General features: G+C 40.0%; 6 protein-coding genes across 14 annotated transcripts; 3 read left to right on the top strand and 3 right to left on the bottom strand.

The window, feature by feature from the left end:
• Positions 1 to 5,089: 5,089 nt before the first annotated feature.
• LOC140315645 (uncharacterized protein C1orf232) lies at positions 5,090 to 8,242 on the bottom strand. The gene is made up of 4 exons (XM_072393245.1): positions 8,147 to 8,242; positions 6,343 to 6,420; positions 5,967 to 6,073; positions 5,090 to 5,562 (listed from the first exon to the last, which is right to left on the bottom strand). Exons 1-4 carry the CDS (start codon positions 8,225 to 8,227, stop codon positions 5,211 to 5,213), a joined length of 618 nt encoding a protein of 205 aa, XP_072249346.1. The 5' UTR covers positions 8,228 to 8,242; the 3' UTR covers positions 5,090 to 5,210.
• Positions 8,243 to 44,956: 36,714 nt separating this feature from the next.
• On the bottom strand, positions 44,957 to 53,878 carry dhdds (dehydrodolichyl diphosphate synthase). 3 transcript variants are annotated; one of them, XM_072393812.1, is made up of 9 exons: positions 53,822 to 53,878; positions 53,394 to 53,474; positions 51,330 to 51,446; positions 51,094 to 51,236; positions 48,804 to 48,920; positions 48,602 to 48,703; positions 48,365 to 48,479; positions 46,696 to 46,803; positions 44,957 to 45,633 (listed from the first exon to the last, which is right to left on the bottom strand). In XM_072393812.1, the coding sequence occupies exons 2-9, from the start codon at positions 53,454 to 53,456 to the stop codon at positions 45,391 to 45,393; spliced, it is 1,008 nt and encodes a 335-aa protein (XP_072249913.1). In that variant the 5' UTR covers positions 53,457 to 53,474; positions 53,822 to 53,878; the 3' UTR covers positions 44,957 to 45,390. The 3 variants fall into 3 exon arrangements, with proteins under 3 accessions (XP_072249913.1, XP_072249912.1, XP_072249911.1); XM_072393811.1 differs by having other exon boundaries at positions 53,711 to 53,872; XM_072393810.1 differs by having other exon boundaries at positions 53,741 to 53,872.
• A 3,479-nt stretch (positions 53,879 to 57,357) lies between these two features.
• ago1 (argonaute RISC component 1) lies at positions 57,358 to 80,684 on the top strand. 2 transcript variants are annotated; one of them, XM_072393809.1, is made up of 19 exons: positions 57,358 to 57,799; positions 61,351 to 61,537; positions 68,777 to 68,897; positions 69,928 to 70,109; positions 70,642 to 70,778; positions 71,074 to 71,208; positions 71,495 to 71,582; positions 72,164 to 72,311; positions 72,428 to 72,547; positions 72,704 to 72,826; positions 72,962 to 73,095; positions 73,474 to 73,658; positions 74,403 to 74,562; positions 75,002 to 75,092; positions 76,799 to 76,993; positions 77,148 to 77,282; positions 77,403 to 77,504; positions 77,613 to 77,812; positions 77,988 to 80,684. In XM_072393809.1, the coding sequence occupies exons 1-19, from the start codon at positions 57,775 to 57,777 to the stop codon at positions 78,094 to 78,096; spliced, it is 2,577 nt and encodes an 858-aa protein (XP_072249910.1). In that variant the 5' UTR covers positions 57,358 to 57,774; the 3' UTR covers positions 78,097 to 80,684. The 2 variants fall into 2 exon arrangements, with proteins under 2 accessions (XP_072249910.1, XP_072249909.1); XM_072393808.1 differs by having other exon boundaries at positions 71,074 to 71,232.
• A 333-nt stretch (positions 80,685 to 81,017) lies between these two features.
• ago3a (argonaute RISC catalytic component 3a) lies at positions 81,018 to 113,485 on the top strand. Of its 2 annotated transcripts, none has more exons than XM_072393807.1 (19): positions 81,018 to 81,803; positions 92,974 to 93,145; positions 93,410 to 93,530; positions 93,707 to 93,915; positions 94,766 to 94,902; positions 97,227 to 97,361; positions 97,517 to 97,604; positions 98,253 to 98,400; positions 98,580 to 98,699; positions 100,340 to 100,462; positions 101,310 to 101,443; positions 101,907 to 102,091; positions 102,439 to 102,598; positions 102,728 to 102,818; positions 102,943 to 103,137; positions 103,376 to 103,510; positions 104,871 to 104,972; positions 105,594 to 105,793; positions 105,904 to 113,485. In XM_072393807.1, exons 1-19 carry the CDS (start codon positions 81,785 to 81,787, stop codon positions 106,010 to 106,012), a joined length of 2,583 nt encoding a protein of 860 aa, XP_072249908.1. In that variant the 5' UTR covers positions 81,018 to 81,784; the 3' UTR covers positions 106,013 to 113,485. The 2 variants fall into 2 exon arrangements, with proteins under 2 accessions (XP_072249908.1, XP_072249907.1); XM_072393806.1 differs by having other exon boundaries at positions 100,340 to 100,483.
• Positions 113,486 to 124,717: 11,232 nt separating this feature from the next.
• Positions 124,718 to 131,779, bottom strand: LOC140316101 (uncharacterized). Of its 5 annotated transcripts, XM_072393803.1 has the most exons (7): positions 131,465 to 131,779; positions 131,265 to 131,351; positions 130,985 to 131,044; positions 130,004 to 130,369; positions 127,803 to 128,042; positions 125,603 to 125,702; positions 124,718 to 125,309 (listed from the first exon to the last, which is right to left on the bottom strand). In XM_072393803.1, exons 3-7 carry the CDS (start codon positions 131,034 to 131,036, stop codon positions 125,249 to 125,251), a joined length of 819 nt encoding a protein of 272 aa, XP_072249904.1. In that variant the 5' UTR covers positions 131,037 to 131,044; positions 131,265 to 131,351; positions 131,465 to 131,779; the 3' UTR covers positions 124,718 to 125,248. The 5 variants fall into 5 exon arrangements, with proteins under 5 accessions (XP_072249904.1, XP_072249903.1, XP_072249902.1 ...); XM_072393802.1 differs by having other exon boundaries at positions 131,265 to 131,779; XM_072393801.1 differs by lacking the exon at positions 131,265 to 131,351 and having other exon boundaries at positions 131,535 to 131,779.
• Positions 131,780 to 133,128: 1,349 nt separating this feature from the next.
• LOC140316100 (uncharacterized) lies at positions 133,129 to 143,959 on the top strand. Its single transcript, XM_072393800.1, has 9 exons — positions 133,129 to 133,279; positions 133,415 to 133,472; positions 136,356 to 136,703; positions 137,823 to 138,089; positions 140,393 to 140,680; positions 141,021 to 141,134; positions 141,272 to 141,333; positions 141,475 to 143,355; positions 143,705 to 143,959. The coding sequence occupies exons 2-9, from the start codon at positions 133,433 to 133,435 to the stop codon at positions 143,732 to 143,734; spliced, it is 3,030 nt and encodes a 1,009-aa protein (XP_072249901.1). The 5' UTR covers positions 133,129 to 133,279; positions 133,415 to 133,432; the 3' UTR covers positions 143,735 to 143,959.
• The last annotated feature ends 220 nt before the right edge of the window (positions 143,960 to 144,179 follow it).

Genomic DNA, 144,179 nt, shown 5'->3' with positions numbered 1-144,179 from the left:
AGTATGTGAGTGTGTGTGAGCACTTCCGTCAGACAAAATTCCACCCTCTTGCCTGAAGCAGGTGTGGAAGTTGCAGGTAAGTCACTGAAAAGGAGCTCAGACAGTGTTTTTGTGAGCACATCTTTTTTCCCGCAGGTCGGTTTCCAGATGGGACTGCTGCTGGTGTGTGTGAGTCACCGTGTCTGCTGAGGCGCCCACCACAACTTTGTCATACCTGAGCGCTACCAGACATGTCTGTCTGTGTGTGAGGGATCTCTTGAAAGAAGGGGCTTATTTTCCTCTTTGCTTTCACAGCCATAATTTCATGTGTAAATCTTCTCTCTGACTGACTTTTCACATTATCCTATATTTTACAGACAAAACATGTCTGCAATGAGAAGACAGAGAAATTCTTAATGCACATTTCTCTCTGACTAATATGGTTTTATCACTTCAACAGACTCCAGACCTTGAGCTTTAATCTTGAATGTAAACCACCTCAGATCTGACTCTTTCTGTTTCTTTTCCTCAAAGGGAAAGACTAAAGATATGCAACAATCTACATGGTAGTTATGTCAAAGTAATTATACATTTAAAAGCTAACCTCATGTGATGCCTTTTTAAAACTTCTTCAGCATGCCATGTCCATAAAGAAACACATTTTTAAGGCACACAAAGAGAATGTGTCTGTATACAATACAAATCTATTTTTACTCACTTTTGTGTTTCAGCTTGAGTAAACTTATTTTAAGCTCACAATTAAATTGACGGTATAAAGGATTCATTTAAAAGAGTTTAAAAGTCTGACTTAGTACATCTTAGCCTTTGTAGTTGTAACCTAATTACCATGAAGGATTGCCAGACACCATCATAACTGCAAAAGTAATCCAACCACAAAAGACAGTCTTGAATATAACAGGCTTAACCTGTTATCTCCTCCAACCATCTCCTGTCCAGATGTGCCAGAAAGGAGCATGACAAGCATTGTGGGTTTTTTGCAGCAATTAACACATGCTCTTACATCTTTGTGGGCTGCTTTAGCCCTTTCTCTCTGACATAATAACAGTTTATGGAACAAAGATGACGGCATGGTGTGAAGTTAATGTTGTTCATTGGCAGAAAAAAGAAACTACTCTATGAACTGTATAAGGAAATGGGAATATCTTTGCACATCTCTGAGGGCCAAAAGTGAACCAAATGGCAAAAGAAACAGAGAGAGTGGGGCGGTCATACACCTGTTTGACAAGACTGCAAGCGATGTATTAGCATGACTGCAGGAGAAAGTTTGTTTTATGGGTCTGTTGTATGATCCACAGGCCTCTCAGATTCTGTTGCATTTTTGTTTTAATTTTCTGCAATTTGTCAATTGCAGAAAATGAAAACAAAGATCCAAAGATGTGGCCATTCACCATCCTACTCCCTTTGTCATGTTGCACTGCCATGTTACTACAGTACCTAATTAGAGACAAACCAAACACTGGATTTAGAGTGAGCTTTTTGTCTCGTAGTTTATGGATAAGAAGAGGGTTTTCCATTCACAAACTGTGGTTTGTGCTGATAGGTATTGCCACATCCTACACGCTAATAAAAATTCACACTTTTTAGGGCCAACTAGTCGAAGAAGAAGCCATCATTACAGAAAGCGCACATCTGTGGAAATTTTATCGCTTACCCCAAGTCAAATGATGCCAGCATAAGTCATGATTAACAATGTGGAGTTTGCAGGTAAATGAGAATCATTGGGTGGGAATCATCAAATAAATGGCCTCTAATGTCTTTCCTTGAACTTTTCAAGGCCAAGGAAAGATGGGCAGCTGAAATCTTAAAGACCTAAAGGCAGGTCAACTCTACTTATGTGCGAGACCTGTGTTAGGTAAATGTCTTGATCTGCCAGGTCCCACTACAGCTGACTGTGTGCAGCCCAAATAACTGAATACACTGACTTCATCTACACGTGGATCACTGTGCATTCAGAAAAAAATAAAACATGCCAGACCAAGAAGATGGAGAGCAGAAGAACAGCATGGATGCTTGTTTTGAGGAGAGACTTTGCAGGAGAACTGCTGTTATCCCCACCTCTATGATGCGCTGTAGACATTTACATGCCCAAGCATGGGAAGCATTGACACAGCTCACCCATAAGAAAATATGTGTTGGAACAGTTTGCACACGTGGTTGCAGAAAACATGAGCCCTGCCCTAGGAAAAGATACATTTACTGCCAAGAAAATCAGAGCAAGCTTTAAATCAGCTGCCTCATTCTTACCTCAAGGAAATGTGGGATGGGCCTTAAGCTGTTTTGATATTATCCCCTGAAGAATTTCAGCTTAAATCAAAGCAGAACCAGTGACTTTACAATAAGCTGAATAAATTGCTGTATATGATGTAAGCGAAAACCCTGAAGTATCTGCATTTGGTTTAATTTCATCTCTGCTTGTGAACCAAGAAAAATATATCCCCACTGGCAATAAACTGTTAATTATTTTAGAGCTCCCTGAGATGCATTTTGAATTAAACTGCCTGACATGTTACCCAGTTTTGTAACTGTCTCCGGTGCAGACTGCCATCCACTGTTAAGTTTTTGATGTTTTCATGCTCTACAAACCCCATGTCCACAAAGCATTACTGATTGTGTCATAAAACTGTAATATGAACCACAGCACATCATTTGAGGAGCTGATTTTCCCCTGACCATGTTTTCTGTTGGAGAATGACTGAAAATAAAATCTAAACTTGAGAATATGAAGCTGACTTTAAAGTGGGAAAGGCCTGATCTGACTCAATGTGAGACTGACAACTGCGTGGAAGTCAGACAGAGCGGCTGAGACTCAATGAGTTTCACGACATCTGTCATGACAGCCTGAAATCTGGCTGACACTGGAAAGGGCAAATGGAGGCTGGTCAGCTTGAAAAAAGGCATCAACCTGAGCTTTTTGTGCATTTACTCTTTGCAATTTTCACTTTTTATTATGGGATGTTGTCCGATTTAAATGGAAACATCAACTAAGGTCCCAGATTGGAAAGGAAGTAGTTTTGTATCTGAGGAAACATGGCACAGTTAGACAGGAAACGGGTGTTAAAATAAACAGGAAATAAATGGGAAAAAGGAAACCAGAGATGAAGGGAAATCTGAAGTACGTTTGACAGGGGATACAAATGTAATGTTGGCTGTTTTATTAAGCAAGGTTGTTGCGTGCAGTGAAGAATAAGGCTGTAAAAAGAAAGATAAGTAGAGGGGATGATGTTTTTTTTTGACAAATTAGAAGTGAAGGGAGCCCTCTGCTGGTGGGAGTTTTGGGTTTCAGTGGCAAATATCATCACATGAAAAGCCACCTAAAAATATTCTAAAACTAAAATAACTCTAAATAACTTAAAAGTGGGTATTCTAAACACAGACAAAGTGATTTGAAGGCCAACACTAAATTAAAAAACAGCAGGTGTAGGGAAGAGAAAGCTCCAAAATAATGATAAAAAAAGAGAAAAACGGTAGTCATTCAGTTCAGGTGCATTTTGCTTGTCATATCTGTAACATGACAGAGCATAACATATCTGTGAATAACAAACGTATCAGTCTCTACAATCATCAGTTAATATGCAGGTGAAATTAGACTCAGGTGTCTGCAGTCAGTTGGAGAGCAATGAGGTGTGAGTGGGTGCCCTGTTTTATTTAAAGAACAGCATCACATCAAACCTCACAGGATTAATTAATTAATCCCAGGATTTTAAACTATATTCTGGAATAAAAAAGCAGACTTGGAGGAGCTCAAAAATAGAGTTTCACTCGACAAAACTCGGAAATTCAAAAGCATGGTTAGTCTTCCCAGGAGTGGTCAACCAACAATGATCACTCCAAAAGCTATACGAATTAGTTTGAACAACAATGGTGTGCATGGCAGAGCTCCAAGGAAAGCACTGCTGCCTTTGGAAAGAAAAGAGCTGCCTGTGTGCAGTTTGCTAAAGATTATATGAACAAGCGAGAAGACTGCTGGAAAAATGCTTTGTTGATGGATGAGAGCAAATTAAAGCTTTCTGGTTTAAATGAGAAGTTATGCCTGGGGAAAGGACAATGCTGTAATTCACATGAGAACCTTATCCTTTCTGTGAAACGTTGTGGAGGTTGCATTGTGGTTTGGGGCCTGTTTTGCTGCAACTGAGCCCAGATGGTTTCCCATCATTATTCGAAGCAATGAATTCTGAATTATACCAGCAAAATGTATGGTAAGGGTCCGGACATCTGTCTGTCAATCTCAACAGAAAGTGGGTCATGCAGCAAGCTTTAATCAATGATCTGAATATTTTGCTTGGAATGAGAAAATGCATTTTGTTTTTTTTGATGCTTCAAAACTTTTAGTCTTTATTATATCATTTCAGAATAAAATGCAAGTCAAAACCAAAAAGGACAGGATATGATTGTGTTGTAAGATGCTTTTTTTTTTCTTAAACATGTCACAAAAATCAAGACTGTCAGAGTCACACATTGCACATTTAAGTCTCAGTCACAGAATATTCAAGTCATCATTTCAGGTGACATTACCTCAACAGACACACATTCATAATCCACACATTTCATATAAATATCTGAGGAAAACTTGATTATTATCATTTTCTAAATGCTTGCAGATTGTTATGTAATGGTTTTTGAACTGCAAGGTCTGTTAGCTGTAATCCTCTGCCCTCTGAACAGGTTAAGTGAACTAATCCTCACCTAATCCAGCTATCACTGCCTCTAATCTCTTAATCCAGTTTCTACTGAACTACAGATTATCTAAAGTTTGCCGACAGGTATGAGGATTCCTTTTCAAGGTTCGAGAAGCTCTTTGGGTGAGGAAATTCACCACACAATCCCAACAGAAGACAGTCAAGTATTACCTAAACATCTTTATATATGTAGTAGTAGTTTCACGGCTGACTTTGTGCCACTTGTTAGTTTAGACTTGGAAATGTCTATGCATGCAGACACCATATCTGTTGTGGTTTATTGTTAAAAAGGTTTAAGATATGTTATTTTCCATAATATAACAACTTCTTCTTGAAAAGTAAATACGAATAAACAAATAGGTCCTAAACGCAGGAACGATGAAGTAAACGTTGATAAGTATGCCTGGTTTTTGTACTGGTGAACTGACTAATAGTTCAGAATATGATGAATATGAGTTTATACAGTATGTGACCCCTTGTTTAAAATATACTCTCCTTCTAAGCTTCCTCCATCTTCTTAATGTTGCATATATTCTAATTGGTCTTAGTTGCGGTCTTGGTCTTCAGCTCAGCGAGCTTGTTGGTAACAAAGTTCCACTTTAAGGATGCGTCCTCGCTGCGTCCTCCCAACGAGACGTATTTTGAGAAGCTATTGTTGCTCCTTCCTCCTGCTTCACTCTCTTCTCCCTCTGCGACGTGCCCATCCTGCCGTTCCTCCCCTCCGATCTCTGTCACCCCTTCCTCGCCCTGCTCTACTGCCCCATCGTTTGCAGCTGCTGCAGCAGCTTCAGCCTGTTTCTTTGCAGCCCAGTTGGTTGCAAAGCTATCCCAGAATCCTGTGCGCCTGTTGGATCGAGGAGGCTCCTCAGGTTTTATAGCAAGGGGACTGAGAATTTAGAAAAAGCAATGAATGTGTATGTTGGTTTTGCATTCACTGTGTATTTCATTTTGGCATTTTACTGATAATAAGCAAACTTAATATTAAATTGTTCATATATTTCTTGGAGCAAAATAAGATAGCAGACAAACAAATATCAATCATATACATTAAATGTCAAATATTGAACCATCCCCCAAGTAAGTAAACTGGGCCAAAGAAGAGATACTCAGTTATTTAAACTGTCAAAGTTGCTTATAATTCCTCTCTAATAAACACTTCAAGTGTTTTTTTCATGTTAAGTTGGAAATAGTGAACTGAGCACCTAAATATCTCATCGTTCCTCATTCAATCAAACACAAAATCATCTGACCAGGAGTAAAAGAAGACCAATGTCAAATATTTCCACGTACTGGTCAGCGACTGGCGGGCTCTCAGTCTCCTCCAGAAGCTGGTGCTCATCATCTTTGTTGAAGAGAGTTGATAATCTGTTCCAGCTTTTAGCTCCTGCTCCCTGCACCTGGACACGCACACAACCACACACAGGGTCAAAGGTCAAAGCAGGCTTACCTGTGGCGCTTTTACACAAGGGTCCTTTCTCATGCTTATAGAGGAAGATCCAGTCCCTTTTATTTGATTTCATGTGAAATTAAAGACACACGGTAACTGCCCCATTACTGTAAAGTTTCTGCTGTTAGGATTCGTTTTAATGTCAAAAATATTTTGTTCTTGATATTTTCTGCATTTAAATTCCCGTAAGTTTGTAAAGAGTTGTGAGTGATCACCTACTTTTCTGGCCAACTGAGAGACGGCGGTTGGCCCCTCATCATCCTGCACTGGACTCATATCATTATCCACCTCTGTGACCTGCAACAGCGTTAAAATGAAAAGAATGAGTGAACAACACCTGCCTAAACTCCAATGTGCTATCAGATACCAACGCAGATGCACAGGATTTAGGTACAAGTCGCCATCTAGTGTGAAATATGGATACTGCAACTTGTAGGGAACCCAGTACAAAACCTAACTAACCAAATGAATTACGGTTTGCCCGTCAAGAATAACTTTACAAATGAAAACTTTGCATTTTGTGAAAATGTGTTTTATCACAGGAAAATATTGTCGATTTAGATTATGTCATATGTCACACAAGAATGTTCAGCAATGGAAGAGAGAGCGCAGGGCTGAAGATGTCAGCTGGCTGATCTGAGTACACCCTGAGGACATGGCTATCTGTCTCCCTGTCAGTCAGTCACTCGAAGGCCAACTAATCCGTTCGCTCAGCTCCTGCGCGGGATCATGTTTCTCTGCTCTGCAGATATCTGGGTCAATGCAACACTGCCTGTTTCACTACCAATTCCTGCACGGAGTGAAGATGTTCCAATGGGGTGATGAACTGTGAGAATTATTTTCTCAAGCAAAAGTACTGACACAACAACGTGAAAATACTCAATCCCTGCATCCAACATGCTACTCAGGTTAATTACTTTATTGATTTCATTCATAAGAACATCTAACTGTTGGAGCTGGTTCACAAGCAGTTGGTTTTAACTAAACAGACATAGTAGATTAGTGATTAGTTCATTTAAAGCGATAATGTCTGTAAAGCTTCTCATGATATATATGAAAAAAAAGATAAACCAACAAAGTGGCTTTTTCCAAATCTTCTTTTATGTCTAAATGTTGGGAATGTTCACCTCAATTAAGACCCCAACTAGGCACAAACATTTAATTCTAGAAAGTGTACGAATAGAAGCAGAGGTTCAAAAAGAACAACGTTTTCAAGTGAAATTTAGCATATTTTAAACTTAACATAATTATGAGCTGATATTCAGATATCAAATGATTGACTCAATGATTTTGTCCTAAAACTGAGAATATTTATTTGCATTTAATTTAGTCAGGGACAAAAAATGTTGTCGAAGCATTCAACAGGTGTTTTTATCGTTGTTTTTTTTGTAAATATACTTTTTATTTTATCTTAAAGCTTTTAATGATGGCTTTTTGATACATTTGTTTGAATGAATTTGTGCTCATTAAAAGACAGTGGAATGAAGGGCTTAAACACTTTAAAAGCATTCAGTTATTTATTTATTTCATATATATATATATATATATATATATATATTAACATATGTCATTGTTTGTCAAAAAAATAATAAAATAAATTACCAAAACGATCAGTATCTGCTGTAAGCCATCAGGCAAATCATTATTCTAAACATTGATACTGGCCTTGAATGTCAAAATTGCATCCAGAATAATTTAAACTACTGATGGCTGCATAAGGTTTGTAATGTTGCCTTGGTTTCAGTGATCTTTTACACTGGGTCATTAGTCAATAACTGGCAGAATCAAGTTTGAATTATACCACAAGAGGAAGCAAAACCAACTACAGGCCTAACTTCTGACTTGAAGTTCCCATCAGACAGAAAGTAATACAGCCTCAAAGCTCATCTAACCCCATGATGAATAAGAAATGATCAGCTGATTTTCTGACTTCGGTACCAGCAAGACAAACTTTCTCATCCTTAAACATCAGTAGATGAATCACTAGGATACACAGATGTGGAGTAAAGTGTACATTCTGTACCTCTTCAGAAGTATCCTCCTCATACTCAGGATTCAGAGTCTTCATCACTTTGCTTTTATAAATCTTCCACATTGGATTCATATTTGCACAAATGGATGCTCAACACTCAGAGGCAAGACCGGTTTTCCCTCAGTCCTCCCTCCACCAAGTCTCCACTTCCAGCTTCAGCTAGTCTCAGTTGGGCCTCAACAGACCTGTTTCCATGCAGAACGCACTCAGCAGATAAAAAAAAAACGTGAGGAACTTGTTCAGAACTGAGGCCAGATTGTTCTCATACCGCTTCTTCTGCTCAGATTATGTTTGTCTCATCAAGCCAACAAGGTCAGCAGGTGCTGTCGTCCCCACAGGAGTGTCTGCACAGGCGAAGCTAGGAAGTTGGGCTGCTCGTGCCTGTGCCCACGCAGGTGTATACACACACTCTAACTTCGTCACAGGTCAGAGTACCTGCCTCGGTTACCTGGAAACAGGTGTGGATTTCCTCATTCATATTTTAGAAGGTCTCTTTTCCAGAGGCAGAGGTCCATTGTCTGCCAGCGTTGGTAATTGTCTCCTGCAACCCTGATGCACACACAACCGCACACTTGTTTATGTTAGGAACAAAAATCTGTATTATTCTTTATTATCTTAATATGAGGCCATATTCTCCTGTATATAACCTGAAAGCAAGAGAGATTTTTGCTTTCATCACGTCTTAATCAGAACTGTGTTTGAATCAACTTTACACACATGCCTCCTGATTATTTATGGAAACAACCATCTATCTCTGTTACCTGGCCACTTCCTTCCCACCCTCCTCTCTGCACTCATTGACTGCTGGTGCACGTCAATCAAACACGAGGAGATTTAGGTGCATTGCAAGTTTTCTGTGACTGTGCTGCTTGGCAACCCGAGAGGGCCGTCTGGTGTCGTGTAGATAAAGAGAGATGTATAAAGCTCTGATGACTGATTAGATTTCACCAGCCTCTCACAACAGAAATACATTGTTTTTCTTATGTGACTCAATTATATCGGATAGCATCTAAGAAAGACAACATTTACTGTTAAATTCACAACAATTATTCTTCTAATTGTAGCAATGCACTCGAGCAATAGTAATACAGCACTTGTTGCTCGCCACTTTGAAAGACTGATCATAATCTTGATTATACTGCAGAGAAATTTGATCCATCGTGTCCTATAGCACTCCTTTTCCTGGCTTTGACTACCATACACAATTTGGCAGTGATGAAGCTGTAAGGTCGGGCAGATCCATAAGATCAGTATTAATTATAAATGCAAGACTGTCGATGACAGACCTACACATACACACTGATGTGCGCTGGTTATTTGAAAAGAAGCCAGTGTGGCTGTGGATGGAGCAGCTCAGGTTTCACATCAGAAAGGTCACACCCAAGATTATAAAAGGAATGTAAAACTGTGGAAAATTTAAAGGAACTTAGAGAAATTACAAAAAATGGAATGAGCACAATAAAGTTTATTTCTAAAGCTAAATTTTAGTAGGAATTCATTTAGTTGTGTATTAAACTTATACAGGTTTGTTATTAGAGTGGAGCTTTTCTCACAGCAGACATTTTGACACGCTATAGCTGGAAATGCACAGGTTGAGTTCCATTTGGATGAGGGTCCTGCAGTCAAGGTTTAATGAGACACTAAAAGGGAACATAGTCATGATTAATATAATTTATTGCTGCCGTGTTTTTCAATTTTTGAGACGACAAGGGGTGCGATTGAAAAGTTGTAAATAAACTTACCATCTATAGTATTTTCTTAATTTCCTTTACTAGATTACTTGATGATAGAAAACATTATGGAGGTCAAGAAAATGTATTAAAAATTCCTAAGGAATTAAAAAAAATTTAAAAAAAAAAGACAGCAGCGCTTAATAAGAATCCAAATAATCTGGCTACATCAATACTAAACTATGATGTGGTGGTTCTGTAAGTGAAGTTCGGTCAGCACTGAAACCACAGCTTTTCCACAGAAAGTGCAGCAAGTACTATTAGAACCCTGCTCGTTAGGCCTCAACATAAAATGGAGCCTGAAGACAAGGGTCAGGAAAGCACTTGGTTTCCTTCTTAAACCCCCTGCCAGCATTACCTCAACAATACATTACGCGAAGCAGGAGTAGTGGCCCCTGTTCAAGCCACAGGCATTTAAACACACACAGGTGCAACCAGTGAGCATGTGGCATGTGTGACAGCACTTTTCCTGATGCATTCTTCTTGTTTCTTTGATATTATATAGGTTTTATACATCATTTTAGTACAGTAAAATAGAATATTACATTTTACTTTAAATACTGTGTTTGGAAATGAAAAAAAGTAAAGAAAAAGCCACAAAATTTGTTGAGAAAATTTTGTCACAGACCGTTTGCCAGTGCTGGTCACACTCCTTCCGTCCTCATAATGTTTAAATGAATCCTACTTCGGACAGCTGTTGTGGTCTGTGGGCTTTTGTTGTGGTTTTAGCTGTGGTTTATTCTTCTTTAGGTTCATGCTGGATTTTTTTGTTTGCTTCATGTTCTGTACGCTGCAGCCTGTTCTTTGGATTGTCTCCATTAGCCTTGTTTCCACACACCTGGAATCTGTACACACTTTCTGCAAACCTGGACTCAATTAGTCAATTACCACACCAATCCTTGGTTTGTCATTAGCTCCCCTGTATAAATACTCCCTGTTTTCCTTTGCTGAATACCTGGGGTCCTGTTAAATAGTTTTTTTTTTTTTTTTTTTAGAAATGACATTCTCTTGGCTCTTCTTAAGCTCATTTCCTTGACCTCATTGGAAGACACCATGGGGTTAAGGAAAGGTGATAGGAAAAATTAATATGACTCAGGAAAAACCTGCACTGCAATGAGAATCTGACCACACTGACACTAAGCTGTGTTGTGAGTCTGCAGCACTAAAACTACAAATGTTCAATAAATATTCTATAAAAAATTATTTTGATACATTGTTTATTGTAGTTTTATCACATTATTATGTTAAGGTTATCTAATTTATATCATATTACACATAATATATGATATCTCATTTTCAAGGTTCATAGTTTTAAATAAAAAGGAAAGAAACATTGAAAATAGTTAAATATAGTGTTTTCACACCCCCCTGTCCTCATATCTATCCACACCAATCATATTTACTACCATTGGGTGAAAATAATCGAGTAATGCGATGAAAGGTGCGGCCACAAGGACTTTGGGACGAAATGATCTCCTTTCTTTCATAAAGGATGGTCCACTGTATGCTTTGCTAAAGGAGATCTTAGCAAAGCTCTTTTTCTTGGCATTTGGAGAATTTGAACAGTTCTTATCATGGCGGTTACTCGGATACTTCAGAGTCATTACATTTGATTAGAAGGGTTCTTCAGCCAAATGGACGATTCAGCCAGACTCTGGTCTCTGTTGTCATTTATTTAGTCCAAAGTCCTGTAAGGTTTGGCTTTCTTTATTTTTTTTCTTTCTTTATCTTTTTTCTTTGTTTTTTTTTCTTGGATACCCTGTTTCAATGGCTCCTTAAGTTTATTTTAATATAAAGTTGATAATCTTTTCACCCTCCTCCCTCTGGAGTGGAGTCCTCACCCCATCGGCACACAGCTGCTTGTGAGAGAAAGTTCTGGTCAGATGTGGGACACAGTGACTGGGTTGGTTTCTGTAACTACATCATCTACATTCACTGAATACAAGTTAACAGCTTACACCTCACTGGAGAGAATGATTACTTCAAAGCCTGAATTTTTTGTAATTCCCACTTTCATTGTAGGCAAGACAATCAATACTAAGGGGTTACAGTTCCACTCCATAGTCTCCTCAGCATCTTCACACCCCACTTCAGCATCAGCCTGTCCTCAACCAGCTCTTATCATGACTGCTACTCGGATACTTCTTTCATTCGGGTCAGGGCCTTATGGAAGCGTCCTGATACCAGTCAGAAGAAAGCTAAAGAAAGATGGAGAAACAGCTATTTGTACTGCCCAAGTTCATACCCTGGTTACCATGGTATTAGACAGTATGTAAGCAAAACAAGACCACCATCATATATATTATAAAATATTATATTATTATATATTAATAACATACAGGAGCAGTTTATACTTTAAGAATATTTAAATCATATATTTCTATGTTATAATGGAATATGAATAGTTTTTTTGTGTTGTTGTTTTTGACTTGTTCCTTAAATGTCTTATCAAATGCATTTTTTTCCCATCATCCTGTTTTTTTGCGTAATCCCCCTTGTGCTCATTTAAACAGCCTTGTTAACGCAAACCTGCTTTTTTTTAATGACTTATTTTATTAACCACTGCTTTCATTTGCTTATTTAAAGACTTACTGTTCTTTGTGCACTGTCTTTGTTCTCCAGACAGCTCCAGATTACCACCAGATGGCTCAAGAGTTCTGTTACAATTACTTTAGTGCGCTGTACCTTGAAGCAGTTTTCCCATCTTAACTTAGCCATGTTTGTTTCTAGCATTATATCAAACAACAATAACCATAGATAAATACATGAGTTTGATTGTTAGTAGTTGATCATTATTTATTATTCTTATTACTGTAAATCGTATGCTTTCTACATTGTAAGTGTTGGATTTCAGGCCAAAGTTCTTTGGGAGTACAGGACCAATGTTTTATCTCAAAGCAGTTTATATCTGTACACCCTCTGTGCAAGTGATCTGTGTATTTAAATGTTTTTATTTGAATGCATATATATTAGTTGGGGTCTACTCTCTCTAATGTTGCAAACACCAGACAATGATGATAGTACTGTGAGATAGATTTAGTGATGGATATAAAGAGATGAACAAATAACTTTATTTGTCTATCTATTTACTCATAAAGTTGCTTTGAAAGATTTATTTCAGATGCCTGTGTCATCTACAGTACTGTGTGTGTGTGTGTGTTTGTGTGTGTGTGTGTGTGTGTGTGTGCCTTATGTGATTGATCCTTATTTGGTCGTGTAATTACTGATACCCACCTCTATTGACCACTGGGGGGCGACAGCAAAATAATCCCATCCTCAAGTGTGTTGCCTGAGGGATGTGGAACAAAATGTACAGAACACAGAGAGCATTACCTAATCAAGTCTATCACATACATGCATGTGCCACAGTGTCACATGCAGGCGTCAAAATGATCAGAGACGTTAACAACTGCAGATCACTGTCTATTTATACAGATTACTTTTTTATTTAAAAGCACACAATTTCACGAGAATCAGATTTTTTGCAGCAGTTTCCTTTGCTGTGCCAGAGATCACAGCTGATTTTAAGATTTTGGTCTGGTGAAAGCTAAATCTGTAACTGAAACAGCTGAGCCCCTTTTGTCCAAGCAGACATTTAACCTGCAGAGGGTGAAGCATTTTGTGGTGAGTGTAGATGGAGGGACAAGATAGCAGTCTCTTTGGATATGTCACTCAGATTAGATTCCCCTTGTCAACAAATCCACACGAGCAGCCAGAAATACAACCAGAGGAATGTCATTAGATCAACCAGAACGTTAACACAAGTGTTACACAAGCACAAGCCAACAACTTTAAACTAGTTTCATCTGTCAAGCAGCAGCAGTTCAGTATAGTGCTTTCTAAAAGGAAACCTGCTGTCAGTGATGGAGGAAGTATTCAGTGGATTCATTCAAGTAAGGGGAGCAAAGTGTGCAGTAAAAATACAAGTTATTTCAAACCCTGCGGTACAGTTTTATCTATGTAGCAGTACAGTATATAAGCATTACTTACAAAACATCTTAAGTGAGCAAAAATGCTTCATTATGAGCCTAATTCTTGCATTAAAGAATAACTTTTTACAAAGGACAGAAGAGCTTTTGCAGATGTATTCATTGTTTTCAAATTGAAATAACTAATTATGCAGGAAGAATTACCGTTAATAGTAATGTTGTTATATTGTTGATTATGTGATAATTGATGGAGCAGTTAAAGTAATACTTGAATGTAGTTGCTCTTCGAGGTGGAGAAGGTTTTTATCTTTGTATCCTGTAACATCTCTAACAATATACTGTATCAAATATTTTAGCTAATTCAATCGTTTTTAGGTTGTGAAAAATCTCATTAAAACAGTCAAACATGTTCTATCCCTAATCCGTTCATCCATCCTTCCATTCAGTCATTTTCTATATCTGCTTTATACTGTTTAGAGTTGAGGGAAGGAGGTGGAGCTTCCAGACGTCTTTGAACGAGACATGGGGTGCACCTGGGAAAGATATCAGTCCATCTAAGGTCATCACAGAGAAACATTCGTGCACATACTTTAACAGGCCATTTAGAATAACCTCATAATCTTACATGTGTAACTTTTGACCTTGGGAAGAAACTGAAGAAAACTCATGCAGGCACAGGAAGAACAAGCAAACTCCGCCCAGAAAAGTGCTTGAGGTCCAAACAAGGGACCTTGTTGTTATGAGGCAATGGTGCTAACCACTGCAGAAGCTGCCAAAAGGTACATTTCTCTTTAAAACCTACAAAATAGCAGAAAAATAAAATAGTCAACAAAAGTATAAATACCTAAGTCTTGTATATACTGTGAGTAAATGCACTACTATTTTCCACCAATTCGTATATCTGAGAGGCATTTCAGTGTAATTTTATCTAAATAATGTCTGGAAGTTTTGAATTTCAAGAATAGCGGATTAAAAAGCTGTAAAAAGGTAAGAAAAAGCGGTGCAAGCTGTTTAAAATAGTTCTTCACTAAATACACTCGTTAGTGTTCTATACATTGCATTACATATATCACATATGCATATGCATTACTGTCAGAGATCTGTACAGGTGAACCCAGTGGTCATTACACATGACACGATACACCTGTGCTTGTCCTTCTTCTCAGATCCCCATCGACTGCATCTTAACATCCCCCTCGCACATGCTCATTTCCACTCGTGTCCACGTAACTTACTGACCTAGAAGCCTGTTGATTAAGCTCCTGTTGTGACTTGGATCAAACCATAAAAATTCCACCTCTGTGCATGTGTGTCTCTGTGTGCATGTGTAGGGGGGCGGGGTTTGTTGAACTTAATAGAGCTGATGCATGTGTAAATGCTCACAGAATGTTCCATACCAAAATAGACGTGAATGTAAAGACAGAGGCACGAGACTATGAGAAGTGGATGGCCATGTTTTGAATGGGTAAAGGGGTGCGACATGAACCCCGCTGCCCTTTGCTCTAAGCACTCTGCTGTGTCCAATGTCAGACAAACCTGGGGTAGTGTGATATTGAAGGTCAAGGCAACGATTACACAGAATATCAAATTAAAACATGTGCTTTTCTCTTTTAAGCTGTCAGTGTGTTGATCGGTTCATCGATGGAGGAACTGTAGGCTGAGCAGATCAGCTTCTTGGCCTGAGCTAATGTAAGACAGCATGTTAAATAATTATGTATATATTTTTATTAACAGTAGTAAATCTGCTTGTTGGCTTTCTCGTATGTTGCTTCAGTAGAAGAATTTTGCATTTAAAGAGTAACTGGAAATTGAGTTGCTGTTCTGTCTGATTTGAAACTTTGAAATCTTATTCAATCACAGATATCTTATTTGATGAGTCAAGGTTCTACATCCACTGGATTTCCAGGAACTCATTCCTGACAAGAAATTTCGATAAATAACAATGAATAGCAAACAAGTTATGCAACATATCCTCTACCACCACCGCTTGAAGACACTAGCCAGCCTGGTTTATTTGTTCTAATTCTTGGACAGAGGGAGGAAGCTGGAGTATCTGTAGAGAACTCACATATACCCGGGGAGAACATGCAAACTCCACATAGAAAGGCCTGAGCTAGGATTTTAACCAGGAACCTGTGCTGGCAAGAGTAACCACCACACCATTGTCCAGCCAATGCTGGGACATTGTTGGGACATTGTTGGAACATTGTTTTAGAAAGGTGTAAAAAGAAAACTAATAAAGTTTTAGTGCCACACTGTTCATCTAAAAACATGACTCATATTCCTCATCCACACATTCTGAAAACCTAAACGAGCTGTTCATCCTCAAAATGGCTCCCTCAAACTTCTTATCTTTCATCTAATTAAATGCAGCAAGATTATGTAAAGTCTTTAAGTGCTTCACACTCAAAGCAAAGATTGGGGATGAGTTCAGATTTCACTTGTTTGAAGCATTAGTTTACTATTATAGATGTTCAAGAAAAAAACTATTTGTCAGAGTAGAATTATAGTAATGATAAAGTCTGTGTCAGTTCCATTTTTTTTTGTTTTCTAACTTCATCAACCCCTTGTGATCTCTTTGGTTAAGATGTTGTTGTGTTTCATAAAAAGTCTGATCACATGCTGTTTATGCAAAAGAAAACCAGCCCAAATGGAAATGTATTATGTCACATGATTTGTTGGGAAGGTGTGTCGAACTGCTTCAGTTTAAACAGAGATGAATAGTCCCAAACAGTTGGATCATCCAGTCACCTGTAAAACTGAACACACGATTCAGAAGAATAGCAAGCAGAACCCTAAAATAGCCAAACACACAAGCACTTGCAGGTTTTTTTTTTGTATAAACAAGTGCGTTGTTTTTCTATCAGTGACCTGCTGTAATTTGATGACTTGCATGTTGCATAAACTCTTTTGCTTTCATACGTTCTTCCGTGTTCCTCTCATATTTAAAGAGGCCCTGCAGACGGCTTTGTTTTAGCACAGTTGCATCCTGTCATGCCAGCGATTGTGTAACTGAAAAAAAACCCAGCTCCTCTTACCATCCAAAACACACAGTTTCCCTGTTGTGTTTCCATCATCATATTGGCATCAGTATCTGGTTTTACATAAGAACTCTCAAGGTTATTAGCTTCAGCTGTTCTTTAAAACCTGGCTAAATGCAATGTTGTATTAACATGCTGTATGCACACAGACACACAGAGTTATGACATAAGAAAGAAAAGGGCACTTATCAAAGCAGTGCACTTCTCAAATTAGCTTTCTGATGTGCTCAAGTCGTCAAAGCACATTTTGTTCCTGCCTCTTCTTGTGAGATAGATTTCACATTTAAATGTGGGTAATTGATAGCAACAGGTCTTTCATCAACTAAAGGCTCATTTTAATATGTATTATTGGAGAAACGCATCACTCGCAGTCCAGTCATTCATCCATCCATTTTCTATACCTGCTTAATTTCTGGAGCCTATCCCAGTTGTCATTGGGCAAGAGGTGGGGTACATCGCCAGTCCATCACAGGGCTACATGGAGACAAACAACCATTTACACTCCACTCACAGGGTCAATTGTAGAATAAATCTGACATGCATGTTTTTGGGCAGTGGCAGGAAGCTGAAATACCCAGAGAGAAGCCTGGCAAACATGGGGAGAACATGCAAACAGAAAGGCCCCTGCCAGGACTCCAACCAGGAACCCTCTTGCTGTGAGGTGATGGTGATAACCACCACATCACCGCAGATTCTCGGTGGCTTGTCCACGGCTCCCCACAACATTACATGATGATCAATATTGTTAGATTGTATTTCTGTTTAAGATTTTTTCAGATTTCCAAAGTAGCAGTATCTCTTTTAGTACATTTTCCCAAAGGCCATATTAACAGTCCTTTTCATGATGTGTTAAGACTCTCTTACCATCCTTCACAATTTAAACTCTGCACAGATTAACACCACTGTCATTCTAGGTATCTTTTTGCGCTACTTAGATTACTCAAGTTACTAAACAGTACTCTGGAATCCCTTATAGCTAGGCATTAAATAAGCAGGCACATTTAGTGGCAAACCGTGCATTTTCTCAAAACCTAACTAGGTATTTCACTTATTAACCAGAAGTGGCTTTGGTGTCTATGTAAAACCAAATAAAATATAAATAAAATAGAGGGGAATGGCAGCCACTGGACTTATCACTGGTTGAAACAATCATCTCAAAAGTAAAACAAGAGAAGAAGAACAGTTTCCTACTGAAGTCAAACTCTTGTGCACCCAAACACATTTGTGTATCTGTCCCAAAAATAAAAAATGAAATGTAAAGTGTGTACTTTGGGATGTAGACATTGTGCCCATGTTTGAGGAAAAATAAAATACTTATTTATAGAAAATAAACATCTTCTGTATTTTTGGTTTTCTAAAAACATAAAACAGCAACTTATATTTCTGGTGTCTGGGTTTGCCAGTCGCCTTGCAGCAGAATGTCTTTCTATCGGCAGGTTTCTGTTCCTGTCAGTTTTGTTGCCTCTGAGAGATATTTTTATTGATAATTGAGTGTTATTACATACTTAGAGAAAATGATGTCACTCTCAGAGTCGGGTTTCCACCTCTGCTGATCGGAGCTGGAATCAATAAAAACGTGCACATACCTGCAGAGTCCTCTGAACTGGGATTGAACGCTGATTGCAGCCTTTTCCTCTGAAGATCATAGGCTGGTGTCAGTGGTGTGTTTGTAGTTTCTTTGGTGGCTATAAGGGACTTTGTTGTGAGCTGCAGATATACAGAGCTTCTCAAGTCCTGACCTCAGTGTTGTCTTTGAACACACAAAGAGAACTTACCCCAACACAGAGGCAGGACTTGTAGAGAAGGTGGATCTGTTGCTAAACATCAAAGCATTCCAGTGATTGACTGTGGAATTTCAGGTCTAAAACAAATGATTGAATCACTCTTTCATCAGCAGGCGGATGACACTGAAACATGTTGGTGCTTGAATTACTTAGTTAAAAACAGAAGATTCTCTAACTGTGTTGCTTTTGTGGTGTGGTGCTTACCATACAGTTATCCCTGAAAAAGTAACCTGAACGAAACAATGAAGAAATATCATTTTACTTCTCCCATCTGTCTCTTCTGCATTACTTTGAATTAACTAGAAGTAGGGGGCACTGTGAAGGAAAATGCTTCAGATTAAAAGACAAGGCAAAAACCTTAAATATATGCAAACTATCTGAAGAACAGGATGACAGAAAAACATGTTGAATATGTATGAGGGTGTCTTGTAATCATGTAAACATTCTTTCAATTTCCTGGGCATCACATGAATTTTGCTTGATTCTATAACATCCTTTAAGCCCTAATGGTCCGTTCATGTACACTCTACCTAAACAGTGTAGTGAATATGAGACATTACTGCCTAAAGAGATTCTTTTAAATCTTTTTAGTCACACCAGAAACTTAGTTTCATGTCCTCGTGCTGGAATAGTTCTCTTGACGCAAAGGTATGTGGAAGGGAACATCTGGGCAACATGTTGGTTGATTTTGGTTGGAGGAATCAGTGGTTGCATGAGTTTACAGGGTAAGTCCAGCCTCCCTATGAAACCTGCTTGATACTGTCTGCTTTAGAACACTAGATACATTTGATGTTTTTAAATTTACTTGAGAGTCTGTGTGTCTTATGTGCTTGCACAGTCACTTGGTTAAGTTATATGATTTTACAGTCACAAGTTAGCCTGAGGACACTGAGGAGCTTCACTACCCCCAAATCCCAACACATTTGCTGAAATTGTATGGGCAGGATTATTAATTTTGTTATTTTTCTGACTAACCTGTTCAAACCGGCTGAGAAGCGGTTGCATCCAGGCTTGTACAGCTCTGCTGGAGGCACTTCCCCAACCACAAGCTTGCTGTTTCACTCAGTAGGAATTTGAGGTTCATGGTCAAGAGGAAAACACGCATTCAGTTGCACAGTGTAGAGTGTAAAACCATGCTGCTATACACATATGATACACTCAGACATTCAGACACTCAGATGTCAAGCAGATATGAAGCTCAGATAGCAACACACACACACAAACCTACTTTGTAGGTCAGCACACCTACAAATTATGAAAAGACTGAGCTCATGGAAGCACATAAAGTCAATAGACATAAGGAAACTTAATGTAAGCTGTGATGAATATTTTCATTTAAGTTTTCTTTGGGGTTTTTTCAGCTGCTTTAGTGGTCATAAAAAAATAAAATTAAACAGGGAGACCTGAATCTTTTCTTTATAAACAATAAAGACCTCATGATGTTGATATTTTAGAGATGACTGTCTAAAAAACCCAGAGCAGGGCACTATAAGACAACCGTGAGATGAAAAACAATTGAGAATCAGCAAAATAATTGACGTGTGTGTGAGGAGACGTGCGCATACTCCATGTTGATTAGCGATTTATTTGTGTGGGGGAACATTTATGTGTCAAGTGGGAGCTTGCTTATGAGCAAAAATGAGAGCTATACAGTACAGACCCATAAATCCTGTTATGTAGCAGTCACATGACCTAAGCTAGTGACAACCTCCCATGCAGTCCCCAGTACTATGGCATCAACTGTTACTGCCATGATGAGGAGCATGTGAACTGCCATCTGTCATCCCCACCAATCCTGGAGCTTTGGACTGTATATATCCATCAGCTGACAGCTCTTTTGGCCAATGAGGAGCCATCTTTGTTTGGAAAATAGTTCACAAGCCCACAGAGGCCATACATTTTCAGGTGCTGAGTATTCTGGCGGTTGAAACTGGTTGAAGTTGCACAGTTTACGATCAGGATCCATATGAAGCACCACATGTCTTTGTGATGCCCCTCGCAAAGTCGAGTCTCTCAGATATCCTTTCACACCTGTCTTCAAATGTTCCCTCCAAAATTAACCTGCTCTGGCCTGATTTGTTTCGTAAAGAGGGGATGGGGTCTTCTGCCAAGGAAAGATTAGATGCTGGGATTCAGGGTGCTGGAGGGATGACATGAGAGGATTAGAAACTAAAAGCTGTCATTCAACTCTGAATTCTCTTTATAGCAGCTTTGGGTGTGGAGCTCTGGAACAGCTACTGGTGTAACTAGAACTTTATCAGGTGCTTTATGATGCAGCAGTGACAGAAAAGGAAATAGGGAAATGGTGTTGAAAGGGGTTGTGGTAAACAGAGTGGTGCAGCTGTGGTTATGACCAGAGCAACACGTGCGGCAACAAAATAGATATTTGTTTAATGTAAGCTAAGTTGAAAGGAACGCTTCTGAAATCACTGTGTACATTGAATACACTGTCCACCATGCAAACCCATACACGAAAGAATGTAAGGATACAGGTATAAGCAGCTGACACAGCTACATTCATAGTTGTGTAATTCTATCTAAACATCTTGGTTTACCTTGACCCTTGGAAAAAAAATTCTTGGAAAGTCTGTGATTAACTCTGGAGCATCAACACGTGTCAAAGGTTTGAATAAATGAACAAGTGGTGGTGGAAAAGACAAGTGAGGAAAAGGCAAACATTTCTTGCAAGGTTTGGATATCTCACACATGTCTAATGCAGGGAAATCAAATAATTACTCACAAAATGAGATCTCGGGATAGCAACCGATTAGTCATCAGTGACAACTTGCAGAAGTCCTCAAGTGTTTCAGCAACAAAGATTTTCCGAGAAATTATGCTACTTCATTAATGTGCTGTACCATCAATAATTAAAGAGACTTATCTGGATGTAAGACTTTATAAATGTAGCTTTAATTGAATGGGATGATATTCTTTATAATAAATAAGCAACCACATTTAAATGAGAAACAGGCAAAAAAAAAAAAACAGGTGCAGGAGAGGTCCATTTAAGTATAAGCCATCCTATAGCTTACATGACATCCTGTTTACTGCTGAAAAGTTTGCCACGTGGCCCAAAGGCATGCCCTACGGGTAGCACATGTCAGTGTCGAACAAGCAGGGAAAGGTGATCTCACCTCTTAGAATGACAGACCTTTGGGTTTGCTAAACTCAGAACTCAGAAGCACAGAGTAGGATTAAAGCTGAGAAAAAGGAGTGGAGTTTTGGGTTATCCCACAGGAAATAAACATCAACAGCCTGACAGAAGCACTCCAAGCACTCTAAGGTGTCTGCCTTAATGAATTAAAACCTCTAAAACCTCTTTAACAGATTAAGTGCATCCTTTTTTATAACAGAACCTTTTATGCACAAAAATCCCTGAAACCTCTAACAACAGAGATAACTCTCAAAGGGCAACAAAGAGGAAAGTATGAAGCATTTAAAAGGCAGGGAGTGAGAGTCTATAATTCCCAAACCACCGCCTATTTCCAGCTCTGGCTCCCACAGTCGATGGTATTCTCACAAGCATTCCCTACCATTACAGACAGGAAATCAGTAGATCAGCGTCCCTGATCTGCTCATACAGCGGCTCAGTAAAAACTGTGCCCATCAAAACCGTGAGGGGATTGAAACAACATTCTCAGGCTGTGGATTCTGATTAACAAAGGGAGCGGTCTGTGCCCAGATCGAACGCTTTTGAAAAGGAATTATCAACTTTCCACTGTCTGTCACCTAATTCGTGGGAATTTTTTCAAATGTGTGGTGTTACAGCTGAAATCTGTTCACTTTGTTCAAAAGAATTACATTTAAAGTGTTGATACATGTTGACAAGAGCAACTTCAAACTGGAATAGTTTTTTTTAAGATAATTAAAGTATATAATATATAATATAATCCATGATATTCAATCCCAAACTGTCATTCCTGTTTGTAAGGCTGGTGTTGATGTTGAACCCAGATTGTCAAATGATTTCTTGACAGATTTGCGAGATAGCATTAAAATAGTTGTGGTTTACCAAGCCTGTGATTTACTTAGTCAAGACTTCCATTTAGGTTCTTTTCAATGACTCTGCACTCCCACGAGTTGTGCTCTTAAATATCTGAAAAACAAATCTGATAAAACATTAACACTTGTTCTGCTTTTAAACAGGGAAGATGGACAGAAAGAAGTTTTGATACTTTTAGGGTAGGAGAAAGAGCAGAAATGTTTCAAGATGAAAACAAAATACGGACCTTTTCAAGCCATACAAACTATCTATTGCACTTTTTTTGGCTGCGCAAAACTCTGACTCTGTCTTTCACACACATGTGCAGCACAAGTGAGTGGTGCCAAATTCCAATTGTAGATCGGAATTTGGCACCACTCTGTTCAAGAATTATTGACGTTTGTGACTCTCCAACGTACAAGGAAGGAACAACTGTATCAGTGTGGAAGGATATAAACCAATACGTTTAGCTCACTCTCGGTCATCTTTTTTTTTTCAAACATATTTTTATTGAACTTTTGTTGCAAAGCATGTGTGAAAAGGAGCAACATAAGATATGCATTGCACTCGGTCATCTTGTACTGTATCAGCTGTATCAGGGAACATAAAAATATGAAAGAAAGAAGGTGACCATTACAAATATGTTGGCATTACAATTACAAATCAGCTTTGCACAACCAAAAACACAGCTACTAACACAATCTCTCTTCTGTTGTTTCCACATGGCCGTTTGGTGTAGGAATCCCATTTTCTGTACAAAGAGACTTTTGGTGTTGATATCATGGCAGGGAAGTAATGGCTGATTTCAGCGATAAACAAAGTATGGGCCCAGGAACCAGTGTTGGTGGTGGTACAAGACTTCTGGAGGTGCTGTTTTGTTCCCTTAGTCTTGCAGTCACAGGTCCATGTGATAACAATTAATTTATTTAGTTTTGTTTGCTCTTATTGTTTGATTAAGCTCAGTGGCTCAGCTTTAGCTGACTCCTCTCCTAAAGTTCAGGCTGCACTTTTGAACACAATACTAAAGAGTATTGAGTCCTGACTAAATGTGTGTTGGGATGCCTGACACTCAGCATCCTAATATCACGAGGGTGAGTGTTAACAAAGTAAGTCTTTACAAGTAAAACTATCCCATATTGTATCATGTTTGTCATAATGTTATTTCTGAGCCTAATTATTGCCAAACGCATCCCAATACGTTTCCTTCATTAAACAGTCATCACCAGTCAGCTTGTGTCAATACGCAAGCTGGCTTCTGATGGATATCTTGACTTGCTTTATTGCTGTTTTTGACTTACTGGATACACGAACACACGAAGTGAGTTATCATTTACAACATCAGTTTGACCTGTGCTTTTTCTTTGATTACCAGTCAAATTTGAAAACTGTTTGACATGGACAGGAAATATCCAAACAACAATAGTTTTGTCTCACTAGTATTATCCTAATACCAATTTTGTGGTAATTATGTGATATCTTTTCCCGTGGTGAAAAGCACACAGGGTAGCTAGACCCTGCACCGTAGACCCACATGAAACAAACAAACTCTAATGACGTCGCGATGTTTGCAACTTAGGTCAAGAAAAGTGTCCAGGAAAATACAGAAGACATAAACTTTTTTTATATTTACCACACCTTAGTACCAGCTCACGGGCTGTATTATGATACAGGTGATCATCAGTGAAGCTACCCTACATGTGTTATTACCAGTCAACACATAGTGTGTAACTCATTAACTTCTTGGTCTGACTGAAGTTTTCACCCCTGACCTGTGGCAGTCAGATCCTTCCTGTGGTTTGTCACTCTTGGCCCACAGTTGCTGGGGGTTTTGTTTGTGACCTTCAAGGGAGGGGGCAGGATTGGTAAAAGTAAGAAGTGATCTCAGAGTTAATCATTACTGATGTCATGATGGTTTATGGTGATAAATATTTGCAATTATTTCCACTTGTAGCTCTCACAATGACAATTTTCTTACCATAAATCTCTTTCTTGGACTTTTGAATAACTAAAAACAAATAGACCAAATATGAAATGTATATATTCAGAAAGACTTTGAAAGATTAATTAATTCATAATCAATAAATTCATCCTTTTCATCCTTTTTCGTTTTTTCTGAGATGATAACATGAGCGGCAGTCATAAAAACGGGGAGAAAAAAAATCAAAAATCAACTTTGAGCCCATAAATAGAGAAACAATTAGTCTTTCAGTCCAGAGATAAGCAGCTTTACAGCAAATCCCAACAAAATTGGGGCCATAGGGAGATAAGAAAAAAAGACTAAGAGACAGAACATGGCGCCCTACATCGCTGACACGGCAGGTTAAAGGGCTGAGATACAGACACACGACTGCTACAGAAACCTGGAAGCTACAACTTCACAGTGATCAAGCAGCGCTTTAAACGTATCTTAATTATATCCATTAAGAAGACTAAATTTTGAGATTACTTGAAAAATTAGCATTTCGTTATTAGAAAAACTGTTAATGAATAAAAGTCCATTAGTTGATGATTGGACGGTTTGTGGTGGCAGCAGATAAAAATGGATGTTGCTGACTGTGCTGCAGGGCGGGAATGTCTAGGATCTCAGATACAGTGTGTTCTTTGTAGTGTGCACGTTTAACAGCAGTCACGACAGCGACTCCCCATGCAGAAGTCAACCCAGAGAGCACCCCCATCCTGCACATGCTCCACCGAGGCACGTGCACGCTGCCGTCTCCCCAGCATGACTCAGCCAAGGATGATGTTATGTGACATGACCCCTGGTCCCTGCAGTAAAACAGCAACATCATCGTCATTTCATTTTATTCCATTCTATCTAATTTAGTTTTATTTTATTTCAAATCTGTGTGTGGTGTTTTGGAAGAGTACAGTTTTACTTTCTGCAAAAAGGGTGGCCTATTCATGAAACCTGCTGTTTTTTAATGCGTCAAACTGTCATATTCATTGAGTATATATTGGGATGTCTGAAGCTCTCATTAGATCTTGAGAATGGATTTCTGAGTGAGCATAAAACTTTCTGGCAGGTAAGTTAATGTTCTTTCTCCATAGTGACTTTTTTATTATGTCTGTTTGCTTTCTTTTGTTCTCACATCAGAAAGGAAAAAATGAATGCAAACAAATAACAGATTGGATCTTAAAAAAGTAAAAACTAATTTGGTTGAGAACATTCAATAGGGGAATTATTTTTAAAGAGACGAGAAATTTTCCTTTGTATCTTTGAACAGGAGCTGAGCAAAACATCATACTCATTTCAAGGTTAAGAAAGCGTGCTCCTTCTTTATCTGTTGTCTTTAATCAGTAGCTGCACACTCACAATGCACAGATGAACTTCTGAGGTTTGACACTTTTCTTAAAATAGATGAAATGAAGCTAAAAAGGCTCCTAGATTAAAGCAACAAAATTTCTTTACCGAGATGATAGGAACTAATTTGTGGTGGATTTCTCTACATGCACACATAACCGGTCTACTGAGATCACATTTTCAAGAGACAGAAGCAGTCAAACATGACAAAAATCATGAATAGATGATTCAATCACAAAAACAAAGACATTGTTATCAAATTTTATTTCAAACATGAAGCAGCAGCCAAACATTAAATATTCTTACAGGCACGAGAAGATTTCTCGTGAGGTTCAAACACTCCTCTTGAATGGAACATTTACAGTACTTCCTGATATAAAACTAAACTTTACATTCATCATCCAAAACAATATTAGCTCATGGTTGTACAAACTGTTAAAAACAATCAACATGCATTGAGGAGCAACAAACTCCTGCTCAGATACAGTACAATGATTTTTTAATGCACACAAGTGTGTCTCTGAGAGACTGAAATGAGTAAATGGATAATCAAAGGCAACAATCATCTGAGAATGAGCCTCACAGTCCTGTTTGAGCGTCCAGCACCACCTGCAGTTTCAATTCCAACCGCTTGGCTTTACAAAAAGCTTCCCTTTCATCCACAAAAACTTCACTCACATACCTTCATCACATTTTAATTTTTAAGTCATCTTCGAGCCCAACTCCTTTTGTTAAAATACACATTGATCCATCCACATTCCCTACCAGTGACCTTATCCCTACCCTTTTGTCTACGTAGCTCAGAACTGGGCCGATTACCGTGACGCATCACCGGTAAACCAATAGGCACTCTTCGTTAGGGGTGGTGTCCTCATGCGGACGCCGAAATCATTTTTTTTTTACCCAGTAACATGCCAGGCTTAGCAAACAGGGAGGAGCTTGTGGCGTGGGCAGAGGGGGCACGTGGTACCCAACGAGGTCTGAAACTGTCACAGCGCATCACATCAGCCTGTGAGCAAGCATGCACAATTGTGAAACTCCACGCCCTGCAAGAGGGGGAAGAAGATGCAGAAAAAATAAAAATCAGCCACCAATCTCCCTCAAACTTGCGTGTTCAATAAGCTACGGCTACAGATCCACATGACCATATGAAGAAGTGCCATGCATATTTTGTTAGGTGATCAAAATCCCATAAACAATAGTGAGGATCTACCCTAAAATCCTTCCTAATTTTCCAAAAAGCTTTAACTATTGTCCAAAGTTGAGCAGGAAGACGATAGAGCTTCTTGGAACTGGACCCCTTCAAAGTGCTCTACTCAAGCCTCGACTTTCTTTTCTTAACAGGCATACTGCTACCAAAATGCAGCCTCACTTGGAGTGACACATAACGCGTGCACCAGGCTCACCACATCCTATTGCGTGCAGATGACACCACAGATTTTCTGATGCAGGAAATACTGCAGCTCTCTGTGCCAACCTCAGGACTGTTTAAACCCAGCTCAGAGATTGGTTTAACAGCTCAGTAACTAAGGATCAAACATCCACTGTACATCGCTTTCAAAATATTCACAGCTTTATTAAATCATTACAAAATAAAGTGATACATTCAATCATCAATAAAAACGAGACTCATGAATTATGTTTTGATTAAAAGGTCTGCGCACACACATGCATTTCAGTAAAGTTAAATGTTTGTATCATTAGTGGAGCCTACATGAAAGGTTCTTAACATGGTCACACAAGACTTAACAGATAATTGTTAAAAAAAAAACAAAAAAAAAAAAACAGGTAGTGAGTAGTTTAAAGTCCCTTTGCAGACCCACTGTAGCATTTTAAAAGGGTTTCTGCAGTTTTGTGCAAATATTCACTCAATTTTAGACACTTGACAGATGCCAATAACAGGTATACACATTGACAGTTTGAGTACATCTCCTGATCTGTTCAGAAGGCTCCGATAGGTTCGGAAAAAAACAATTGAAGTCTTACAAATGGGTTCATCTAACTTTTCAATCCCCTATTAAAGACGATATTGGTCTGTCATCACTTCATTACAAGGTACAGCTCAGCTGCAGTCAGCCTTCCCTTAAAAAGGATTTACTGCCCTTTTAGGACACATTTTATTTCACAGTTAAGTTTTCGCCTTTTTGTGGCGTAGAACAAAATCAATGGCATTTTGTGAGCATGTACCACTGTAATGACTAATGTTCAGACCAAGCTGGCATTCAGCTGGTTTTTGACACCCTCCCAAACCAGTCAATAAAACCAGTCCTCTCCAGGCCCCCCGAGTGAGCCATCCCCAAAAATCCCTGAAGGCCCTGGCAACAAAAACTATGAAAAGCCCTGACAGCTCTGCTTGTGATGTGTAAGGGATCTTGGAAATTCAGTGTCTGAGTACGACTACGAATGAGGTGAGAAAAGCGCTGTCCTGAGAGATGCTGCTGTCTCTCCACTTCTACTTCCTCACTCCGCCTCCTCCACTTATCATTGGTTCATCCATTATCTCCACAATCGGAGCAGTCGTGTCTCTTCAGGGTGCAGGCTGGGCATGGACCTTCTCCGTCATCTGTTTGGCGCTGTAATAGGACAAACTCAGGCCCATGATGGCCAGCATCATGGCTATCTGGTTGACGGCACGGTCTTGTGGCTGTGTCTGCACCTCACCGGCAACCTGCCTCTGCAGAGACAGAAGAAGAAAAAAAAAACAAAGCACATATAAGGTCAGAGGTCAGGCAAATAGATTTGAAGGTCAACTCAGATGTCCAACTCTGATTAGCTAGACAAGCAAACTTTCAGAAGTACCCAACAGGCTTCTTCCTTCAAATCCCCAACTGTGCCACTTTTGTTTTACAGCCCTCTGCCATGTGACCAAACCTTTGGCAAGAACAGATTAAAAATTTAGGAAGGAAAGATATTTTAGTAAAAGGAGAACACACCGTCTGAACACAGAGGTGTACGAGAAGAAGAAATTATGCAACAAAACTCAAACTAGGTCATGCCTACAGTAGGTGTTTTCACATTTGCAGCCCCTCCCTGCTCACCATCAGCCGTTTAGGGATTGAAGCAATGAGATATAAATGTCAGCAATTTAGCAGCTCAACCAACAGAGACAGCTGCACATGTTGCAAGATACAAGTTCCTTTAAGGAAAGAATGAATATCTAATATTACAGGAGATAATGATTGACTAATATCATAGAAGGGTGAGTTGTGTTTTCAGAGCCATTTGTTGCTTTAAGATGAGGCTGAGGAAGGTCATACTTAAAGACACAAATTTGTCAACAAGGAAACATTTAAAGGCAAACACTATTAAACTATTAAGTATTTTTTGCAAAAGTTTAGGAAATATTAATCACATTAGCCTCTGTCAGGTGGTTTGTTGTTGAAGGGAGAAAGTTCTCTGAAGATATCTATCTGCTTAAATATTAAAAATAAGGTTACTTTTCTCAGTTCTGTGAAGCCAGATGATGGGACGGTCTTTGTTTCCAAATCAGCGTAAAAAAGGGAACAAAACTTCCACAATGGAAGTGACATATGCACGGGCACTACTGATGAATAGATTATGGGGGGGTGGGGGTGGGGACAAAAGAGGCAGAGAGGAAATTATATCACAATGATTAGCGTCACCGCTAATTATGTAGTGATGAAAGCAGATTGTGGGTCACACCACAGCGTGAGCTCGTCTGTCTCAACGCAGCAAATATAAGCAAAGAGTGAGGAGGATGACGTATTGATGACAAATATTCATAATCAGCAAAAAGCAAAAGTGCAGCTTGTTGAGATTCTCTTCAAATTGTTTTTAAAGAGCTGCAACGCCATAATACTGCTACGGCTGCTCAGAGGATGGAGTTTAGAGATAAACCACCAGGACGAGGCAGCTGGCATTCATTTAGCCAAATCAGAAGCAGTTGCTTGACAAGTTGGAATCAGTATTCCAGCATAGTTCAGTGTTGGCTCATAAAGTGCGATTAAGTGCACATACCTGGAGGAGGCGGAAGTATCCGGGTGTCAGTCTGCCCAGTCTGATGATCATGTTTGCGGATGTGATGCGAGGTGGCTTAAAGCTGAGGGAAGTGCTGGAGTGGTGCAACACCTGCAAAAACAAGAGATCAAACATGAAGGACGCAACGTAGTCTGCCAGACTAAATTCCAAAGCAAAGTATAACTGTCGAAAGAGGAAGAGAATATTGCTTTGCAGTGGAAAAAAGTCAAAAAGCATCTGCATGAGGAAGGAACGTTCCTTGCCTTATGCCATGGCACAAAGCCTCACTGAGTCCAGCTAAAGTATGATCGTTAACAGACAAAACAGGATTTGTCCTTTATTGTACACTTTCATAATCGGGAAGACCCCTAATCTGCCACCCAAACCCTCCTCCCCCGAAGTACTGTATTATTAAATTATCATGTTTGAGCCAGATCTGGAACAGAGCAACAGAGCCACTATTCATACTGCGTCATAAACTGACAGCAAAGAAAGACAAGTTCACTGATTCAGTGTGATGATGTGGTGGTGCTTTGCACAGCTGGACAATGATGGTCCAGAGACCAAAGATGGTCCAGATAGACCAAAGAAAACCGTATGAATGGAGGGTTGTCCAAACTGTGACAGAGGTGCAAAATGAACATTTTAAAGAACAACATGTACAGCAACACACAAAATGTGTGCTTTACAGGAAAAGGTTTTGGGAAGTTCCAGGAAAAGTAGGGAGGGATGACTGAGAAGAGGGTAAAGCATATGTGAAGCATTATCGCCAACCTGGTTCGACTTTCACCCCTTAAAAAGAAAAATTTTGTTGATCCAAGCCTTAAAAGTTGCTCCTTAACAAAAATGTCAGTCATAAAAACTGCTTGAGATTTCTCACCTTCCGCAAAAACGCAGGAAAATACCCGTCCACCTGGCCAGCGGGACCTTCTACTTCCCCTGCAAAGCTAAAAATCCAAACTGATGCCAAACTGTGGTTAACTTGAACCAGTGAGAAAGCTTCTGTGCTGTGCTCCGCCTTTCCATACAGCCCTACTCTTACCCAACCAGATCTTCAGGCTCGCCTGCAACACACACCCACTTCCACAACACAAACACCACTGTCCAAACGCATTACTCTCAGTGGGCTGCTTTCCCTAACACACCCCTTCCAAAACAAGAACCATCGGATGTGATTTAGTCGAGACAAGGTAAAGAGATTAATAGGGAAAAATAAATAAATAATACACTGGACAATACACTGTTAGAGCTTCCATGTCAGAGTATAGGGTTATATAACCAGCCTGATGTGCGCATTTGGTCTCAAACTGGGGCAGGAATTTAACAGACCCCAGGACTCTCCATGAGGAACACAGAAACGTTAGACATTGACTTAACTCAATTTAGATTTTATTTTTAAACCCCATGGCTGTGTTGTATAACAAATTTCCATTTAGTCCAATAGAGTGAAACAAAGCTTGTGAGCGTTTAGTTAAAATTCAGGAGGCCTGAACCCGTTTAAAAAAAACCCAAAAAAAACCTCATGTGGGTCAGTGCAGTCAACACAGCATGTGTTAATGTCTTATGGCGAAGAGCTCTGTCAATATGATACAAGTACCACCTTGCACAAATACTACAAAAATGTGGTGCCTGAAACATACTGACGATGAGCAAGCTCATTACAGGAAGTCTGATTAAGAGATTATATCGAGTGATACTCAGCATGTCGACATCATATGCATTAATCCAAGCATTGGTTCATTGACTTAACTCTCACAAGACAAATTAAGAAGACTTTAAAAGGGATTTTGTTTTAAAGTGGAAGTGAGAGAAGTAAATTTGAAATATCAGTGAGGAGACATAATTCCTGCATCAGTCGGTCCAAAACTGGACTTCAAAGAATGCACGTGAACTCTGTACTCTGTGGAAGTAGCTGTGTTGCTGCCATGTTTGTACGTCGTATCACCCACTAAAAATCCGGACACATTACTCTGAGCTGGGTGGAAATTCTCTGCAAGAAGTCGAAGTAGAAGTAGAAGGCAGAGGACATCTGCGCTCTCATATGTCGCTGCTCCAGAACATTTCTGGACTGCAGTACAGGTGTGAAAACGGCTCCAAGAAGCATTTTAGTTCAGCTTTATATTTTGTCTCAATCAACAAAACTCAATCTCTTTTCTCAAAGCAAACAAAGTTATTTTGGTGATTAAATTCAAGTGACCAGCCATAGTAAATGAAGACAGAATGCCTAAAACCCCAGAAGAACAGGGCTACAGAACAATATCTCAGTTAAAGAACACATTCTTGTTTAAAAGTCTTGCTTTTTGTGCTGCTCCAAAATCATACACTCCTGTCCCCAACACATACTACCCCAACTGAACTAACGAATGTGTGTGCTCAGCATGCCACAGCCCCTTATTGACGTTCAACAGGCATCATGATTTCCACACATTTTGTGGCATCGCCCTCACTAAAGCGTGTTAGACTTCACATTTCTCTGAGAGATCAGGCTGGAGTAACCGTATCCCGCGTCCCATGTCCGACCAAATGTGCAACTTAAGCAGGAAATCGTACTCAAACTGAGCTAACAAATTTCGGTTTTCTTACAACATCTCTAATGAACTGCGTTTCAAACTTGCATCAACTATACGGGACCAACAATGTGAAGTCAGAAACAAGGAAGAGTCAGTATCAGGGAGTGGTCCACTATACGCCTTGATGCGAGTCCAGGTGAATCATCTGTGAACTATTCATGTTCACCCGAGGCTTAACATGAAAGCATGAAGGCGTTTTTATATTTGGGCATCTTCTCTGAACACATTTTAAAACATTCAGCCGAGGAGCTCTGTGTTTAGACTGTTAAGGAGAAAAATGTCTCTTTGCATAAGCAGAGGATGAGAGAAAAAAATTTAATTAAAATAAATAAATAAATAATCAATCCATGATGCCAATAAGCATAAGAAGCCTTTCACACATGCTTTGGAGCCGTAAAGATTTTTTTTGGGTACACCATGTACTTTACGTCGAACAGCCAATGAAATTCCATGTATGCTCTGTTCATCCCGTCTTGTCCCGCCTCCTCGTGTCACTTTCTGCTCCCCCGTGGAGCCCCATCCCCCTGCAGAGCACGGCTAACAGCCGTGTTAAAGATGGAAACATCTGCAACCACAGCACAACGATTGAGCGAGTAAAAATCTCCAGCCTCACTGCCGCTCAGGATTACATCATCATTGTTAATCTGGCTGTGTAGTCACTGAAGTTGATCCACAGCACAGACGGGCAACCCGCCACATTCATGACTATGCTATGTGTTGTGTGAACCATCATGCTGAGCTATATACAAAAAGCTCCTGTGATGTGTTCGCACAACGACAAAGAAACCGATCATGCCTGTTAAAGTTCATTAAAAACTAATCTCCAGTCCACTATTGTAAAAGTATTGCGTGGGCAACTCAAGTCACACCCATTAAACCACAAATATCTTAAATACTTGACAAGATCTCCAAGACAGCTGAATGTTAATTAATCCAATGTGTCATCTTATTGTTTGTTTTCATTTTCCATAATTCTACCAATTAACACGTAAAACATGCACATTTGAAAAGTATGACACTTTGCTCAGTACAGACTGCTTTGAGGCAAGAACGAGGAGAAACAGGAATCCAGAGTTCGAGCAGGCTTGGGACGAATTAAGGCAACTTCAGGAGTTCAAAAGTGGTCATTCCATGTCGTTTTCAGTAAGAACAAGGTGGCGGTGACAATGTAACACAAGACGCAGCCCCCATTTTAAGCCCCAACTATGAAGACAACATGGCTGTACAATAGTACCTATGAACAAATTGATGGTTTGTTTGTTTTTCCAAGAAGAGTATCAGAATGATTAACTTAAAAAAGAAAAAAGAAGCCAGATCTCAGGTTAAGTGGCATTAAATTAAACTGTTGGACAACCTAATCATCCTTATAAAGACACCCACTAAGCCAACACATGGGTGTGAACCCAATTAAGGAAGGAAAAGGTGACCAAAAACGTCTGACCTTTAAATCTAATCTGTGATTGAAAAAGAATCAACTCTACATCTAAGTACACTTTGAGCTCCAACTGACGAACTTGCAAGAAATTGCCCGACAAGAAGAGAGCCACCGTGATCTTCCATCTCTATTGTGGTAGGGTACAAAATGTACAGAAGCAATGCCATGCACACAGAAGTCTTCATGCAAGGACAGACAAGCAGCAGCTGGGGAAAAAAAGCGCATTACAACATTTTTAAATTAAATAATGTTTAATATTTGCAGGAATATTGGGGGGGGGGTGTCTTTTTTTTTATTTAAAGTTTATTTAAAAATAATATTGTTCTGCATTCACGATAGTTATCAAAAGTGACATTTTTATAGTTAATTTGTCTTCTTGGCCAACTAAAAGAACAGAGGGTGGCAAACAGTAACGAAAACAACATTCATTTAAAAAAAAGAAACGCACACACACAAAAAAAGGGTAGAAAAATAAATCGCGTTTCTAATCAGTCATGGATAACTTGTCTTGTCTTGTCTTAGGTGACGTTTTGGTCCAAATCTGCGTTACGTCCTAAAATTTAAACATTACAAAATGCTTACTTTCGAGAGAGCCAATTAATCCCGATGTGCCAACAGTTAAACTCCCACAGGCGACCCGCAGCTGTTAGTTTCAGAGATGCCTTGCCCTTTAAATTCGCTGACATCTGATTGATTTCCCTGCGATTTCATTTTATTCTAACAGCAACCAAAAGAACGATATTAACATCGTTATTTAAGTAATGCCAAAGAAAAATGTCTCCACGTAAACCAGAAACAGATGTTTAAAACACAAAGGACTTATTTAGAGGAGCGACATTTACGGAGAAGAGCAACCTGTGTTTGTGCACACGTGGTCCAAATTCAGAGCGCATCGATTTAAGTTTTAAAAAAGCAGAGACAAAGTCTTACTTACCCTGCAAGTGAAAGTTACTTGCAGGGTCCCCACGCTGATGTTTAAACTTTGAGCAACCAGCAGCACGGGTCTCATCCTTAATCTATTTACCTATTAAGTAAAAACTAGAGCACCTACCTGCAGCTGATCGGGGTGTGAGGACAGCTTTAGGGACGCTCAGTCTGCGTTTGGGTGAATGGTACACCGTGTTCACTTTGAAAACTCTCTATATAGGAAGCCTGCACATGTTCTGTATGGCAGGGGGTGGGGCACTCCGCGCGCCATGGCGTACACCACACATGCCACAGCTCATGCGAAATACATGCTTACACCGACCCCTACGTTGGGAGCAATGAGCTCGTCCACTTTAATGTATTCTCGCGCCTGGTGTTCTGAACATTTTGTCTTTGTCCTATAGGTGTGTGGTGTGTGAAATATCCGCACGTGTCACACCGTTAAGGTTTAAATACAAAACAAAAGATGAGGAGTGATTTGGAAAAGGTGGACCAACGTACAGGAGGACTGCTTCTGGAGTAAATGTAGTCCAAAGGTGATGTGTTAGTTATGAAATGTTTAAAATGCCTTAAAAGTGTACTTTATCTGTGCTTCAATGAAGGAAATTATCAAAAAGATTAAAAAATCCAAGAGTGATGCTGAAAACTGCAGAAACAGTCTCTGCAGAGTCACTCAGCTGTTGTGATTCCATAATCCTCCACAGCACATGCCACACGCACATTTCCATTTGTACACTCAAGGGACTTCTTGCTGTGCTGACTTGGAAAATATATTTTATTACTGTCTGCACACTTTAGGGTCAAGGAAGACCCTTTCAGAACCCAAAACACAATTAGACAATGTAGAAGGTTCACTTTTAACCCCCGATCAATCAAACTGGGATGAAACTTTCATCCATATCACACAGTCCTGTATGGATGCAGTTGGTTTTTCAAAGAATTATCTTTGTTTGGTTTGTGAGTTTGATTTCAGCAAAAGAGATCAAGAGAAACCTTATCCTTTCTCACTTTAGCTGATTACACAAGGGGGGGGGGTGAAGCCGCGCTGAATGCCGACACTTTACGATGGACCTTTCCCATCTTTCTGTGATACAAGACAGCTAAAAACGGGGTTTATATCTGAAACTGACTCATGCCTTTGCATGGGTGTCATTAGTTTCTCCAGTTTATGATAAATCTAATGGATCAATGGAGTCTTGAATGTTGCTATTTTCAGCGTATTACCCAACTTTCCCTGTATATCTTAGCTGTTCCCGTGCTCCCTGCAGCCCGTGCTTTTGTTGCTATCACTTTTCATCCAGGCTTGGCCATATGTGGAGTGACATAACAGCTGACTAGGGTAGCATAAGGGGTCACTCAAAAGTACGTGTAGGTATGCTGCTTTCTCTCCTTGTTTAGGGAAACTCAGCCCTCCTGATCCCAACAAAATGGGTGGAGGGTGTTCCTGCAGTAACTCAAAGTAAGACTACCAATACATTTTCATGGTAGGTTCAAATGTAGACAAAGATGACTTAAATGACAAAAAAGAAAATTAATTCTAGGCTAATGTTATAAACAAGGGAAATTCCACTTCAGAAGTGTTACATTCAATAAAGCTGCCAGACATACAGCTTTGTTGTAAGGATGAAAATAGTCTGATAGTTTCTTTATTTACTTGTCTTTTACAGGCGGGCTGAAATCATATTTAGTCACTACAGCGGCTTTAAAGCCAATATCTGTGACAACTCCTTCAGAGGAAATTGTTCGATTTTAATGTGAACAGTAACTGAACGACCTTGTGGTGGATTTGATCATCACGTATTGTTGCTGTGGTCAGTAATGGACTTTTCATCCTCCCTGTTGTTTGTGTTCTCACTGCTTCCTGGACATCAGCGTGCTTTACTGCCTGATGATGTAATATTCATGATGCAGCTGCAATAAATACCTGATGGAAACATATAGAAAATACATGATTATTGACAAGTGTTTCTTTGCATTCTGGAAATCTGGAAAGAAGAGTTGACTAAATTATCTGCATCAGCACCTCCAAAGTGGACGCAGCCCACATGTTTGTCACAGAAATATTGTCCTTAGTCTAGTCTAGTTTTCTTGTACTTTGGGCTCAGTGAAAGGTCTTTAGAACTCAATTTCAATCTAGTCCTTCTACATGACCATTTTTTTTGTGCTCATTATTATTTTTAAACTACTTAACTCTGGCTTATGAATTATTCAAGCACAAAAATGGTACCTAACTCAGGGGATAGCTAGTGCTGTGTGAAAATATGAGATATAACTAAACAATGAATCAATTTTAAATTCTGTAGGTATTCTGTTACTGTCACAAAGATATGTCATTGGTATTACTTTCTTCCTCAAAAAGTGTCAAAAGTTACAGTTTGACAGGCATAAAATAGTATTTTTCCACTGATAAGGTGATTTCCAAAGAAACTGGACAAGTGGCAGGCAAAAGAAGAAGTGTCGGAAAAAATATCTACAGCAGATGAACAGTATCTGAAAGTGATGTCCTTTCGAAAGAGGAAAAAATCCAGCAAAGACCTGACACAGGACCTGAGAGATGCATCTGGACCCTCAGCTGATCCATCTAATGATCACTGAAGTCTCATCGGAAATGGTCTCCATGGAAGGACATCAAGAAGTGATGCTTAAGGAAGGGAAATGGGGAGAAAAGGCTGAGCTGTGCCAAATGACACAAGAATTAGACTGAAAATCAGAAGCAACAGGTCTTATGGAGGGATGAATCCTCTCCAGAGCCCAGACCTCAAGATTACTGAAGCAGTGTGGGATCATCTGACAGAGAACAAAACAAAAGACAGCCAACATCCACAGAAGAGCTTTGAAAAGTGCTTCAGGAAGCCTGCAGAACTATTCCTGAAGACTGCTTAAAGAAATGACAAGAAAGCCTATCTCAGAGGTTCAGACTGTGTCGAAGAATAAAGGTGGTTGACTTTCAGGCTCATTAGAAATGTACAAACTCTGTTTTTGTTTTTGTTTTTTTTACCTTGTATTCCTACTTATGCTTGCACATGTCTCAATCAATTTCTATGCTTGCTCCCTGTTTTCATGGCAATATACAAAGAAATAATTGCCAGCTCAGCACTTTTGCACAGAACTGCATGTTTTCCCAAAGTGGTGAAACTAGAAAATTTCGTTTAATCAAGTCCATCATAGCTCTGTAGGTGCTTCCAGCGTGTTTCAAAACATGCATTTTAGACAGAAGAAGATATGATAAACAATGTAATCATATGAAAATGAAGACAAATACATGAATATAGAAATAAATAAATATTTGCATGTTTTTACAGTTATTCACAATGTTCAAATACAGTATTGAAGTTTGTTGGGTTTACCTCTGAAAAAAGCAAAAATGTACAGCATAAGTACCTAAGGTGACTGATGTATCTGTAAAATCTATCATTGATAATGTGGGTGGAATATTTACACAAAGCCTTGACTGTACTTAAATTTGATTGCAAATGTCTTGTTGATCTAACAAAGAAATGACAGAAAAGTTACATTTTGACCTATATTTGTCAACCCTTGTCCCTGCCTAATCTTTATGAAGTTCAACGTTAGTTATCAAACCAAGAAACCTCGTCAGCTGTGCTTGCAAACACAGCAAACGAGTCATATTTGCCCCAGTTTCAGGCACTGATGAAGTAACAACAGAGGGAGACCTCCGCTGGAACAAAGGCGCATACGTCATTCATCTGTGGTGGTGCGGCACTGCCCCCTGCTGGCGCTACTGAGTCCAGACAGGGTTTAACATTTTATATCTGCAGCAGATACGGTACAGCTGTTGGATAATGACACGTTTACAATAAAGATATGAAAGGAAATGGGTACAATCAGAAAACATACATAGTTTGATGCTACCCAAAGGATGAAAAGCAAAAAGTAACAAAAAATAACAAATCTGTCATTTCAGACAAAAGATTTGCTACTTTTGCGTGTTTTACATGCTTCAAAATAAAAGTGCTTCACTGTCTTAATAAGTGATTGAAAGTAAAAGGGTACAGATCTGGATGTTTATGGCTTGTAGTCAAGTACTAAATTGTGGAACGAGGCCTCTTCTGTGCTTGCCTTTAAGTCTCTTCCTAAAACCCATCTATTCTCTTTGGCCTTTGACACCATTTGACTTGTTCACTTTCTTATTCTTATATTATTGTATATTTCATTGTTTATTTATAATGTATTTTAGCACTTATTAGGTCTTTTATTGCTTATTTATCTTGTCTTTTATTTATTATGAGGTATTTTACCTACTCTTCTGAACAGCACTTTGGTCCACTGTGGTTATTTAAAGTGCTTTATAAATAAAGCTGGGTTGGATGAACTGTAAAGTCTGAGATGGCGAACCTTCCCTTAGATAAGACATGTGGAAGCCAAAAGGATGAAGATTAAGTAATCACATTCACACTTAAGAAGAAGATCAAGGTATGAACAAACATTGGAAGGAAAAATAGCATAGATTGACTCATAGATAATGTCTGTGAGTTCTTTAACCCCATTATAAACATTTATTCTATTCTATATATATATATATATATATATGATGAGGCCTAACTCACATTTTGAGATTTTGTACTGGGTGAAATGTTGTCATCTGATTCCTGTGAGTGTCTGGTTGCTGCATGACACACACATGCACTTCCTTAAATATTTGAAAAAAAAAAAAAACGTTACTGCCTTAAGATCATTTCAACTTTCAACACATTTATTTATTCTTGAGCTGCAGCTCTGCTTTATCTCTGCTCAGTTCCCAGCCCACTCGTTAAAAATCTTTTTATCTACGCAGAAAACATTTTTATCACTTTATCATACATTTTAGGAGCACATATCTTCATATAATCATCCACGTGGTCTATAAACTCCATCCTGATCAGATTGTTGATGGGAAATTTATTCAGTTTTAACAACTTTTCCAAGTCACTCATTTGGATGTCTGTAAGAACATACTCTGGATGTATTTATCAAGAAAAATTAGGCACTCAAATATGAACTCACATCATTATTCTGAAAGGCTCCAACTGACGGATTAAGCGGGTTTAGAAAATCGATAATTATTCCAAAGATTTGAATGAAGCAGCTCGTTAGCGTGAAGTACGAAAAGCTCCACATACTCACTCAACTGTGAGGTTTCAGTATCCATAGATGAAGAAAACATGTTTTCAGCAGTATGGCGTCGAATGAGGAGCAAAAAAAAAAACCCTTTCTAGATCAGACCGAAAGATCTAAGTGGACAGTTTGAAATGTACACATCAGTGTGGCTCTATTCAGATCATATTCTCAATGTTGAACACTTATTAGTTTTAATAAGCAGGAGACATTTACGACTGTACTGATATTCAAGTGAAAGCGCCGACATTCTTAACAATTCATAAAATATTAACAAAACATCACGTTGAAGATATGTGAGCCTACACTAAGCCCACAGCCAACGAGAAATAAAACTTTGGCTGGAAACAACCCAAAATGGATGTCGGGTCAAAATGGAGGCGCCCGCGGCTGGTTTGTGAGGACACCATCCAGAGTCTCAGCGCTGCAATCAGACTTTTATTGTTTTGCACTTTAAGAAACCATTTCAGTCACAAAAAAAAGTCAAACCAGGCGGACATTTAAGATTTTTTTTTATTCAATAACATTTAGATCAACCACTGAAGTCAGAAAAGCTTACTCTTCTCCTAACAGAAACATAACTTAACAGAACTTTTCATCAGATGACCAGATTCACGCCATACATGTTTTTGGGATCTATCAAACTTTTTGACCTAATGACAGTAATTTTCTGTGGCATTTTAACTAGCTCTTATGTCAACATACACTATTTCAAGACATTTGGTAAGCAACTGTTTAATTAGTTCAACATTAAAACACAATGAGATAAAACGCAATGTTCCTATTGTTTTGCAAATTTTACCGTGCTTTAGCTGCCTTATGTTTACAAGATTCAAAATCCAACTTAAAAATATCTATTCCTCAGCAGTTTCAAATAAATCAAAAAATGATTAGACAAACTAAAAATGCCACGCCTACAGGATATGGACGGTAATCGTTTTAAAATTGATATAAAATGGATATGAATGTGAAAACAAAAGTTTTGTTACATCAAGTGCAAGCTCAAAACAAACCTATAAATGACATTTGTAATATAAAACTTGGTAAAAAATACTTATTTAAAACTGTACAATCACCAAGTACACAGAGTGAGCACATCAACCGTCATTTATTTGGCTTCGGTGGCTTCGGCCTTGGGCTCCTGCAACGTAAAGACAGCACATTTTAAATCAGGAAGAGATGTTTTTCAATCAGGAACCAGAACGTTTCGAATCAGATTCACCGTGTACAAGCGGTAACAATCGAGATCTGCTGGGTATGAACTTTTGGGCAACTCCAAAACATCCCACATTATGTCCTTATGTCTTTTAATTCATGCATTTTGATTCATTCTTAACCACTGTGCTCTCAAATTAACAACTTCAACACTCTGACAGAGCTAGCACACATTATTTACAAGTATACAGATAAATTAATTAATTAATTAAAACATACCTCAGCCTTGTTGTTGCCATTCTCAGCTGGCTTGGCCTTCTTTGCTTTGGGTGCCTTCTGCAAAAATAAGACGATAACAGATCAGAAATGGCAATTTCCATTAAAGGAACTGAGCTGGTTTCACATGCAGCTCAGTGAGCTTCATAACAAAAAACATTCAGTCACAATCAGCTTGTACAACAGAGAGGTGTCTTCCCTTACCTTTGCGGCGGCAGCTTTTTTCTTGGTCTCCACTGGTGCTGATTTAGGTTTCTGCAAAACCAGTAGATAGTTTGAACTGTACGCGACAACAGAACACACAACACTACTCGGAAAGATAAAAGCTAGTTACACTTAGCATATTAATCACCAATAATACTTGTTTTATGCAGCGACCATTAAAGGTGTTCTGAAATGTTTATATTTGATTGAATATGAATATTTGAATAGTTTCATAAAAATTGAAGGCTCTATGTGCGGCTCAAGTACGATGGCTTTATGGATATTTCATGCTTAAGTTGGTCTTAGGGGATGCTGTTATCAGTAAACAAACAAATGGCTGAGGAAGAGGAACAATTACTGAGAAGCAGATTGATTAATTGTGCTTATTAAGAGCTCACCAGTGCCAGTCGTGGGGAGGTTCTTCTTTGCTACAGAAAGAGGAAGAGCAGTCAAACATGAAAACAAATTGCCTCATCAACCTCTTGAAAACACAAGGTCCTAAGATAGCTTCTGCAATCAAAGTTTTATCAGACAGGGAAATAAAAGCTGACTGATTGAAAAAAAAACAACATCTAATTCATACATTTCATATACAGTTAGTTTGTAACAAACCTCAGGAGGGACAGTTTGCTGTAAGAGAAAAGAACAGAAAACACAGCATTAAAATCCAAACAAAGGCATAACATCTTAAAGTCAACAAAAACATGATACAGTACAGGCAGGGAAATAAACTAAACCTAAAGACAAAGTAAGAATCGTGCACGCCGAAGCTGATCCCGGAGCGCACAAAGAGCTTCCCGCGCATATTTGAATTCAAATTCGAGCTGTCCTGTCACCATGACACCGCTTTGGCGCCCTGACAGCTTCCTTTGTTTTGTATCAGTGCGCGCCGACAGACAGCTGAAGGGAAACTGATAAGATTACTACTTTACTAATCTGTAGCTACACAATAAATGCAACCAAACGCAGGCCTGCAGAGGTTGCAAGCAAAACCACGATTATATTTAGGTTGACAATACTTTGAAAAACAGATTTCTTATGAGTTTGCATTAAATTCTGACACTTAACTGTGCTTTTTTTTTTATCCATATACATGTTCAAAAACCAGCTCTTCATTATGCTGCGATGCAATTTGCAAAATTAAATTTAAATTACTCAGATGAACAATTACAGTAAATTTTGCTTTACATTATTGCTTTTTTTTTTTTTTATTTTCAATGCGCATTGTCTGGTGTGCAGTCACGATTCTGATATTTTAAGACATCTGTTGATTAAATCAAACCAACAGACGAGCTATTAAACCGATTTAGAGTCGCCATGCACGACCAAACCAGATTGCTCTAATTCAAAACAGTGAAAAATTAATCACCACTACCTCCCCTCCCCCCACTCCTTCCTCAAACGTGCAGATTGCGCTTAAACCAATTTTCTTTACTTGGTAACCGTTCTCCATTTGCATTGGCTAAACTAAATCCCTGGTTTTGTATTCACGCTGTCGTGATAACTAAATAATCGTTTGCAGCGTGTGTGAAAAGTTCGTTGCTGCGTACAACCTGTCAAGGTTTTGCCCAGCCTACTGCTTAAGAGGGAAAAGACAGGCGATGCCAGAAATATGACAAAATATCAATAGCTGCTCTATCCAGAGCCTAACTGGACGTAAAATCGATCATTTGTATGCAAACAGTCGTGTCTGATAAGTTAGTGCATATTTTAAGCCACTGGCAAGTACATAAGCTTTAATTTTCGACGACCGGGAGGATGCTTGCACAGGTCTCCGCTGTCAGGCCGCCATTGCTCTAGCGTTTGTTAGGGATGATGACGTTCATCTGATGCAGAAAAATTAAACGCAGCCGAACGTTCACCACAAGTTACCAACATGAATCTCCCAAAGAGTAAAAATCAATAAAAATACATTAATCTTACCTTTGCTTTTCCCATGTTACTGACTGGAAATAAACAGAATGCTCAAAAAATAATAGCCGAAAAACAGGCTTTTTTTCGGTGAGACGACACACGACGATCGGGCAGTCACTGCGTAAAATGGCGAATGTATAATGCAAACGAATGTTTTTGTAGTTTATACAGTGAAATATAAGAACGAAACCGGTTTGAACCAGTTTTGTATTTCGACGTCTGTCATTGGACGGAAATGTAACACGTGGTTCAAGGCTCCACCCATTTGTTAAAGAAGCAGGAAGCGAGCTCGTAAAAATCCTGACCTGTGGCGCGCGGGGGTGCTGTATCAACAGTTTCTGGCGTTGTATACATAAAAGTAAACAAGTAATGCACATTACACAACATTATCACTCATCATCAACTTTTATCATTATTATTGCGGTTGTTATTTTTATCAATGTAACCATTACTGTCATCATAACTAGAAAAACTCTTGGAATAGATATGGGAACAGTAAAACGGAGTACTTTAAACAACAGATATGTGTGTGCTTGTGTTTCTATATGGATATAAATGTGTGTCTCTATTTCTGTATGAATATCATGTTACTCCCAGGTTATATTTATAGTAGATCTACATTACAATGAAACTAGCTGTACTGTGTCCGATTACTCTGCTTATAGCTGACTTCTAATGTCCAATCTATTGTATATATTACTTTGTAATATTCATTATACTATATGTATCATATATTTACTTTAATATGTGTATATAGTGCCGGTGCCCAGGAGAAATAGGTGCAGCTTTTTAATGCAGATGATGGGGATCTTAATAAACTAACTGATTCCCTGAAAGCATAACCTCTTCTGTTCGTTTGTGTTTCTAACCTAATGCCGTGTCGATGAATCTGAGGAGATGTCGTGCAATCTGCCTTGGAAATTGAAAATTGAGGATAAAGAAACTTGCACCCGTTTCATCTCAATAATTAAACAGGCTGCTAGTGATAAACAAATATGGGACTGTTCAACATTAACTGTCCAATCCTTTCGCTTGCATTAAACATGCACTTTAGATTCTTTTCTTTTTATGCTCCATGTAATTACTAAATCATATTTAATGCAACTTTGGTGTGTTTTTTCCTTTTAATCACTTGTGTGGTTTACTTGGGAACAAGGGTTTCTTAGTTATAAGTTGAACAATTACTCAATCTTAACCAATCACGTTCAAATAAACATACATACATTTCCTATTACTGGAGAAGTCCATTACAAAACTGGTTTATGCAACTATATGTGCAGAAAGATGTGAAACTGTAGAGGTCTCATAAATCTAAAGCAAATAAAGACTTCCTTGTCCCTTAGATGCTTAGCATAAGCAGCACAGGACATACCCAGAAGACCTAAAAGAGTTAAGAACTTCAGTGAAATTTGAGTGAAAAAAAAATGAGTGAAGTGCAATTAATTTAAACCAAATCGATATACAGGTCTCAGTTTATTCTGTTTGAAAAGCTGGTCAAAATATAGTTATGTCTTCAAAAATCACACTTAACAAAAACACACAAAAATATCAAACCCGACTGAGTTCTCAGAAACACAGGATGCGTGGCTTTCGTTAACAGTTTTCAACCTTTCAATCAGTGGCATGCATTTGACAGTTTACACAACAACTTAACTGCATCTTGACCAGACATTTCCACATATTAGACTTTGCAAATCTACAATCATAAATATCACGATTATTCTACAGCCCCATGGGGGCAAAATTGCCTTCTCATCTTATACAAATCAGCAATAAAATGAAACCACTCTTGGTCACTGTTTGCTCTTCCTTTTTCCACAGAAAAGGAGGAAGGGAAGAGAACAGGAGAGGTTTCATCAATATTTCGGCAAAATATTAGTACCTCAGAGCTCTTCTAGGTAAAGACCGTTTCACTGCATAAGTCAGTGAAAAAAGAGTTTCTCTTGTGCTTTAGTGTTTGTATGAAATCCTGAACTCGTGCTTCTCGGGAGAAAGTGTAGCGTTGCAGTGCCTCTTGTCTTCTCTGGGCATCGACTGGCTTTCCATTACCCTGATGCTGCAAGAGATCTGCTACACAGGCACGATCCGCCTCCAACTGCTGTAGGGCCTGTTCCTCTTGATAGAGGTCTCTGGCTTTCTGGAAAGAAACATAAAAAAATAATAATGTAGACAGGGGAATTGCTTACATTTGTAATAACCCAGATGTATATTAGGACTCTGAACATCATGCTGTAGACAGCATTTTACTTTGTCTTTACCAGAAGTGTTGGTGCTAACCTGACTCGTTTAGAGTTTGAACCCAAGAATACGAGAAAATCTGTGTTTTTCATTGGCTGCCCAAATGTCGTGCACTGTGGCTCAATAATTCAGTGTAATAAGCGGTGACTGGACAATCCACTGCAGTTAAAACTAAAGATTCAGTCAACAGTTGGATACCGCAATAGTGTATTTCAGTTCATGTAGAAACATACTTTGGACCAATTATGCCAATAATACATTTGGAAGATGTTCCCATACATTTAATGTGACACCAGTGTTTTCCAGTAATAATCAACAGGTCACACAGTCAATACTTATACAGTCAAAGATAGAGAACTAAAAAGGTCAAACAAATGCCAATGAGTTTTATGGTTCACTTTGCAAAGATCTGGCAGCAAAGATTAATTTTTAAAACTTTCTTGAATAAACTTTAACTGAAGTCTCTCAGAACCTTTAAACATACATATTTAACAAGCAATAAGAAACAAGTTAAGTGTCATCATAAGATGAACGTATTGAAAGTAAACGGCTTTGACCACAAAGGAGCTTAAGAGCCATTTTATATCCTGTTGTGGACATGACCACGGACTGCCTGAGGATCTGTGTTCTTGCATATAGACATCTAAAATGAGGTATCCCCCCCGTTTGTGCAGGAAGAATAAAGACAGCTGAACTGTCAGATATGCAGTCGTCTGACAACATGTGAGGACTTGTGTCCCTTGTGGCACAGTATAACAATAATGGAAGATATATCAGCAGTATATCAGTATTTAGTTGCATGCCTTTTTAAAGGCCACAATAAATAACAATTTATTCATTTACAACAAGGCTATTGCTTTCTAAGATATTGTAGGAAAGTGACTAGTCTTTATGGACACCCTCACTACAGCAGAGTCCCACATTGGGGATAAAAACAGATTGGGATCAATACGAGCCTTACCTGGATGGATTTGTGATTTAACTGATACTGGATAATGGCGTCGCACAGATTCCAGAAAGAGTACTCTGGCCACAGAACGGACTGAAACACTAGGCAGGAGTGGGACGTCTGTAGATCAATAAAAAAAATAAAAAATAAAAAATAAATAAAAATAAAAAAGTTGTAGAAGCTGCAAAATGTTTCATCAGATTCTGCTTTCTCATTTGAAATTATTACCCAAAATAATTTACTGGGTTCACGCCTCTAACTTTGACTGAACCCCTAAACTGGAAGTAATACTTAGTTAATACTAACAGGCATAAGGCAGCTAAGGAAAGTGTTACAAACAAATTTTCTATCCATTATCAATGGATAGAAAGTAATAAAAAGCTACTGCCTGCTAACATAAAGGCAACCAAATCAGTCACAGCTGACATGACTAAAGGTCCCATAGCATGCTTTTTCATGTTATCTGGCTTATCTCTAGTGTTAAAATGATGTATTATCACCTTTTTTTTTTTTTTATATAAAGGAGGAGGTATAGGCACATTTTAGTATTTTTTGCAGAAAGAACTCCTGTTATACAGTAGTTCAAACTCTGGCTTCTACATCATTTTTACTCACACGTCACAGTGAGTAAAAGGCAGGGTTTTCTTTATTGGTCAAATTTTTCAGGCAGTGCATGCCCACATGAGCTGGAGCATGTTTTTGGTTGTGAGGGCAAGTTGACCCTTTTCAGCTCCCCCAAAGACCCAGCAATCCTGGATCAATAGATTAGTTTGTTTTTCCTGGTCAGTAACGCGGTCGGTAAAAGGTTTGGATGCGTTCGCTACACTTAACGGTCGATAGTTTTATGAACTAAACAAGTATGAAGCTGGCATTGCAGGAAGACAGAAGCTCAAAGTCGAGGCTGTTCAAACCCTAAAAGAGTACGAGTCTAAACTGCAAACAGTTTCAAATGGCATTACAAACATTACGGTTACACTAGCTGAAAACGCAGATACTTTGTGTTGACAAACTCATACAGAAGACAATGAATGTATCTATTTGGAGCTTCTACAATCGCCCAGAAACACTAACCCGAATCTGAACTGAACACATACGTCTGCATCTCATGTGTTGTCATGTTTGAAAACAGTGCTTTTTCTTATGTGTTGTCATAGCTTCCTAGCCACCAATGGGGGTAGAGTTCGTTCGCGAATCACCATCATCTCCATCCCTGCCCGCCCGGCACACCTCTAGGAATTTGGCCAATGGGAAGGCACTTTAGCCAGATCCTGTCTTTCTCAAGAGGAGGCTTCACCCAAGAGAAAGTTCTCCGTCATTCTGAAGCAATTGCAAACTATTTGAAGTTATGAAAAGTGCAACACTTATTTGGTAGTACCCAAGATTAAGAATGAAATGACTGAAAATTATTATGTCCACTTTAAGGTGTTCAAGGCCATTTATGGGTGCTGAAAATGCAGCAATCATTTCACATCTTAGATACAAAAAATACAGATAAAAGCAGAGTGTGCACAGACAACTTTGTTCAAATCTGACTGTGCAAACACTTTGCAACATAACCTGAAAAACAAGTCTAACTGCTAAAGTCGTAACTAATCTGCCTAATTCGGGACAAAAAAATATATATAACAACCGTCATCTTCAAATGATTTCTGTTGTGCGAGATATTATTTTCATTCCGTACCTGCCAAAGAAGGAAGTCGCTGAGGCGCACCTCTCCTGATGTGCGGATGAGCAAATCGGGATTGGGAGAGTTATTGCTGTACAGGCACTCGCTTAGCAACGCCTCTGAAACATCGCTGAGCATGACAGAAACACGAACAGCTTGTCAATGCACCAGGCCCCCAGATTATCTTTCTAAATGCTATTTAACATGAGGTGTTGACAAGATTAACTCCCAACTGTCTGCTGCATTGCTTACCTTGCTTTGATCAGACTCTGCTCCACTCCCCAAGCCATTTCCCTTACTGCATTGGTGATTTCATATCTTGATGTGTAGGCAAAGCACACATTGAGAAAACATCTGGAAAACAAAAAAGAGAGAGATGAAAAATATCCTTGTGGTGAACAATAGAAAAAAAAATAATGAGGATGATAGCAGAAGCATAAATGAATAAGCATACTTATTGTGAGTCCTGGTTGACACCACAGCTTTTGCAATAACCTGCTGAAGGTCCAGAGGCAGCATATTCAAGTCGCCCAACACTCGGATACAAACACCATGTTTTTCCAGGTTTTCCCTATGAGACATAACATAAAGGCAAGAACAGAGAGGCACATGAAATGCCTACACATAAAGAACTTCCACAGTAAAGTGAAACAATGGGCGGTCCAGTGTCATGTCTAAATGTGTTTTTTGTCAAAAGTTGGTACTAATCACAGTAGCACAAACTGCCCTGTCCTCTTGGTGGCAGCAGTCTCACAGTCAGATGTTAGTCAGACATCTTGATCCACATATTGAAAATGTGGAGTAGTCACATGAAATATTGCTGGTGTTCAAGCTTATCTAGAATATCCATAACATACAACACTAATGAAGTATGAAAACATCTTATTACAACATTCATTTTAAGAGAAAGAAACATGTGGAAGATACATTAAACTGAAAGTGAAGGGTTGCCACTTCTGCCCTTTAAATATTCCACCATTGTTACAATAATAATGGTTTAAAATACTTCACAAACACCTCAACTAATACCAGTGTCTAGTTGGATGCATTTTCAGACTACAAACAAAAGGTTCATTTTTTTCAAAGGGTAGGAATTAAGTCATCAGTAAAATATTTCTAGATGTTGGAAAAAAAAATTAAAATGCTAGAGGCCCTTAGTGAAACTTAAAGGGGAATTTGGTATTTTTAAACCTAGACTTTATTTCTGGCATGAAATACGTTAATCTACTCACCGAGAACAGTTTGGTGAAGGTCGGCGTCCTTCGGAAGCTATTTAGATAACTCGAGATCCATATAACGGAGTGAACCGGGCAAAGACGATGCAGCCTCTAAATAAGGCATTATCTGTCTTTATTTCACCAATACTTTTTGACGAATGAATGAACAAACGTACTATAGCTCTGTTAGCTCATAGGTGCTGTTATGTGGCTACTTGCGGTTATAGGAGAGCTAACGAAGGGAATTCTACACAGGCACTCTACTGGGATCACTTCATCCACACGCTCCCCTGGAGCACAGTTTAGTTATTCCGTGCTCTGTGACAGTCGGTTAACTTCACAGGGAGTTTGCTACTGCTAGTTTTGTGCAACATGGCAGGATATTTATAAAATTTTGACAATGTGAATGATTACTTAAATAAAGACAGATAATGCCTTATTTAGAGGATGCATCGTTTTTGCCCCGTTCACTCCGTTATATGGATATACGCATATCGCGAGTTATCTAAATAGCTTCCGCAGGACGTTGACCTTCGCCAAACTGTTCTCGTTGAGTAGATAAACGTATTTCATGCCAGAAATAAGGTTAAATTAGGTTTAAATAAGGTTAATCTAGGTTTAAAAATACCGGAGTTCCCCTTTAACAGCTGGTCTGACTGAGTCATTGTAACAACTGTCAACTAACTACTAGTCTAAAACCAAAGAACCCTCAAACTAAAGCTGAAGTCTCAGGTTGTGTGAGAAATCTCTCACTTATCACTACATACTTTACAGCTTGAGGTCACCCTTTTGTATGCCATCAAAATTGACAATGAGATTTTATGGTTTACTCAAAGTTTCCCACAATACGGCGTGAAAAGTATTGCATCATCAGTGGTCACTAACCCAGTAAATATATTCCATTATGCATTCCACCAAGAGTGTAAAGAACATAGCAAGCAGAGCTTCAGCAGCTTCAAAGCCTTTCAGAAAAATGTCAATTTTCAATATATTTTAAGTGTCTTTCCTTTAATCCCTTTCTTTGCCAAGTAAATCAGTAACAACACTATATATTATAGTATAAATGGCAGATTTATAAGTTTGTTTTTCTTTTTAACTCCATGAGACAAACACTTAAGATGTGGCATGACTGTAAGATGTTAAATTTAATACAATAAATGTGAATAGAGCAGAAAACCACAACAAAAACAGCTCAATGCTTTTTGTATTTGTTCATATGGGGGAAAAATGTTGAGAAATCAATCACGGCACAAAAAGAAAAAGTTTGAAGTGCTCTTTTATTATAAAGACTACCCCATTTTATAGTCCTCTACGAACAACTCTGAAAGTAGTCAGTGGGGATTAGTGAGCATGTGATTTTGAACACAGCCTCAGACTTGTATTTACTTTAACTACACAGCTGTGCTGGAGCATTTTGTTTAGTTCCTTTTAATTGTCTTTTAAGGAAGCTGTGAATCACATAATGTACGGTATAAAAAGTCACTTGTGCCACAAACAGTAAAGTGGAAATTCCAACTTGAAACTCACCGCTCATCCAACAGCCTTTCAAATTTCTGCTTAGCCAGCTCCATCAGCCCATCCACCTCATCTTGAGTGCGCTTGAAGTTCTCAATGCTGAAGGCGTACACCGTCACCTCTGGGATGTTGAGATACTTGCACCAACGTAGTGTCTGGTGTGGAAGAGAAAAGGGGGTAGACTTGTATGAGCAATCCATTCATGTCCTGATGGGTGTATGCGTTTCCCAGGCCAGATGAAAACTGACCTCTGCCAGCTTGTTGAAGCCCTGCATATGCCCCTCCTGGCGTTCCATGTTTTTCTTACGTGCGAAGCGCCGATTACCATCCATGATGAAGGCCACATGCTTGGGCATGGGTCCTGCCTGGGAGAGATAGTGTAGAAAACAGGAATCATTAAAAAAAGAAAGAGCTGGTAGAGCTAAGCCACAGAACAAGTAATCAGCACGAATAGGCTATAAATAATTGTCTAAGAACAATGGCGTTCTCTGATTCTAAAGAATCCATCTAACAAAAAACTAACTATATTCATCTTTTACCTTAACTATAAACAAATACTATTTTTTCCTGATAACTAAACTTTATCTCAGTCTTCATCAATGGACGTATGAATTATGAACAACGGGCCACCTGCACCCATTTATAATGGATGACATGCAGTTTGAAGCTGTAGAAAAAAAAAAATCATCTCTGCGTTTTAAACCAAATTCCACAAAAAAAAAAAAAAAAAAAAAAAAAAAACAGGCACTGTGGATTAACTTCAATTTCAAATCGTTGATCTCTATCCAGCATAATTTACCTACATTTCTCACCAACTAATAAAGTATACATTGAAATAAAATTGCTTCCGGGTGACAGAAAGCGCTGGTCGGTTATGCCTCCAATGTGTTTACATTGAATGAAAGTCACTTGTTGTTCGACGTCTTCGAAGCTACACTTAACAAACTCTTACAGAAATATTTTCAGACTCGAGTAATCATGAAAAATTATTTTCCACAATAGTACCCACATTTCATATCTGTACTTGTTTGTAATGAACAAGAAAACTATAATTGTATTATTTTGTTTAAAGATAGGTGATTCACTGATACCCAAATATTTACTATTCTTTGTTCCTCACCGTATCATACAGAGTGAAAAAAAGGGATTTCATATCCAGTTACTGACCGGGGACAACCTTAAAAACTAGTGGGCTCATACAGATGGCTCGATGGGTCTTTGGGGATATTGCAGCATTGATGGTGTGATGTGCACATGCACAGTTGTCACACCACAGTAGGTGCAAGAGCCAGTGAGGCAAAATAATTTGCTGCTTAACCCCTAAAGGAAAGTTTGAACAGTCCTCCTTTTTTGGATGAGTAGTCAAGCAGAGAAGTACATCTAATATGACATAATTCACACTAGTTGTGTTCTCAGATAACCAGATATTTTCAAAATTGCATTTGTATGAATACAGTTTGTTTATAGTGTGCACAGCAAAAAGAGTGAAGAAATGGGGAATAAGTCAAAAGGGAATACAATACGTGTTGTGTGGAACTATTTCAGCCACAGAGGGGATGATGTTGAACAGAAACAGATGTGTTGTCAGCAATGCCTTGCCATCATTGCTGCTGCGCGAGGCAACACAAAGCTATGTATGGTTCATGCCATCCAAAGGAAGACACTATCCTGACATACAAGATCATCAACTTCAGCCTGGATTAACAAAGGAGTATTACACGAACAGTGTCATTGTGACTCAGAAAGCGCCTATTCAACAGCTTTATGCTTTTGAATGTTGAATGACCCTGCTACATTTAAAGTTCAAGAAAGGTTAGTTAACACTCAGGTTTCTGTCAACAGGTTCAGGTTTCTTTAAAAATTCAACTTTATCTCCTATGTAGTTACACTGCCCAACAAAACAGCCACAACGTTTCCTCCCAAATAACATATGTAGAGGAAAATAAGGCATTCTCTCAAGGCAAGATTAATAAAAAAATAAGACTGGAAATCTAAAACTCATCTTTTTCTGATATTGTCAAAGCCTGGCATAGTATTTCTTTCGAAATTATAAACATGGAATTATTTAAGAAGATTATAACACAGTCCCAGGATTACTGAAGTTTCAGGTAGAAAGGCCATACAGGCAACTGATCAGATAAACATCTGGAGGGGAGCAAGTCGCCCTGACCCTTCCGACTCAACAGAAAATGACATACATGAAAAAAATGTCACTGAAACCTGAAGCTATACAATGACTACAACCTAAAACAAGATCTATGAGGCACAAACTGAGTCAAGACAGAGCAAAGAACAAACATACACAGACTTACCTTCAGGACATTGGCAGAAATCTTTTCAAGCAGATTTAATTCTCCTTCTTGTATCCACGACATTTTCAGGCTCCAACCGATCTGAAATCATGTGATTTAAAACGTTTTTAAAGTGTTTCTGACTCAACAACTTACGGTCCACCCTACACGTTAAAATCAGGTACTGTCACTACGATAGAGACACTATTTAAAGGTTGGATTTACGTGCAATATTAAATTTCATATGCTGCCTCTGATTGATTTCACCGTCAACTGCCAACCGGGCTCACGAGACATGCAATGAACTAAACTGCGAGGAGGCTAAAAAAACCATAAACCGAGCCACCAGCCGCCCAGAAAATCCTCACCCTCAGAGGAAACGGCTTCTTTCATTCAAACTACTCAATTACAAGTTGCTCTTTTCTCAAAAGCTACGGCCGTTTTCTCACATTTCCCAGAGCCTCCAAGTCACAGGTTTTTACGATGACGACCACTTCCGCATCGGAGCTAGGTGACGTATACGCAAGATGACGACTTCCTGTCAGACGTTGGTGGATTTTTGAACCACGCAAAAGGTTGTACCGTTGCTACGTTTCAGTAAGACTTGATTGACCAATTAATAAAACCAATAAATGGATTAATGTACAAATAGATTGAATAATAGCCTAAATAAAGGAAGTTTTAGTAAAAATATTATTTGCTTAACGTATACTGATGTAAATGTAGGTGTACCATATAGACTTAAAAACTATTCAATAACTTACTGATGTAAAAGTGCAGAAGTACTACCAGCAAAATATATCTAAAGATGTAAATGTGATAGTACTCAATATTTTCTATATTCTGCTATTTCTATTTAAAATTAGCATTTTACTGATGGTTAATAACTAACGTGATGAGAACCAAACCAACCAAATGTAGGATAAAAATAAGGTTTGAATGGGACCATTGATAAGCGGAAAATTCTTAGATTATGTTTAACTTAAAAATCTAAAGCTCAGTTATCTCAGTAGACACATTACAGATTAAGCCTTTAGCATCATAACAGCTTATATAAAATACATTTTATATAAAAGCATCTTTCCAACCTCACAACTTTTTTTTTTTAAATCAATCCCTGAATCTAAAAAAATGGCTGGAACAAGCTCAGTATCATATACTGCTGACCTGCATGACTTGAAATGCTGCTCATTCTGGTAAATGCAGGTTATTCCAGATGCGCATACCTTGTTTGACATGAAGGAACGCAGTCATAGATTCCTTTTTGAGCCTCGCCTTTCTTGTGAGATATGTATTGTCTTGTTTCACACCATGTTCTTCTCTTGTGTGTGAAACAATTATTTGGGCAAAAAAGGCAACAAAACTTCTTGAAGTGTTAAGTTTTGAAAATAGAGCTAAACTAAATATGGGAGATCATTTAGTTTCTGAGACAAAGGGATAACAATGCTATGAGGTCGCACTCAAGGACGGACACTTAGCCACCTTACTAATCAAAGTCGAGTGAATTTCAGTCATATTGTTTTCTTTAGTAGGTAATATCTAACAACAATTGATAGTTTGTCCACTAAATTACAGAATACAGTGACTTGAACCCTTTTAGTTTTTGGTTATGTCTACTTATCACAATGTCTTTAATTCGGTATTTAGGTTCTTATTGATTTAATATGTGTAAATACAAAATAATTTTCCTGTGTTTGAATACTTCATTCATGTAATTGCTCCTTTGACTTGGATATATCAGTTTATTTTGATATTTGTCGTAAATACTTATTTTGTTGTTGCTTTGTCTATTTTTTTATTAATAGTTTGCGATTAATCAGTTTAGGTTTCTTTTATTTTGGTCTTGATTTGTCTATTGATTTTTATTCGTTTGTTAATTTGTGAAAGATTAATTTTTGTAAAATATCCAAAGCTGCTGATTAAAATGTTTTACAAATTATGGTTTGTACCTTATATTTGCATGGATATAAAGACAAGACATGAAATCTGTAAAAATAACATTTATTTTCTTGCTGACTAAATGAAACGCACATATCTGAATTTAATCCCAGCAGCAAATTTAACACAAAGTTATAGGATGGATGGGGTAAGCTTATCACTGTGGTGAATTTCCTCCTCTGTCACAGTAAGTGTTCCCAAACTGAGGAAACCAATTGCAGTTGTCTTTGAGGCAGACTGTTTTTACATTCTTGTTTGACATAGGATTTTGTGGGTGATGTCAAATGTTCATAGATTACTATAGTTTTCATGGACGGGTCTGGACTGGACTATGGAGCCATGCTGTTATAATACAAGCAGGGTGTTGCTTGGGGAATGGTAAATGTACCGCATTTACATAGTGCTTTTCTAGTCTTGTTCACCACTTAAAGCACTCTTAAACAGCAAGTCACGATCACGCATTCACACACAAATTTGTGTTTTTTTTCTTTATTATACATACGCTGTTGAATGCGTCTGAGGCAAAATGTGGTTGAGTATTTTGCCCAAAGACACCTCAGCATATGCACATATGTAAGGTGGGAATCGGGCCACTGATCCTTCGATTAGCACACAACCACTCTTCTGCCTGAGCTACAGCTGTTTGGGAAAATTGTCCAAACGAAATAAGAAAGGTCCTCCCTGAAAATGAAGTCCGAAGGGCAGTAAAGGATTCTCCAAAATCTTCATAAACTGCTCAGCATTAATAGTGCTTGCAAATTACCCATAGCATGTGCCTTTGTGGAGTCTGAATCTGAAGGATGTAGGATGCACCGATAATCTAAAACAATATTCTAAATGTTTTAACTTTGTATTTTATAGAGACACAGAGCATCTTAAATGTGCAGGACTATAAAAGTTTTATCATTTCTGGATCTCATTGATCCTGGTGGTCTTATGTTGAGAATTTAAAAAAAAGTCCTCCTTATCTTTACTTTTTAATGACTGAGCCTCTGGGATGCTCTTGATTTACTCAGTTATGTAATCCATCTTTTTACATGGTCATCCTAATCAGTGTTTAATCAGATATTTTCTGTGACAATTCCTTATGCCTTTTTAAAAAACATGATGTCAAATTCAAACATAAACTTATCTATTTTTTTTTATTTTTGTTTTACAAAAGCAAAAATATTTCTACAATTCCGCATTTGATAAAATGTCTTTGAATAATTTTCTAATAATACTAGGGTTAAGTGATTTGAAAGCCATTTCACTGTCATCATTGATTTAATCCAAACTTAAAAAAAAAATGGGTTAGAATTGGTTTCAATTGAATTCAGTTGGTTTAGGCTTTTTAACAGTGACTGCTGATATGTTTTTTTATTTTTTAGATTTATTTATATATGTATTTATTATTATTATTATTGTTATTGTTCTAATATACAATCACTGTAAATTTAAAACTTTAAAAAATTGAGCTACTTGGCTAGGTGTGGTTACACACCTAAAGAACAAAGCCCACCTCCTCAGGTATAAATCCTTTGTGTTCCTTTTGTCTGTATCTTTTCATACCATTGCTGCTGAATGGTGTGGACTGATCTTTTTCCTTGCAACGAAGAATAAAAACTTAGCCGGCCGGCAGAAAAAGTAAGTTTCTCTATTTCATTGCTCATCAGAAGTATTAGGAAGGAAGCGATTAAAAACTTCCATAACACTAATTTTGAATTTCCCCCACTGGGGGATGAATAAAGCATTCTTCTATTCTACTCTAGAAAACTGATAAAAAAAAACAGAAAAAACCTTTGATTAAGTATTTATTTGATACGTCTATCGTCATAAACGTAGCTTTAAGTAACTGAATTACTTTACATTTTATGTTTGTATAAGGTTTTCATGAAAAATTCTATATAATAATTTATTTTGAACTTGAGCGCCCTGACAGAAATTTGAATATCTGCAGTGTAGTTCCACTGTTGACCTCCAGGGTGTGACATCAAGTTACTCAGCAGTTCCTTTGTACTTTTTAATGGCAAAGAAGAAGTTTCCATCTTATTTTTTTTCAGGGATGGGGGGGTGAGGGGTTGGCCTTTTTGTTCCGCTGGAGAATCCTGCTTGAACGGTGAGCAGGAGTAAAACACACCGACGAGAAATCACACTGCTCTGGGCAGTCGGCTGAATAACATCACTGCGCTGCGGAGGAGGAGTGGGTAAAACAGGACGTTATCTCCCCCCAGCTCTACCATTAGCCATTCCAGGGTCAACGGGCAAACCAGCAACTGCCAGCTATCGCCGTTAGCTTCAACTCCTCTGCGAATCTGGGGGGTTCTGCTAGGGGCAGGGGGCGGGGGTACACCGAAAAGGGAGAAGACTACACGCCAAGAGGAGGGGGCTGGAAGTCTGAGACGCTTCCAGCCTGAAGGGGCCGGCGGTTTGGCCACAGCACCCCGGACTAGCTAGCTTATACCCGCGCGGCTAAGTGAATGGGATGGAGCCGGGACCGTCTGGCGCTGGTAGGTTTATTTTTTACTTACGCTGCTAAAAATACCATCAATTCGGATACCCGAGTCATGGTTACTGATGCTGATTGCAGTTGAAAAAGCAGGGTACCGTACTCTGGCCCAGCATCAGAGTGGGATGTACAAGGAGGCTTGGTGTCAGTCCTCTGTTGCATCGCAACGTTTAGAGAACAGAGTGTGAGATGGAGAGGGCTCTCTTCCAGGCTGCATGTTTTCACCATTGGTATACATGCAGCCTGGAAGAGATGCACACATTCAGATTTATAGCCATAGACAAGTCTTTTAGAGCGCTGACAATATCTTCAGCCATGAGCGGGGGCAGGGAGGTCGTGGGAACCTCTGTGAGGAGGAACGAGGTGAAGCCCGCCTTCAAGCAGCAGCAGCAGCTGGCTGCACTCCGCATGCCCCACGCAGCTCACCGGCCACCCTTTTCACTGATGGATGCTCCCACTGTTAAACTTATATAAACGGTGTTTAACACCAGTATTTTATATGCAACATTAAGGACAAACTCAGGCCTGCCATCTGCAGAGAATAATTCATTATTTATTTATGCGAAACCAAAAATAAAACTCAATTGTGATATCCGCACGTTTACTGCAGCAGTTGACAGGACCTGTTTTAAGACCGAGATAAGCAGAGGCAATGGCAGTGCACTGCATTTGAGTGTTCTGCTTTTTCGTCCGCATGCATCTCTTTCAGATTTACAACAAGTGCTTATCAGTGCCAGAGATAGTGATTTATATGGTAGATTTTTTTTGATTGATGCAGAGGTGGGGGGAGCAAACAGTTAAAAAAACAAAAAGCAGTGTTTCACTCTAAGCCAAGGTCTAAAGTCCATTTATTGTGGATTATATTGAACCCTGACCTCCAACCTCAAATATCTAGAGTTAAATAGAGGTAAGGTTGTGGCCTCTTGGGTCGTCACAAGTGTCTCTGAATCCACTTTGGATGTCTTCAGACTGGCTTTATTAGGACAACCAGGCCATAGATTTAGAAAAAAAGATTTAAAAAAATGTCACAATTTCATGCTATATCCTTAATCTTAAATTCAATTGAATAGACTTGTTTTTATTTTTTGGGATGGGGGAAGGGCCCCTGGGGCCCCTCATTTCAAAGTCTGCTTTTGTGTTTGAGGTGTGACGATTCAGAGTGCTGTTTTCCCAGATTGATCAGAAATGTTTACCTCATTGTCAACAGCCATTGCACAGCTAGTTTGGCCAAAGAAATTGATGCGGAACTGGGTCTTCCTTCCACTTCATGTAAACAAGGCTTAAACTTGATTCAAAGTACACAGAAACGACATGCATGTAATACTAGGCCTAACTTTAACCGTAATAACAGTAACTACCATGTGCGATGGTCTTATTGCCTGTTACGTCATTGTAAATACAGCAAGTAGTGAGTGACTTCATGTTGTGATGCTGCGCTCTTAATCTTACCGCCTGGGAGACACTGCTATTGTGTTTGGGATATGTGAGATCGCTGGCTTTGCTTCTCACCATCTGCCTTCACTGGCACAAGGGCGAAGTGTGTGTCATTGTGCGTGAGTGTGCAACAATGACAACACACTTGCACGTTCACACCCATGCTTGCTTTATTGCGCATGTCTGGTGTCTTTGTTTTCTGTGTCTGTCAGACGTGTGATTCTGCACATGAAGCGGATAAACAGGCTCTTGAAGCAGCATTTAATTCTGAGTTTTATGGCTTTTCCTCCTGTCTGAAGGCTTAGAGAATTTATGGTTGAGTGGCACGTTTAAGTCATAGATTTCATCATCAGCTTTTTAAAATAGGGCTTTTCCAGGTTAGGTTGCTCATGCACCTCCGTCCCATGTGGGGACATCCTCAGAGCAGGACCAAAAAGCCCAAGGTCTCTACAGCATGACACAGGGGCACCCTGCCTCCTCTCATCTCCTCCAACAGCCCTACACATGCAGACACACACACACACACACACACAAGTCCCCTGATATCCATGACAATGCTGTGTTACCGTGGTGTCTCCATGGTGAGGCTGGGAATGTAGAGGGGGGCCCCTGTGTTTCTGTGTATGAGTGTGTTCATCGTAGCAAGGGGCGATCCCTCCACCGTACACCCATGTATTTGTGAGTGTGAGATGGAGGAGCAGGGCAGCTGGGGTCTTTGTTGGGATGGAGGGCTGCTCTCTGGGGACCCAGAGGTTAAGGTAGTGGGCCCCTCTTGGGCAGGAATCACATCTAACCTCACATCTACCACCCTCCCCCCTTATTTATGTATCAGACCCTCTGATTTGGTCAAGATTTTCATATTTAAGAAGGGAAACTTGTCTGGGCACTGAGAGTATGTGATGTTTGTGAAATAATACTTCTATTGGCCAGGATGATACAAGTCCGTGTCAAAGGTCAAATGGCCCACAAAGAGTCTTTTTCAGGCAGAAATTTGGCTTGTTTGGAAATTTGCAAAATGAAATGGCCATCCTCCTGCTGTTCATATTTGAACCAAGACACGTTCAGTTTAACCATATGCAGGTACATTGTGACCAAAAGCACCCGGAACTTAAAAATACCCCTGGGTTTTTTAAAAGAAAGAGCTAAAAGACAATATCAGCCCTGGGGCGTTTGCATCTCCTCTGAGGTTTAAGGACCAGGGTTGGAGCTGGAGTGTTGGGCCTGCTGTGCTGGTCAGCTGCCTACACAGAGCAGTCAAACCAGGAGGTGTGCATCACCAGTATGAAGTAAAACCTGTTAATGTTACACATAAGAGATAAGAGATTAATGGTTTATTGCTATGATTCACCACTTTATTCTTATGATGATCACCAATCTCTGCTCCCTGACAGACGCACATAGTTGAACCAGGACAGGCACTTCAACTGTATTAACTCAAAAACTGTGAATTTTACACTTTTCTACTACTTGCAGGTGTTTTTGATTGCTCAATTTTAAACTCCCTCATTGTTTTACTGTTAAATAGAGTTGACTGACTAATTAATGGGTGTTTCTTCATAAAGGGTAAATTTGCTAATTAGACCTCTCTCTTCTCCCTGCCCTTATGTCTCTTTTGATTCTTCTCTTCCCTCCCTGGTTCTTGCTCCCTTATCTGGTTGTTCCTCCTGTTCTTTATGTCGTCTCAATATCTCCCTTCAATTCTCCTTATCTTACTTGTCCTATAACATAACTTCTTTTCCCTGGCCCCAAACACATACATCTGCTACCTAACGGTTTCCTTGACATTGTTTCTTTTCTTTCCTATCTTTCCTCTCCCTGCCTTCCTGTCCCTGCTGCTGACTTCTGTGACCACTTATCCTGTGTGTGTGGTTTTGTATTTTTGATTTTTTTTTGTTGCCCCTGCCTACGCTTCCTTTCTGGCATGTGCCCACGTTTGTGGCCCTCTTTGCCCTTTCCTCTGCTGTTTTCAACTGCTTCCTCCTTTCTTTCATGCCTGCTTTGCCTGTACTTTGAATGAACTTATTCTTCTGACTGCTGACTTTCTTCATTCCAATCCTCTTTGCTGTTGAACCCTCTTCCCTCTGTTACCTGTAATTGTGGATGCCTTATCTGGTCCAGTGCCCTTGGGGGTCTTCCCCCCACCCCTGCAGCAGGTGTTCCATGCCCCCCGCCGGCCAGGCATGGGCACCGTGGGCAAGCCCATCAAGCTGCTGGCCAACTACTTCGAAGTCGAGATCCCAAAGATGGACGTCTATCATTATGAGGTGGACATCAAGCCTGACAAGTGCCCACGACGAGTCAACAGGTAACAGAACATGTGATGGATTTGGTTACTCTTATTTTGATTTAATTTAACAGGTAATTTCTTGTTGGCTTTCATTTCCACCCCTTTTTTAATGATTTTTTTCGCAACTTTAGATAGTGGTGCATGCATTTTAACCACTCAACAAGCAGCTGAAATGCCTACTATGAAGTCCAGTTTGAAAGATGACAATAAAGAGCCAGCAGCCACCAGTAAATGACTGTTTTCAGGAGGCAGCGAAAGCGTGACAATTGTTATTCTTTGTAACATCTCTTTATGTATTTTTACAGATTGATTAGCAGGTTTTCTGTGTGGAAAAATCATCCAGAAAATTGCAGCTGAAGCAGTAGTTTTCCAACAATGCATACTTTCTTTCAGCTTTATATCAGCCCAGGTTAACTGTGTGTCTGCACAGACTTCTGTTCGGCCTTTTTGATGGTTCTATTTGCTCTTTTCACTAGTCCTTGTGAAGCTGGGTGATAGACTACACCGAGCTTATGTCCAATTCCAAACATTGTTTCCGCTTCTCTTAGTTCTTCATGAGAGAAGTGAGTACAATAGTCTGATCTTATCACTTCTGGTACCCCAAATCTTGGAATAATTTCTCTTGTAAGCCATTCAATGACTTATTTTCCATTTTCATTGATCTAGTCCTCTCTTGTGGCTCCTTTCGTTTTCACTGTTTGCTTGTTTTTTAGATGGAGCATCTGCTTCTTGAGATGATGTAGGTGTTTAAGGGGGGTTCTGGCTGGGGTCAAATGGATTAATTTACCGTTTCCAATCAGAGGAGCTCAAACCTTTAAAATTTTCTAAGATTCATTCCTTTTCTCAGTTTATTAATCTGGTTTAGAGGCATGTCTTTAACTGTAAACACTGTTTTTGTTTTTATTGCACTAATTTATTAAATGTTTATTGTTTGATTGATTAATATTTCTCTGCAGGGTTAGAATTTGCTAATAGTATTGATATATTGTTCAGCTGAACAGCTCTCTGGTTGCTGTGGCTGTTTTTAAATGTGCCATGAAAACAAACCTTGACTTGACTTGTTATGACTCAGACTCACTGCAGCTGTCTTTAAATTTCTTTTAGAGTTTTCTTCTTTAAGAAACTCATTGGTGATATCTGACTCTCGTTGTGCCTTTTATTGCTGTGTTTTTGTTAATTTCCTACTAATCTAACTCACTTTAAACCTTTCTATGAAGCACTTTGCTGCTCTGTTAAGAGAACAGATCAATTGTTTTATAGATCTGCTGCAGTTAAATAGTAATATAATAATAATGGTTTAATGAGATCAAATATAAATACTGATGATAAATATCAACTCAGAATTGGTGAAAAGAAGCAGAGGAGAAGTATTTAGATCAGCTACATTTTAAAAGTCACGTTAATGTGATCTCTAACACTACAAAGGCTAACCTTTACTGCTTTAAGATGGTAAGAAACTGTCTGACATCTGACTGTCTGACCTTGCTGTTAAATCCTAATTCAACAACAAACTTGTTCTAATGTTTAGTTTTAAACATTGTGTTCTTCCTGGATTTATTTTGGATTTTTTACACATTTGGACTTATTTTGGACATTTTATTGCTTCTTATCTCTTCACTGTGATACTTGCATTGAAAAGCGGTTTTCAGATTGTCCATTCAATTTGGTATTTCTCCCATTCAAATTTATTTTAGAATAAATAAATTATTGAATTGATGATAAATAATTCTAGTAATAATAATTTAAACTTCCATTATCATTGTAAATTTTTCAACTAAATAACTATATGTAACTCTGGTACTCTTTAAGTACAGGCCAATGATCAATCAGAATCTGTACTCACTCTCAGGGCTGAATGAGGGAAGAGGGAAGCAGGGTTGGGATGACATAATCTTAGAGTGAGAGCATTTATGACAAAGCTAAGGATATCTAACCTTTTCTTTTCCAATTACACATGTCCACATGTACAGCCTAAGCTGTTTATGCTGAATCTGTCTAAGTGGTCAGTTTTTTCTTTTGCTAAATGGCATGCTTCTGTTATTGAGCATGCGTGATGTTGGGAAGATGTGTCTTATCTTCTAGTGTAGTTGGACGTGTCCCTGGAGAAGATGACATCTTGTCTGGCGTTTGATGTGGTAGTTGTGCAGAGGCTTGTGTCTGAATAGAGAATTTAACTTTAATTTAACTCCTAAAAAACCGTCTGCAAGAAATGTTACTTTTTTAGCTTTTTCTGCCCTTGCTCTCTGCAATAAGCCTGCCTCCTGTAGCTTTGCTGTTGCTTGATTCTTACTGCCTGTTACCTGTTTTGAAAACATGGAGAAATCACTCAGTTGCGGTGGAGCACTTTCACACCCTCCAAACATTCCTCTCTCCTGCATTTCTCTCGTCCAATTTACAAATCTATCTGTCCCTCTTTTTTTGTCTTCCTTTGGGACTTTTTTCTGCCATCTAGTCAACGTGTCAAATAATACCGACCCCAATGAGCCGGGTTTACATGTTTTCCACTTTTCAACAATGATTCGTGACATGTTTAGATGTTTCACACGTGTTAATCAGAATGGGTGAATGGTGCAAAGCCCGAGTGTTGGACCCGACCAAGAAGCTTCTACACAGAATCTTTTACTCTGTGCGCTTGATCGCTGGGGGTTCTCCCAGTCTCTTCACTCGTTTTAATTCACCAAGCTCTGTAACACCCGAACTAAATTCCCCTTTATTGTCCAGTCCAATGCCCCCCTTTTACAGAACCACTTGAGATCTGTGTCAGTGTAGGAATTCTCGATCAGTCTCTACTGCTCGATACACTTCCACCAACACAGTAAAATATCAACCAAGTAGCAAACCACCCCACATTTTCATGAAAAATAACAAACTTAGCCCTGTGTCCTTATGCAGAGATAAACACTTAGTTTATCGCCTGTTCACAACAACTGCAAAACCACCGCCGATTGCGGATTTTACAGTCCAAGCGCCGATTGCACAGAAATGACTCACATTGCCGATTGCCTTATCTACTTCCTATCCAGTTTAGAAGACAACCCTCAAGGGGTTATTCATTTATCTTGTGAATTTTATGTCTTTTATTTGACCAAATTGTACTAAACTAGGACACTTATTACTCTCCCTATGTGAGACTATGTGTTTATACTTTACATGTGACCACTCAGTAAACCTGCAGACAGTAATTTTGTGCTTTTGATTTAGTGATCAGAGGACATCCTAATTCAGACAATCTAATTTAGCATGACCAATGTGCAGAAATTTCACATATGCTGATACAAGAGGTTTTCTGCTCACCTTGTGTTTTAGGCGCCTTGAATTGTCTGAAGAAGGGTCTCGTCCAATCAGCTCCGGAAGTCCTCAATCGGAATCGGTCTCAGAGTCAGCCAATCCGGGTCACGGCACCAATTGTTATTTCTTTCCGATTCTTTCATTGGAAGCCCAAGAACAAGCTGGAGAAATCGTTTATTAAACAAAGTATTTATTAGTGGCCACATGTAAAGTATGTTGCAGCGCTGGACTCGGACTGACAGAGCTCCCGTGGGAAATCCGTCAGGCCGAGCCCTGATATCCGGAAACATTTCATATTTATATTCAGCTTTATCTCACAGAGGTTGTACTCACACTTGTCAGAGTATAATTGGCCAGTTTTTAGTGGCATGATCAGGCCAACCACTGTCTTCGTTGTGTTCTTTGGATAAACTGTGTGTGTGTGTGTGTGTGTGTGTGTGTGTGCTGTTTTAGGTGTGGATCTAATGTACCAGACCTATCTACTCCAATAGAGATGTTTTGTCTGCCCCAGTTGTTTATGTCATTCTAAGGTCTTGGACCATTTAAGGTCATCTATTGTGCAGTATGAGCAGAGTGGAAAAGTACCAGCGAGGAACATAGGTTATTTAGGAAAATACAGAATATGAATTCATAATGTCTAAGAACAAAGCCAATTCTAACAATATCATGTTACGTGCTCTGCTTTATAACAGAAGCTTCTTATGATTTTAAAAGTTGAACAAACATGGAGCAAAAATGTAATTAGACCTGTACATGGACTCCTGTTTGATTTTAAGCTGAAGCTCTTGCCCTGTGGTTGTTCAAAATCCAGATAAGGTCACTAATTTTATTCATTTTAGGCATTTACACCAACGGCCCATCCATACAGTCCTGATATTGAATATTTGATCCTGATTCAGACAGCTGGATCAGGTATGAGTGACAAATGGACTGATCTCTGGGGGTTATCTAATGAATTTGCTATCTATGTTAGCATCTACATATGATTGATGAGATAAGCTAACGTGAGGCTGTTTTATGCCCCTCGTCAACTGTGTCCTCCCCTTTGTAACCAAGAGGCTGATCTACACAAAACATCTAAAGTTATTTCTATTCCTAAAACACACTCGAAGCAGTAAGGAGTGAGTGGAGAGGAGGAGCTGTAAGCAAGAATGATTTTTGGTATCCGTGATGTGAAAATTTTATTATTTAAATAATCACCAATTCAATACATTTATATATACTATATGTATTTATTTGTTACATTTTGTTTTACAAAGTTTGGAGAACAACGTTTAAATTTGGTCTGATGTTGACTTCTGCAAAAGAAAGACAACCAGGCTCTCCTTAACAGTCTGGACTTGAGTAATTAAATGAACGCTTGTATGAAATCAGCGCTCGTTATTGTCCGATGCCAAAAGCAAAGGTTCAGAAGACATCCTAATTATTAGGATGTTACTGGATAAACATGAACAGACTTTAGAGGGCTTTTTAATCTAGGTTGCAAATATAATGTAGTGCAAATGTAACTTAAAGTTAACATGTTTACATGCTTCATTAATAACTTTTCTTAATTTAAGAAAATTTAACGTTTTAATTGTCCCCTGACCATTTTTCAGCTGTGACACTGCTTATATATAAAAAGGATCCGCTATGGCTGTGATTTGTCACATTTATTCCTTTAATCCCACCAGTAAACGGTCCATAAAACAACAAAAAACGTCAAAGCTCTGAAGGGAAATGTGCTGTCTGCCACACAGATTTGTCTCATGGCTCCCCAGAGCGCAAACTTCTTTAGAAAAAGAAAAAACTGTTTTAAATGTCACGTTCCCTTTTACTTAGCGTTCTCTGCTTTTGTTACCAAACTGAAATAGTGTCATGTTTGTGACTGGTGGATCCAACGAGACATGATGGGCCATCAGAGTCGTGTCAGAGCTGGCTCCATGCAGAAATATAATAACTTTGTTGCGAGTCAGTAGCCCCACAGCTCTGATGCTCACTGCGTCTTGTTAATGGCTTCAGGCGACTGTATGATTGCTGATCTTCCTTTAAGCTACCTGAAAAGAATAGCAAAGATGCACGTTTGACCAGAGCATTTGGTTTTTAGAAGCCAGATGTTTATTTGCAAACATGGGGAGTAGACGTGGGTTTTGCTAGAATTTCATCAGTACTGGTATTTATACTGCTACCACTTCTTATTATCGATATCATTACTTATGATATCTTCAATTTAAACCAAATGTAAGGAAACAGTGTAGAGCTCTGCATCAACACAACATGTTGCTCACTATGTGAGCTGCTGCCACTATTTGAAAACCTCACATTCTTTAGCTTGTCTCCTGTGGTAGGTTTATAGAAATATTGTGCTACAAATGCAGATATGCAAGGCATTTCTGTAGAATGCAGCCAAACACATGTAAACTGCAAAAAAAAAAGCAGTTTGAGTATTTTCTCCCTGCGCTAAAAAAAATCTTAATCATTCATCTGTGGTTGTCGAAGAGCTGTTACATTTGTTTTCTAACATGGATTGACGACTTAGCTCTTAGCAACTCATCAGCAATCATTAAACAGCTGGCCACGGTGCAACTGAACCTTAACCAGGTAAACTAAATGGGAGCGACTGCTTGGATATCTTCCAGATTAACTTTGGCGACAGCTCTGTGACATTCAGCTGTGCAGTTTTCCCCTCGTCTTGCGATACATAATGGTCATGACCTGACTTCTACAAAACCCATCGCTGCTAACTAACTCATAGACTGTGGAGATCATTTCTAAACATTGAACGTTTTGAAACTGGCTGCCAACTTAAAGCCTGTCCCCTTAAAGCCAGGCTCACACAAATGTTGGGGGTCTCAGAGAAATGGGTAACCAGCTGCCAAGTGTTAACACTTCAGCCCACAGACATGCCCCAGTCTCCTACCAGAGATTTGACATGCTCGTCATGTTGGAGGTGTTGACGATGGTGGAGATGTTGCGTGAGGCGACAGGAGGAGCCAAATCGCTGCACTTGAATTGTGTTTGAGAGTTTGGCTGTGATTAGAAATCAGAGCGTAAACAAACTCTTTAGTCAAACGTAACCTTCGGATGCAGGCAGGTAGTGGATGGAACGATTTGTCCTGGAGCTTACCGGCTCTTGGAAAACCGACTGCTCTGGATCCAACACCAGTTTAGCACCGTTCTTTTATACCCATCTCTGACGATGAGGCTCTGACTGTCGACGTTATGTATGGACATGTACAGCTTTAACAGATGAACTCATTTATGTTTTGTGTGTCTCCTGAAGTAAACATACTAATCTCAAAACAATAAAGAAACCACTTGTCAGTAAATACGTCTGCGAACTAAAACAAGCACGACACAATACCTCATCTACTCATAGCATTCTGTTTTTGAAGCTCTCTCCTAAAACCCTGAAGTCTCTCAGCGGAAAACTCTTAAGGGAGAGTCCTTGAGCTTTGAGTCTTATCTTTTAAGAGGGATACAAAAAGAAACAGGAAAAATGGAACTAATCAGTATAACTTTTTTATCCTATTCTAATTAAACCGGGTTGTATGGCTCAGGAAACCTGAAAGCAAAGTAAAAGAAATAATCTTGAAAACTGCACTTCCTGGTACGAGCTCCTCTAACATTCAGAGAGGCGCTTAGTCCCTTTTGGATTTGAGACACAAAGAGTCCAAGAAAGCCAGCAAAGGTTGAGCCCTTTGACCTTTCCTTTTATGAACTGGTCCTCATCCCCCACACTTAAACAAAGGCCAAGGCATTGAACGTTGCTCCCCGCTACCACCTGCACCCTCACTCTTTTTGTCCTTACCTCCCTCCCGTGACCATGAGTTGAACGCACCAGCTGTATCCTGCTCGATCAATACTCTATCTAATCAAAAGTATGCCTGCCAATCACTGTAGAACATTCTAATGAGGCTGAGGGTTTAACTGCAAAGTGGTATTTCTTTCTGTTTTTATACTAATCCCATTATGTGTTGCTTCCCACAGAGAGGTGGTTGAGTACATGGTTCAGCACTTCAAGCCCCAGCTCTTTGGCGACAGGAAACCAGTGTATGATGGCAAGAAGAACATTTACACGGTGCTAGCACTTCCAATTGGGAGTGAGAAGGTAAACGTTTGCAGTTGTTTTGTATTACGGTGTAATATCATATCTTGATTGGCATCTAATTTCTCCTCGGGGATCAATAAAGTCTATATTAGCCCTGTTGAGATTTGGTAGTCAAGCACAAGTCTTTGTCATGATTTAAAAATGACGAGCACATTTTGTTACAGATTAAAAACTAATTAGTGTGTTTTTTTGGACAGAGCAAAGCTGGCTTTGTACCCTTCGCTACTTTTTCTAATCAGGGGCTTGCTAATTTGTGGAGTTTTATATTTCCCAAGAAGATTGGTTTTGATTTTTCTCATTCTTGGCAATAAAAGCGTATTGAAGTACTTAAAATTGCCTAATGTGGGGATTGCACTTATGTGCCATTGCATATGTTTATTGAGGTAAGATTTCTGTCAGAATTAGATTATTGTGCCCTTGGATGCTACTGTGGTGACAGTTATGATTCTAACCAGAGGGAGCTGCATGAAAAGACTGGACAGCCGACAGTCTCTGTGAGATGTGATACACATGATCATTTATTAAGCTGTTCTAGTTTGGTATTTTTTTAGTTTCAAATGTTATTGCATCTCTTTGTTCCTGCCTGGGAGCACGCTGAAATGATTGCATTTTGTTACAGCGGGCATCTGTTTCAACTGTTTAAAATACTGTTTAATTGATGTTTACTTGCAATGTGGAATAACGCAGAACGATTAGATTTTTTTTCACATAATCTGATTTGACATGAAGCTTGTCTTGGTTTCACTTGACTGATCGTCTTTTCTTACTCAGTAGTGTTGTACATGAGGCTTCTGCCCTTCATTGTGTTTTATGTTTAAGTAAAGAGTGAATGAATATATACAGTTCTGGAAAGCAAATCCATGCAAGCTCATGAATTATTCGAACATGTAAATAATTTTGGGAACCCTGTTCATAAAGGGTTTATATCATGCTGTACTGTCCGGAAAGATCATCTTTATTCTGGTTGTTGCTCTCTCCCTGCAGCCTCGTTCTTTACTTCTGCTTTCTGTTCTTTATGTCCTCTGTCCAGGTGGATTTTGAGGTTACCATCCCCGGTGAGGGTAAGGATCGAATCTTTAAGGTGTCCATCCGTTGGCTGGCCAAGGTGTCATGGCGCCTGCTGCAGGAGACTCTCGTCAGCGGCCGGCTGCAGGTCCCCCTCGACTCAGTTCAAGCCCTGGATGTGGCTATGCGCCACTTGGCCTCTATGAGGTATACCAGCGTAAAACTTATTTTTTAACAGCACCATATTGTACTTATACTCCAACATGCTGACTCCTTTATGTTCAGATAGATTGTCAGTTCTAAGTATTTGTATATGTTTATTTATTTATTTATAGTCGTTGCTAAAGTGTGCCGTTACACTGAGTTCCTCCCTTCACTTATACTGTACAGTATCTTACTATCATATCTCCAGGTATTACTCAACAAAAGATGGTCGTTAGCTGAGACTTGTGTGAAAAGTGTCTGAACAATGCTGAGTAATGGAATAGTGATGGCTGGCTTCAGGACTTGACCTGAAAATGATCAAAATGGAAGTCCTCAAGTGACGGATTATTAGTTCAGTGACAACGTATCCCATTTCTCAGACTTCAGAAAAGATCTGCTCAGAACCTTTTCTGGCTTTTTCTGATTAGAGTCGACTTTTTCTGAGGTCATAACTTTACTGGCAATGAACTCATACTGAGATCATACTCTGAATTTGCTCATTCATCATTTTAACCTCTCAACCCCCTCAAATTAGGTACACTCCAGTGGGCCGCTCATTCTTCTCCCCACCTGAAGGATACTACCACCCACTGGGTGGGGGGAGGGAAGTCTGGTTTGGATTCCACCAGTCTGTGCGTCCCGCCATGTGGAAGATGATGCTTAACATTGATGGTGAGTGTCTGTGGCCGAGCTCACCAGACTGTTTAGTCAGTCCGTGACCTCGGTGGGTTTCACTGACATTGCATCACCGGATGGCAACACTGGGACAGAAATGCTAAGCAATTTAATGTAGGAACTGAACAAACAGTCATTTTTATCTTGAGTAATACATTTATTCTGCTGCTTTTGTGTTTATTTACTGCATGTAACAGTTTGGGTAAAAGACATGAGTGGTGACAAAAACATCCTTAAACTTGTAAACGGTCAGTCATTTCTGAAGGCATTGTTGCTCTCTTTCTCCCTCTAGTGTCTGCCACGGCCTTCTACAAAGCCCAGCCTGTAATTGAGTTCATGTGTGAGGTTTTGGATATTCGCAACATCGACGAACAGCCCAAGACACTCACAGATTCTCAAAGGGTTCGCTTCACGAAGGAAATTAAAGGTAGACAACTAGATCGTTTTGAAAGTACGTCCAATATGTCCTATGAACGATGTAATCCCATTGCCCTTATTGAAAGCATGATTCCTTATTTTCCATATTTTAGAATGCATAATATAACTTAATATACCATGTAGTTACTTATCAAGTACTATAGTTGTTTCCTTACTTGTTGACATGTGTCTTTTGTTTGTGGTGCTTTTTTGTTTCATATGAACATTTTGCTTTTATTTGATCAATCTTTGTACATATGTTTGTGTTGATGCTTGTGCATCCCACCTGTTTGCAGGCCTGAAGGTAGAGGTGACCCACTGTGGCCAAATGAAGAGGAAGTACCGCGTATGCAATGTCACCAGACGTCCTGCCAGCCACCAAACGTAAATATCAAGCAAAAAACGACTTTTTAAAACATCTTGCACAAATCTACATTATTGAGAGAAGCCTAAATTGGCTGTATGGACCTCAGGGGTAATGATGCAAGGGCTGCTGGGTAAAATAAAGTTGAACATAAACTGTTTAAAAAATTTTTTTTATCATATTGTTATGGAAAACCGTTATCATTGATAATTACATTAAAACATATTTATCAATCGTTTATCCTAAATGTATATTTATGGTCTGAAAATATATTTATGTTTGATGTTTGACAGATTTTAGTCTTGTTTTAAAATGGAGACACATTTTCTCTTCTATTAAATATCAATCTGCTGGTCAGAAAATTACAATTACAGCACATTACTTTGGAGTCTGATAAGATGTGTCACATAAGATCCATACATGAAACTTTTTACCAACTTGACGAATAACCGATTAATTGAAATGATCAGTAATTTTTAGATGGAACTGTAGGACATAACCCTCATTAAAACCTGACAGAACCTGTGAATCTGAAGCTAGACAGTGATGCGTTGTCATGATGATGACCTGATAGTCATTCTGATGGTGTTTTCACCACCAGGTTTCCTCTCCAGCTTGAAAGTGGGCAGACAGTCGAATGTACAGTGGCCCAGTACTTCAAGCAGAAGTACAACTTGCAGCTTAAATACCCCCACCTACCCTGTCTACAAGTGGGGCAAGAGCAGAAGCACACCTACCTGCCACTGGAGGTGAGGCGGAGCACACGGAGGATTCAGCCTAAACAAGCGTTACAATACCATGAACACAGACTAAAAACAGCTTTCACGTTTACACCCTTGGGACTCTATGCTTTCATTCATTCCAGGTGTGTAACATTGTAGCGGGTCAACGATGCATCAAGAAACTGACAGATAATCAGACCTCCACTATGATAAAAGCCACAGCTCGCTCTGCACCAGACAGACAGGAGGAGATCAGCAGGCTGGTGAGTTGTATTGAAAATTGGCTGACGGAGGCCTCATGTCTGACGTAAAGGATCAGAATATATGCCTCTGTGATTTATTTATTTTTTTTTATTATTATTTGTTTTAAAGTATAAGTTAGAGGCAGTGAGTTATGACCCATATTGTTCACTCTACAGATGAAGAATGCGAACTTCAACCTGGACCCGTACATCCAGGAGTTTGGTATCAAGGTGAAGGATGACATGGCCGAGGTGACGGGCAGGGTGCTGCCAGCTCCTATTCTGCAGTACGGAGGACGGGTAAACATGGTTGATTATTATAGCCTGAGAAATGGCTTTTATGCTGGGAAAATACAACCATTCAGCAGTATGTTTTCACACAAGTCTGACCTGGTGTGGCTTACACAGTCTCTCCTCTGGTCCTCTCTTCCACAGAACCGAGCCATAGCTACCCCCAACCAGGGAGTGTGGGATATGAGGGGGAAACAGTTTTACAATGGCATTGAGATCAAAGTGTGGGCTATCGCCTGCTTTGCCCCCCAGAAACAGTGTCGAGAAGAGGTGCTCAAGTAAGTTGTAATGAGTAGCTGTTGTGAGGATTATTTTCTTCAGAAGCGGATTAAATGTTCTTCACGCACAACATTCTTTGGCTTTGAATTGCATTTAAGTAATTACATCCACTGTTAACTGAAATCTTACACATAAGAGAAGAAATATGCCTCATGATGCTGTGCATTCAGCCTGTATTCAGTATCCCAAAGTTGTAAACTCTAAATACAGTATTTAATGTTTTTCCTAATGAATGGGGAGGGAAAAGAGAACATTTCACATACAACACCACCTCTTACACACTGTTGGACAAATGTTTGACAGAGTTTTACAAACCTAAGCTTGTCTGAGCTTTATTTGGTGCAGCTTGCCCCAACTATCTTGTGGTTTAATCTCAGGAACTTCACAGACCAGCTGCGTAAGATCTCAAAGGATGCTGGAATGCCAATTCAGGGCCAGCCATGCTTCTGTAAATACGCCCAGGGAGCAGACAGTGTGGAGCCTATGTTCAGACACCTGAAGAACACCTACTCTGGACTTCAGCTCATCATTGTCATCCTGCCAGGAAAAACTCCAGTCTATGGTATTTTAATTTATTTTTTTTTTCTCTTTTTAGAATGTTTGTATCGTTGTTTTTATTTATGTTGCATCCCCAAATCAAAGTGAAAATCCCACTATGTAAAGAAAATTACACAAACAAGATCCAGAAACAAAGCTGCCGTCTTATTAGACGGAGTGATTTGTGATGGTGTGGGTGCATTACTGCACATGGAACGGTAACATGTACATCAGTGAAGGCACCATTAATGTTGAACACTATACACAGATTCTAGAGCAACTTATGCTGCCATCCATCCATAACCCAGCATGATATTTGGCACGGTATGAAATGCAAAAATACAAAAAAAAGGAGGCCCTGAACTGTGCTGTTCAGAGATAACACACGTAACACAGTGGCAAACCGGTGCTGTTGCCAACTTTTTATTTACATATCTTTCTGGCATCAAATATTTTCCTAAATACATTTAACATTTGATTAGTTCTCTTTGTGCTATTTTCTGAAGGGTGAAAATGATTTGTAAATGACTGTTCTGTCAGAATGCCAGCGTTTCATCTCAAGAGGGTATGCTCTCAAGTTAATGGAAAGTACTTAGTAGAAAGTACTCCTCTCCTCTACAACAAAAAGCACGTTTGTCACCAACTCTTCTTCAGACAAACTCTGCTGCCAAAGTATCACTGTCACAAAACATTTAGACAGATTACAGAGAAGACATAAATCAAAAAAACCTTGACCAAAGTGTCGTATTTCCAAACCTTTTCGTTTCAGCGGAGGTAAAGCGTGTTGGAGACACTCTCCTCGGCATGGCCACGCAATGTGTCCAGGTTAAGAACGTTGTGAAGACGTCACCTCAGACGCTCTCCAACCTCTGCCTCAAGATCAATGTGAAGCTGGGAGGCATAAACAACATCCTGGTGCCTCACCAACGGTGAGCTTCTGTTAACTTACACACTTCTTTCTCAGTCTGTGTATATTCATTTCTTTCTTTGAATGATTGCCATAATTGACATATAATATAGAATGTCTTGATGTTACTAAATATTCAATATTATTAGGATCCAATTTGTTGATGGGACCCATCTCTATACCTACTCTCATAGTTCACACGTGACATTCAGCCACCTAATAAAAGAAAATATTCAAATGAGAGAAGCCTGATAGGGACTTACTCTGTATTAATATATGCTTATACTTTACTGTTTTTTACAAAAAGCTGAAAAAAGCGCACCCAACCCCTTCTGAGTCTACATATTGACAGCATTTCACTTGCATTTCAGTTGCCGATGACGATAAAACGTCAAAAGCAGCCCAGTTTTGCCTTGATGAACAAGTATAATTTGCATGTCCCCCCCCTTGTGTGCTCTCAGGTCAGCGGTATTTCAGCAGCCGGTTATCTTCCTGGGAGCAGACGTCACACACCCCCCAGCTGGAGATGGCAAAAAGCCCTCCATTACTGCTGTAAGTCTTTAAAATACACCTACATTAAACAATACGAGTCTGGCTTGAACACAAACTCAGGAAAGGGAAAGGAAACCAAGTTACTTGTCAAATGTGGGCGTGCAGGCTAAACCCATGTGTGGGGAGCACCGGGGTGGTTTTGGCTTTGGTGGATATCCTTTCTCATTGTTACCGTGCTTAAAAGGGCATGTATATAGTTTTATAATGGAAGTAAGAGTTCTGATGCCCTAATTTCTTATTGTCAGGGGAACTGAGTCACTGGTTCATGAAAGAAACGGTGTTCATCAAAGATGAAGTGCAGTTTATGGCATTTTGTTGCCACGTGGTGACGATGTACTACAAGGTCAAAGTGATGGATTTATACTTGAGTCAGTCAGTTACCATGTTGGCTTCTACCCACTCCTTCTGTTTGTGTTACACAGTTTTATGTCAGCTCCCTGCAACACACACTTGCAAAGCTGGATCAAACCTGTATCTTTCTACGTACAACATTTTCAAAGTCACAAGGAATTTAATCAACTGAAATTTGAATATATTCATTGTGAATGTACACTAGTTAAAAACTGCCTAAGTTTGGCAGAGTAGATGATGCAAATGACCTCACAATCTCAGAAAATCATGCGCGCATGTTGTGGTTGCTTGGTTACAGTGACTCTGGGGGATTACTGACCATTAAAATGCAGGTAAGAGAAGAATGCCACAGCCAGAAACGTCTTTGATCTTTAACACACGAAAACTTTGAAAAGATAAAAAAAACTAAACTGAAAGTGATATCATTTTAATATTTGTACTAATTAAAAAAAAACATTTTAAATCAATGTTGCAGTAAAAATATTAAAAGGTTTAAGCTTTTAGACAGTTTGCTATAATTATTTTTTAATCACTTTCATATATTAAATAATTTGTGGAATTCAGGGAAAAGAAAACGATAGACAGTTTAATATTAGTGTATCGTAGAGCCTCTCCTAGAATGTCTTGTGAGTTCAGTCTGATCAGAACCTGAAAACATGAACCGGTTTCTTATCTGATGTATCAATTACGTGAAGAACGCACAAACTCCCTCTACCTTTAGAGTCCATGTCACGATGAGCGTATACGGCCAGTTTGACGTTAACGCACAATAAAAGAGCCAAAACGAAGGGGGAAAAACAGTGTGATGGGAGGAGATGTTATGGATAAAGGGAAAGAAATGGCTCATCTCTGACTCACATTCAGAGAGGAAATGACGTCATCTCTTGTACGCTCTTGACCTCAGCTCAGCTGTGGTTGGCTGTGTTGTTGCCTAGCAATCATGACAAATTATTGAGTCACGCAGAGAGAGGATGGAGGAAGAGAGTGGGTACGCTTGGATCATCCGGACTGAGGAGAAAACTGGTAAAAGAATAACGATAGAATATTTGATTTGGAGAGAAGAATAAAATGTTGATGCTGAACCTCACACACTTCTCAGGTGCAGCCTAATATTCAAGTGTACACAGGAGAAAAAGGAGTCATAAAAGGACAATGAGAACGAAGCAGTGTTAATACCATCAGCACAGTCTTGAGACCTTTTCAGTGCACAAGTAGGCTGACATATATTCCACTAATACGCTTTTTTCGGGTCTCTTTATCGTGTCTGATAGATGCAAAGTGACTTCTAATACCTAAAGGCACACCCTGATGGTGTCGTGTTCACATCCTCACCCCTCTCTTCCTCCGTCTTCCAGGTGGTAGGCAGTATGGATGCCCATCCCAGCAGATACTGTGCCACAGTGCGTGTCCAGAGACCAAGGCAGGAAATAATCGAGGACTTATCTTACATGGTCCGCGAACTGCTCATTCAGTTCTACAAGTCGACTCGCTTCAAGCCCACCAGGATAATTTTCTACAGAGATGGTGTTCCTGAGGGACAGTTGCCGCAGGTATCTGGGTTGATACAGTCCAATAAATGACAAAAAAATGTCTTTGAGTGTGTGAATTCCTAAGATTGAGTTTGTGTCATGCATTAATGTCAGCAAATTGTATTCTTGCCATTTTTCACAGCTTGAATGCTCATATAATATTGCTCTTCTTTAGATTCTCCACTATGAGCTCCTGGCCATCAGAGATGCATGCATAAAGTTGGAGAAGGACTATCAGCCTGGTATCACCTACATCGTGGTACAGAAACGCCACCACACGCGCCTCTTCTGTGCTGACAAATCTGAAAGAGTGAGTTTTCTCGATTATTTATTTATTTATTTTTTTTAAAAATTTTTAATATTATCATTTTTGTTTTATATTCATCTGCTTTTCTGTCATTTAAAATTGGTGTTATTTTCTCTTTCACAGATTGGCAAGAGTGGGAATATTCCAGCAGGGACGACAGTGGACACCAACATCACTCATCCATTTGAGTTTGATTTCTACCTGTGCAGCCACGCAGGCATACAGGTATTACGAACAAACCCTTTGTTAAACTCTTTGATTATTTTACTCCATGTGGCTTTCAAAAACATTCTGGCACATATTTAACTTTCATTGCTTCCTCTGGGTCACCAGGGTACCAGCCGGCCGTCTCATTACTATGTCTTATGGGACGACAATCGATTCACGGCAGACGAGTTGCAGATTCTAACCTACCAGTTGTGCCACACTTACGTTCGCTGTACCCGCTCAGTCTCCATCCCTGCACCAGCATACTATGCCCGTCTCGTGGCCTTCCGTGCCCGCTACCATCTGGTAGACAAAGAACATGACAGGTTAGTGCGTTTATGACCGCATGGCCTAATAAAACACTTTATCATTATTTTGACTTGATGTGATTAGATCTGAAACATTCTACCATTTACTATTATCGACTTTGTTCTGACAAACTGCTGTCAAGTGTGTTTGGCTTTTTACTCAATGTGTTCTCTTCCTGTTGTCACTTTGCAGTGGAGAGGGCAGCCATGTGTCTGGTCAGAGTAACGGTCGGGACCCCCAGGCGCTGGCTAAAGCTGTTCAGATTCACCACGACACTCTGAGGACCATGTACTTCGCCTGAACTCCACCAGTCATCACCACCATTGTTTCCCTCCCACCTCATATCTACCCAAGCGGGCCGATGCTCCGCTCTCACCTCATCCCCATCCCTTGCTCCCAACAACAGCCCACTACACATCCTCCACAGGCCTGCCAGTCAGTCACTCAAGTCCAAGAAACATAAGGCCCTTCTCCTGTAAACACAGGCAGACTCTGCAGCCTCATGCACTCAAAAAGGTTATGAATATTGTTATTGTCATTTTGTTGTTTTTACTTTACCAGGAAAATTGCTCTTTTTATGTTGAATTTTTAAAATGTGGGTATTTTTGTGTAATTCTGTTGTATGCTACCTTCACACTCCTATGTATGTAAGTATGCAATACGGATGGGAGGAAAAGTAGGCAAAAGAAAGGAAAAAAAAAAATACTAGAAACTTTTTTAACTGCCACCACGATACTGCCTCTTTACCCATCCGAAAGCCGGATGCCAGTGTTCCAAGCCCCTTAGTATGGGGACCCTCCAGAGGGGCGGTACTAGGCACACACACTTACATGTATCATTTTAGCATCGTCATTCATGTTTTTAATGCTTTTGAATAATGTTATTTTTTTTAAAACAGCCTTGGAGTCTGAGGTATGGTACATTAGCACTTAGTGTTAGCTTTTAGGTGCCACCAGTCCTGCACATGAGGAGTTTGTTAGTATATGTGAGGCTAGCCCTCTGGTCTTTATATTCACAGAGTCAGAAGGAGCAGGTGTAGCATATTGTAGAGACAGGAGAGAAGTGCTGCTGCACTCTCAGTCCTGGTTGGTCAGTCCCTAGAGATTTAGCCTTTAGAGGCAAGCTTAGCATAATAGTAGAGGGACCATTTGCATAGAGTGTATCAAATATACTTGCACCCCATGCACCTAAACCAGCATTATTAACCAGCCAAAAGTGATGCCAACCAATGGAAAAGGGGCACTTAAACAGGAAGATAATCTTTTAACTCTTTCTGTAGACATTGCTCTTTTAGGATTTATGAGGCACTTTTTGTTTACTTATTGATTTTATTATACTTCAAAATGGTGAATGTCTTCTTTTGTGGGACTTGACACAGACTAGTTTGGAGTTTAACACCCACACTTGCATAGCTTTCAGAACAAAGGCAAATGGCAAGGTCAACACTACCCTGTAAATCTGAATGGTCTGTGATCACTCAAGTGCTGCAAAGCTGAACTTTCATTCAGCCACTGATCTTATTTTATACATTCTGCTCATTTCTACTTGTATTGGTTGAGATGATGCCGCAGAGTGCGTTCTACACTTCCACCCATGCAATTATTTGCATACCTCTGCACACCTACCTTCCACCTCTCCTGTTCTTACACAAAACTCTTCCGTCTGCAGGCATTTACAACCCATAGCCTGGGTAATAGAAGCACACATATAAAGTATGCCCTCTTTCTTAAGTCTCTTTCTTTGCATGTGGAGACCAACATGTTCAAATGCACTTGTCCCCTTATTTCCCCTCAAGCCAAACACACTCATCAGTTTCTCCATTTCTTTTGCTCCTTGCAGTCTGTTTTCATGTTTGGCATCACACACCTGCAGCATCCCGTGCCCCAATCCCCTAGCTTGTGTTAGCCAATCCCTATTGGTGCTCTGTGTGCATGGGCGGCACAGGTAGGGGATTGCTACATTGGACAGGGTGAGCCTTTTAACTACTAGTCAATATGCCCTGCCTTTACATCAAGTTATTATCTGGATTTATGATATAAAAAAAAAATGCATGTAACTATAATTTTTTTGACTGGATATTCTGAGCCACCTTACTTTGGTCTTCTTAGAGGTAGGAGCCCTGTGCTCACCACTGCCTGTCAAATGTTTTGCCTCAGTTGTGTAATGGTTATTAAGACTGCTTTTTCTTTTGTCATTATTATTATGAATATTGTGACTATTGTCGGAGTGTATCCTCAAGAGGGCACTGTGGAGACGGTCTCAAAATTCCACCTCAGTTGCCCTTAAAGCGCCTCAAATCTTGTCTGATGGTCAGAGCCCCTTAAAGCTGAAAGGGATTAGAAGATAAGCGATCAGATGAGTTTGATTTTTAAATCATGGTAATGAACTTGCATAATCAGAATGCCTTTGTACACCGTTTTACTGATCCTTCATTGTGTCCAAGGTGATTTGTATATATAAATATGTAATATTTACCTGTGATGTATTTTGGCCCAACACATACCGGGCCTTTCACAGTTGCAGCCGGTGTTCTACTACTCGTTCTGTGCTAAACAAAAATCGGTCTGGGGCATTTCCCAGCACCACTGAAACCAGATGCAGTTCTTCACTCACTGAAGCCACAAAAGCACCTTGCAAAGGGAGACGCCAAATTACAGTCACCCTAGAAATGTATCGTGGACACAGGAGAGCCCATTCCTCTCCACACAGCCTCACGGTCTGACTAAGCAATATTGAAGCCACTGATCAAGAACAGTCCTTGTCATAGCACTTCCCAATAGATTTGAATGAAAGGACATGGAAACATATTACTTTGGCTCTGTGTGTGATAGTATGGGAACTCTGTTGGGGAGGGTTATTTTTTAAAGAAAATAAAATTGTTTTTTATTACTCTTGTTGTATTTTTGAATTGCTTGAAGTTTAATACTTTGTTTTTGGATTGTTTCTTTCTCTCTAAAAATGCGTTTGCCTCCTAAGAGCAGAGAATACAACAGAATGTAGCAGGGTTTGCATGTTAGACATTACTGAGGAGGATCTGTAACTTTAAACTCTCAGCCTTTTATCTAGCCTATCTACAGACTATTCTTATGTATGGTTTTTAAGATATTTCTCATCCATTGATTAATTCATAAACGGAGGATTACCTCTGGTTGAAGGCGGAGTTGATTGTTCTGACGTCTGGTGTCACAGAGCCCACCTCTTCCTGTCGGTGTCAGAAAGGCAACTTCACCATATTTAGCTGGCTTGCCGAAGCCCTGCAGAGTTGATCTGTCAACCAGCCTGGAAATCCTGACACTTATCGGCAGATTCAGTGCGGTCTTGACAGCTTTGTTCTTGCACCTGGATACAAATACAGAGGACGACGTCGTCGGGATACGGTGCTTGGGAAAGGAATCCGTGTTATCAGCTGTTTTTAACGCGATAAAAGTAGCCGTCGTCTGTCAGAATTTCAACTATCAGCCGAGCTATCCGAGCTAGCTAATTACTGTAGCTGCTCCGACTCTCGCTGTCCCGTAGATACGTATTTATGTCGTCCTTGCTAACGTTCATCATCGGTAGGGATTCATTTGGACTCAATGACCCCGCTGTGATGATATCCTGACAGCTCCCCTCGTCTGTTCCAGCCACTTTCCTAAGCCTGGCTAGTGAGCTAACTTTGCTAACTAGCAGGTTTTTACTGCTACGGCGCCGTTGAGTAGCCAGTAGCTTTCACCGTGGCACTGAAATCCAATTTCATACGTTGACTGTGTGCAAACGGCAGTTTCAGGGGACGCCGAAGACCATCGGCTGGCGAAACAACCGTACCTAAGGGAGTTCTTTGACAGTACATATAGAGAGGGAGAGGTGCGGGGGATAGCAGAGATCAGGATACTCGGACACTCAGCGCTGCTGAGGCGCTGTACTGCTGAAGGAGACACCGGAGTTAACGGAGGACTCCTAACCGTTTGACATCTGTGATCCGGGAAGTGAACCGGGCAGGGACCTCATGAATGGAAATCGGAACTACAGGTAATTTATCCGACGCTATCTCTTCACCATGTCGTTGACAGCTGAATAGTAGACGCGTAACAAGAAGTTATACATCTTTAGTGTAGTGTTACGAGTTCTCCTTAGTGAGATGGAACACCGGTGTAACGTCAAATTCTGTGACCTATCAGGCTCGATCCGACTTTTTCTATTTGGGTTTTCAGCTACTGAGATATATATGTATATGTAAATATATTTGATTAATCACGCCTTATGAGCTCACTATGATTCCTATGTCTAAACGTGGCTGTAGCATGGCATCGGCATGGATCACAAATGTTCATATCTGGGATTTTCCCCCCTCCCTCTGCTTTTGCTGTCATCTATCATCATTAGCCAAGTGTGGGCTTCATGAGACAGCAATTGAAGATCAGACTGGTATTCCCCTGCATCAGTAGAGGACTGTTACATTAAATCTAGCATAGCTGGTCACCTGAGAGCACGTGACACAGGGTGAACTCGGTCCCTTCAAGGTTCCCTGGGTCTTGGTCAGCAACTGACCCCCAGCTGACCTCTGCATATTTAGCAGGAGCATCTATAGGATGTCATTTGACCCGTTTTTGTCGTGCACATGCCCGGTGCCCAAACCATGAAGCCATGCTTTATCACGCTTAACATGCGGGTAGGTATTTCCCAATTGTGGCTTCAAGTTAAACCTTAAAATGATTTGAGGTTTAACTTCATGTGAACAGTTTTCTGTGCAGCGTCAAGGTGTCGGTCTCTTTTGTGTTCATAGCGGCAGTTAAACTGTCTGAACCACCTGGCTTTGTGTCCACTGTAACGGAAGCTTTCCACTTATGCGACCATAAAGTGAATGCTTGGTACACTTGGTTAGGCAGTGATACTTGATACAGCAGTTGGTTTCCAGCCCACTCGCTCCTTCTGAGGAGGAGATCCCTCTCTGCTGCCTATTCTCTTACTCGCATATCAGCTCCTCTCAGGTGGGAAGCTTCCCAGCTTGAATAGCAAGGACCACAAGGCGCTTTCCCAGCAACTAAGCACCTCCAGTGATATCAGACAAATGCAAACATGTGCGCACAGTCACAATCTGTTACCTGGAATCAGCTTGGCATTTCCTCATGGCACAAGTCTTTTCCAATGTTTTTCTAAAATTAAACCCGAGCTCTGATGTGACTTTGCTGTCTGTCCACCAAAACAGAATTTAAATGGTATCATCTGGATGGATAAAAACAGTTTGTATAACTTAGTCCTGTGGCTTGAGCATCTTAGTCTTTGATGGATTTCTGTTTACCTCTTCCTCTGAGGAGTTTGATTTGTGTATGCTGCTGAAATACCACTAATCAGCATTGTTGCCCTAAGGAAAGAAGAAAAAAAGAAAGAGTTAGAGACCCACCATCAAAGCACTTTGAGAACACAACACATGGAGCTTTACACAGGATGCACTGCTGGACAACTTTACATTAAGTGTGTCAAGAGTGAGGTTGGTGCTCTCACTTCATGAGGCATTAATGCATTAATGCAAACACACACAAGCATGTTTTACTGAATCATTGTCTGGCTGTCTGGATATTGTTTGTGTGTGTTGTTGGTCACTAACCGCCACGGGCCAGCCAGTGAGCCCTACGCCTGAGTAAATGATTAAAAGGGGGCCCTCAATCAGTCAGTCAGTGTGAGAAAATGTAAATTGATTGCTCAGCCCGCTTAGCAACTGACAGTCCCTCTTCTCCCCGGTACCAGTCTGAGAAGCAGCATATGTGGAAAATGGAAACCGTGGCTCTCGAGAGCTTAGCGTCTCAAATATAAGGAGCGAAAGGCTTTTAGGCATTAAATAAATTAAATCCATTTGATGTGCTAGCCTCACAGCAGTTCACTAACAGTTCGCCACTTGATACTGATTTTAGGGAGTAAAAAGTATTCAAACGTCAGTCTGTTTGCAGAGCATGTGAGTTCTATTGAAAAAGGAACATAATGGGATCACCGTTTAACTTTCCAGCAATGCATATTACGAAGTAGCCGGCGGTTTACCATGAAGAGACTGCCCGCCGCTGGCTGATCACCGGTCCTGGGCACTGTGCTGCAGGCAGTGCAGTATGTGTGAGTGTGGAGCCGTCCTGCTGGACAGACTATGTGCTACCATTATTACTTAATGGCCCCAGATAACTTTTTTTCTTTTGTTCAGCTTAGCCAGAACTGACTTAAATTTTCCAATTATGTGCTTATCCTAGTTAACATTTCTGGAAACCTCATGATATAGCTAGACAGCCTTTATTCAAATGTTTGTGCTGACATTCATCATGCAGCTGTGTCGTTTTAGTGGCTGGCTTTTCTTAAAGTGAAATATGTTAATTGGCTTTCTTTTAAATTGCTTTTCACTGGGATATCTGTACTTCAGGTCGGAGTCAGCAGCATGAACGCTGAAGTAACAAAGTCTGCTTATCAAAACCTCCCATAGTTGTCCAACTCCTGTCAAATGAGCATGTTTAAGGAAAGAAAATCATCATTTCTTTCGGTCAAGTTACTGTTTGAGCGAAGCTGCATCAAAGTGAAACTTATGCCTGTTTGATTTTTAAGAGATATTTAATTTATTCTTCATTTTGGTGCCACGTTCTCTACACATAGGCGCATTTGATGTATTGAGACAAGCAGTTTACTGGAAGACAGTTAGGCGGACAATTCAGCACAAAAGGAAGGGGCTTCCCACCCTCTGCTCTCCACCTGTCACACTGTAACCAGGTGGGGTTTGAGTTGGCTGGTGATGACTCAGCTTGGTATGAGAGGCAGCTCTGGTGGAGGTGGGGTTTGTGGTCCATTAAAACGATGATGTGTCTTTGAAATATTTTGGGGCGAACAACTGAAAGAGGGTTACTGTTTGTTTGATTGTTTTCTATGTCTTCGTCCACCAGTTTTTTTGTTTTTTTTTAAAATTTTCTCTCACAATCCTGAGATTCCCGCTCTTTTTTTCTTTCTTTCTTTATTCAGTTACCACCCTCCTTTCTCTTCCTTGGTTACCCCTTCTGTTCCCTCTCCGTGCCCCAGTGGGAAACTCTGCCTTCCCTGTCATTCTTCTTGTAGGTCGATTCTCTGTGGATTTTGCACAGACAGTAGGGTCTGCTTTGAGGGAGGGCTTAGTGCTTGATTTGCAGTCTCTCCTCATAATACTCAGTTCATTCAAGAAGCCCAGTGACAATGGACTGGCCCCCGTCTGCAATCCCAGCCACCCATAAGGCTATTTTGGCATATTGTCATTGGTTTCTATGGGGAATGCACTTTATTATTGCTCCTTAGCTCGTTGTCTTAAAGGGAGTGTATGGGGGGGGGGGGGGGGGGGGGGGGTTGTTGTTGATGTCATTAAGGAAAAGGGAAAATGCCATCCTCTCATCCCCTATTTTTGCATCATATGCCATGAGGTGACTTCAGTACAAGTAAGTGAGTCTGCAGTGGGTGATTTTAGGTGTTAAATTTTATTTGGTTCCCTTAAACATTTGTTTATGCTGTGAAGAATGAACATTATTTGGATGGGGAAAAACAAGCTAGTATCGATTCAAGTGCTTAATTATATGCGTTTCCAAATGAGTAGAGGTATTTTCCTACTCTTTTGTGAATGTAAAGCTTGTCATCGTCATTTTTTTGTGACCTAAGTCCAAAAGAGCTGCTGCACGTAACGTGCTGATTTATATTCAGCCACCACTGACACCATTACTCTGCGTGGTTTATATCCACTTACTGACCTTGATTTCTTCAATAGGAAGACGAAGGTATTGTTTAGCTTAGCTTTTTTAAGTGTTTTGAACCCAAAACTGTCCTATGCATGCATCACATTGGCTATCTAAAACACCCCATATTGTTATTTGAAACCTTTGGCTCTGTCTGGAATATTTTTGCTGATGCTCACTTAAAGGTCCTAATCATGTGTCAGTGTAGTAGACTTGGGGGTGGCTCTGACTGACTCATCTGTGGTGTTTACAACAAACTCCAACATGTGGGCTGAGTTCACAGTGGGAAAAATCAAGGGGTGTATGTGTTGGAGGAGGAAGAGGACTGAAGTTTGTGATGTGTCACATTGTTTTAAGCCAGAGCAGCCAGACCACGCTTCTTTTCCACCTCCTCCTCCCTCTGCCTTTCCTTTTCCTGAGGTCTGCTTTTTTGGGGGGGGCTGCAAGGGGCTCATTTTTGGGGGAGGTTATGCAGGAAGAGGGGGACCTGGAAGGGGAAGTCTATGGGTTTTGTTTTAAGGCACTGGAGTACAGAGGAAAATCCTCTGTTAAGAACGTATAAAACATCTTTGCCCTTTTTTCCGTGCAGTGTTGAAAACAGAATAATCAATAGAGAGGCCAATAGTCCTCAAATCGCATCACAAGTTAAATATGTGTTTGTTTGCAATGGAAGATGTTCATTTACATGTCTTTTGGCCGATGTAATAAAAAATACAGCTATGAACATCTGAGTGAAGGATACAGAGCACTGCTTAAATGTTTTTGTGTGCTTAAGGTTCTTCTTTACTTGGTAGAAGTTGTCTGTAGCAGGTTTTGTTTACGGTTTATCTTTGTCAATACATTAATCATTTGATAATGTTACAACTAGAGCCCTCCCCTAAAAAAGAAAGCAAAATGTTTTAAGCCAGAAAAATACGATGTTTAGATGCTCATTTTAAGCATTATAACAGATGCAAAGTTACCATTGTATCAGGCTGATTCTGGGGGGGGATTTTTACCCATTTTTTTTTTTTTCTTCTCAATTTTGACAAACCGACTTTTAACTCGTGTACGATCTTCCTGTTCAGATGTTGACACTTTGGGTTGCCTTGTTTTGGTCTGTTAATTTATTAGTGTGCAAGCAAACCCTCAGAGTGACAGAGCCCTCATCCTGCCCAAGTCAACATTAAAAGTCAACAAGCCGTGGCCCCCGCTCGCTCTTCCACTCAGGCTCAACCAGCAAGACAGAGGGTTTCATTTAGCCTTGCTGAATAAGATCTTCTTGTCGGTTTAAGAGAGCTGCTACTTTGTCTGAATGAATAGACTGTATACATGTGCGTGTGCTAATCATAAGTAACCTACCTGTGTCAGTAAGACAGTTGGGCCTTCCCTTACGCCTCTGAGTCAGAACTAGTTTCCCACTACAGATGATTCTTTACCCCCTCCAAATACCCCCACCCCCTTCTTTCTGATATTTGTGTCGGGGAGGCTCCTTTGCTCTCATTCTGCCTCGGGTTTGGCTTGAGGGGGATTTCAACATTTTTGCATGTTGTTGTGACCATGCCCCCCCAGCCTGTCAGTATGTGGTGGCCTGCTGGTGTTTATCTGTAGTAGAGAGTGGCAGTGACTCCCTCGACTGCCAGATGCAGCACTCTCTTGAGGTTGAAGAAGGGAATCGGAGGGAGGAGTCCTGCTGTGCGCGACTTGCATCAGTCCTTCCTTGCCAGCTTTCAGTATACGTCTGTGCGTTTCGAGGTTCTGCCTGCTGTGACTGACGCTATTGTGCCTGGCCACTGAGCACTCGCCCTGTTCCCACAGCTCAGGCCTCTCTGGATTAGAAATACAACAGCTGTATTGTGTGTGTGTGTGTGGCGGGGGCTGGGGGGGGGCATGTGCACACGTTAGCAGCGTGGACATTTGTGTATAGGAGGGATGAAGTTGAGGGGGTTTGCAGCGACTGGATGTCAGCCTAGCTTCTCACCATCCAGTTTCTCTGGCTCGCAGCCCACTGCGTACAGTGTGACTGTGTTGTGTTGCAAAGCAGCCGAGTGGAATGAGTTCACATTGCTGAGATGTTTCTGCAAAATATTTATGTGCAAAGAACAGCATCACAGTTATTGGTGTCTTTATATAATGCTCATTTGACCTTATTGTGCTATGTGCACTCCTGTAGTGCAGCATAGCTCCGGTACCTAAAGATACCAAAAGGTATCTTCAGTTGCTCATGTTCTTGCCACACATTTACCACAAATACAGCAGTAAGGCAGCAAATGGAATAGTACTAGCTGCACATATCTTACCATTTACTACTAAGTTTTTATTCATTTGATTATGAGCTACTGACAAATGATTTTCAAGATACTTGTTATTAATGGTAAATGCACCCTTGAGCCAGACAAGGATCAGGTTAAACACACTCCGTTTGATAAGCTCTCAGATACACGTGCAGCAAGGAACACTGTCACAGGAAAAGCATGTATGAGTTTGATTTGCATGTTGTGTACATGCATCTGTTGGATGTTCTGGTGTTGGATTCCCTGAAGTTGCAGACAGTGTCAGAAACTCTGTACCTTTCTAGTTAACTTGTTTAAAGCTGAATGGCGCTCAAAAAGAGTTGAACAGAAGTAAACTGAAGCTTGCTTTTAGAAAATCTTGGCAAAAGTGTCAGTATTTGCAGCATGTTTTTCATGCTGATGAATGAATTATGCTGCACGACTTGTAGGAGTTGGTTTGATATTGTATACTTGTAATGAAGCCACGTTGCTGTTGGAGAACAGTGCAAATGACGTCAATTCCAGCTGACCACGGCGGCTGTTTTGTGAAACAGGACACTGTCAAAGTTTAAAAGCTCTCTCTGGAGCCTAAATGTCTGCTTTTGATTGGCATATCGCATCGAAGTAGAACATAGGTGAAATAAAGTGGCTCATTTGTTAGACTGGGAGAACTTCCTCAGTTCACACGTTAAAGTGTCCTTGGGCAAGATTCCAACCCCACACTGGCCCCTAATGCGTTCCTCCCTTGTAAGTCAGTTTGGATAAAAGAATATCTCTTTAAATGGATGTAATGTGTTTTATGGTAATATAATTTGTTTTAGAATGCAAAATATTTAGTCAGGAATAGAAATGAAATGATGCTAAATGTTAGTTAAAGAGCATCAGTGTAAATATTATGCCTTGGCTCTCACTTTTGGACCAACAGCTTGCAGTCATCTATATTCATTACCCCGAATGGGATTGTAAATGCTGTAGAATACTTCATCCATCCATTTTCCATACATCAGAAACAGGGATGGAAGAAAGGACCTTCTTGCTCTTGGTGCTAAGCACCACAACACCATTTACAGTTGAAATGAAATGAAAATTATTTGGGTATTGAGTTACGTTTTTTTGCACATCCAGGTGTTATCTCGCAGGCTATGTTTGGTTCAGTGCTAGTGACCAAAGACGGTTAAACCACCGCCCATCAGAGGAGAAACCTTCCCATTATAGAACAACTTCTGGAGTGAATACATTGCAGTAGAATAACTGGTTACCCCCAAAATAATGGGTGAACACCAACAGACATGAGGCTCCGCCCATCCATCCCTTTTTTTGTGAACAATTTCACCAAGATACTTCATTTCAACTGTGGTCATTAAAGGCTCACTGTTTGTTTTGTCATCTTTAACTAAATGACTCTACAGGCTCAGTGAATAAGGACAAGGGAAGATTTAATCCACTCTCCTCAGTTTAGGCATGTCCTTCCTGTAATTATCCGAAAGTGCACCCACATACATACGGTGCAGCATTTCTCAACTAAACAGCAGCTTTCCTTAAACCCTTAAACACACTCACCGTGTGGAGAGTTGTTGAGCGTCAAGTGTGCAGATTTGTGGTTGACTTTCAGCATTTATAATAGCCAGCTATAACATGTCACCCACCAGCAGTAGAAGTAATTCTGGCCCCAACATGTCCAAGGTTAGTCTTTTATGTTTAATCTTACTGTGTCTGGATGTTCTTGTAAACTCACGATGGCAAGTTTGTGTGTTTTGTGGCTTTGCTTCCTCGCACACACCTTCCACAGTGTGGGAGAGGCCAATTTGACTGTCTCGTATTAAAGTAGATTAAAGATAACATTATGCACATGAATGTCCTGAATGTCTAAGTGTATTTCATTGCTGGAGGCAGTGGGTATCTTGGATAAATGTATAGAAGCTTGGATCTGAAGTGCACTGTTCATCCTCCTCACACCCCCCCACCCACATTTATTATGTCTCTCAGTGAAGAAATACAGATAGAGAGGGAGTTTTCTGATGTGTTGCTGAATCATCAGGGCCAGGTTGGCTGTTCATAAATGCTGCAACACACATCTGTATGACGCACTTGGTAGAATTTCAGAAAATCGCAGCCTGTCGCCTCCCATGTGCGTACTGTCGCAAGATCCCATCTGCAGTAATCGTTGCAGATGACTGCTTTGGCTAAAGTGAATTTTCTTAAGCTGGAGGTTTTTATGGAATGATCTCTAGTCCAGAAATAAAAACACTTCTTTTCTTTTTTTTCTTTATTAAATTCTTAGGTTTTTCTCCTCTATTTTTACACAACTGAAATCATGCTTTAGTCAGTTTTAAGCCTCAAATTCAGTGAGCGAAATGTTTCACCGAATGGAGCGATGGGCCTTGAAGGAAATATTAGGTCTGATTTTCAACAGTCATTTGGGAACCTTAATATCCAAACATCTCTGAACATTTCATCAGCAGACTTCACAGGAAGCCAAGGAATGCAGAGGAAGCTCAGCCAAATAACAGTGATGAGGCCAGTGTTTTAATTAGAGCATCACGAGTTGTTTGTTGTGATGCCTGTTTACATCCAGTCAGATTACCAAAGTGCCAACACAAGAGACGGCAGGTGGTGCGCTGCTTTTGATTTCAGTGATAATTTCTGTCAATGTGAAATTAATCAGGGAAAGCACGTGGTCGTGTTTGTGCGAAATGCTAAAAACAGTAACTCTCTGTATCAAAAACAATCATGTGTGGCTGTGCGAAACCACTGCTACAAATGACTGTATGTATGTGTGGTTTTCATTCTAAAACAAAACTAAGTGGCTATGTTTGTGCACTGGTGGGTGGAATATAGGAACTTACCCTCCGTGCGTGGGTTTTTAAATTTGTTTTCTTTACTTTAAGTAAGACCCCATCATTGCTTCTGTATGGGATCCATTGAGTCCAGAGGCCGGATGCTCCGCTGTGTGCTTCTTTGACTGTGGTGGTGGTTCTGTGACTCACGCTGAACGTAGGCCAGTCCCAAGAGGCAGATGAAAGCTGCAAAACACTAACCCGGCCCAGTCTGTCATCCTGCCACTCCCTGCTATCCTGGTCCTGCTCGCCAACTTAACCGGGACCATCGCATCACAGAAAAAACAACAAACAAAAAGTGGCTCCAAGTGAAGAAGCACATTTTACTGTTTGTGCTGAGGGACTTGTGTTCCAAAATGTAATGATTTGGGACTCCTCATAATCCGTGGCAGACTACAGATAAGACTTGTATGTGTGCTCCCTCTGTTTGCCACTGTCTAGAGTTGGGCATATCTCACAAATTCCACCAAAGACCCTGTGGGAATTACCATAAAGTTTGAGTGCACATAGTGTTGTGTGACAGCTGTGGCAGGAACACTAGACATTCCTCCTTTCTTTTCAGCATTATACCCCATTAATGCAAGGCATTTCATTCAAGAGCCCTTTACCCTCCATCAGTCTGGTTACTCTTTGCTCTACAGCCCACCAAAGGAGAAACCTTCCTCAGCTCAACTGTAAATAAACAAGCTCTTATTGTCTGCTATTACGGCACCTGGCATAAGGTTTCTGTTTTGCCGAGAGGAGTTTTTAATGAACTTCCTCTCAGCAGAAGGCTCACCCCCAGATTCACCTACACATCTGTGCCTATGAGTCAGGTCGCTGTTGAATCATACACTCAACCATGACTCTCATTTATCAATGACACATTCGGGGGAGTTTAATTTTGTCTTTTTTTTAGTAGAAGGCACCATGCAAGGCAGCGATTGCCAGGCTAATGAAAAAGTTTCACTTGTTTTTATGTGTAGATGTGTTTTGCGTTACAACCGTAGAATGCGTCATGAGTGTAATCCTAAAATCGCAGTAGTTCATCAGCGCAACCATGTGGATGTGGACTTAAGCCTCAGCAGACCCAAAATAGCCTCCACATGAGTGTGCCACATTAAATTGATTTCTGGATTAAAGTGACTCATGTCTGAGACATGTCATGGTCTGTGTGTTACGAATGCATGAACTTTGTGTTGATTTCCTGAGGCGTCCTCTGTTCTGTTTGTATTACACATGCATCTAACTGACATTTGTCATTGATGTCCCCTTCAAGTGCTGTTGGGATTTCAGTCACGATGCACTGACTTTTTAAAAGTGTTTTCATGTTGTAAAATCCTTTTGAGAAGTTTCATCAAAGCCGACAACGAGCCCCTGTGACCGTTTGTCTGCCTTTTGTCTTTTCGGTGTGTAATGTTCTGCTGATGGCGGGGCACCCAGAAAGGTTGTCCAGCATAGTGAATGAACTCTGTCGTAAGTTAATGCAGCTTTAACTGCGTTATATTTCAATGCATGAAGCCTAACAAAACAATTTTGATACATTAGTTTTAATCGAAAAGCAGGTTTTTGAGTGAAATAAACGGCTCGTATCGGCGCCAGAACCTGAAAGACTAAACTGATAATGACCTGACTTCATCCAAACATTTTTTACCTTCCTGAATAGTTTAGAGACTCTCGCTCCATTCTGCACCGCAGAAGCTGTGTCCTCCTGCGTACGCCTGCCTTGTACGTTGGAGTCAGCAGTTGGAGGTTGTCTGTATGATGTGTTCAGGAGCAATTTTTTCAACATGAGGAGACTCTGCAAGGTGTCTGCTGTCGGCGCTGGTCGTCGGTGTCGGTTTGTTGTATAAAATACTTAGTATCAGAGATTTTGGATGACAATATTTTATCTATATTTATTTAGGTGAATCCTAAATTAGTTTCCATACCATCAAGACTGATCATCTGCTGATTCATGCACTTCCTGATTCATATACACATGTTTAATGCATCAAAGTCGCGAGCCCTTGAGATGCCCTTTTATTTCAGTTTGTGTATCTTGGATAAAATGTTATCAAATGTCAAAGAATTTAAAATGTATTTTATTGTTTTATTTTTAATTATGCACTAACCTTATCTTGACATTTGTAATTTCATCTGTTAATTCTTTAATTTACAGTCAGATGCTTGTTATTTCTGCGAAGCAGTGCTGACAGGGTTGTTGAAAGTCAAAAGAAATAGCATTAAACTTTCAGTGTAGTTAAAGTGATATAAGAAACATTAAATTGAAGAAAGAGACGTTAAACATCGATGCACTGTAATGCAGATTCTGTGATGAGCACTCACTGTCAGCTAAGGTTCATAAAATGTTTAGGCTTGACTCAGATCCAGCTGTTTATTCATCTTTCCCTCCTTGGTCTCCGGTCAGGAGCCGTTGGGGCCCAGGCCCTGTTCTCCATGCCTCGGCGGCCTGGCTATGGCACCATGGGGAAGCCAATCAAGCTGCTGGCCAACTGCTTCCAGGTGGATATCCCAAAGATGGATGTCTACCTCTACGAGGTGGACATCAAGCCTGACAAGTGCCCACGGCGAGTCAACAGGTAGGATGGCTACTATACGTAAAACTTTTGCATTACTTTTTCAAAAATTTCATTTGAGTAATGCCAGATGTGGACATCTCGCTGATATCTAATATTGTGCAGCTTGCGGTGAGTAAGTATGTAAGATTTCAGTGGTTTGCCAAAGGATTCACAGAGGCTCTTCCTGATGATTTGATTTGTTGATATGACAGCGTAGACATGCTTTGACGACTTGTACTACATCTTAAAAGAAGTTAAGAGAAAATGTACGTGAATGTCATGCAGGGAGGTGGTTGACTCTATGGTGCAGCACTTCAAGGTGACAATCTTTGGGGATCGCAGGCCAGTCTATGATGGAAAGAAGAGTCTTTACACAGCCAACCCACTGCCTGTGGCACCCACAGGGGTGAGCTGGACACACACAAACAAAGACACGCACACATTCGTCTCCAGTGCATGCTGAATATAAACCAAGCATATAGTATCCGTATGACTGTATGAGATGCACACACAGACGAGTGAAAACATCGACCCCTTAAAACTTCCCTTTACTGTTTGCTCTCTTTGTTTTTTGTCCCACAGGTGGACCTTGACGTCACTCTTCCAGGGGAAGGAGGGAAAGATCGGCCCTTCAAAGTTTCCATTAAGTTTGTGTCTCTGGTCAGCTGGCACATGCTCCATGAGGTGCTGACTGGCCGCAGCATGCCTGAGCCTCTTGAGCTTGACAAGCCTATCAGCACCAACCCTGTTCATGCAGTGGATGTAGTGCTGCGACACCTGCCCTCCATGAAGTGAGCAGCAGGGCTTTTATTTAGTCAAATGGTTCATTTAGACTCCCGGGTTCTCTGTTTTATTAGTAGATCATTCACGGATGAAGTTGAGAAATGAACTTTCTTCACAGCTAATCCACTCTCGAGGAAACAATCCATTTGTCCCTACTGATTTCTTTTTTTTTTTTCCCCCACCATCAGGTCAAAGGGCAGGAAAAAAAACCAATGTGAAAGTGATCCCCCTGATACTCTTAATGTCTTGTACTTGTGTGTTGTCATAGTGACACAAATATCGGCACTCTGATCCAAACGGAAATCAAACACATAATATGTGGGCTTTCACAAAGCACCACACCACCTTCCACTCAATATCACTTCCAAAGGCTCAGCAAAAGACGCAGTCAAACCCAATATTGCCGGAGCTGTAATGAAAATCTCTTTCAAAGCCTTATCTGAAGGTGGTTTTATCAACACATTTCGGTCTGCTCACAGGTGTGCGAGGCCTGGCGTCTTGACAGACCTTTTTCTTTTTTTTTTGTTTCGGATGCACAAAGAAAACGTGGCCTACATGCAGGAATTAATGTATCTTTTGTGAAGAGTAATAAGAGGTTGACGGGTGCGGGCATTTTCACCACCCTCTCATTTCACTGATGTCGTCTCAGGCTGTATTGAAGAGCAGCTCAATGGGACACTGTATAAACACGTTTTGACCTTCATACTGAAGTCAGGATGCCATTTTGTTGTCATTTCCTGCCCTTGCTCTCCTCCTTTGTCTTTTTTGAAAAAGCACTTTGATTTTCTAACACCCCATTTTCTTAATTTCCTCGGTTTCTTTGCTCTTCACTTATAATTCCTACTTTTCTCCATCTAGGTACACTCCAGTGGGTCGATCCTTCTTCTCTGCTCCAGAGGGCTATGACCATCCTCTGGGAGGTGGGAGGGAGGTTTGGTTTGGTTTCCACCAATCTGTGCGCCCTGCCATGTGGAAGATGATGCTTAACATTGATGGTTAGACACAAATTCAGTTGCTTTTTGCTTTGCTTTTGAATTTTACTGCCAACTGCCTGAAACCCTGAGGAAGAAATAGACAAAGCTGTCCGTATTTAGATATATCCTTACATGCAGAGCTCTCACAATGTTTTTCTTGAACTTCAATCTCTGTTTAAATATGGAATAGTAAGCTCTTGTGTAAAGACACAGAAATATGCTTAAAGTGTAGCTGTCAGAGAGGTGGGAAATTAGATTTTGATAATCAAACAGATAATTAGAAATACACAGAGCCTCCATCATGCAGACTACATTTGGAGATTTACACTAGATCAGTTTACTCTGTTTTATTTGAAAAAAAATCTGTTTTTAACATGAAATCTACATGTCGCACTTAAAAAGGAGCGCCACCCGAATAAGGTCTGCAGATAATTCCTACGCGTTTTTTCTGTCAAATGAAGACTGTTGCATAGTTTAATGAATAGTTCAGTTGATATATTTGCTATATTTCTGAACATTCTGCCTGCCTTTCTTGTTATGAACACTGCAGAAGTTGAGCGCCACCTCATGGCCATGATCAGAGCTGAGTGTGAGACACCAAAGGTTAGACTACCTGATGGGATCAGATCTTCTCGTTGAAAATAGGTTGATTTTTAAGCGGATGGAACGGCTTGAGATCTACTCTGTAATTTACACGAAGCTCAAGCCTTTATTTGATAATAGCTGCATCAACTTTTAGAAAATGAATGAGCGGATGGTGAGAGTGTGTTTCGCTGCATTGACGCTGCAGGAGGCTGTTAAAAGTCTCTACTGCTGCACAAGAGAAAGCAAATGTGTGAGAGAAAATGTCTAAGTAACATGGAGGAAGGTGGGTTCTTTGCTGGATGGGAACTGTTGCTGTGGAGACGGGGGTTAGCATGTAGGTGTGTGTGTGTGTGTGTGTGTGTGTGTGTGTGTGTACTGTTGCCTGGATGGTCGAGACCAGTGGGTGTTGCCGGGGTCAGGAGAGTGGGGCCTTTTCTTGACACAGCTTTTGTGTTACTCAAAGGGCTTGAAGCCTCCGTCTGTTTTTGAGTCTTCACATCTCTACTCCCCAATTCTCTTTGTCTTATTTTCCCGCTCTTTGTAAATCAGTTGGCTACTGAGTTGTTTTTTTTTTTTCCACCAACCAGTACAACTGCTGGCAAAGCACTCAGTACGCCACTGTATCCTGGCAAAGACATCCAATAAGACTTTTTAAAACTCATTCTCACAAACCCTTCTTGCCACTCTCTGTATCGTGGTAAATGAAAAGCTCATACAATAATTTCAGAAAAAGGACAAGGAATGAAAATGTAGTCACAGGATCTGGGATGTCACCTCCTGTCTGATGTGAAAGATTGATCCTGGTGCAAATGCAGGGTTCTGTGTGTGCAGTGCATCATCTGCCTTCTGGTTTTGCATCACACACAGATGTGTATTTGCAACTCTTTCATAAAGGCAGAGAGCCTTTTTAAAAAGTTTTATTTATTTATTTTTGAAACTTCACAGCATCTATTGAACTTCCTCAATCTCAACTATTCATTCTCCTCATTTCTATTTTTGGATTTGCGTTGAAATGGATTTTTATTTTACTGCCGCTTCTTTGTCCCTTAAATTTGAACATCTTGTGCATGTCACTTAACATTTGAATGTGTCTGTGCTCCTCTTTTTTTGTTTGAACAAAATCAGGAAAATCTCTACTCTGCATGAATTGCTCTTCGTGTGTTAAGTGTTTCTTCTACATCCATTTAGTGCGTTAGTGTGGGCTGATTATTTGAACTTATGATATTCCTGTAAAAGCATAATTCAAGACTATATTCTGTCCCTGAGTTGCATCTTATCTGGTGTCCATGCATCAAGGTTTGAAGCTACATGCCAATTTGTTGTGCAAAATTGGATGTAAAGAAAAAGTATAGCTCATCAGGAATTCTAGTGAGGTGCTTATTACTGGATTTGGATCAGAAAAGACTGTAAAGTGTCACACTCTCAGACTCCAAATGTATTTTCTTGATATGTTTCTTCCTTTTCTAGAAAAATGCTCGCACTTATCCTGTAGAAGGCCATTGATTACTAAAATGAAAATACTTATGGAACCTGACTGTGTGGGAAAACTGTGTGTAAGATAACATATGGCCATAGAAAATGATGTTGGTGGAGTTCTAATAACGGTCTGTAACTATAATTCCAAACAATCTCACACATTTTGACTGCATTCCAGTGTTGCATGTCTTTTCAGGCAGGTGGAAGACTTTTGTACTGCTCTGTGACAGCATATGCTTGTTTTTGTTGTCCTAAATGACTCTTGGTCATGCTTTATTTTACAGTCTCTGCCACAGCCTTCTACAAAGCCCAGCCAGTTATCCAGTTTATGTGTGAAGTGCTGGATATCCACAACATAGACGAGCAGCCTCGCCCTCTCACAGACTCTCACCGGGTCAAATTCACCAAAGAAATCAAAGGTGAAGCAGGGGATTTAACGTGTGCCTGCTTGTGAAAAATGGGGACCGACTTGGATTTATTAAAGTGTGTTTTCGGAGTGACAGCTTGAGCAGACCAATTTGAGCCCGTGTCACATTGTTCATGTTACTACAACGCTTTCAAATACATCTTTCAGGTTTAAAGGTGGAGGTGACGCACTGTGGGACCATGCGGAGGAAGTACCGTGTTTGCAATGTGACCCGTCGGCCTGCCAGCCATCAAACGTGAGTCAGCCTCTGGGCGTGTGAGAGAACAGGAGACTCCTGGCTGAGTGTGTGGATGAGAGGGAGGGAGGGAGGGAGGGGGAGCAGCGAACACTCACCAAAGAGGATGCAACCACCAGTTCACCAAACACACCACATAATGGCTGATTCATCAGACAACCATGCGGCCAGCATTAGTCATCTGTTACTGAAGTGGCATTTGGCTGCTTCTCCTTTGTGTGTTGGAGTAGAATTAGATTTGAGTAGTTTATATTCATGAGTTTAGTAATCAAGAGAAGATTCTTGTCCACTTTGCAAAGTTGAACCAATCAAACTGACTTCTCCTAAGCTTAAAAACATGACTGGATCTCTCCTTTAAACACCCACTGTTCACTCTCATTCCCTTCCTCTGGTCATTGCAAGACATTCAATCAAAGACTGAAACTGATATTTATTTCAGACTAATGTAGCTTTAAGCATAGAGAGGATGAGGGTGCGTTGTATAAAGTCAGTGAGGCTTGTCTGTGTTTGAAAGGGGACATTAAAACCATTCAATGGCTTTTCATTGAAAGAAAACACAGCTTGTGTCACCACTGACCTTTAATTGGCTGTTTTCTACATTATTTTTATGGAACAAATTGAAATAAAGACATTTTTTTTCCTTTGCAGGTTCCCTCTGCAGTTGGAGAATGGTCAGACTGTAGAACGCACTGTAGCCCAGTACTTCAGGGAGAAGTACAACCTGCAGCTAAAATACCCTCATTTGCCCTGTCTACAAGTGGGCCAGGAGCAAAAGCACACCTACCTGCCCCTAGAGGTGAGGAAAAAAACAAGCTGCTATAACACACTGTAAAGACATCTGTGATGAACCATTTCATCAGGCCAGCCGCAGTGTAATCATTTAGGATTACCTGTGGGAAAACCCCCTCAGGAGTGTGCAGAAAATCCTTTACTGGCTAAATGAGAAAAATGGGTAAAAACCTTTTTTCTTTGCAGGTTTGTAACATTGTAGCTGGTCAACGGTGCATTAAGAAGCTGACAGATAATCAGACCTCCACAATGATTAAAGCCACAGCTCGTTCTGCACCCGACAGACAGGAGGAGATCAGCAGGCTGGTGAGTTCGTAATCATGGCCTCCAAACACTGGGATGGATGCTGTTTAAACACTGACATGACAGTAAATGGGAATTGTTAATGGGCTTTGTTTTCATACTGATAGTTGAGCAATATTATTGCCGTATTAGCAGACCATGATTTAAGGTTGTATTATATTATTTAAGGTGCTTTATATTTCTTGGCTTGCATATTTAACTGTTTAGTAAGATTCCTCCAGAATTTGTCCTGTGTTATGAATTCTAAAATCTTTCTTATATAGTCGGTTAGAGAAAACAAAAAACAATAGTGTCTGCACACTTAATTATTGTCCCTCTTTTTTTCTTTTTTTTTAAATGTCTCTAATGTGGCGTAACATCTAAAATCCAGATACCAAATGTTATAAGTTGAAAAAAGTGGGTGAGAACAACTCCAAATATGTCCATTGAATGCAAAATCGAGTACAATCAAGTCCCTGTGCTCAGAAACTTTGTGTACTGCATGTTAAATGTAGAAGATAAAACAATTCACTATGTAGTATAATCGAACTGCAGCAGGTAAGACTCATGTGTAAAGTCCATGATGTCAAATCTTTGCTCTGCTGCTCATCGTTATGTCAAATTACTGGTTTTATAATCACCTCACCTCTCCCTCTGTCTCATTTTCTATTATTAACAGAGGCATGTATCTGTGCTTCTCCATCACATTTGGCAATTACAGTGCAGACCTGCACAGGGTCAACAAAATGCCACAGTCGTAATGGCTTTAATGTGAATCTGCCTCAGTGTCTGCACCATCTTGTTTTTACAGAGATTGAAAAAGCGTATACCGACTGCCTCTGGCTACCATCAGATTAGAAATACACATTTCATACCTGTTGTTACCTCATTAAACTCCCCATCTTATCACTAAGAAGCAAATTGGTTGGGTGTGTACAATAAATCATTGTAACATCACTATGCTGGTGTTTTCATGCACCACCGGCAGGACGAAGTGGGTGGAAAACAAGCTGATAAGATGTCTGTCATAAGTACAGTGTGAATTCTGAAATGTATCTTGATGTCATGGCAGCGAGGCTGACATTGAGTGCTGACACCTGGCATTTTGTAGCAAGTCTGTAATTGACTATCCCACCTTTATTGACCCCATCATACAAAATCTGAAACAATAAAAAATGTTACAAACCAGTAACCTGGTTAACAACAACCAAAGAATGATAAAGTCTCCCCCAGAATGGGATGATGCCAGTTTGTCTTAGTTGTTGTAGTATACGACCATACTCTATTTGTACCAGCTTGCCTTATTGTGAGACACATTTAACACATTGCCATTTATTTATTTATTTTTTTAATTAACAGATGATGTTTAACCTGTTAAACTATAATTAGAGGCTCTGGTTGTCAGATTTTGTTACCTTTAGACAAGCCAGCTGTTGCCCTCTGTTTCCAGTTGTGTTTCCAGAGTGCTAACCTAACCAGCTGCTGCATTTAACTGTATTATTAATGAGCAGAAATGAGAGTTGTAGTGTTGTCCAAACAAGACTATTCCCTTCAAACTAAATGAAATGCTAGTAAGCAAACAGGCATAAGGAATGCTGGGATGCTGGGATTTATGACTTTAGCCTGACCTCGTGCCTAATTTTCCCACCTCTCTTGCCTCACAGGTGCGCAGTGCCAACTATGAAGCAGATCCTTTCGTGCAAGAATTCCAGTTCAAAGTGCGCGACGAGATGGCCCACGTGACGGGGCGAGTGCTACCCGCCCCCATGCTGCAGTACGGCGGCAGGGTGAGCACAGAGCACTTTATGGTACCCTTTTTTTAAATCACGCCCATTCTCTCTGTTTGTCTGACACGCTCTCCCCTGCGGCACACTTTATACCGCCGTCTCTGTGGGGGGACCTAACTCTGGCCTCTGTTTGTACTTCATGGTGTCTTAATACATTTTTTTATTTTGTTTGGCTTTTGTAGTTGAGTCTTAGTAGTGCAGCCTTTGTTTCCAAATTCTATTTAAAAGTCAGCGACCTGAGCACGAAAGCTTTCTATCCAGAAGAATTGTTTTGAATACAATAGAATACTCAAACTATGATTGGGCAGCAATCAACAAGTTTCTGAAAGTTGCAGAAGTGGCTTATTAAGACTGAACTACAATTTCAATTAACATATTAATTTCCTTTGAAGAGACATACTATGTATCATACATTTGTATTACCTAAAACTTTGGCACAATTATACACAAACTACTACATATGATACACACACACACACACACACACACACACACACAGACGCACACTAAATTGCATCTTACTTACGATAGACTGCAGAACATCTTGCATCATACTAGATGTGCACAGTTAGGGTTACATGACATTAGAATTTCAGATGGTCTCTGCAGTGAAATCTCTTTAAATGTGCATGCTTTTTTGTTTGGGTTTATGTCTTCGTGTGAACTTTGTGTACAGAAGTGATGTGGATGTAGAGTGCATTTGGTGTGTGTGTGTGTGTGTGTTTACTTGTGTATGAAATTGTGTGTGCTTTTCTTGTTGTGCCTGTTAAAGTGTGAGTCTGTATGAACGTGAGTGTTGGCCATCATCATTTTAAGGACTCGTGTTGAGATAGAGATGTTGTTTCAGAACCGCACCGTAGCCACGCCAAGCCACGGGGTGTGGGACATGAGGGGAAAGCAGTTCCACACTGGGGTGGAGATCAAGATGTGGGCCATTGCCTGCTTCGCCACACAGAGGCAGTGTCGGGAAGAAATTCTCAAGTGAGTTCCTTTTGTTAATGTGATGACTGAAAACAGTGATGCGTTGCAGATGAACACAGTGTTTGTATCGGTTAATGGGTTGATTACATGTTAATGCCAGAAGGATAGAGTGGGTTGATGAACGAATAATAATCAGTTAGACAAAATAATCACTTTCATTGGAGGTTTAAAATGAAAATGATTTTGGCATGCAACCCAGTCTTTCAAGCTGGAATTACAAGCATTCCAGCAGGATTTCTAAACCCTAAACCCTCCAAAATACAGATTTGAGACATGGTGTCAGAATGAAATCCAATCTGCAATGTAATAAACAATTAGAGTAGAGATGAATATAGGCGTTGGCATAAGCTAATCAGCCTGTTGCACACTATTCATGCTGCTTAGAGACCATTTTTATGACTTTCTGAGCGCAGATGTTGTTCAGCAATCATTTTCCGCTTGCTTTCTTTCATCTGTTGTATAGGGGTTTCACTGACCAGCTGCGTAAAATCTCGAAGGACGCTGGGATGCCCATCCAAGGCCAGCCATGTTTCTGTAAATACGCCCAGGGAGCGGACAGCGTGGAGCCTATGTTCAGACACCTGAAGAACACCTACGCTGGACTGCAGCTCATCATTGTCATCCTGCCGGGCAAGACTCCAGTCTATGGTTAGAGAGCTGTTAAAAGAATTCATTCTTGTTTACCTCTTGCAGAGATGTGCTTCTAAAGCTGCGTGCAAAATCATCTTTTTACTCATCTCATTAGTTTTCAAGCTGTGTCTCTGTTGTAGTTCTCCCAAGTATTCCATCGTTCTCTTTGTTCATGTTACATGCTGTCTTGTTTTTCTCTGACAAAGTCTAAAACATTTGAATTGTTTGACAGTCAGATCTGAAACATTTAATTAGACTGCTGATCAGGACATGAATGGTGTTCTTCTTTCCTAGCCTCCTATTTTGAGCATGTCACCATTAAAAAGTCTGAACCGCAGTTTGTTTTGTACTCGCACCACTCATAGCGGAAGTGAAGCGTGTGGGAGACACCCTTTTGGGCATGGCAACCCAGTGTGTTCAGGTGAAGAATGTGGTGAAGACGTCGCCTCAGACTCTCTCCAACCTCTGCCTCAAGATCAATGTGAAGCTGGGAGGCATAAACAACATCTTGGTGCCTCACCAACGGTGAGCCACACATTTTTCTCTCATTGAATAAGGCAGTGTTTTAATAAAACTGGTTTGAAATCATTACGGACACTGTGTGCATGACAAAGCTCCTTTTCATTCATGCCTTTACTGTCTGTTGATTCACAGGCCATCAGTGTTTCAGCAGCCAGTTATCTTCTTAGGGGCAGATGTTACTCATCCGCCAGCTGGAGATGGGAAGAAACCTTCAATTGCAGCAGTCAGTTTCTTCTCTTTTTAAACAAGTCATTGAGATATTTCATGCTTCATTTTTTTCTTTCGCCTTTTTAATTCACCATCATCCCCCTACACTTACACTCCTGTCCCTCACTTATCTTTTTCAGGTGGTTGGCAGCATGGACGCCCACCCCAGCAGGTACTGTGCTACTGTGCGTGTCCAGAGACCCAGGCAGGAGGTCATCCAGGATCTGGCGTCTATGGTGCGGGAACTGCTCATCCAGTTCTACAAGTCAACTCGCTACAAGCCCACCAGGATCATTTTCTACAGGGACGGAGTTTCAGAAGGCCAGTTCAGACAGGTCTGCTCCCTCATTTTTCCTTCTTTTACTAAAAACATGGTTTTAGTTTCTCTTAGGGGTTGAATTTAACCTGAAATAATCACAGATTTGTAACCTTTACCCCTCAGAAGTTTCTTAAATCTTCTGTTTTCTTGTAACTTGTAATGTAGGGTAAAGAGTTTACCTCAGTTGTTTTTTTTTTGTTTTTTTTTAAATAAATTCTTCATGCAGAGTTTCTCTTCCTCCTCCTTCTCTTTAGGTGCTGTATTATGAGCTGCTGGCCATCCGTGAGGCCTGTATCAGCCTGGAGAAGGAGTACCAGCCGGGCATCACCTACATCGTTGTGCAAAAACGCCACCATACACGCCTCTTCTGTGCCGACCGCAATGAGAGAGTAAGTCCCCACCAAGCGCCAACGTCAGCTGGTACCCCACGAGTTCAGTTAAATTCAAAATGATAACATTTCATTGATTCCCCAAAGAGAGAGTTTTTGTTGCTGTAGAAATTACTGTTAGATATATGTTATCAAAATAAATGGATGACAAAATGAGAAAAAATGAAATGGATTGACAAACTTTTGAAAAGTTGAAGTGAAGCAGAGGGAGATAACCACGGATAAATTGGGGTCTTGTTTTTGTCAACAGATTAGCTTTTAACTCAAGAATTTGAACTATTTATGACATGTTCTGCAAACGTTAGGCAGAAAGAAGTGATGTGTTCAACTCCAAAAGGTCAAAGGCCAATTTCACAGTAAGCACCATTAAATGATGATTAAAAAAAAAAAAAAAAACTAATTATTGTGTCAGTCGAGCAAAACTGGACTTTTCAAATGCGTGTAAACATTAGTCTGACTGAAACTGTACAAAATCTAGCTTCTCAAAGCTGGACTAAAATACCCAAATAATGCAGTTGGAGTTCACATCACTCGTGTCTATGTGCACTGAACAAGACTCAGATAGAGGAGCGAGGTGCTCTGCAGCAACAGTTGTGTAAAAGTATTTTTAATACAGCGTAATTCCCAATAAACAATAAATAACATATTTTTTGCTTCAGAAATTGTAGCTGAAACTCAGTCTTGAACATTTTCACATAAGGATCACAGAGTTGGGCGGACTTGGGTGCACAAAGGGATGAGAGCCAAGTCAGGCTGTAGCTTTTTTAAAAATTAGGATCAATATTTATCGCAAAAATAATTCTAGTTGTTTAACAATCAGGGGTAATTTGATTAGTTTGGTGATGCAAAGGTGTGGATTTACCTTTAAGGCATGAAGGGATTCATAAAAAAGAAAATGTGTAGCATGTGTGAACTGAGATGACTTCAACCTCACTGGTCGCTGTAATCCTCTGTGTAAAACTGTGAAGCAGTAATTCCTGATCATTCTCTTTATTAGAACAGTAAGTACTGAAAATGGGCTTCTTTAGTTACCTCTCGTAGTCGATGGGACTATTCACCCTCATAACCAGGATAATTACATTCGATTAAAGCATTAGGACCCAACACAAACCAATTGCTCTGGAGTGGCTCTCAAGGCCTCCTGAATAGGACCAAGCCAGTAACAACCTTATTTTCCACACAGGCTCCCTCATACAGCATTAAGCTCTCAAGGGCATTAGGCTTTTAATTGGTTGTTTTTGGACGCAGCGAGTGAACTTCTGCCTGGGTTGCTCCATTAGCTTCTTTTTTTTTTTTTTTTGATATGGAAAAAAAAAGCCATTTTTGTGGAAATAACTGACCTTAAACTTTGCTTCACCAGGTTGGACGTAGTGGAAACATTCCTGCTGGCACTACTGTGGATACGGACATCACGCATCCCTACGAGTTCGATTTTTACCTCTGCAGTCACGCTGGAATACAGGTCAGAGCAACCTCTTGTTTCCTCTTCCCCCACTAGAATCTTACCTGACAGCTTTAGGCCGTTGCAGTGCTGTGCATTGCTCTGAGCAGATATAAATGACGACAACAAAATACCGCTCATTATGTTTTTTATTGTTCATTTTGTCTAAATATTTCAAACTGGATTGAGTGAAAGGTTCAAGGTTTTTGTTACAGGCTGCTTAAAAAAAATCCTTCATGCCGAGTTTCAGCTCTGAATATCTGTAGCGTATGCCATTCAGTTGTATTAAAAAGAACAAAGGAACATTTTCGAATATTCATCATTTTTAAATCCCCCTTCCTTTAACAGATTAGAAAGGATTAGAGCTGGGCCAACAGCATTGTGCAACAACACACCCACAGAGATTGTGTCTTTAACTCTTTAATCACAATTATGCTGTTTGTACTTGCTGTTGTACATCCTTATGGTATATTCATGTTGATTTAAAAAAAAATATATATGAAATAGAATTTAATCTCAGCGTAGTTATCTGATGCACTAAGGTTTGGGTTATTTTTTTTTTATTGTTTTTTACAGCAACTTCCTGTCGACCTCAATAAAAAGCCAGTATAATACAAATGTACCTTCATCTTTGACTCTCAGGGCACCAGTCGCCCCTCCCACTACCATGTACTGTGGGATGACAATTGTTTCACCGCGGACGAGTTCCAGCTGCTCACCTACCAGTTGTGCCACACCTACGTGCGCTGTACCCGCTCAGTCTCCATCCCTGCGCCAGCCTACTACGCCCACCTGGTGGCCTTCCGCGCACGCTACCATCTGGTGGACAAAGAACATGACAGGTGAGGGGAGTCTTTTAACTCTGGATGTGAAAGCTCTGAGACGTTTCAGTTATGCATGTCATTACTGTCGACGGTGCGTCACAGCTGGTCCTTTCTCCTCCTTTCCGCAGCGCTGAAGGCAGCCACGTGTCTGGTCAGAGTAACGGTCGAGACCCCCAGGCGCTGGCCAAAGCTGTCCAGATTCACCACGACACCCTGAGGACCATGTACTTCGCCTGAGCGAACAACAACAACCCTCTCCAACCATTACCACCCTTAACACACACAGATAGACACATACACACACAACCATGCACGCCTGGCTTGCCAGTCAAGGAGTCCTCATAGGTGCATGTCCCACCCGCCCCCCCATATGCCTAGTCAATCCGGACCTGACACTGTGCAGAGGAAGGAGGGAGGAGGGAGGGGAGGAGGCACCCCCACACTGGACTGAGGATGCAAACGCTGCTTTACAAACAAACAAGAGAGAAACTCAGCACTATTATGCAATATTAAACCAGCCAACCAGTTGATTTCCACCCTTATCGGGCCCCTGTTTCAGTGCTCCTCATATCTGTTTTTCGTGGGTTGTCTCCTTAACTTGTGGCCTAGTGGGTGTTAATGTTTTTGTTTCTTTTTACTTTCCCCTCATTTGGCACAGTCTTTTTCTTAAAAGTCTGTTACTATGCTCCTTTTTGCCATCTCCAGTACCTCAAGTCAGTTTGAGCCGCAGCACTTTTACATTCTTTCAGTTCTACTGTAGTTTGTTGATACTCCCCAATCTTTGAAACGAGGAAGAGGTGTTGGATTTATTTTGGAGTACAGTTTTAAGGACCACAGGTCCTCCCAGTTGCCACTTTTTTTCTTTTCTTTTTTTCCTCTCTTTCTGTCATTTTTCATTATCATGTTACTTGTATGGAGCCACATTTTTTTGAGCACACTGCCATCTGTTGGCAACGAGGTATAATGCCCCCTAAAAGTCAAAACAAGGAGTTGACATCTTGTTGAGGTTTTAGATGAGTTTTGATTTATTTTAAGTCAGTTGTCACATTTGAACTGGGGCAGTTTATATTGGCTGATATATCAATTGCTGAACTGCAGCCATGTATGGAGTTTATTTTAGTATAACACTGTTTTAATCTGGTTATGTTTCTTCTGCATTATGTGAAACATTTTTGTGAGTCAACCTTTTTTTTTTTTTTCCCAATTACTTAATCGTGTAAGCTCTTGTTTGTAATCTCAGCAATCAGCATACATCCATTTCCCTCAATGCTTTATCTTACATTTCCCTCGTGCATTTTAGACAGTGGATGAATGGATTGTTTCGATAGTTTCCTTTAGTGCAATAATCAGTTGAACGAAGGGAAGAGGATTTTGGGGGACTTGGATCACTCAAACGTAGAGTTTTGTGCTTCGTTTGAAAGTGAGTGTCCCCGAAAGGAGAACGGTTTTGCCACTTCCAAAGCACTTTGATGTGAGTCGAACGAGCAGCATGTTTCCTGAGTTTTTCCCCTTGCTGTTAGATTAAAATGGTGCAGCCACGGTTTTGGTGATTTTCATGTTTTTACTTGAATTGAAGGATTATTTTTGGTGCCCCTGTGGTTGGAGTATGATCAATGATTTACAATTTCCTGATCGTCAGTTACTTAATGAGGCTGATTTTCTTAATTCCAGAAGAATAACAAAGCTTTTCACCTGATGACGGCCATACGGAGGTAGTATTTAAGTGCCTGGTGGAAATGTATCATCAACAAAAGCTGCACATGTTGTTTTAGGAATCCCATTTCATGGTGGGGGGGGTGGTGAACAAAAAAGATATTTCAACAAATAGAATAAGTCCAGAGAGTTGAAACAAGAGAGCTTCACCTGTTGCCTCTTTTTCTGATCAACAGCCGTCGACTGACTTTTCTATACATCTCATTCAAAGCAACCGTGGATCAATATATTTATTCTCTTAGCCCAAATAGTAGTGTTAGCTGTTGGCTTTACTTCGGAGCAGTCTGCTTCGAAGCTGTCTTTTGCTCAACATACAAACAGACATTAATCCAGCTGCTACAGTGTGTTTGTGAATTATGGGCCGGATTCATGGGCATGGAGTTCTCCTCGTTTTCACAAATCCTTTCAGTAACGTTTTGTCCTCAGTTGAAATCACAAGTGCATGACTTGGTGTAATTCCTGCCCTTGTAACTGGCCCAGAGTTGGGACTGGCTTCAACACACAGCTGAGGAGTCAATTGGATGACCGGCATTTGCAGCAGAAGCACAGCTAACTGATGCGACTACGGTCGCCACATTACTCCTCTCCTCCGCTGATGACATGAAGCTTGTCGGACGCATGGTTTAAAAAAGGTTATCTGCACTAAAAGAAGCATGTGTTTCGGGAATGAACACAGGCATGGTGCTACTCTGTCTGAATAAGAATTTGAACCTGAGCCTCTATGTATGAGACTCCATATGAGCAGGTGGAAGCGGTTTAGAAAACAAACAGTAAACCTCACTAATTGAAGGACGGGGGACAGGAGTGCCTCTGCTGTGGCTGGTGTGGGGAGTTCTAGGTTGATGATTCACTCTGGGTTTTAATCAGCATAGATTTATGTTTTTATTTGGGTTAGATCGGCGTCAACGATTTGAAACGGTACAGCAGCAGACGTTCCCTTGTGCAGTGAGGCATAATGTTGGGGTCCTGTTGCATTCGACTGCCTTTCACAGGCGAGCCTTCCACTGTGGAGGCCAGTGGGTTCGAGCCTTCATTATTTCACTAGTATCTGAAAGCCTTTTTAAAAAGCCAGATCGAAAGTATATTTGTACATTTTAAATTATGTAATGCACACCACTTATTTTTGCTAACAGAAAAAAAAAGTAGTCTAATTATTAATCTTAGTAATAAATGTATCATTATAAGTAATGGTTAAAAAGATATAACAAAGTTTTATTATTGCAATTGACTGTTCCTGTGTCACTGTATAACGTATAGTATCTGTGTGAACAGTGGTGGGGTTGTTGAAATTAGTGATGTGTGTTTGGACTGTCATACTGTTATTGATAAGGATGTGGACTTCAACCACCACTTGCTTTTGGTGTCTGGAAAAAAAAAAAGAAGCAAGATGCTGAATGCTTATTTTTGTTTTTATGTAGACGTTCACACAGCTAGAGGCTTTTCAATAGTTGAGACAATGCAACATACTCTGAAAGCCTTTGTATTAAGAATCTTTATGTGAAGACAAGTAGGAGAAAAGAAGAAGAAAAGTCGGTGGTTATATTAAGCTCATGCTCTTGAATGTTCTCAGTTTTTCCCTCAACTGGTGCTGATGCCTTCTCCTTATCAAGGCGGGGCAGAGTGGAAAGGAATGGGCAAGTGGTTTTGAAAGTTTATGTGATCCATTTCAAAGACACGTGATCAAAGAGTAACACAACGAGGGTCAGTCATTCTCCATTCCTTTGTGCTAAATCTTTTGGGGATTTGCGACAGATTGCAACCTCTGTTGCTTTCCTCAGACCGGCCGCCTTATTCGAGCCACTTCATGAGCACACAAATCCAGAGAGCCGGCCTCCCGGTAAATCTGTGCTGTGACAAAGCCAGTAATCTTATTTTTGCTCCCAAACATTTACTCCCCTGTGCCAGAGGACTACATTCCACGGCCAAACAATCTCATCCAATCCCCCTAAGAGGTATAAGAAAGGTTAGAGCTGAAGGACAATTTAGTGGGCTCTCTGATTCATTCAAGTATGTGTGTGTATTTTGGAAGGAATTTAAACTGATCAGCGAAAGCTTTATGTGGCAGGTTATGTTGGAAGTTGAAGTGTGTGTGTGTTTGAGTGTATTGGGGGGGGTAATTTACTCACTATATCTCTGCTGTCTGAAATGGATGTTCAGGTTGTGTAAACGACACGCTGAGGGCAGTTGAACACATGTTTACATAGCAGATGTGTTTGCCTGGCTTACATTTGAAATGTCATCAGCTCTGCTTTGCAAATATTAGCTGGTAGTGAGTGACCTAACAAAAAAAACAAGACCATTTTGGGCGCGTGGAAGTGAATGTTTGGACACCAAGATTATGATTTTCTTCTTTCTGTTTGGACAATTTTTCCCCAAATGGCATTAGTGTTACATAGCCGAGGAAAACTCTTGTTTTCCTTCCTGTTTCTATTACGATCACTTGTCAGATTTGCTGATAATACAGGCTGAAGTTTAAGGAGGCTAAATAAAAAGTCATTACCCACAAATTGTCTGGATCGGGGGGAGAAAAAGGAAAAAGTCCAATTAACTTGCAGAAGGTCAGCGTCTCCATTTCTAATGGAAGTAAAGCTGTTTTCCATTTTTGGTAGTCGATTAATTTCGCTGCTTTTGGTTGCTCTTTACTTGTGGTGGAAGGTAGCAGAGGAGTGAGAAACAGTCCACAGAAAGTGCCTTTCCTCTTGATGGTGCTGTAAATTGAAAGCGAAAATGTCAAATCGAAGAAAAAAAGATCTCTCCTTCAAAAACAAGTTTGCAATGCAGGTATGGCTGTGTTGTACACACTCACTGTGCATGTTTGTTTTTTTAGAGGCGACAGTGCAAACATGTTTCCTTTATTTATAAAGTAAGCCTTCATAGAAGTAGAATATTATGCCAAGTATATGGTTGTGGTTGAGATCCTGCTTTGTAGTGCATTTAGTGTCTTGGACCAATGGTGTTGGTACAGTGGAATGTGGGTCTGGGGGGGTTTGCGGGGATCGGGCGTGGGGTGGTTGGGGGTCATCTCTGACACTAGCATGGTGTGGACGCACCCCAGCCCTCGAATGACAAACATAGCACAGCACTTTAGAGACTGCCACTCTCACTCAGACACATAGCCAAGAGGTTTCAATCTCTGTCCGTCCAGTCCCCTTCCTCCTCCTGTTTAGGAGGAGTGGATCCAAACCTCAGCGTGAACGAGGAGTCGAAGGGATGCGTGTTACCAAACAATGCAGTCGGTCATTAAAAGAGTGCCTCATGCTGTCGTGACTTTGCTGTTGGCTCGGTTGAGTCGGGCTGCTCTCGGGTGGCAGTTTACGCTGTGGAGCTGCTGCTCGATACTTTGTTACAGCTAGGGCTGGGTGTCTAAACCTCATTCATGTGTACTTCCCTGAAAACATTGAAGCAAGTGAAGAAAAGCAGCCCAGAACTTTATTTTTACAATAGTACATGCTTGCACTGACAAACAATCTTTTCTTCTTGAATAGCATCTACTTCAGTGAAGACAGCGACATGAATAAGATCCAAGTCTGTTTGAACAGGCAGACAAATAAGAAACGGCAGACAATACTTCAAGCTGTCACAGTGAAGTGTCCTTTGATGTAACAATGCACATGGAGATTGAATTAGCAGTGTCAGTATTGAGACTTTTCTCTCGATGCCCAGCCCTAGTAGCAGCCCTTGGCATTCTTACATCTTCGTGCAATGCCCTGCCATGTGTCTTGTCCCCGATGGAGGGAAAATGTGCCCAGCAGTATCCTTGTCTTGAGCTGGTTTGGTGATGACTGAAAGCAGGACGCTGTGTAGTTCTGCGGGTACCTTTTCAGTCCAGGGGGTGAAATCTTTCTATTACAAGAAATCTCAAAAAAACACTGCACCTCACTTAACCTTGGTATGCTGCATATGTTATACTACATGAAAGAAAACTGCAAATTGCTTTTATTATGACATATAAATGCTTGAGTAATGCCTGATTGCGATATTCTTATACAGTAACTATTTTAGAGTCAATAGGTATAACTGTAAAAATATTCTGTTTTGTCTTAACACTTATTCGATTTTGGAAAATTGTTCTTGAGCCGACTTTTGTTTTGTTTTCCTATTTAAATGTGTTGTTCTTTAAATATATATATATGAAATATATGCGGAATATTTTATGGTGTATTTATTGAGAGTGCGTTTAAGCGGCTGGAGTCTCCGCATCATTTTGCAGCATGGTGGGGGCGGAGCCAGGAGGAAGAGGCCTTTTTTTTTTTTTTAGTAGCCCCTCCCCCTTCATGTTGACGCCTTAATCTCCGAGACACGCAAGCACAACAATATGGAGGGGGTGCGAGGTTGAACAGGAGGGTGTGGATTTGACTTTATACAGAGTTGTGCGTCGGGCTCTGATATTTACAGGTCAACTCTCTCGTCCTCCTATTCTTGATATTCTTTACCTTCAACTTTGATTTTACCACCTGTGAGGGCCAAACGGCAACCCCCACATGTTGCAGCTCATCTCTGACGAAGGGAACCATTTCTGAACCACACTGACCTGAGTGTCTGACTTTTCATCCCAAGCTGCTAATTGGTACGTTAGCCATGTAAATTCCCGAAGCCAGTACGGGACGAGTGGAGTGGGGGAAGGATGGAAAGATGTTCAAGAGGCAAATAGTTTTGTTTTTTTTTGGATTATGTTGAGGACTTTTGCGTAGGCTTAGCTTCTTTGCTCTTAAATTGCCACCTGTCAAGTTTTATCTTTCTCGTGCCACAATAATTTACCACAGAAACAGGTCTCATTCCACAAGAGAAGACATGCCTCAGCCTTAAGTGCGTTCTTACATAATTGTCTAAAATCGGTGACCTTGCAAAGCCTCTGTTGGGTAGCCTAACAAGAAAACAAGCCTATGTACTTGATCTGTCCTGACTCCCCGACCCGTGTCCTCATTTCTTCTCACCTCTCATCTAAACCACTAACATTGGTAGAGAACTTTGCAAACTCTTGGTGACGAGGCGTAAGCTTTGAAAGTTGCTCCATCTCATTTGTACTGATGTCAGAACAGAAGCCCGGTCTGGGTCAAACAGCATTTGGAAACCATTCTTGGCATTTGTTTTCACCAGTGGAGCAGTGTCTGCTGCCTCAGGACAATTCGGATATCAACATAGAAATTCTGAATCTGATACATTTGCTAATTGGACTACATTTAGCGTAGTTTGTGTTAACTTGGTCATCTTTGTCTTGTGATTCATGGCAAATCCAAAGAACAGTATTTTCAGATTCAGTTTGACCTCGGCCTTACAAGAACCGGAAGGTTCCCAAGTGTGCTGGATTACAGAGACTTGTGCCTGTATTATGACCCAAGGATGAAATGTGCTGTGAATGAACTGTTTTGTTTCTGGTTTTCTGTTGGTTGTCCCTCAGCCCATTGGAGGATCAGAGACATGGACCTTTTGAGTGTTGGCTGTTCCAAAGCAAATAGGCCCTCCTTTAAACCAAATGATTTTTGGTCTAATAAATAATAACTGTTTACCGTAATGTTTACTCCCATGGCCAGTGTGTAACATGTGCTCTTGCATTTGCATTCCAGCAGATTTCAAACCAAATATTGCAGAAGAGATTAAGGCTCCTGATGCCGTTTAACTTGTGTACACAATGGTTTTGGTGATTGATATTTGACAGCGGCCAAGGATTTGAAACATATTGTGTAGTCTGTTCAAATTGTTTTTGCTTTATTTTTTGTTCTTTTTTTCATCGTAGCAATCTAAAGATCGTGGGCTCTGATACCTCCGAGTGAGGCACCAGCAAACAGACGTAAATGTTGAAAAGTCAACACAAGATGATCCATGTCTCACTTTCTGTAATTTGCAAAGGCTCTGTTGTACCAACAGCTCGATTCCTTTCAGTTTTAAATGTCTTTCTTTTGTAACCATCGCCTATAGTTTGTTGGCCTTTTTAGTGTTGCTTTGCTTCAGTTTGAAGTGTATCTTTGACTAATACTTGCAATAAAATGCTTTGCTTTACCTTGCTTATCTTGGTGAGTTGTTCTTATCGGGTTTATTTTTTTACCTGATGTTTTTTTTTTCAGGACTAGCTCATATTTTAATCATATGTTTGACCAAAAGGGGTTTTAACACCACATACTTTATCCTCTTATCGTGATAACTTTTCCTAGTTGGTAAAGTTGAAAGCGTTATCATTATGATGAAGTATTAATGACAGAATTGCAGGTCATAAAAAACTTAAATTTGGACTGACAATAGCCTTCCAAATAAAATGAATTCAGAAATGGATAAACGTTGCATAGTGTCAACAATGCACAAGTGTCAAAAGCTGCATTCTGTCTCATGATCAGCAGGGGGCGACTCTTGTGTGTTTAAAAAGTGAAGTCAGTTTGTATCAACTCCTGCGAAAATTGCCCTGCCATGCACTTGTGTAAACATGTTTCACGTTGTGATATTATTCTGCGGTCATACAGAATCATATTTGGATATTCATGTGTGGATTAACTAAAACAGCAAATATCATTATGTCCTTAACCAGTCCACAACTTAACTCTCTGAACACTTGGAGAAACTGTTGCTCATGTCCGTATTAAAGTGTCCAACCAATATGGGGTGTTGAACATTTTGCCAGTTATTATTCGTATTATCATGTATGAATTATTTTGTTGTTTATATGAAACTGAACTAGGTCTTTAATAAAGATTCATTATACAACATGATGTTCAAGTTGTAAACAATGACTCCATTTACAATGCAAGGTATGCTTTAGAGCAGGACTACCTTGTGATCGACAAGCAGATACCCATATCACATCAGATTCAGATGTTCACAGTTAGACCTACTACTCAGAAGTTGTTTATGTCTGACACCACAATGCTGTGGATCGTGTGAAAAAAAAGCATTCAAGACTGCTCTGTTGCTTCTAACGTCCTCTGTGGGAGATTATTTTACTTGTAAGTATAGAAGAGTTCTCTGAGCAGACGTCTTTAAGTTACATATGCAGAGTCATCAGATTTTTGTCTGATGACTCTGCAGTTTAAAATCAGAATTTTATTAGAGCAGAGCGACAGTCATGGGGTGATTTTAGCTGTCTACATAAGACAGAAAACAAAAGTGGATAAGCGCGTCATTGTGAATTTGTCTGTATTCAATTCAGTTCAGTTCTCCTTTTTATGTTTATTATGCATCAAGGCACTTCAAAGGTACAGTCCAATTCAAGACAAATAAGCCTGTATTAATACACGCTTACACTTTACTGTTATTACAATAAAGACCTTGGCTCATTTGAGTGAGTTAAACCCCGACAGCAATATCTGTGTGTATCCACTTTTGAGAGGCTCACTTTGTAGGATTTTGGTGTAACTAACCTATTTACATGCATTTTAGAACACACAATAAATTCCTTTTTCTCCAGTGTTTAGTAAACAAGCTGATTCGTAACCTCGTCACGCATCTGTGTAATAATTTGTGTGATAAACCAAACGGGAAGATTAAAAAAAATATTTCGTCATATTTAGTATGAAAAGAGACTATTTTAATGCAAAATCTCAGTTGAAAAAAGGACCAAATCCAATCAGGAAACTGGTAATTAATCAGTAAATATTGATCAGCATTTGTCAGCATCCATAAGGACACAATTTTCACTGATGTGCTGTTCGTGCTAACAAGCTGAAGTGTTCACAGGTGAGTAGTTGAAGTGAGCACTGCCTGAAAAGCAGCAGGAGCCAAAGGCTCTGGTCTAATCACTTGTAGTCTCTGCACAGCTGCAGATGTTTTCACTCATTTCCCCTGATTGGTGTGCGCTGGTGTGTACGAACTATCATTGATCTACCGAGCCGCACTTCCCCTGACACAAATCCTGTCATTACTGACGGGACATTAAATTTGATCTCACATAATTCCCAACACTGGCAACCTGAGCAGAGGTTAAACCAGTTACAGTAGCTGAAAACATCTTCATGGTGACTGAAACCATTTAAATCCATTTTATATGTGTAGGTTTGTTTATACATATGGTCACCGAAGGAACTTTTAATTGTGATCACGATAATTTATTAGCTTATGAGTACAGCAATGAAGCATTATCATGAAAACTAAAAGTATTAGAAATTATAATTTCATGCATGAGCTGTACCAAGATGGAGGAGTAGACTTATCATCAGGCTCATTATATAATGCTCTCCTCAATTTTATTTTGATCCATGGACCCATTGTACTTTAGGAGTGTAATGCTTCATGTACAGCTTCACAGCTGCCTGACAAAAAATTCAACTTAGAGACTGAGATAAACTGATCCACAAGAAACTGCTTTAACGGCTGATTCAGTTTTTTACATCACATTATTGGATAGACTTCAGTGCATTTCTCTTTTTCTCTATATCTCTGTGAACTGAATACTTTTTTGGACAGTTTTAGGATCACTTTGGATCCTGAATTAACAAAAAGGAAAATTGTTAGTAAATCATCAGTTATAATGCTAAGATTGTCAAATTCTTGATGTAAAAGATGATAATTTGACCAATAGTTGATGGCTGATTTAACAATTGTATTTAGGCCTTCATCGATCTGTTTTTGAATGAGCGCTAATTCTTACATACAAATGCATTAAAAAGCCTTTATTAAAAATGATGTATTCAGTATATTTAAAAGGACCCTTTAGCTTGTTAAACAGTTAAACTTAAAGCATTTTCATAGTACTTAAAACCCCAATAAAATGAAATATGAATAGATCTTGTCATTTTCAGGGTAAAGTCAAAGCGACACAACCAGGACACATCAGATAAATGTTAGGCTATTAACTGCTGGCTGAAAGGCCAATTGCATTCAACAAGGGGAATATCAGTGGATATCAATGTTAGGCCAATATCTGTGCATCCCAACCATTTATAGACGAGTAGAAATCAAATGTATCGACTGAGTGAGTAAATGAGCCAAAATGAATTAAAAGTGTTGGTTGTGAAAAGAAATTTCTTGCTCACTCTATGTTATCATGTACAAAGTTACATAAAAACTCCTTTTAATCCTTCTGTGATTGTTAAGTGTCTGTATTCTTTTTTTTTTTTTTGCCAACTCCGCTGAAACTGGATTAAACATTTTGTTTTTACACATTTAGAACATCTAAATTTTGTGGGAAACTTGGGACGCATTAAACTTCAAACAGCATAATGAGAAAACGATAACTAACAGCAAGAGATCAGCGCTGAGCTGCAGCGTCATTAAAGATGTGTCGTGATAGATTCTCTGATACCAGATGCTCTGCAGGGTGGGACTAAACACTGATTATATTCACATCCTAACTGTCAGTCCCTGTGCGGCGAGCCACATCCATTTGACAAAATGATGGTGTTAATTTCTGTACATCGTTTAAATAAGGGAGAGCCACTGTTTAGACAAACAGATGTCCCTCTGTGGGCTTAAATGCAGCTGTCACAGTTTCTCTCTGCCTGAGAATAACACCTTCATCTCTCACAGCAGTGAGTTCTAACCCATAGTTATAGGCTGATTCAGCACTAAATTGCAACCAGGAATAAAACCACTCTCAAAATTTGAAGCATTCACTAATGCGGGACACCTCCGAGGCGGGGAGTTATGAACATGCTTTGCCAGAGGGAAACCTGGGATAGACCCATGACACATTTCTGGGGTGGTGTGGGCCTGTTTGGCGTTCCCCAAGAAGAGCCAAAGGAGGTGGTCAGTGAAAGGGAGGCCTGGGTTCTGTTGCCCTCGCGGCCTGGATCTAGATAAGCGGCAGAAGATGGATGATGAAGGTTTTCCACCTCTAGAAAGCGGAACACATTAAGGCCAATGTCAAGCATTTGACAAGAAGATTTAAAGTTGTGTTTGTGTCACCTTAACCTAAAGGGGGGAAAAATGGGAACAACTCTTGGAATAGCATCCGTTAATCTTCTTGCCTCTTGGGAGCAGCAGAACAAGCTGAACACTGACATCACGTCGCATTAAAAATGACAGAGGGGTGTTTGCAAATAGCTGCCCATTCACACAGCCTGCAAGGAAGAGTTTTATCATTTGAGTTGTAACTCTGGATACCAGGTGAATGTAAATCAATACTCCCCTTAGTTTTTTTCAGTCAATACTTACTTGTGATTTAGTGTTACGGCACAGTTTGAGGGCTACAACATAAGACACAGGATTCAGAAAATTAAATGTTTTTCATTTTAGAAATAAAAATGTGACAGAAGTTAAAACTCTGTACACAACAGTAGAAAAAGTGTGGCAAACTCCTCATGTCCCCTCCTTCACAGGTGCTGCCAATTAAGACAATTACCATTCTGAAGCCCTAACACCACCCAAAGACTCTTAAGCAAAATGCAGGTTTTTTTATCCTCATCGGCAGAAATGTACATCACATGCCCTGTAAAACAGCACAATAAGTCAAATTAGTGCTAATATCATCACCAGGGGACAATGTTTTGGATCATTGTTTTAGATCTTAAGGACTGATTCAGTCATTTTTGAGTGAGTGCTTTGAATTTTTCATGCATTTCTTATAATTTTCTCTTGAATATTTCTCAGTGATTGTGGTTGAGGAACTGTCATGTTTTGTTTTTTTTTGTTTCTCTTAGTATTTGCTACAACATATAATGTTGCAGTCGACTACTGATGCAGCAGCACCTCACACTGCCACTACTTTATCATGATTACCAAAGCGGAGACATAATTGACTCTTATCAAAATAAATACCACTTTAAAGCGTCTGTCAGCTTTCATAAGTCTTAATCCCCATTTCACAAGATTAAATGTACAAGCAAATAAATGCTGTCTGTCTTATAGGCACCTCCTAAGTATATTCTTCACGTATACTGTTCTCTCATTACGGGTTGTTTTTATTGGCAAATCTTACACAAATACTGTTGCATTTGGCCTGTGCTGATATTCATTTTGTCATCTGCTCTTCTTTGTTTTCCTCTTTTTCTTTCTGCCATCATCTCAGCAGGTTTTCCTGATTAGCTAATGATGATTAGGCACATCTGTGATGCTTTGACCTTGTAGCTATAAAAGAAACAAGTTGGAGCTGAAGAGTGGAAGCATTCTGGTTTCTCTGCCTGTGGCAGTTGGTTTTTAAATATCTGAAGTATCAAGGCTGCTGATGAGTCTGTTGCTGGGGGAAGAATATGCATAAAAATATCATGTCGAAGTACCAGAAAATAAAACAAAGTATGTCGTATGCAATGTTTTATGTAAAATAAGAAAATAAGGGGCTGCTGTTGTGTCATTCGGTATATGACTGGCTTCCTTGTGCTTACAAGCAGACCCAACTAAACCTGACCTTTATAAAGACAGCCCTAAGCACTCTAAACTGAATGTCAATACCAAAAACAAGCTGGAGTTCAACTGATCTGCAGCTAAACACATCCGGTGGATTCACATAAAAATGAGAGAATCTCTGGTTGACCTGCAAAACATGGTGATTTCCTAAGAAAGTCTTTTAATTCCAGTCAAAAACAAATCTACAAGTCAAAATGACATATTTAAAGTAAAATGTCTGTGGAGTCTATAAAAGCAAGAAGTATCACAAACCTAAGCTTGCTCATTTGTGTTGTATTGTCTTGTTTTAGGGTTAGTGTGAAAAACTGCGATCATATGTAATGACCTAGTCAATCTAAAATGACAATAATTCATTAAAAATGTGTTCTGCCAGTCTTGAATCCTTTATATCCATCTCCAGCCTAATCAAAAATGTATCCTGCAGTTCCATCTCTGGCCAGGAGTGGGAACAGTTTACATGGGGAAAAGCCTGGTCAGTTGAATATGGGATGGAGAGGTGACGACTGTGGAGTAAGTATGGAATGTAAAAGGTGTCAGAAGTCAGACACTTGTGGGAAGTCAGGTTAGGTGTTAAATTAAAGACCTACAGGCAGAAAGATGTGTGGACGTGGAGATAGACTTAGACAAGATGTGATTATGAGGTACTAAACTACATTGAAAATGTTTTTCTTTACATTATTTGATGTACTTTGAAATTTTGCCACAGTGTATCAACTTGAGCATGACGTTTTCAATTTACCTCTGACCTCCCCAGTTGTTTCTGTCAGGATGGTGGATGTTATAGAGAGAAAACATCTTGATTCCCAGGCTGCACAACCCTGTCCCCTGTACTGTGGATGACAAACGACCTGGTAGCACAGGGGATTATCAGATGTCAGCCTGCAGAAGAGAATCCACCAGCTGCAGAAGGCTCCTTGTATAAGGCATCTGCTGGTTACAGCCAGCAGCAAATATTGATTTCATAATACTACAAACTTTGTGTATGTAAGCACTGTCTATGATTGACCGTTTTTAGTAAATATCTACCTTTTTAAAGTTTTCTGGAAAGAGATTAAACAAATCATGTTACACTGTGATTCAATTTCATGAACTTTCTCATTTCTGTCAAATATCCCCTTGATGAGCTGGATGAAAAGATCTATACAACAGTCTCTCCAGAAAGTGTGTGTAGTGTATGACTCCAGCAAGCAATTAGTTTTTATCTGGTCTGAAGTGCTTTTTATTTAACTGCACAAGTTTTTAATGCATCTCAAATATTGAGAGTTGAGCCTTGAAATTGTTTATTTTGTTTGCCTCCTCTATGCTGTACTGCTGTCTGTCAATAAAAACACTTCATCGGGCAAAGAGCCTACTCAGCTGAAGAGTCAGACGAGCAAAGGCACGTCATGTCATGTCAAGAATGAGAGACTTTACGGTAAAATACAAGTCTGGCTTGAGAAACCTTATCAGAATTACTAAGAGGGAACTTCTGGTACCTTATTTGATTTACTTCTCTGTCGTTGGAGGGGGGTTGGTATGTTTGGGATACTTTTGTACAATCTGGTGACCTGATCCTATAAGTTCAGGTCATATTCTAATACGTCTTCAGCTTAGTATGCTTTAGACTGACAGACTCTGAAGGAACTTTATGTCTATTCATAAAGGTTAAAGCAGTGTCACAGTATATGTGGATTAATAATCTTTTAATTATCAGTGTGCAAACAGATTGTGGTTTATGTTTATATCTGAGTGTTTAGTGTCATCCTCTATTCCTCCTGACTATAGCATCAGCAGTATGCAACACTAAGTTATGTTGGCTTAGAAATGGAGTCAACCAGTGACCTGTTCTCAAAATGACAAAGGCTCAAACACAAACCCAACAAAAACAAAATGAGACATCTATGTATCTTATTGTCAAACTATACAGGTTTACCTCATATATGAACATGATGGTGTTTGAGTCGGTTTAGTCTCTAAAAATGTCCATTTGCTTTTAAATAAAAAGAGTTGGCATACATTCAAGCTACATGCTGGAAACTAGTGTGTTTGACAACTGTACTTTTTAACCTTCAATCAATCGGGCTTTCGTGACGCTTCAGCTTAATCTTAACAACTCACTGTGATACATTCCCCTGTGTGTTGGCAGCTAGTTAGCTTATCTCAGCGCAGGACTGCAAACTGGGGCAATAGCTTGGCTACCGCTGTTATCAAATCTGTTGCAGTTTTTATTCCAGACTTCAGCCGTTGGCTTTCAGCTTTGCAGATAGAACAGTGTTATCAACCTTCTAATCAACACTCAGCAAATAAGCCTATTTCCCAAAATGTCAGAATGAACCATTTAAAGGTTAAGAAACTCAGAGCATAGGTTTTAATGAACTCTCAGACTTTGACGTTAAATATCTAGTCCTCTCATTCTCCTTTTGTCAGACCTTTCATCATACAACATGAATGCGTTTAGAAGTACAGTTCTCTGAGTGACTGGGCCCACAGTGAGTCATGGATCAGAGAACTGCTCTGGACAACATGCACAGAGAACACAAGCAGAAGTATGAATGTTTGAGTCTGTGCACAGCACAACGATTGCATGCAATGATAAGATAATAATGAGCTGTCATTGATCAGCAGGCAGTCATATTTTATTGACTGGTTGGACGTTGATTGTTTTGAACATTCCTTTCCAGTCATTATTCAAACAGTTTACTTGTCAGTCAATGCAGCAAGTCTGACAGTGCATCTCTGAAGAATCTACTTATTTACAGAAAGTTTTGATTGATAATGCTCACAAAATGGCTAATACTGATCTGTCTGTTGGGTCGTCGCTGTGGTCCAGACTGAAATACTTAATTAACTATTGAATGAAAATCCATGAATATTTGATGAGAAATGCACAGTGATCAGATGAGGAATCCTAATCATTTGATTCCCTTGATACTGACAGGTGTATGGCAAACCTTATCACATACCTGTAAGTTTGTTCTGTGCTGATTAGATAATTTTGTGATGATGAATATTTTATATTATGTCCTAAATATTAGCATGTTAGCATTGTGATTGCGATCATTGTTGGCTGATCCTCAAGTATAATGTTAAGGTACAACCTTTTTTGTTAAATTGTACATTTTAAGTATTATGTTTATAGTTTATTTTTTAAACAATCTCTAAGTACTTTCTCATGACCCAGCCCTGTCTGAGTCTCGCTCCAACCCCCTTAAATTCATCTTCAGACAGAACAATCTCAAACATGGGAAATTATATACATTCAATAAAAAACCTCGCTTGACAAACATTGCTTCAACAGCCATTTGTTGTCCTGTTTTCACCTGCAGATTTGGTGCTCTGCATACAAACTGCAGCAGGACAAAGTACTTTTTATTTTACAGAGAAGCACTTTGTGAATTTTTTACGGTGAATATGTTATATGAATTCAGACTGCGTGAAGGACTAATGCATAAACCATTCATGGGTGATTGTTATGTTATGTTACTGTAGAAATCGGGTTTCGCAAGTATTCAGTTGTTGGTCATTGCTCATTGTAGATCTATCTCTGAGGATGTCATGCTACATATTTACTGTTTTATGGCCAGCTTGGGCTCTGCAACTCTCGTGGTTCTATTCCATGTAATGTATGTGCTGCCCATGCATTTCTGTCTCCTCTGTCTCCTGATGGGAGGCTTTTGAAAGCAGGGGAACAGTGCTAATAGACTCATAGCAGAGGGGATTTTAGCAAAAATCTGGCAAGGTAACCATCTGAGATATTTTCTTGCAGCTTATATACAGTCAATGAATGCCCCGTTAAAACAATCCTGTCCATTATATTACATTATTATTATATATTGCCTACATTAGCAACTTTGCAGAGTCTCGTGAAGATTAGTTTTATATGGGAGTAAATGCAGAAAGCGGCTGTGGACTTACTCAGACAATCTGACTTGCATTCAACCCTTCACTTAAGTTTTCTTTCCATTTTCTTGATATTTCATCACTGTCTTCTCCACATCAGGATATAGCCTCTGGGAGCTGTGGCTCTTATCTACAATGTATTAGTCTAAGGTGTAGCAATAATATAGTCTTTTAGAACATGTATTGTTTTTCTATGATATTTTGAAATATTGGTATAGCAATAAGAATCAATCTTTGGATTAAATCCCAGAGGCACACATCAGCTTTCATGACAGATGTGCCATTCCTTTTTCCTTCCACACCCAATAATTGTCCTCTTCTCGACCTCTTTGATTCTGTTTCTTCCATGTGGTCCATCGTGGCTCTATGAAGGACAACGATAACACTGTGGGAGGTTAGAGGGTTCGAGTGCGATGGGTGTACTGTGTTTTGCTAGAATGGATGATAATGTATCCAATCTTATTTTGAACACAAATCCTGTGCCAAGAACACTTTGTTCAGTCCAAGAAGCAAAACAGACCAGAAATAAACTGGATCACAGAAGATAAATTTACATTCTAGTCAGACAAGTTGAATTCACAGTGGAAACTTCAATACGTTGAAAACACAACATGTCAAACTGTGTTTGATGCCAAGAACGAACCCGAAGAGCTGACTAATTGAAGTGAAAATGTCTTCGACAGCCTGGAAATTCTATAATAGGATCTGCTGATAACCTTTACAGCAGTTGGCCTCTAAGTGAATGTGACTTAATATCAGAAAGAAATGGTTTTATAAGCCTGGGAATTGTGGCTGGACAAAAAGTTTGCTGTCTGAAAAGAAAATTCCAGTTTAAGTAGTAAACCTCATGGAAGCCTCCGACTTTATCAACGTGTTTGAATAAGCAAGCACCTGACCACTTTGAAAGAGCATCTCCAGATAAAACTGATATTCAAATGATGCATTAAATTGGCCTTTTGATACCCTCTGCAAATTAACAGAAGCCAAATAGATGCAGATCTAGGGTCAGATTGTAAGAACAAATACATTTCTATGGGTTCCTTGAAAAAAAGAATTGGCAGATACATGTGATCTGATAAACAGATTTAAAATAACAGACAGTTTATCTAGGACTTGCTGCCAAATTCAGCCCAGTGTCGTTTGTGGCAAAAAAGACATACCCAAGAACATAAAAATATCATAGAAAAATCTGCAATATTTAACTCAGTTTCTTGTTAAGAGTATTTGCATATGTCATGCAAAGTCTGCAATATTCCAAAATATGACAGCAAAACTACAGCAGTGTACAAATGTGCAAAGAGCAGGCCTTTTAAAGAGTAATGTTATGTGGACAGAGCAATCAAAGATAGGTTTGGCCACAGTAAAAGTGAACATATTTAATGCAAATAGAAGACATTTTGCCAGAAGAAGAAACTCGGAGCATCTGTGAAGCATGGTGATGGAAATGCCATGGTTTGAGGCTGCTTCACTGCCTCAGACACCAGACAGCTTGAAGGCCTTCATACGGATGGGAATTTTGCATCATATTACTGATTGCATTATCACAATATGAAGACATCCATTTTAGAGTGTAGATAGCTCAAAAGTGAATTTATCAACAAGGTAGCCCACAGCAAATTAATAAATCTACCAAGGCATGGCTGAAAAAGAGGAAAATGAAGGGTTATGGAACATAATGGTGAATAAAAGCCTATCTGACTCCCACTTAAAGGATGTGGGTAATTTTAAACTGGCAGTACATGCAAGAAAACCCTCAAACATGATTGCAGCTGAAGGATTTTTGCATGAGAGAATGGTTATAAATTCTAGCAGAGACTGCGGGGTAATTATATAAAATGCCAGCAAGAAGCTATTTATGTTAAAAGGCAAAGAACAGCCGTTAAGATCAAGGGGACACTTACTGTTTCCACAGTAGGATTGATATTTTTGTTCAATAATGCTGTTTATGCTAGTTTTCCTTATAGAGCTAGTCTAGGCAATCTTTCACTCCTGGCATTACTTCAAACAGGGTCATGAGTACATGTAAAAAAAAATCACTTATTGCACTTTTACAGTCTCTCGACTGCCTCAGTCAATGACATCAAGTACAGTCTTCAAGATTGATTGGTCTTTAGCTTGCTGCTTAGCTGCAAACTGAAATGCATGAAAGTACATGACAGAACATTATATAGTAGATAAGAAAAAAAATTAAATAAGCTCACAATTACGTCTAAATAAAAAAGAAACAACTGTTATTAAAAAAAATGACCTAACCTAAAATTATCCTTCAAAATCTTTTTTTGTAAAATGCTGAATCAGTATGCTTATTTGACATTATGCAGAGGGATTTCATCATATTTCAATACCCCGCATAGTTAATACAAGCTAAAAAAGATACTTTCTTCTCATCAAAATACAGTTTCAGGTGCAGCCAGCAGGAGGCAGTGTAAGGACACTGCTGTCACCTCATGCCAAATATGAACTTCTTCTGTATATCTTATATTTGTCAGTTCACTCTTCACATTGTTCCAAGACTGTGGAAGGTCATACAGCTCACAGGACAGGAAGGTCCTCCGTTGTAGTGCAGTCCATTTCCTGTTCTCCCCTGAGACCTTTGAGTAACAGCTTAGGCCTTTTTTAGAAGCCGTCATCCAAATGTTCATGCAGCCTCTCTCCCCTGTTACTGTGCCTGTGTCTCCTGAAAAGAAGTGTTCAATTTAGATCATACAGCACTGACAAACTGCGAACAGACCCAAGTAAAAGTGACAATTGTTTTGTCAGCAGACACAGCCTGGCCTGTCATGTCGCATAACGTGTGGGAGGATGCAATGCCGCATTTTGCTGTTTCACTCAGTACCCTCAGTTTTTTTTCTGTCCTTTTTAAAGCAGTTACTACCAGGGTGTTACTTTCTCACAGTGTTAGTGTTCTCATCAGAGCATAGCCTGAAATGAGATTTATGTATGACATAGTGTCTACATGCATTACTGTACCTCCACAGAAGAAATGCCAGCACTCCTCCACACAGCAGCAGCAGGAGAACAAGACAGACTATAGCCACTGTCGTCCCTCTGCTCTCGGTCTCACAAGGCGCTGTCAACCATGGAAAAAGATACTTGATGAGGAGGAGGGGGGGCAAAACAAAACAAAACACAAGCCATCTGACATGGCTGCTCTAAAAGGCCAGAAAGGTTCACTGCAACAAGTCTGTACACTAACAAAGCTAGCTGCAACAACAGGAGATAACAGAAGGTATCCTCCAACACCCTGACTGTCTTTGGATCATCATGCCTCTTGGCATATACGAGGAATTGCATTTGTCTCGCCTGTTTAGCAGCTGTGGTAGCAGCAGTAGCGGTAGAGATTTATTGATCACACACTGGAAAATCCTTTATCACTGAAACAGCACAGCAGACACAATACACAGAGAAAAGTGTGGTCGGGACATAGCTCAGATAGACGCATAGCGACAGTGTTAAAGACTTGGATTTATGAATATCAATAACACATAAAGGTGAGCTGCCTTTAATTAAGATGGAAATAGGTACAGCCACTTTTTTACAACCAATTTGATACTTCAGTTAAATGGGGATTAAACAATACTATGGCTTTATAATTTCACATGGGGAAATGACTACTTCATTGTGACTTTCAATATTGCAAAAGTACTGTTTTTACAATATGGCACAATACTTGCAGGATACTGTACATCACCTATACATCTGTATATGGTCCAACTGGGACAACAAAATGGTCATTGCAGGTTTTCTTACTTATATGTTTGATATTAGGGATTTATTTTGATTTTGCGCTTTCCTAAAATGTTGAATTTGAGCACAGCTGATGTGATAGGTCATGCCTGGTCAGGCTTGTGGATCTGACCAATTTGTGGTTTACAGGTCATCAGCTTCTGTAGCTTCTGTTTTTAAAGTTAACAATAAAGAAGAAATAGGACTTTGCCAAATGTTACGTAGTAACTTAAGGTCGAAATACATACCAATTATTTTCATGATAATTATTATATTAATTATTAGCAATATTCAATCCCAGTACTATAATATCACATGTATTCTCACTCATTATTGCACACACCTCTACAGTGACATATTTAAGCATATGCAGTTTTTGATTTGTTGTTAGAAAATGAGTGAAGCAAGTTCCTCAGAACTGTATATCCAGTTGAACAACAGCCACATTTTTTATGCTATTTGGGCCCGGGCACGTATTGTTCAGTGTGTTTTTATGGTCAAAACAGCTGGAACGGGAAACAATGCCATGAGAGTGAACCACCAACCTGTGAGGCTGTTTTCCTGTTATGACCCAGCTCATTATGCAGCAACATAAAATGGAGACTAAAGACGTGGGCTTGGGAATGCATGAGGTTTAATCCTAAACATTATTTGATATCTAAGATAATAAGTACAATCAAGCTTTTGCACCACCCAAAGACTCTTGCACAAGTAGTGTGAGGATGCAGAGAGAAGTAATAACTACAAAACAAACACGATGAGCAGTAAAGTTTTTATAAAACTGTTATGTAATGTATCTCTAATATATCAATCCCTTACTTGGAAACACTTTTTTATGTTCATATAAAGTTTTTGTTAAATTAACACCAGTTTTAATGGGTGAAAAAGTAAATACTTGAAGGCGGTAGATGGAGTTTTACACATGACTATAATGCAAAAGACCCGTGTTTTATTTTATTTCACTTTAAAATGAGTTTTTGCTTCCACTTACTGTGCGGTTAGATATATGCCCCTAAACTGCTCGATTAGGCTGAAATATTAAAAACTTTACATTTTCTTTGAAAAGAAAAAAAACCCACACAACTTGTGTTAATATGCACAAATAAAAAATGTGTTGTCCTGGGCCTATTTCATGATTTGCTATCACTTTGAGCTAGAAAAAAACCCAAACATTGGTCCTTACAGCTAAAGGCAACTTCAAAGTCTGGTAATAATTACTAGTTGCTTTATCACCCAGTGAGGCCTTTCATTTTATACTTTAATTGTTAAGATGAAAGAAAGTATATATATTTTTATATATGTGTGAAAGTAAAGATGCATGCAGCTGCTAATTAAGTAAATAAATCGATTCAAATATTGTAAACTGTAAACTGTAAAGGGGTTGGAGCACTGTTAATGTCTCATACAAAAGCACATTAAAGGCTCCGGCTAAGCTCATACGTACCTGCTGTGTAGGTGGCAGAACTGTATCCTAGCTTGTTGCCAACCATGCAGGTGAAGTGGCCACAAATGGGAGTCATGGTCAAAACCAAAATTGTTCCATCTTTGGAGACTTTTCCCACTGTCTGGGGGATGGCGGCTCTCTCATAGAGCCAGCTGAAGTTGGGTTCTGTCCCCCAGGCCTCACCACAAACCAGGGAGGAGTGAGACACGTTGATGCTGACAGACACCTGATGAACTGCCTCTGCAAAGACATATGAAGAAGTTGAGGTCAATAATGAAAATAGGTATGTAGATAAAAAACTGAGAGCTGGATAGAAACAAGAGGTGTAAAGTGTTCAGCCCTGGGCATATATCTGTTACAAAGTAAGAATAATGGTGCATGCCTGTCCAAGAGGGTCCAAGACAAAGAATCATGAGAGACATTTAATGCTGTCAGGAGAAACTGGCTCAGGTTCAGAGACAATAATGAGATCAGAGAGTGAGGTATAATGTTGGAAAATGGGATGATGGAAAACCCTGGAAGATGAGAGAGCAGATGTAAGAGAAGAGTGGAGCTGATGAATTGATACCGTTAGAGCCAGAAGATCTGAGGAAAAGCAGAAAACTAGAAAGCTATGATGAGACCAAAATCATCCAGAGGGACAGAAACAAAACCAGAGAGAAAACCAGAGAGCAAAGCCTCTAGGCAAATTTAATTTCAAGTGTTAAATTATTAAATTAGACATCCACCTTTAGAGGGAAACAATGTACAGTGGTGTGAGATTAAAGCACATTCACTATACTTTTGGTAATGTCGTACTTAACTCCTGAGAGGCTGGAGCATATCAGCTACTTTACTGCCAGTGACTTATGTGCAGAGACAGATTTTTCTTTTTTTTTTTTCATAAACCACTGTTGCTAGTAAAAAATATACACTTTGATCAGCCATAACATTAAGACCACTGACAGGTAAAGCTTGTAACGTTACTCATCTACTCATCAACCTGCATCCTGGAATTCAAATCGATGTTGCTTTGACACCTGACCAGTCACACCACCACATGGTAACAGCACTCCTGTACAAAGCAAGCCCAATCCATCTCCCACCCCACAGAGCTCACAGTGTCGATTGCTAATGAAGTCCCGACTGGTCAGGGCTCTTTTGGTGGCATAAGGATGACCTTCTCAGTATTAGGCAGGTGATCATTATTATCTTATGGCTGATTGATGTACATTCATACTTCTATAAACTGACTGTCCTCTAGCCCCGGCATCGAGTGACCGTATATTCAAACTGTGTAGGAATTATCTACAAGTAAGGCTGTCACAAATGTTTATTTAAAACTGCTTATTACTTAGACTTATTTTTGCAGGTTCAGTTTGTCTACTTAATAAACTTCTCAAATCCCAGTTTCACAGAGCCCATGAGGTTGTCTGTAAATTGTTTATTTTGTCAGATAAACTAAGACTTAATTAATTTTAAATGAAGTGTTGTTTCCAGTGTGAAAGGTAGAATATGAAACTCAGTTTTTTCTTATACAGAGTATAAACAAGAAAGCATATCTCTTTCTGTACTGCACTCTATCTCTACACTGTCACCTCTGACAGAGTCTGACCAGAGCTATAGATGTAGCTTATTGTTAGCTTTGATGTTAGCTGTAATGTTATATCCTCATTTTTAAGTTGCTTTGGATAAAACTGTCTGCTAAATGCATAAACATAAACATGTTAATGTGGCTGCACGACTGTGTGGTGGTTGGCATTGTTGCCTCACAGCAACCTGCTTCAAATTTCTGCTGGGGCCTTTCTACGTGGACTTTGCACGTTCTTCCTGTATGTGTTTGTGCTATCTCTGGTAACTCCGGCTTCCTCCTACTGTAATGAATGCACGTTAGAGTTGCTGGAGCTACCCTTGGCGCGAGTGTGAGCATGTGGGATTGTTTTTCTCTGTGTGGACCTGTGATGAACTGGTGACCTGTCCAGGGTGTACCTTTTGTCTAATGTCAGCTGGGATAAGCTCCAGCCCCCTGCAACCATGAATTGGATTATGTGGGTATAGAAAATGGATGGATGGATAAAAAGCCCCTGTACCTAACTGATTGCGAAAAAAGGAAAATAACTTCTACAAAAAGCAGTTACCTTGGTTAGTAGAGAATGTAATAAAGTGACTCACCACATACAGTCATTTAAAAAAGTTCTCACACGCAGCACATCGTACTGTACCATATTCCCTGACGATGCAGTGTGCAGTGGTGTTGGTCCCCGTGCGATCTGTCACAGTCACAGCGTACACGCCGCTGTCTGCTCTGCTGTATCCATTAATCTGAAGTGTCGTCTCCTGCTGCTCCATGTTCACATGGACGTTTGGCCTCGTACCAGGGCACTTCAGGCTGCTGCCAGGGCATGTGGCCAGCGTCACTCTCACCAGATCAATTCCAGTTTCAGGCTCCCGTTCCCAGGTTACCATAGAAATCTCTTCCAGGGGACCCTGCACCATCCGGGCTTTCAGAACCAGGCTGGAGCCGGGGATTACATGCACGGGCTGCTCATTGAGGACGTGCACCGACATACACTGGAGCCCATGTGGCACTGAGGACAAATATTGAACCATTTGTTATTACATGCTCTACAGTGCTTCCATATAGCATGCTTTTTTACTCAGCTGCAGAGGATAACCTGAGTTTTGTATATCAAAAAGGCTGAATGGCATAACTCAGAAATCTCCATAACTCTTATGTGTATGAATGGACTGTATATGGCTACTTTCTGTCAATGATGTCAAGTGATGATTTATGGTGCATGACAGGCATGCCTAATGCGATATCCATCAAGCCACATCAGTATCCTAAAGTCTGTGTCAAAGCCTGGTAAGCTTGTGTGCATTTACCACTAGGGCTATAAATCATGTGTCTTGACTTGATCGGCAGACTATGGAGGAAGTGTAAATAATGCAAGTGCGGTTAGTAATGCAAGAGGCCGTTTACCAGCAGTGTTTTGTCAGTGCATAATGGTGCAATATCTAAAGGCTGTTCTTCCTGTGTATATTCTGAGAATGAAAGTGTACTGCAGTCTCATCTTGAATACAGAAGAACTGAAAACCACATCAGCACGAATGCTTGGAAATATTTTCTTTCTTTGGCTTCAAGCAGTTCTTTTTTTTTAAGTAGAAATTATTTGGATGGTAGTTACAACAAAAAGCCTTACTCAAGAGAAACAGTGGGGCAACTCTCCAGCACAGGAAATATTGCAGATCCATAACACCTGCTGATGTAGAAAGAGAGCAGAGAAAGAGAAATTTGGCCATGACCTCAGCAGCAGCAGCAGCTCACCAGTTCCTCTGTACTCAGGCAGCAGGGATGCCTCTGCAGCAATAATAATAACACCTCAAAATGCAAAATTTAAATGAGAGCACTAAACAATCAAAGTACAGCATGTACCACTATTAGAAATGTAACCCAAATGTTCAGCACAGCCCTTTTCCTACTTTAATTTGTTTGTGACGCATCCAAAGAACAGGATTGGCACTGCAGACTCTAAAGTCGGAAACTGGAACAAAACATGGATGAAACAGCTGCCAAAAAAAAGAAAAAATGAACCCACTCAAGCGCAGCAGGTACAACAAAACACACAGAGAGAAAAAAATGATAACGGCACAGGAACACAACCTGCATGCAATAAATCTACCCTGGAGTTCGTCCTCTTGTTGACCTTGAAGTTTACCACATGAAGACCAGCTAGAGACAGAATCACCTACCGATGCAAAGTTGAGAGAAACCGTACAGCTGAGCCAGAGTTCCACGTTCTCAGGGTTTAAAGTCTAACAGAGTTCAGTCTGCCAGTAAATCTATGGCCCTCGATGAAGTAATACCTCCAAAGCGTTTGTCATTACATTATGAGAAATGATCAAATTTAAACAGGAGTAAAGCTATGTTGTTGGACCTTCAGGTCTCTTATCTGGCTTGTTTCTCTTCTTTTTAGGTCCAGCCAATATGTGTGTGTGTGTGTGTGTGTTCCATGTGGGCGTCACCTTGTTTTCAAACCATTTCTTCCCCCTTCACCCCACCCTCCCTTCCTGAACTTTCAATACTTCTTTCTGCTTTGTGCTTTTAATAAGTGAACTCTCCATTGTAAAAATCACTCCCCCTATTCCCACCCACCCTCCTCCTTTCTCTGGGCTGTGTTCAAGCGTCTGCTTCCAAGCATACGCTCCCTCAACAATGCAACGTGTTCGACTCTGGACTTTCACACAACTGTTGTTGTACTTTTTGTAAACAAAGATAAAACGCAATGGTATTCTTTGAAAGGAAAAACGCAGTCTCACGAAATAGTCTTTGTACTTCAGGCTTCTTATCCAGCAGGAACACCATTTGCCCTGCAGACACAATACATTGTCTTGGCTTTGGACTGTAATGAGGACATAATACAGTACATGATTCACTCTATTCTTATTTCTTCCAATAATCGTCCCTCGTCTGTAACTGAGAAACATCTTCAAGCACGTCAAGGGAAATGCCAACAACTTTTTTCCCTGGGGAATTTCATGGAGCCACTCTGAAATTAACATCGTATTCCATCCTTATGTAACATGTTTGAATTTTAACCTCAGCTGGATGCAAGAAACAGCACGACCAAACAATGGAAAGCTTCGGAACAGCTACTAAAACAACCTTGAAATGAAATTGTTTTCTCAGCTACGCATGCGTTTTAGACTCCTGCAGCACTGGAGCGTAATGACATCACTTATTCAGAGGTTACCACTGCAGTTTCTCACTTCAGGAGGCACATCCTGGGGCCCAGATATGAGTGATGTAAAACTGATTATAAATCCATTTGTGCTTGCAGAGGATTTACGAATAATAACGGGAGTCCCAGCTGTGGATCCCACAGAGTTCATTGTCAACAAAGAAGTACTGTTAGCTAGAATTATCCTGTGGGTGGCACTAATACAACAGCTGAAACATATCAGCAGACATTATTTAGACTATACAGTTTCCATTTTTCCAAATTACTGAGTGTCACGTTTTGCATCACATTAACATATTAGTACAAAAGTGAGTCAATCACTGAGTTGAATGTGATAAAATGTTGACACCTTATGTAATTTTACTGCTTTAACAGACCACAGCTGTAGTAGAACTATAACCACAGAAGATAACGATCAACTCAAAGCATGACATATTAGCTGTATATAGCTTATTCATATTCATATAGTCAATATATTCTGTCAAACTTACAGTTTCCACATAAATGCTGTATTTATTTAACTTCTCTCCATCAGATAAAATTTGTGCTGGCTCTTTAAGAAAACAGGTGTGTCATTTACAGGTAATAGTACAGAAACAGGAAGTAGCCGCTTTAATAAGCAAACGCAAATCGGACCGTTTTCTTCAGCACAAAATTAACATGAGGGAAGAAGGGAAATACTTTGGTAAGATTCATACAGCTAACTGCTCGTAGCACATTTAGAGATCGGCTTTATTGTCGTTTGAGCCAGGTAAGGTGAGCAGAAAAGTGTCAAATCTAGCATGTGATTTGGTTTCTGTAAAGACTTGGTGTGCTCAATAAATACAACTTAAAACTTGTTTAAAATTAACAAAGTTCGTGTCTAAAGTCATCTGAATATTCTCTCTGCAGACTGGCCTGACTGACGACATGAAACAACCTTCGCTCCTCATCAGTCTGTGCCTGGCAGGTAAAACCATGCTCTGACAGTTTATTCTCTTCCGCCTGCACCGTTCAAACAGCTCATTCAAGTCTCCGAGGAGTATCAGTGGAGACTTTACTGTGAGGAATTATTATTTTTTAAAATAAACAGGCCAGGGAGGGACCACTGTAACTTTCCAGGCACGTAAATAAAACAATTTCATTTCGGGCTGTTAAACCTGCGCGGCTGCATTCCCGTCAGTGGCCAGATTACACAGTGACGTGCTGCCTTCAGGGTCTAATTATAGAATCCTACGTCCGAGTTTCATTATGTGGTGCAGAATAACAGTTGGCTTATTGCTTCTGTAATAGTTATGGTAGCGTATGCAGTGCTACAGTTTTTGATTACAGTAATCATAGCATGAAAAATAGACCTGTTAACTTGACTATTGCTCAGACTGCAAAAACAAAACTCCATTAGTTATAAAGCTTGACCACAGGCCTGTACAGTTATCTCAAGAACCCAATGAGTCAGCGGACGCTGGTTTAACTAAAAAAAATAATAGAAATCCTATAAACACAAAGAAACAAAATGGCAACAAAAACCAATAGAAATGACAAATGACACACAAAGCAATTCAGAAAATATTCAGCATGTTCATATTCAAATGCACAATTCAAATGCAATATTCAAATGCACAATGATCACATAGACAAAATGAGACATAAAATGTAAAACAAATTGAGCAAAGATGCATTACAATCAGAAAGAAATGAATTAAAAAACCCACATAAGATAATGTCTACAATATATCCCAACAAAGATTAGACATAAATCAGCAGCTGATAGAATGCAAAGTTAACATTCATTTATATTAAGCAATGCAGAGGCAGATGGAAAAACCTCCAAACAAAGTTTATTACCAATGTTTAATGCTGACTGTAATGGGAGATGACTCATGCCCCTGAACTTCTTGGTGGGAAGTTTTGTTTTGTGTTTTGTCTGTCCTATGCTGACAGTAACAGAAATATAGAAGACTGGCAACAGAATTCCATAACTGCATTTTGTTTTATGTTTCTGGAAAGTGTAATGTATAAAAATGGCAAAGATTGAGCAGCAAATATAAACTTTCAGTGTTTGTGCTGCTTCAGAGAGATGAGCAAAGAAAATTAGCTCCAGGAATGTCAATTATATTTTAATTTGTCCATTAACTAAGGGCTGTTGTTCATGCATGAAAGATAATAATTGAAGTAATAATCAGCTACACTTTCCAATTATTAAATACTCATTTTACTGCCATGTATCAGCAGCTGAGATACTGCACAGCAGTGGTTCAACCTGGAGTGTTCATGAGAGCATTTTTGCTTTTTTTTTGTTTCTAAACGTCTGTGCGGTTGGCCGGATGAATCACCGATAATACCTTCAGTAAGAACAAAAACATTGTTCAGTTTTGTACGAAGTGAAAAGACGGCTTGTCAGAATACTCCCACTAGAACTTAAAATTCAGCTTCAGAAAGTAAAATGTTTTCAAGCTACCGGTTTACAGTTTTATTAGTACATCTTTTTTTAAATTCTTTATTACATGTCTAGAGCTGGATCAAATAGTTATTTAGATAATTACAAATAATCTGTTTTTGAATAACTCTTAATAATGCCTTAAGTACAATGTATTTGACTTTTGCTCTTTTCTGGCTTTTGTAAAAACAGTCCAACAGTACATGAAAGTATCATCATTCTCCTGCGTCACTCATGGGTGTTTCTCACTTCTGTCACATTACTTTTTACCCAGATAGAAAGTCAACAAAAGCCAAAGCCTAAAACCTGTTTGTTACCTTTAAAATGCCTGTGTGGAAACCTGAATCCATCTAGTGTAGTCAGTCCAGTGAGACCAATCAGGACCTTATTGATATGATTCACTATAACTCGTGTGGCTGGTGTTCTTCCATGGTTGTTTTACCAGTAAAAGGACATTGTAGATTCAGGTAGTCTTCTTCAGTCTCAATCTTCAACACCAACACAAAGCTCCAAATAAAAAAACTGAGATTTTCTTCTTCACCCTCTTTTCTGTACAGACAATAACAGCAACAACAACACGTAAACAGATGAATACATAAAATCAATGGATCTTCACAACACAGATACCTAAAAATCGTGTATGCACCAGTAATTCTTGCAATGGGAGACAGGAAAAATACAATAGTGGCATGGCTTTCTTTAGGTCAGGTTAACAGAACACAAAATGCAAGTTTTTACTTGTGTTCATTAACAGTCCAAAAAACATGGTGTGACTCTATGAGCAAGGAAAGAGTGGGTACCTTTTTTTCTATCGAGTTTATACCTCCTGAGCCCAGTCTGTGTGTCTATAGATTTCCTCTCTGCAGTGATGGAAGATGTATTTGCTTGAGTAACACTACCAGTGTAGGAATACTTGTTTACAAATGCAAACAAGCTTAAAGAATCAGTTTTAATAATCAGTGTTAGCAGTCTCTTACTGTTGTAGCTAGATGAAGATGAAGCTTGTTTTAAAGGCTGGCTCTACATTTTTGTTGTATTTGAGATATCCTGTGAAAATGTAGTGGACAGGATAGAAGAAAAGAGCGGAATATCTCGACTACACAAATTTGTGCTGATCATATTATGTATTTAAGACATTTCACAGGTTAACATCATTTTGCCTTAAACAATAAATTAAGTGAAACCAAAATTGCTCAAACATGGCATACAGTATCTCTAGGAATGGATATCCTAATATCCCTCAGGTGAACTTGTTATCGTTGAGGTTTTCCCTTTTAGTTTCCATGTAGCGCCATCAGCTGGTGGATTTTTAGTAATTTTATTGCTTCTGCTGTATTTTGTATTTTGCACCCGTTACTGCTCCAGAATGATATGATGCTCACTGTAAACATTAATTTTTAAAAAATTTTTGTTTAGTTCTCCTCTCTGCCAGTGTACTGGCGCAGGACCAGGTGCCGATCCAGTTCCAGACTGATCCCATCCTGACACAAATTGGCACTGAAATAGTGTTCACAGTGTTGACTGTGCCTCAGGTTTTCACCATGACATGGAAGTACCGAGGAGAAGTTACTCTGGGTGTGTGGACTGCAGGAGTCAGCAGTGTTAACCCGGTGCCCCAGTTCCTGGGCAGAGTCACCATTGGCGCCACTCAGCTCCGGATCGGAAACGCCCAGCTCGGAGATGCGGGGAACTACACAGTGGAGGTGCAACCCATTGGTACAGACCTGTCTGGTAACGCCAGATCAATACAGCTGAGGGTGTTTGGTAAGAAATAAACATGTATGCCTGAACAGAGGAGAAGACGGGGTGCGGAGTGGTGGTCAAGTGTGTAGGAGACAGAGGTTGTGAGGGAAGTGATGATGTTAAGGGAGAATGTGAGGAAATAAAGAAGAGAGGGAGAATTTGGGGAGTTAGAGAATTACTCTGGGAGGTATAATGAAATTAGTGACCCATAGAAGGTGAGGTAAGATTAATAAAAAGGAGGAGGGGGTGAAGCAAATGGCTCAGGGCTTTATGCTAATTAAAACTAATTTGATATTCAGCACTCATGCTCTTAGATGTTTGATTTTGTCTTAATGTGGTGCAGCATGTAGAGACAGTACATTCTGTATTTGCATTCATTTACATTTAGTACTGTAATGGAGCCTGAACAGCTGAGTGTCTCTTTATTTTCAGTAATCAGCCCACGCTGAAGGGATGACGTACATCCTTCTTACCTCGAGTACTAATGGGAGGGCAGGGTGACTGAATTGTTTGAAGCACCAGTCTGTTGCTGAAAGGTCACATTCTGCGAACTCACGACTGCTGGTTCACATCTTGGATCGGCGGAGTCCTTGAGCACGACTCTAATCCTCCAGCTCACTCTCTATTAACTCCTGAAATGAGAGGCCGCTTTAATCTTAACATATGAAACACTGCTGCTGAGTCACAAGCGGATGCTCTAAAAAATGCAAGTAATTAGAGCTATTTAGTAGTTGCTCTAATGTTTTTGTTTGCTGTTGTGGTTCTCTCTTAGTCACAGCACCCTCCTCCATCCATACGCCCCCTCTTCTCCCAGTCCAATTATTTAACTTAGGCTCCTTGCCAAGAGGCATCTCGGCTACCGCTCACACCGTCTGCCCTCTTATTTGCCATCTGCGCTTCTATCTGAACGCTGTCCCTTCTCAGCTCTCTCTTGCTTTGATTACAACAAATTATCCTCAACAGAAACATCAAACTGCTCCCTATTGTTCTGTCACTCCATCTCTTGAAGTGTGCTCTCACTGATACTCTCAGGCTTCATTCTTACAGTAGCAGCTATTTAGAAACATTTTGTCTGTGATTCTGTTTTTTGAAGTCTAAAATAAAATTAACGTTTTATTTATTTATTTATTTATTTTATAGCTGCAGTATCTGGGGTGAGTCTGTTTGTTCCTTCAGTGGCAGTGGAGGGGAGTAATGTGTCTCTGAGCTGTACATGGACTGCAGGGACAGAGATTACAGTCCAGTGGGGCAAAGACGGCTCAACCATCACAGCCGACTCCAGGATCACTATCTCAGGTGGCTCTCTGGTCATCAACCCAGCCAGACGAGGTGATGCTGGAGAGTACACATGTACTGCCAGCAACCCTGTCAGCGCCCAAACGGCCACACAAAGCGTCACTGTCTACTGTGAGTTTACACTGACCAAGACAAGAAGCAGCTAATCTGCTGTAACCACTGCAATAGCAGTAGCTTATCTCCCTATCCACATTGCACTGCACACAGTATGCTGAATTGCACTCAGCTTGCAAAAGACATCCCTCCATAAGCTTACAAAGCTGCTTCTGGCTTTGTGTTGATCACATCATTAAGTCTGATATGACACTCTCACAGCAGCGTCCTGCTCTACAGTATTTACCGACCGCATCAAAGTCTTTTTCGATCAAAAATTGGTTTCTTTACCCAAATTCAAAGCACCAAATGCCAAAAGCATTTGTACTTAAGTAAATGTAAGTCAAATTAATATTGAGTCTTCAAATTCGGTGGCCACAGAAATTTGCATCACCAGAACTGGTGGCAGAGCGAATCTGTAATATCACCATCAAAGAGCCTGTCACAGTCCTGCTGTTTGACTGTGTCTTGTTAAACCTGCTGAGGATTTTTATCACAGTTCAATCTGTTATTTTCCCCCCTTTTTTTATTATTAAATTCTCAGTCTATCATTTCTCAGATATAATGAGAAATGCTATTCACTCGTGGGCGACATCTTAAAATGACATGATTTGTCCAACAAAAGCTAATTTACCTTAGTTCATAACAGGACTGCATAATGAAATAAGTTTTAAAGAGCTTATCAGAATAGTTTTTTTCCTCATAAATTGCATAAATAACCGGTGTCAGAATTATTAACAGATTTGACTCTGAGAAAAATGCTTGTTTGCGTTGTTGTCAACAGTTTTGCAAGCAGATTCACGTTTACATCAACGTTTGTTTGGAAAATCATATCTGTAAACCTGTTGCCATTTATGGCATTAAATGAATAATTGCCAGTCTAAAAAGAATTTTCCACTATGATGAAGCTGAAACCAGTTTTGGTGTTTAAAGTGTTTAAAGTTAAAAGTCTAAAATCCCCTTCAGATCCTTTACTTAGAATTTTGTTAAAGCACCTTTGGCACCGGTGGTTGCCTAAAGTCTTGTTTGGAATTAACTGGCAAGCTTACTGTTTTTTCTTGGCAGAAACATTCGAGTTAAACCAGGTTACATGGGGTGCATCAGTACAAGGCCATTTTTAGATTTTAGATTTTTAGATTTTATTTTGTCAGTGATCCTCTGCTGGGTTCAGGTCTTGGCCTGGTTTGGTACATGATTTTCAGAGTTTTCCTGGAAAAACACTTTTTATGTTTGTTAGTTTTTTTTTCAGTTTATTTTTTAGGCTGTATGTTTTGAGTCAGGTTGTTGTCTTGTTGAAATGTTAACCGTCTCCCCTGCCCGGGATCCTGATCACTCTTGAAAAGGCTTTCATTCAGGAATGCTTTATATTTTTATGAATCCATCTTTCCCTCCATCGTGACTAATCTGCAGCCCTGTTCACAGAAAAACCTCCCCACAGCATGATGCTGCTATAACCATATCTGACTTTAAAGCTCGCATTACTCAGGTGATGCTCAATTTGTGGTTTCCTCCTTTCATGTTGTTGGAATTTGTGGTCATTAGTAAGTTTTTTTTTTGTGTCTGAAGCGTTGTAAAATGTGAAAAACTTGAAAGGGGGCACTGTATACTACAACAGACTGTTTGAAAGGGAAGGCAGCAAAACCTCTGGAAGTGTCTCCTCTGTCTGAAATCTTTCTTTTTAGCCGCTGTGCTGCATTTTAGATGAAAAATATCTCTCAACTGACTCTCAGATTTCAGTGTTAATTAATTCTTGAGACACGTTGATCCAGCAGGTGTAAGAGCAGCCACTGCAATTTTGGGTTGGGGTTAGAAGCGAAGAGAATTCAGAAGCAAAACAGAAATGGCTTGGCTCTCTCATTAGCTGAATATTATTTAAAAGGGTTAACCACAGTGATTAAACCTAATGCGGTAACTTAAACCCCAAATTTCCACAATGATACCAGTTTTAGCAGGGTTAACACATAAATGTATTTCATTAATTTAATTCAATTCAATTCAATTCAGTTTTATTTATATAGCGCCAAATTACAACAGTTGTCATCTCAAGACACTTAAATAATGTAGTCCAATTCAAGCCAATTGGAAATCAATTCATTGTAATCAAAATCCAATTAAATCCAATTAATTAATTTAAAAATAATCTAATTCATTCATATAGAGCCAATTCAAAAAACCATATCGTAGCTAAGGAAACCAGATTGCACCGAGACTTGTCTTCAGTCTAATCTCCCATTAGCACTGCCCTTTTTTTTTTCTGAGATTGTCATTGCTGTCGTTCATGTTTTTTGCTAACAAGTGTATTCTAATTATCAACAAACCAGATGGACCCGATACCCCTGTGCTGACCATTGACAGACCAAAGGAGTGTGTAGGGGGAGTGGACGTAATGGTGGGACAGACGGTGCGTCTCACCTGTACATCCGACTCGCTGCCTCCCGCCCTCTTCTCATGGCAACGTGATGGACAAGCTGTCACATCCGGCCAGCCAGGCAGCGGGGTACTTAGCCTTCAGACTTTCTCAACCAATGAGAGCGGTCGGTACGTCTGCACAGCTAGAAACAGCATCACTGAAGACACGTCGGAGCAGAGAACCGACTTGGCCATCGCAGGTGAGTTATGGTGAACAGTGACCTCTCTGTGACTGATAATGATGATGGTTGGTTTTGGAACCTGTCGCGGTATCAGTCTTCAGGACAGAAAAGGGAGCAGAAGTATCCTGGGAGATTGATCTGGTGAAAATGTGGTCAAAGTCATTCAGCTTCCCATCCTCCCTTTATTTTCATTTCTTCCCCCCGTCTCTTTCTCTCTGCAATTACTTCATCATCCTTTTTTTAGAACTTCTCTCCTCTCCTTTATCTTCTTTTTCGTACTTTCCTCTTGTCTGTCTGGGCTCCAGACTCATTATCTTTATTAATTCTCCCCCTTACGACACCAATCTTTCTATTTCAGATGTGTGTCTCGACGGAGGGGAAGTTGCAGGGATAGTTATTGGCTGTTTTCTGGCCATTCTAATCATTGTGCTTCTCATTGTGCTCCTTATCTGTCTCGTACGCAGAAGAGGGGGTAAGTGTGCTTGTGTGATCACTGACATGGTGCTTGTATATATCTTGCTGAAAAATACTTGAACTGGCTTTTGATGATCTCTCTGTCTGCACAGGCATGTTTTCTTACAATAAGGTAACATTTTACTTTTGTTACAGCACAGCAAAGGCAAGGGGAAACGGTGCTTGTTCAGAAGACAAATCCAAATTCAAGGCCTATAGTAAGCCACTATAAAGTTTACAAGATTCACTATTGATATTGTCTTCATCTTATGATGGTGCTTTTCACAAATTAACCACATCATTCCATCTTTCTCTTGCTCTCTCTTCCGTGCCCTTATATTTAATTTGTTCCCATCAAGCCTACAGATCCACGACCTGATGTTGTAAGGGATTTGGACCAAGGTCTACAACTCCCCCTTTATACACGTCGACCTGACCGCTTATACACAGCTGAGCGTGAACAGACACTGCCACAGAACAGACTACAAAACTCCGACACACACCAACACAATGGACAAACCGACACAAATAGACTTCTAAACAATGCCATTCAGAACACTAATTCATACCCACACAATGGCATTGACAACCCAGCTTTTGTGCACACTGCTGCTCAGATTGCAAACACGCTCCCAAACGCACAACAGCAAAATCCTAACATTCTCATACAGACTGGCACTGGCCAGGGTGGAGCCCAGCCACCGGCAGTTCAAGTCAGCCTCAACACGCTGCCACGCACTACTCAGCCAAACAACAATACACAAATGCCCACCATTCATGTCAATCTTAACTCTTATTCAACCAATGGCCAACAGACTCAGCAAGACGGCTCATTACCTCTCACTAATGCAGCCAACGGTACTGCTCAACATATGCAACACAACCTTATACCTACAAGGCAATCAAATCCCACCATGCAAAGCAGTCAGTTTTATCCAAATGACCCTCGACTGATTGGTCATGTAGATGCAGATAATTTAGTTCAGCCTGGACTTATCCCGACAGGTTATACGCATTTTAACAGTAATATCACCTCTCAGCGAAATGCCAACACACAGACATTCCAGCAGGACCCAGAGCCTCGTAGGAGGTCTGACAGGAACTCAAGAACACACAAGGCCACTCCAAGCTCCTCCCGTAGACAGATGCCTTGGGATCTCCACAGAGGGACACCAGCATATCCCAGTGGTACCCTTCAAAGAGCACCGGCATCACCTGAATACACTTCTGATTCTACAGACTACACCACAGACAACACAATCCACCCTCTTATACGAGAGGCAAGAAGACCTAACAGATCTCAGCCTCAGAGCCAAACAGCTTCACGCCGCAGAACACCACCCAGACGTGATCCACCATCAGAGGACAGTCGAACACAAAGCCGTTCGGCTGATCTGCGACGACCAAATGCTACCAGTGCTACACAGTTTGAGCCCTTACACCACACACAGAGAAGTCCCCGCACACAAAGGGAAAGTGTGCAGCGCAACATTAGAGGAAGCCAGGCTGCCCTCAGGCAAGAAACAACTCTCGGCAATAACCCCCAGGCACTGCCTATCATGAGCCAGCAGACCTCTGCAGGCCACTCTGTTGTGTCACTAGGACCCACAGGACAACAGGGACTGATTGCACCACAGGGTGCTGATACAAGAGCTTTGGTTGATCCTAATCACCTTCAGCAGGCACACATCACTGAGCAACACATAGCAGCACCAATCCAAACACCACAAGCTCCCGGCACACACACACAGCCTGGCATGCACGGTGCCAGTCAGCCTCGCCAAGGGGGCACTGCTCCAGCACCAAACCGTTCTGCCCAGCCAAATCCCACAAACTTAACCCAGGCTGCACTAAAAGCTCACACTGAGAGTGCTCAAGTATTTCAAAATCGGAGAGAACAGACTCAGGCTGCCCTGCTTCACCCCAGTCCACAACAGACTCAAACTCAAGCCACTGGGAAACAGCACCCACCAACTCCTCCTCCTGTTATACCCCTTGTACAGTTTCAAACCCTCCCCAAAGAGCGCACTCATCACAAATCTCCAAATAGAGGCCCGCAGCCACTCAAAAATGTACCAACTGCTCAGCAACACATGCGGGTACAACAGAGGCCTGGTGCGCCTCGCCATCCTACCATGATGCCAACCAACCATCATCACCATCGTGGAAATGGTCATAGGCATGGTGAAGTCCATGCTCATGGACATGGACGCCCTGCCCACTTCACCCAGCCGAGACAGGTGAGTGTGAGACACACTGAAATGGCAGCCAACTGATACTGTTTATGGACCAAGGCTGACAGCTGTCGCGTCATGCTTCCTGTGTGCATGTGTGTCGTGTTATGGGTCTCCCTTTACCTGCAATCTCTACTTTTGTCTGTTGTATGTCTTCAATGATACCTGACAGCACCTATAAGTGGATGCTGTGTGTTTTTTTCTTCAATTCTTCATCTCTGTGCTATAAAAATGTACTTAGTCTTGAGTGTTTGTGACACTGAAGCAGTCTGTGAAAATAGCTTTGTGTATCAGAAGTTCTGCTTCTTCCTCTGCATGACATGTTGCCAATGAAGGCCTTGTTGTGTCTTTCCAGCAACAGGCCCAAAGAGGAAGACCAAGATGATGACAGATGTCAGCAGGCTCCACTGTACAACTGTACCGCTTGTACTGTCACAAACAAACAGCTGACAGATGTGATCCGTTATTCCAACAGGCAAGACTGACTGCAAGGAGTTCTGCTTTCAAAAAAGCTGTCATATTCTGGTATTTCAGTCCTGAAGTGAACTTTTTTTAAGTAAAAGAAATGAACTTGTCTCCCATGGGGATGATGAAATGTATTTATTTTTTATTCTTTTAAATAGATATTACAATGCTAAATGATACTTGAATTACTGAAAACAAAATGCTCCTCCATCAGCAACCTGCCTCAAAACACACACACAAACACACTGTTCCTACATATACTGTTTAGACTTCTGTAGCACTAGTCATATATCAAAATTTGCCCACAGCCTGCTCGGAAAAGTTCAGTGATCAATGGCTCTGGACCAAGTTTACATCCTATCATC

The sequence above is a fragment of the Leuresthes tenuis genome, unplaced genomic scaffold (assembly GCF_036924035.1).
Source record: "Leuresthes tenuis unplaced genomic scaffold, fLeuTen1.0.hap1 SCAF_10, whole genome shotgun sequence".
Taxonomy (NCBI): domain Eukaryota; kingdom Metazoa; phylum Chordata; class Actinopteri; order Atheriniformes; family Atherinopsidae; genus Leuresthes; species Leuresthes tenuis.
The sequence above is the reverse complement of the archived record's forward strand: the minus strand, read 5'-3'. Positions and strand labels throughout refer to the sequence as shown.

Coding starts and splice junctions, on each gene's coding strand:
- LOC140315645 (XM_072393245.1), bottom strand. CDS start 8,227: ATGAATCCAATGTGGAAGATTTATAAAAGCAAAGTGATGAAGACTCTG. Junction 6,074..6,342: donor TCTCTCAGTTGGCCAGAAAA/GTAGGTGATCAC, acceptor GTGCGTGTCCAG/GTGCAGGGAGCAGGAGCTAA. Junction 5,563..5,966: donor AGCCCGCCAGTCGCTGACCA/GTACGTGGAAAT, acceptor CTAAATTCTCAG/TCCCCTTGCTATAAAACCTG.
- dhdds (XM_072393812.1), bottom strand. CDS start 53,456: ATGTCGTGGATACAAGAAGGAGAATTAAATCTGCTTGAAAAGATTTCT. Junction 51,237..51,329: donor GCTTCAACAAGCTGGCAGAG/GTCAGTTTTCAT, acceptor CTTCCACACCAG/ACACTACGTTGGTGCAAGTA. Junction 46,804..48,364: donor GCGACTTCCTTCTTTGGCAG/GTACGGAATGAA, acceptor ATTGATCTACAG/ACGTCCCACTCCTGCCTAGT.
- ago1 (XM_072393808.1), top strand. CDS start 57,775: ATGGAGCCGGGACCGTCTGGCGCTG. Junction 70,110..70,641: donor CGCCACTTGGCCTCTATGAG/GTATACCAGCGT, acceptor CCCTCAAATTAG/GTACACTCCAGTGGGCCGCT. Junction 70,779..71,073: donor GATGATGCTTAACATTGATG/GTGAGTGTCTGT, acceptor TTCTCCCTCTAG/TGTCTGCCACGGCCTTCTAC.
- ago3a (XM_072393806.1), top strand. Junction 94,903..97,226: donor GATGATGCTTAACATTGATG/GTTAGACACAAA, acceptor TTTATTTTACAG/TCTCTGCCACAGCCTTCTAC. Junction 100,484..101,309: donor TGAGCACAGAGCACTTTATG/GTACCCTTTTTT, acceptor ATGTTGTTTCAG/AACCGCACCGTAGCCACGCC.
- LOC140316101 (XM_072393802.1), bottom strand. CDS start 131,036: ATGGATCTGCAATATTTCCTGTGCTGGAGAGTTGCCCCACTGTTTCTC. Junction 125,703..127,802: donor TTCTGCCACCTACACAGCAG/GTACGTATGAGC, acceptor CATGGTTGACAG/CGCCTTGTGAGACCGAGAGC. Junction 125,310..125,602: donor CTGGCATTTCTTCTGTGGAG/GTACAGTAATGC, acceptor ACTTCTTTTCAG/GAGACACAGGCACAGTAACA.
- LOC140316100 (XM_072393800.1), top strand. CDS start 133,433: ATGAAACAACCTTCGCTCCTCATCAGTCTGTGCCTGGCAG. Junction 133,473..136,355: donor CATCAGTCTGTGCCTGGCAG/GTAAAACCATGC, acceptor ATTTTTGTTTAG/TTCTCCTCTCTGCCAGTGTA. Junction 140,681..141,020: donor AACCGACTTGGCCATCGCAG/GTGAGTTATGGT, acceptor TTTCTATTTCAG/ATGTGTGTCTCGACGGAGGG.